Source organism: Oncorhynchus mykiss, chromosome 28, assembly GCF_057628025.1.
Source record: "Oncorhynchus mykiss isolate SJ-2025 chromosome 28, ASM5762802v1, whole genome shotgun sequence".
In the NCBI taxonomy this organism is placed as follows: Eukaryota; Metazoa; Chordata; class Actinopteri; order Salmoniformes; family Salmonidae; genus Oncorhynchus; species Oncorhynchus mykiss.
In genome coordinates, this window is record NC_143049.1 from 10,104,916 (window position 1) to 10,207,500 (window position 102,585).

General features: G+C 44.4%; 4 protein-coding genes across 7 annotated transcripts; 2 read left to right on the forward strand and 2 right to left on the reverse strand.

Moving 5' to 3' along the window:
* Positions 1-9,635: 9,635 nt before the first annotated feature.
* Positions 9,636-20,069, forward strand: LOC110508153 (ETS-related transcription factor Elf-1). Of its 3 annotated transcripts, none has more exons than XM_036966958.2 (8): positions 9,636-10,150; positions 11,275-11,880; positions 12,481-12,601; positions 14,657-14,767; positions 15,052-15,204; positions 15,408-15,476; positions 17,390-17,582; positions 17,697-20,069. In XM_036966958.2, the coding sequence occupies exons 2-8, from the start codon at positions 11,809-11,811 to the stop codon at positions 18,337-18,339; spliced, it is 1,362 nt and encodes a 453-aa protein (XP_036822853.1). In that variant the 5' UTR covers positions 9,636-10,150; positions 11,275-11,808; the 3' UTR covers positions 18,340-20,069. The 3 variants fall into 3 exon arrangements, with proteins under 3 accessions (XP_036822853.1, XP_036822854.1, XP_036822855.1); XM_036966959.2 differs by lacking the exon at positions 9,636-10,150 and adding an exon at positions 10,855-11,150; XM_036966960.2 differs by lacking the exons at positions 9,636-10,150; positions 11,275-11,880; positions 12,481-12,601 and adding an exon at positions 13,881-14,029.
* Positions 20,070-23,590: 3,521 nt separating this feature from the next.
* Positions 23,591-47,382, forward strand: sugt1 (SGT1 homolog, MIS12 kinetochore complex assembly cochaperone). Of its 2 annotated transcripts, none has more exons than XM_021588990.3 (13): positions 23,591-24,145; positions 24,234-24,282; positions 24,911-25,001; positions 25,244-25,313; positions 29,413-29,483; positions 30,392-30,445; positions 34,193-34,221; positions 34,965-34,984; positions 35,170-35,266; positions 41,789-41,896; positions 45,771-45,861; positions 46,251-46,423; positions 46,534-47,382. In XM_021588990.3, exons 1-13 carry the CDS (start codon positions 24,132-24,134, stop codon positions 46,633-46,635), a joined length of 969 nt encoding a protein of 322 aa, XP_021444665.1. In that variant the 5' UTR covers positions 23,591-24,131; the 3' UTR covers positions 46,636-47,382. The 2 variants fall into 2 exon arrangements, with proteins under 2 accessions (XP_021444665.1, XP_021444667.1); XM_021588992.3 differs by having other exon boundaries at positions 23,625-24,145; positions 24,237-24,282.
* Positions 47,383-48,160: 778 nt separating this feature from the next.
* LOC110508462 (leukocyte cell-derived chemotaxin 1) lies at positions 48,161-56,069 on the reverse strand. Its single transcript, XM_036966816.2, has 7 exons — positions 55,713-56,069; positions 55,335-55,475; positions 54,569-54,709; positions 54,336-54,449; positions 50,814-50,967; positions 49,889-49,995; positions 48,161-49,162 (listed from the first exon to the last, which is right to left on the reverse strand). The coding sequence occupies exons 1-7, from the start codon at positions 55,782-55,784 to the stop codon at positions 48,938-48,940; spliced, it is 954 nt and encodes a 317-aa protein (XP_036822711.2). The 5' UTR covers positions 55,785-56,069; the 3' UTR covers positions 48,161-48,937.
* Positions 56,070-57,429: 1,360 nt separating this feature from the next.
* On the reverse strand, positions 57,430-61,487 carry LOC110508463 (protocadherin-8-like). The gene is made up of 3 exons (XM_021588994.3): positions 58,868-61,487; positions 58,505-58,739; positions 57,430-58,306 (listed from the first exon to the last, which is right to left on the reverse strand). Exons 1-3 carry the CDS (start codon positions 61,283-61,285, stop codon positions 57,939-57,941), a joined length of 3,021 nt encoding a protein of 1,006 aa, XP_021444669.3. The 5' UTR covers positions 61,286-61,487; the 3' UTR covers positions 57,430-57,938.
* Positions 61,488-102,585: the final 41,098 nt, after the last annotated feature.

The window sequence follows — 102,585 nt, forward strand, 5'->3', positions numbered from 1 at the left end:
ATCCCTTATTGAATCCACTTCAATCAGTGTAGACGAAGGGGAGGAGACGGGTTAAAGAAGGATTTTTAAGCCTTGAGACAATTGACAATTGGATTGTGTATGGTGTGCCATTCAGAGGGTGAACGGGCAAGACAACAGTTTCGCGTGTGTATCAAGAATGGCCCACCACCCAAAAGACATCCAGCCAACTTGCCACTGTGGGAAGCACTGGAGTCAACAAGGGCCGGCATCCCCGTGGAAAGTTTTCGACACCTGGTAGAGTCCACGCCCCGGCCGAATTGAGGCAGTTCTGAGAGGAAAAGGGGTTTGCAACTCAACATTGGGAAGGTGTTCCTAATGTTTTGTACACAGTGTATATAGTGTACATAGAAGTCCTGTGGTTGTGATGACGTGCCTGCCTCTTTCCTACCCTTTGCTTACCTCTATCTTTTTCATTTGCCCCCCCCCCAAAAAAAGAATATCAGGAGAGAGAAAGACACTCAAAGTAGACGTCCTAGACATCAACCGATCACTGCAGTTGACCCCAGATGCAAAACTGCATTAAACCAAATCCTGAGCCAGTACAGATAATGTACCGTACTTGAATTAGGACTGGTGACCACAGCGTGCGCCCGTCAGGAGTTGATTGTACTTCAATGAAGTCAATGAGTCAAATCTCCCTAAAGACAAACTACTGTAACGTAAACTTGAATCTCACCACCCCAAACCCTTCGGGGTTTTTTTATTTTTATTTTTTATTATTGTTTACTCCACAACCCTTTTTCTTCAGAGCTGTTTCGCTGCCCCCCCTCGCAGTACAGAGTGTGACCAAAGGCCCCCATCATGTGAGACAGAACGCTTCTTTGACCTGGGAATGTCCCTTCGGGCTAATGCAGTGTCACGCACGTCACATTACCCATGAAAGACACCCACTGTCCATTCACCCCTATCCTTCTCTCCCTCTATTCCTCCCTATCTGCTGTCATTATCAACAACGGTGCCAGTGATGAGTTCTGATGGTTGGAAAACAGTGTGCTTTCACAGCTCCTTGTCGAATCAGTGCCCAGCAATGAACCCCGCACTGATGGCAGCATTAGAAGATCAACAGACGAGCCTTACCATCCAAGTCCATCTCAGCCCTTCTGTTTCTCATTACCCACACAGCAGGCCCTGGCTACACTCTGCCCCTGTACTGCTCTTCAGCTCACTCTCCTGTTGATAAAGAAAAGAGAGATGCTACGGGTGTGTCTCTCCCTTAGCCTCAATCGCCATATTCTGATCTGTCCACGCGTCTCTGTCGTTCTCTCTCCCTCTCTTCTCACAAGACATCCCCGCTGTGATGTCACACACCGTCAGACTATTGAGCCCATACCACTGACTTATCATGTGACACAGAGGGTTTTTTAGATGAGTAAATCTAGGTTTATATGAATCTATAGTGTGATCAGGACACAGGTATGGCCGTGCACAGACACACATTGTGCTAAGTGTGCGAAGGGGAGAGTGTGTCCATCTGGCCAAATATACATGAACATTTACACTGAACAAAGAAGATAGGCCTGCAGAGTGTGTGTGTGTGTGTGTGTGTGTGTAGGTTGTGAAGGAGCAGAGAACACATACGCTCACTCTCCTGGCTCTGCAGTAAAATCACTTCAAGGCAAACTTTTTGAAATAACCCAAAGTCACGATCCTCACTCACTCAAGAGAATGCCAAACAAAGTTGTGTGTGTGTGTGTGTGTCTTATGCACACGTGTGTATGAAGTTTCAAATAGAAACAGAGAAGAGTAGAGCAACCGTGCCACAACTTTGATCCAATGCTTTATAACTAACTCATGGACATATGAACAACAAGTTGGGCACACCAAGTCTTATGTGGATACATACAGTAAATCCAGGGAAAACGACCCTGGCTGAGTTCTAAAGAACTAGTAGAGGGTCAAGTCAAGTGTTCATGCCAACAGAGGGGATTGATCAGTTTGGTTTGATGATTTATTGAAAAATTCCTTCTGGGTTTTCTCCCTGTATTCTCCGTTATAAGAGTAATGGTCAGACCCCTCTGACAGGTTCTGTCTTTCTATGTCCAAAAACCTGTCGTCTCCATTTACACCCTTTTATTGGAGGTGCAGGGTAGCCTAGTGGTTAAGAGCGGTGGGGCAGTAACCGAAAGGTTGCTGGTTTGAATCCCAGAGCCGACTAGGTGACAAATCGGTCTGTATACCATTGAGCAAGGCACTTAACCTTAATTGCTCCTGTAAAGTTGCTCTGGATAAAATTACGAAAATGTAATTGTCAAGGGATATGATATCAAATTTTGCCATAAAACAGAACACAATTTGCAAATACCCCAACATTTGATATCGTATCTATGTACCGACTGAAATAAAGATATCTTCACTACGATCTGTCTCTTTGAATGAACTCCTCAGATGATCTATATCTGTGTATGTCTATACCTGTATGTGTTTCCTGAATCTGAAGGAGAAAAAAAAAGACCTGACAAAGTCCTGAAGTGTGTAATTTCAGAGGGTGGAACAGAAGTGGCTCCAGGAGTTATCATGGAAAGGGAGAATGTCTACAGAAGGTAGTGACACGCACACAATCAGATTTTGCGACTACAATATGTCCTCTGCTACTGTATGTTAACAGTAGGGGACTGTACCTATCTTTTTGGGCCAAACCAACAAATTCTCGGACCCCAGTTCATACTCAGCAGCGGTGGAGGCTGTTGCAGGGAGGACAGCTCATTACAACAGCTGGAATGTCAACTGGAATGTCATCGAACACATGGAAACCACGAGTTCGATGTTCTTGATACCTTTCCACTCAGACTTCTCCGGCCACTAACACGAGCCCGTCCTCCCCAGTTAGCGTGCCATCAACCTCCTGTGCTTAACAGATAAAAGGGGGGAGGGGGGAGGAAGATGGGGATAAAAAGAGAGATAAAAGCAGAACATTGCCTTTACTGGCACTGGAAAAAGTTCTGTCTAAAACCAAGTATTGTATGCTCACTGGCATCCCATTCTGTTTTCTATGTGGCGTGGCGGCCCGATGCTGCCCTACCATACACACGCAACAGCAGACATGACTCAGGTCGAGAGGAATGCCTCATACAGGCCAGAGGGAATAGATGCTTTAGCGTGTACTGTGTAGTGGTGTTCCCTTTTGAGAGATTAGAGACCGGCTTGAAAGCCTGACATGAGCCTATCAGATAAATGTAAACTCAGTGTGTGTACATTGCAGTTAACCTCGTTCCAGTCAAGTCAGATTAGCGGTGTCTTTAAAAAGAGGAAGGATAGGCCTATGTTGAATTATACATGACTGTATTAGCAGAGGGCCTACAGTTCTACAGTCCTTGGAATAAACACGTGTCCTGTGCACGCTGGCCAATAGGGAGTGCTAGTGACCATGTATTAACTAGGCAAGTCAGTTAAGAACAAATTCACATCTTTACAATGACGGGCCTCCCGATCACGGCCGGTTGTGATACAGCCCGGGATCAAACCAGGGTCTGTAGTGACACCTCTAGCACTGAGATGCAGTGCCTTAAACTGCTGCACCACTTGCCCGAGGGGTGTTTGTGTGCACTGTGCATGTACGGTATGCTTGCTCTACCTTCTGTACCTTTTGCATTGCAAATATACCTGTGTTTACCTTTGCTTCTTGCTGACAATGGTCTTTGCCGGGGGTTACCTACCACAGGGCATGTGGCCAATCAGAATTCACTGTGGGAAGGGCCCGTAGGGTCAGTGCTTTTTGGGATCCTTGAGACATCCCTACCCTAAACCCTAACCCCCTAACCTTACCCTAGCCTGATAGGGATTCTTCGGGAGTTTACTTCCCCAGAGTCAGATGAACTCATGGATACTATTTTTAAGTCTCTGCATCCAGTTTGAAGGAAGTTAGAGGTAGTTTCGCGAGCCAATGATAAATAGCGTTAGCGCATAGACTGGAGGTCTATGGTATTTACTAGCACGCTAGCAGTTACCATAGACTGCCAGTCATTGTGCTAACACTAGTTAGAAACTTCTGTCATGACGTTGCCCTCTTTGGACACAGCGAGCACCATCCCCCTACCTCTGCACCATCTCTCTCTGTCTCCTACACCCAGGCTGCTGTGGTCAGAGAGGTCGTAAATTCCTGGAGGAGATGATCTCCTCATGGCCACAGTATAGAGAGAGAGTGAGTTTTCATAGAGAGAACAAAGGAATTTCTTCGACCTCACAGAACTGGAGGTCTGAACAATATTTATGTTCTGGAGAATGTATAAAAGATCGGTGAAGAATCCAGCCACGAACTGGTCCGTTTGGTACAATTTTGTGAAACTCGTGAGAGACAAAACGGCCACATTACCATAACGCTGTTTATACATTAGCCTCAGTTATGAGGCCTACATCTAATTGTTGTACAAAATGAATGAGTAAAGATGATACTATTTGTGAAATGATGTGATGCTATGTAATGATGTTGATGTGAGAGAATTGTATTTCTGTTTAAAGTTTCACTAAGTCATTGGCACGCCCCCAGGGGCACAGACAGGACCTGGCGTCATGAGACAACCCCTTTCGATGTTCCGAATAAAACCCCCACCTGGGTTTTCTATCACCAGACCAGCTTACCTCGATAACGAGAGGGCCAAGGTTTGAGACCAGACCAGTACCTCTATCACAGAGGGAAATAAGGGTTTGAGTAGATTGCTGAATCTTTTAACCATCCCACGTGGTTAAACTCTTAGACTATCGATACCGACAGAATAAGAGCAAGTCTTTGATATTAATTACTAGTCTGCAGCTAGGAATTCGGTATCATTGAACGCGAAGACCGACAACCGCCAAAACATCTATTCTACAACGACATGAATGAACGTCACTCTGAACTATCCATTCTAACCACGACAGAGAGAGAGAGAGAGAGAGAGAGAGAGAGAGAGAGAGAGAGAGAGAGAGAGAGAGAGAGAGGGCGGACAAACTCTCCAACAGAAACAAACTTTCCAACAGAGATCCCGATGACACACTGAGCGTAAATATATATATTGATTGCAATTATTCCCGAATGAGTGAGCGTTCATGTGCAAAGGGTTTCAATTGTTATAATTATCAACTCTGTAGTGTCTTCTCAGCTGACCCCCACTCCCCTTTTGTCTAACAAGCCGCCATGCCGGTTTAGCCCACTAGGCCACGTTCCTCTATCATTTCTTTGTAACCATATCTACTTTGTTTGTTTGTGTAATGCATTTCTGTGAGTACTTAGTTAGTAAATAAATCATTTTAAGACTATTGATGTATGGATGACTCATAGTGAAGACTGGGTTCATTCAGATAACCAACAATTTAAGAATAATTCATTAATCAGAAGACTAAGTGATCAGATATTAAAATATCTGAAAGTTATACTAGGAAAATTCTAACATTGTAATCTGAATATTTTCCTTGGTGCCCCGACGTCCTAGTTAATTACAGTTACATGATTAAGTAGTTTAACCACCTAATAATAATTACAGAGAATTTTTGATAAAGATTCATCTTCAGCTGAAAGATGCCAAAGACACGACACTTCCTTCAAACTGCAAGCAGAGAGATAAAAGTGTATCCGTGAGTTCATCTGATTCTGCGATGGTAGATAAAGGGCTTCATTGCCAAAATCTTGAAGTATCCCTTTAACCCTTGCCTTAAACATGTAACATTTCAACCAATGGGGTAGGGACATCCCAGGGATAGCAGGGGGGCCCTTAGGGGAAAGAGGAAGCAGAGCAGTAGTCTGCGGAGTCGGAATGAAGTCACCCCTTGGATACTGATTGGAGGTCAGTTTGGTGTTTTCCCCCCCAACTAGTTATTGTTAGAAGTTTGTGAGGGTAAGCTGACGGTAAATTTAACCCATTTTGGCAGGATACTGTATCTGCCTCTAAAGTGTGAAGATGAACATGTGGGAATGGGTCGTTTCGTTACTGATCGTCATTTTGACTGACGGGTTTCGATATCCCTTCATCACGATTGCATTACAACTCACGGCCCTTTACACTATGTATACGGGTTGAACATTTATTTCGGCTGTATAGTAACATGCTATACATGACGTCAGAGCTCCGCTTCACATCACTGTATGGGTTTTGACTCACAGCCGCTCTGAACTTTAGCACCGCGGGAGACAAGAAGTTGACCCCATCCCTTCCGTTAATAGGGCAACTTCTTGCGAACGTTGTTGTCTGAGTGAGGGAAATGCTACGAATAAACAGGGCTCAATGTATTTTGAAAGAGGAGACGTTGAGGATTATAATAAATACCCCATTGGGCACACGCTGAATTGAATCAACGTTGTTTCCGCATCATTTCGATGACATGACGTTAAACCGACGTGGAATAGAGGCCTGTGCCGTGGAATTGACGTCTGTGCCCAGTGGGACTGCCTTGATGTCATACAAGCAAGCCAAACACCCGAGTCCAAATTTGCACTTCACATTTCCATATCATAAAATGAACGTCATATACAGTGTTAAAAACATGTTTATCACTATGTTTAGTGTATAGTTACAAGATGACATGGCCTCATACCCTGGGTTGTTCTGAGCAGGACAGAGTTTATGTTTGTCTATTGTGAAGAAAATCCACTGCCTCTGAATGCACCTCATGACTCCTTTCTATACGCACCAAAAATGACCATCAGTTTCTCTGAATTTCCTTGTGAAAGCCTAACACGAAGATCCACAGGAGGTGGGTGGCGACTTAATTGGGGAGGACGGGCTCGTGCTATTGGCTGGAGCGGAATAGGTGGAACGGTATCAAATACATCAAACACATGGTTTCCATGTGTTTGACGCCATTCCATATGCTCCCGTTCCAGCCATTATTATGAGCCGTCCTCCCCTCAGCAGCCTCCCCTGGTAAGATCATATTTTATGTTGGCAATAGAACAAGCTTTCAAATGATGCCAACCTGACCCAGATTGCGATGTACAACGGGCCGTTTTTGGATGGCGTAAACAACAAACGCAACAACAAACAAGACAACTACAAGTGTGCTTGCTCTCGTCCCTCAATGGCACAGCTAGGAGAGCTCAAAGCACCTTCTAGTTGAAGACTAGAATGAAATTACTGAGGAACGGTGGACATTTTGGAGAGGCGTGTGGCTCCCATGATCTCCAAACTGTTCCCTTTCAATTGCTACCATGCTTATGCACATGCATGTCACGTTCTGATCATAGTTCTGTTGTGTTTTCCTTGTTTAGTGTTGGTCAGGACGTGAGCTGGGTGGGCATTCTATGTTGTGTGTCTAGTTTGTCCGTTTCTATGTATGGCCTGATATGGTTCTCAATCAGAGGCAGGTGTTAGTCATGAAATGTACCATCTTACTACCCCAGAAGTCACCTGTCCCCCTTTCACTCCTTCTGTCTCCTGTTTTTAATCTGTCTAAATAAAGCATTGAAGGTGGAATCCCACACCCCAAAAAATTCTCCACAGGCTCTGATCATGAATTGTATTTGCATTTCTTAACCATTTGATTGTATGACAAATGTGTGTGTGTGTGTGTGTGTGTGTGTGTGTGTGTGTGTGTGTGTGTGTGTGTGTGTGTGTGTGTGTGTGTGTGTGTGTGTGTGTGTGTGTGTGTGTGTGTGTGTGTGTGTGTGTGTGTGTCTGTGTGTGTGTTTTAATGTTGCCTTTTACATGTACCGAAACCCCCAAAAGTGTTTTCACCACACTCTTAAAAACACCAATATTCAGATTGAAGAACCACTTTGGGTGTTTCAGAGTACTTCTATTCTGTTTTAAAACACTGCGCATCATAAGACTTACATTGGGTTTACATTCAAAAGCCCAAACACCAGTGTGACTGTTAATGATTTACTAGACAAAAACAATGGTATTGTGATAAGAAGGAGGTGGGTGGGCCTGTGTAGTAGCTCGAGATTGAAGTGAAAGTGTTTTGTGCTCTGCAGTTGAACATCGCAGCAACCCTAGGACTGAGGTTGTGAGTTTGGCATCCACGTGAGGAAAACCCAATTCAAGGAGGCTTAGGGTTCTAATGTGTGTTGTATTTTAGAGTTCTTATCGCTCCGTGTTCTATCTGTGTGCCTGTCTGTTTGTTTAGGGCTTTAGAGTATTTACATAAAGTATCCAGGCACCTGTGGCTTTGCAGATGAGAAAGATAAAAAGTTCAACATGCACATGCACACACACACACACACACACACACACACACAGGGGGTTAAAGAGATTATTCAGGATTTTGGCAAAGAGGCCTTTTATCTACTTCCCTAGAGTCAGCTGAAATCAGATTTTTAAGTCTCTGTGTCCAGTATGAAGTAAGTTAGAGGTGGTTTTGCGAGCCAATGCTAACTAGCATTAGCGCAATGACTGGAAGTCTATGGGCCTCTGCTAACATGCTAGCATGTACCCATAGACTTCAATGACTGGAAGTCTATGTGTATCTGCTAGCATATACCCATTGACTTTCAGTCATTGCGCTTGCGCTAGTTAGCAACTTCCATCAAACTGCACGCAGAGACATAAAAATTATATCTATGACTTCACCTGGCTCTGGGGAATTTATTTTTGAATTTAACCTTTATTTACTAGGAAAGTCAGTTAAGAACAAATCATTTTTTACAATGACAGCCTACCCCGGACGATGCTGGGCCAATTGTGCGCCGCCCTATGGGACTCCCAATCACAGCCAGATGTAATATAGCCTGGTTTCGAACCAGGGACTGTAGTGAAGCCTCTTGCACTAAGATGCAGTGCCTTAGACAGCTGCGCCACTCAGGTCTTCCACTCAGAAGTAGATAAAGGCCCTCATTGCCAAAATCGCAAAGTATCCCTTTAAAATTTGTTGCTCATCAAAACATGTAATGTTATTCAGAGTCTCCCCATAATTTATCCATGTTAGATTGGCTAGGCTTGGTCACCTGGGGCAAAAGAGGAAGCTTATCAGCTTCTTTCCCTGTTCCTCTATCTGCCTGGCCTAGTTCACAATGTGCTTTCTTTATACACACACACACACACACACACACACACACACACACACACACACACACACACACACACACACACACACACACACACACAGGGCATTGAGTGTGTTATGAAGCGTATCACTGTCCCTAAGGGCCTGGCAGCGACATCACAGGCTCTGATATGACTGAAGCCACAGACACAGACATGTGTGTAATAGAGGAACCTTGGGATGGACTGTGTCATGTCCCAAAAGGTCTGAAAAACCTCCTTTTGTCACCATTGTGTGTGTGTGTGTGTGTGTGTGTGTGTGTATGTGGGGGGGACAAGTGCAGGAGCCATTTAACAATATTGGGACATACAGAGAGAAACAGAAAACATGGAGAAACGTTACCGGTAACCCAACATTCTAAACCAGCATAATACAAGATGGCAGTCTGGCAGACGTACAACGGAACATTGGTCTCCGTGGTGACAGCCTTTCCCGCGTTATAATAGGCCTCCTCCGCTCCCTCCCTTTCTCTCAGGAGGAAGTGGAGCCCACAGAAAGGGTTGTGCTTCCTGTGCGATAACAGCCTCAGTTGCATCTTGCTCTCTTAGCCGTCATGCACATACACGCACATGCTGTCAGCTTAGAACAGGAAACCCACATTGGGCAGTATGGAGGAGGGGGTTGAACAGTCTTGACTACCAACAGACTACCAACAGGCTTTCCTCTCCATTGTGAACAGTGCTGCCACAAGTGTCAAGTATCACATTATACCCTATGCTATGCAAGCAACAACACATATCACAACAATATCTGCTGAACTCAAGCAAAACAGAACAGCAAATGGAGACATTTTCTGTTTGGCATTCCCAGAAGTCTCATGTGAAAACATATTGGCATTCAAAATGCATAGGCATATGACTACAGCATGCATGTCTGCCCTGCGAGCAGCTCTTTGTCTCTCTAGGGAAGTCTCCTCTCTCTCTTTCTCTAAAGGGTTAAGGGTAGAGTGGGAGGAGATCAGGTAAACGCAGGTGTGTAGCATAACAACTGTCGTCATGGTGCCTGTCACCGAGCTGCAACCTGACACCTGAGAGAGAGAGAGAGAGAGAGAGAGAGAGAGGGAGGGAGGGAGAAAGAGAGAAGGAGGGAGCAAGGGGACATGGTAGACCAGCAACATCAGAAACAGGATTTTCTAGTGCTAACAGCAGTCAGTAACTGCCTGAAGAGAAGAGGACAGGTGAGTAAACGAGTGGAGAAAATGGGTGACTGAGTGAGTGAACAAATAGGGAGGTGAGTGAGTGGAGGAGAGTCAGAAAGAAACCAGAGGCATACAGGAATGTGTGTGTGTGATCCTATCTAACTGACATCATGGACAATGCCTGGCGTGAATGCAGAGAGGACAGGCCAGGGCTGGGTTATGGTTGGGGGTTGTGTCTTTCAGAGACAGTGATGATGGTTGTATAAGCACATTTCTGTGGAACAACAGACCAAGTATATGTAACCTAATGATGTAGGACGAAGATGTCAATTTGTCAGATGTAGGTTTGTCAAACTTGTTTGTTGTTTAACAACTAATCCCATATGTGTGAAGATGTGGAAGAAATCCTAACGAGATGAAACACACATCAAATACACAGTCAATCATTATCTAGCCCCTTTTGTGATTCCCCCACCCTTCTCCCTGTAGTAATCTAACCCTGTGTGTCTGTCTGTTAGTTCTGTGCTTATCTCTCATAGCAGCTATTCCAAACACATTCCTGGCATACCGAACCAGAGGAAAAACACTATATCTTGAAATGAGGAGTTTCCTTTCACAGACACACGACACAGACACACCCTAACGCAGATGCCCATTGTGCGACCTGAGCATTAGGACCTCTGAGCAGACACAGCTGCTCGTTTTTGCCTCCCCTACCTCCCTTCCACACATACAGTACACTCATATAACACACACTCATGACTCACTCCGGAAGCTTCTTTCCTGTTGCTGGTTTGGCTTCTTTGGAAGGGGAGATAAGAAAGGAGAGAGAGAGAGAGAGAGAGAGAGAGAGAGCAGAACAGAATAAAGAACGTGATAAGAGGAAGATATATAAATAGTTGCTGGTTGTAAGAGGCCTTGGCTCAGCTTGGCAGACATTGTTTTTGCCCTGGGTCTTCCAAACAGACTGTTGTTCTACCAGCAGAGTTTAGAGAGCCCTGATCATGTGATCCTGTTCATTGTCTGCACTTTGCTCAAGGTGTGTGTTTGATCCGAAAGAGTGTGGTACATGTAGAGTACATGTAGAGTTATCATGCCCTGAAGAACCTTCTCTAATGTTATTTATATACCCCCACCCCTCTGTCTCTGTTCCCTTTTCGCAGGTTACGACCACAGGACCGTTGGCGGCCTACACTTCCTCATCGAAAATAGAAACCGTGAAGAAGAGAAAACAAGTAACTATGCTCTTGTTCAGCACTTCATCTGAGGACCGTCTACTGAGGAGGCCTGCAGGATTTTATCTCGACAATTTTGCCAAGTAGCAAAGCCAAGCCAACACTCACTCTTCTGAGAGGTCTAGCCACTGCGCTGGGGTGAGCAACTGGTTAGCTAGCCGGCTATTTAATTTAGCCAGTTTAGTCACTGTGCTGTTATTCAGCCATGCGGTTGAAAGTCACTCATCCTCAGAAGGACCTGTGAAAGACCACGGACACAGAAAAGGACAAGGGGGGGAGGAAGCTTTGTATACAACTTACTCTGCTCTGGAACTTATGAAACACAGAACCTGTGATTTGACACTTCTAACTCATATCCGGTGCTCTGGGACCTAAAAACGTAGAGGGTGTGAAACTGTTTGGACGTCTAACGTGGAATGCTAGGATGAAGACATCGTAGAGCTGCCATCAGAGTCTCCTGGGATGTCTGCCATGCTGCAGCAGACGGAACTCATCTTTGAGTATGCCAGCGACCGCGTGAATAACGGACTACAGGTGGGAGCGACTGTGTGTGTGTGCATGCGTGTGTGCGTGTGTGTGTGTGTGTGTGTGTGTGTGTGTGTGTGTGTGTGTGTGCGCACGCCAACAGATAAAGCATCAGCGCCTCCTCTGGAATCGCGCGTCAATGTAGAACCACTTGGGGAATCAAGTATCAAAGTGCAGACGAGCTGTATTGAACACAGTGGTAGAGTCGAGACAAACGGTAGCCAAGCATGACACGATGATGACGTCAGCCGTAGTTATTGAAGCATCCCACACCACTGTCCATTAGGAACACACTGAGCTATTTAAAAAAAAACAACAGCGAAAGTAGTCTGCTCACTTACATTTCTCTATCACCATAACATCTAGTCTCGTTTCACTGTATGTCTGTGTACTACAACATCTGCCTAGAGGTTGGAACCTTAAGGCACAGATGTTAGTACACTTTCCCTTGAACTGAGTTTCTGGTAGCCGTACCCAATACCCCTGAATTGATTTACAATATCAAACACTTTGAAAATATCTGAATTTATATGCCCCTAAAGCGTTGGATAGAATGAATTAGAACGGAATTAAAGGGAATGACAGATCATTTGTCCCTCTGTGTTGCAGCTGGATGAGCACTTGGCCTCTCCTGCGGTGATAGTGGAGCAGGTCCCACACTCCCACCTGCTCTCCTACTCAGGCCTGGCCTGTGAGCAGACACACACAGACGACCACCTGCTAACAACAGGTAACAACACATGCACACACTTGCCCTGCTCTCATGAAGGGAAAGGGAAGGGCTGGGATTGAGCTGCTGGGCTTTCTTGGCATCATCAACAGCACCTGCAGAGACAGAAACAGGCACAGAGGACTTAACGTTGTTTTGTAGTACTTTAGGAGGCCTATGTTCAGGTAAGATGTTGGCGGTTAGTGTTTAGGGTAAGGGGTCTGGCGTTTTTTAGGATGTGGGTTTAGGCTCCACGGCTTCATTCAGCTCCTGAGAGAAACTGTCAGTGTAAAACAGGAGGGTAATATGCACATAAGTACCAGTGCTGGGCAAAAATAAATAGCTGATGAAGACATCGTACAGTCAGTACATTCAGTGTGATGTATGGAAGGTGGTTAGCCAGTTAGCTAGCTAGCTATGGTAGATAGTTTAGCTACCACACTACAAAGAGATCGCTATGAAGCTAGTTGCTGTGTTTGTGGCACATGCATCACTACTCAAATTTAACAACAGAGCAGTTTCAAATCAATATAGTTTAACCTAACTTAAAACCTCTACTGGATCTGTGTCCCCCCCGTGGGATGGTTGAGCTAACTTAGGCTAATGTGATTAACATGAGGTTGTAAGTAACAAGAACATTTCCCAGGATATAGACATATCTGATATGGGCAGAAAGCTTAAATTCTTGTTAATTCTTGCACTGTCCAATTTACAGTAGCTATTTGATTTGATTTATTACAGTGAAAGAATATCATGCTATTGTTTGAGGAGAGGGCACAATTATGAACTTGAAAATGTTTTAATTAACCAGTTAGGTTCATTTGGGCAGTCTTGATGCAACATTTTGAACAGACATACAATGGTTCATTGGATCAGTCTTAAACTTTGCACATACACTGTTGCCTTCTAGTGGCCAAAATCTAAATGATGATGGCCTTTCTCTTGCATTTCAAAGATGATGGTAAAAAAAACTGGAGAAAACTGTTTTTTTTCTTTGTATTATCTTTTACCAGATGTAATGTGTTATATTCTCCTAAATTAATTTCACATTTCCACAAATTTCAAAGTGTTTATTTTCCAATGGTATCAAGAATATGCATATCCTTGCTTCAGGTTCTGAGCTACAGGCAGTTAGATTTGGATGTCATTTTAGTCGAAAATTGGAGAGCGTGAAAGGGTCCGATCCTTGTTTCTAACAAAGCTTAAATAAATACTCTAGCTAGCTGTCTCTGCTCGTGTTGATGAGGGGACTGTAAACTGTCTGTGCACATGCGTACTATGGCCATCGCATTTGGCCCAATCAGAGGAGTTCTCAAATCCAGGAAGTGAAACAAAACACTTCTTCTTGTGGCTGCTGCAGTTTTGGTAAAGTTGATAGTCATGTGGCTCTCTGCAGTGAAACAGTTCATGGAAGTAATTATTGAGTAGCGAGGATCTTAGTCTATGCAAGTAAGTTTGTGGCAAATTGGTTTTGTAACTTTACTTGTCTACTCCTGTAACTGTCTAGCTAGTTAGCTAACCTAACTTTGAACGACCTAATTTAGCAACTAACAACGTTAGCTTCTTTTTTATTTTCTACTTTTAGATAGCTCACTGTCAATCGTTTACCGTGGCATGTTGCAACCTTAGCATCATCTCTGTTAAAGCTAGGATTTGCCAGCTTGCGAATATACAGTTAGACTGTCGTTGTGGAAGAAAGATGGGCTTACTAACAGTGTAGTACACGGTTTCCAAAAACTCTGTGCACATTTTTGCCCTAGCACTACACAGCTGATTCAAATAATCAACTAATCATCAAGCTTGGACCATTTTTATCCGCTGTGCAGTGTTGGGGCAGAAAAACAAAACGTGCAACCCTTTGGGTCCCGTGGACTGAGTTTGGGAAACGCAGATGAAGTAGTTAGCTAGCCGCCTTGTTTATTCCCGCTGTCCCATTACTAGGGGTGTGCCTACAGACAGAGCCATTAGGTCATGCTGAGGCATCACACCGTTTCTCTCGATATTGAGCTCCCCTCGTCTCTCTCCATCTCTTCCCTTTAACCCCCCCCCCCCCCCCCCCCCCTTCTCTCTATCCAGTGGAGGGCAGTGAGAGTGGTGATGAGGAAACCATGGAAACATTGGTGGCAGCTGAGACTCTCCTCAACATGGACTCCCCCGAATCCCTCTCTCTGGACCAACAGCACTACAGTGAGAGAGAGAGACACACACACACACACACACACAGCTAGTCTTAGCTAGCAGCTCAGTGAGTAACTTGTCTTGACTCGGTCTTTGCGTGAAATTCTCAGATGTCGCTGAACATTTAGCTTGTTGACTACCGTCACCATGTTTCTTGTCTAGGGCAAACAAACATCCATATTTCTGCACTGATTTGAAGCAGATGTTGACATCATGTAATCTAATGGTCTCCTTGTAGACCCATTCATTACGCTCTGAGCCCTAACAGTGTGTGTTTGTCTCCTCCCCTCTAGCCCAGCTGTACGTTCCCTCCCTGGATGATGTCATCACATCGCCCGTTACCCACCAGTTGATGGTGTCAGTAGAGGACATTGTGGGAGCTCTGGGCCAGCCGCAGTGGGTCACGCTGCAGAGGGAGACTGTTGCCGAGCAACCGAAGAAGAGAGGTCAGACTGTAATTTGACTTATGTCATTATCTGGCCATGTTTTCAAACTATTGTAATCATAACCTTAGCACATATGTCTGCTCATCAGTTCTGACAATATTACTTATTTTGTGCTTTCTCACATTTCTTTTTATGGACTGCTGTAATTTACAATGTCAATTATGTCATTGTCACAGTAAAATAAAAACTCTTATGTGTTTCAGGTAAGAAATCCAAAAGGCCTGAATCTCCCACACCGGACATCACATTCAAGAGGGGAAAATACAGCAAAGGTACACACATACATACATACATACATACATACATGCATACATACAGTGCCTTGCGAAAGTATTCGGCCCCCTTGAACTTTGCGACCTTTTGCCACATTTCAGGCTTCAAACATAAAGATATAAAACTGTATTTTTTTGTGAAGAATCAACAACAAGTGAGACACAATCATGAAGTGGAACGACATTTATTGGATATTTCAAACTTTTTTAACAAATCGAAAACTGAAAAATTGGGCGTGCAAATTTTTCAGCCCCCTTAAGTTAATACTTTGTAGCGCCACCTTTTGCTGCGATTACAGCTGTAAGTCGCTTGGGGTATGTTTCTATCAGTTTTGCACATCGAGAGACTGACATTTTTTCCCATTCTTCCTTGCAAAACAGCTCGAGCTCAGTGAGGTTGGATGGAGAGCATTTGTGAACAGCAGTTTTCAGTTCTTTCCACAGATTCTCGATTGGATTCAGGTCTGGACTTTGACTTGGCCATTCTAACACCTGGATATGTTTATTTTTGAACCATTCCATTGTAGATTTTGCTTTATGTTTTGGATCATTGTCTTGTTGGAAGACAAATCTCCGTCCCAGTCTCAGGTCTTTTGCAGACTCCATCAGGTTTTCTTCCAGAATGGTCCTGTATTTGGCTCCATCCATCTTCCCATCAATTTTAACCATCTTCCCTGTCCCTGCTGAAGAAAAGCAGGCCCAAACCATGATGCTGCCACCACCATGTTTGACAGTGGGGATGGTGTGTTCAGGGTGATGAGCTGTGTTGCTTTTACGCCAAACATAACGTTTTGCATTGTTGCCAAAAAGTTCCATTTTGGTTTCATCTGACCAAAGCACCTTCTTCCACATGTTTGGTGTGTCTCCCAGGTGGCTTGTGGCAAACTTTAAACAACACTTTTTATGGATATCTTTAAGAAATGGCTTTCTTCTTGCCACTCTTCCATAAAGGCCAGATTTGTGCAATATACGACTGATTGTTGTCCTATGGACAGAGTCTCCCACCTCAGCTGTAGATCTCTGCAGTTCATCCAGAGTGATCATGGGCCTCTTGGCTGCATCTCTGATCAGTCTTCTCCTTGTATGAGCTGAAAGTTTAGAGGGACGGCCAGGTCTTGGTAGATTTACAGTGGTCTGATACTCCTTCCATTTCAATATTATCGCTTGCACAGTGCTCCTTGGGATGTTTAAAGCTTGGGAAATCTTTTTGTATCCAAATCCGGCTTTAAACTTCTTCACAACAGTATCTCGGACCTGCCTGGTGTGTTCCTTGTTCTTCATGATGCTCTCTGCGCTTTTAACGGACCTCTGAGACTATCACAGTGCAGGTGCATTTATACGGAGACTTGATTACACACAGGTGGATTGTATTTATCATCATTAGTCATTTAGGTCAACATTGGATCATTCAGAGATCCTCACTGAACTTCTGGAGAGAGTTTGCTGCACTGAAAGTAAAGGGGCTGAATAATTTTGCACGCCCAATTTTTCAGTTTTTGATTTGTTAAAAAAGTTTGAAATATCCAATAAATGTCGTTCCACTTCATGATTGTGTCCCACTTGTTGTTGATTCTTCACAAAAAAATACAGTTTTATATCTTTATGTTTGAAGCCTGAAATGTGGCAAAAGGTCGCAAAGTTCAAGCGGACCGAATACTTTCGCAAGGCATTGTACATATACACACACATATACATACATACATACATACATACACACACATACACACACACATACACACACACACACATACATACATACACACACACACATACATACATACATACACACACACACACACACATACATACATACATACATACATACACACACACACACACACACACATACACATATACACATATATACACACACCAGAACACTCAATCTCACCTCTCATTTGCCTGTGTTTCAGGTAACACTCTGTATCTGTGGCAGTTCCTGATTGAGCTTCTTCAAGACCGACAGGCCTGCCCCCGCTACATCAAATGGACCAATCGGCATGCAGGGATCTTTAAGCTGGTCAACTCTAAGGCTGTGGCCCGACTCTGGGGCAAACACAAGAACAAACCAGACATGAACTATGAGACCATGGGCCGAGCTCTCAGGTACGCTGTAGTTAACTTACATATTATTATTATTATTCATTTTAACAAAACTTAACTTTCTATCTGTGGTCCTGCTGGTGTGTATCAAAGCTGACCTCTCTCTGTCTCTAACAGGTACTACTACCAGCGTGGGATCCTGAACAAGGTGGAGGGCCAGAGGCTGGTGTACCAGTTTGCTTCCCTGCCCAAGGACATGGTCTTCATCAGTGGTGATGAAGACCAGGAGGACCAAGGCAATCATGAGGACGATGGAGACGTTCCAGATGACCCAGAGGAAAGTCCGCCCTCCAGCGACCAATCCCTGGACGATTTAGCGTCCTACGAGCATTCTTTCCCTCCTCTTCCCCCCTCCTCTAGACCAGGTTACCAAAGGTCCAGACAGAGCAGCTGTAGTCCGGCAACAGCCCAGTGGCACCAACCCGGCCCAAAATCCGAGTCCCGATCCCTAGCCCAGCGCAGAACAGTTCTTCGACCACTGGGAGGCAGTCTGATCCAGCAGCAGCACCTGCCTATAGTCTCAGCTGAGATGCTGCGCACCCTGCAGAACGTTCAGTCTCTGCAGCCCGGTCAGCACGGGTCGGTCTTCAGAACCGCTCAGCTGCTGGGGAGTATGTGTGAGAGACAGGCTGCTACTGCAGAACAGACCACCAGTCAGATAGTGACTCTGCAGTTACAGCCCGTGACCTGCCCTGTCAAGCAGGGGAAGCTGGAGGTTAAGACAGAGGAGGACCCCGACTCAGGACTGACCAGGGAGTAGGATGCCCCGAGACATCTGATCAGTGTCGGTCGCTGTCATCTCCTCATAGTCAAGACAACTATAGGGGACAGTGATCGAAAAGGAACTGAGAACGATGATGGACAGATGTGATGTGAATTTGATATATTTTACAGATGTGACAGATCTGTATGGTCTTTGTCTCTTACATTCCCTTATGCACCAGAGCCATTTTTCACAGAGAGTTAACCAAACTGTCTTCCATGTTGGCGCCAAGCACTCCATGACGATCACATTCTAATAGGCATTCTAAGTAGAGTGTCATTGTCTTTCAACTCTTGGTACCAACATGGTGGCCATTCGAATTCTCCACCAAAGACGATAGACGAGCACTGGAATCGACAGCCACTCTGCACAACATCCCGCGCTTCTCTCTCTGTTTGCACTTCAGCTTCACTGTATGCACGGGAGCTTGCACACTGCTTTTGTACCCTCTCTATTTTCTTTCCTCTGCCATGATCAAAGCTTTGCACGAATGTTAGCTCTTCACAAGCCATTTATTTGTCCCCGCTCTTACTCTCGCCTACCAAAGTGCCTAAAATCCTCAAACAATTCTGTTCCAGCTTTCACGAAAGACGGCCTTGGTCTGTAGCCCGCGAGCTACTGCATATTGCGCCTAAAACATTGTTTTATGTCTGTGACACTTGATGATCTTCAACACACACTTCACACTGTCACTCACAACAGTAGAAGACACACCATCGGTGCTTGTGGTAAACGTGTCGTAGCTGAGCTGTTCCGGGGGGGGGTACATTCCATATAGATTGTTATGACTGTTAACTTTCCAGTAACGGCCACAGGCTTTACGTTCACGTTTTCCGGAAATAATGCAAATCTAAATCAAAAGGGGTTTTCTGTGTAATTTCTTCAGCAGTACTGTTGGCTTTGAGATGAAGACGTATTAATGTTGATAACCTGCCTGATAACTTCTCTCCGGCTTGTTTTTTTTTTGGAGAGAGTGAAAGTACTTCTGCCGGAGTCGGTAATGTTCTATCGACACTGATCTAAAGTCAGTTTTGTGGTGTTCTCTGGTTATTATTTGGAGATGGTAAACTGATCCTAGATTTGCCCCTGTGGGCAACTTCTACCCAGTGCCCTTCTGATAGACAGTACCGTTAGCATTCCAGATATGAATTCATGATATGCTGTAGTAGCGATGACTGTGCCTTCTTGGACCGTATATGCCTTGGTTTTTTTGTTGTTTGTGTGTGTGTGTGTGTGTGTGTGTGTGTGTGTGTGTATATTTGATGTTTTTCTGTCAGTTGTCTCAGGTTTGTATGCGTTTTTTATTTCTGCACACAGTATACATGGTCCCAGTTCCCAAACGTTCTAACTCAGTCTGTAAAGAGGTAAGATGATGTTGGCCTAGACTGATCTATGGTTAGTTTTGCTGTTCCTACGAGGATCCTCTATCTAATATGCCTTGCAAAGCCATAAGACCTTGGCTCCTAATAAAAAGCTGTTTTTTTTCTTTTCCTTTGATAATATTGCCTTGTGCTACTCTGCTTTAGCTGGAAGGCTTTGATATATTTGTTATATTGTGTGAAGAAACTTGGTTAAAATGTCATTGTGGAAATGCTGTACCAGGCTTTTATACTATCAATCAATTTATTGATGTTCATTCTGATGTTTTCATGCAATTTATTATACAGAAGTAGTAGATTTAAAAAAATGAATTATTGTTTTCATGAAATAAAAGTTATAATTTGAAATGAATCCTGGTAGTTTTTTGGCAAACCTTAAATGTTCCTTACCCGCACAAAATCCCTGTGTCTGTGACGCCTACCGTTTGGTGCGACGCGAGCATGGTGAAACTGGGAAGACATTGTCCTTTTGCGTTTTGAAGCAGAGTCTTTACCTGATAATCATGTTATCCAGCGAGAGCGTTTGTGCTGAACCCACTACGGCGTTTCCGATGCCAAGCTCATAGTCGTGTTGCTGCAGTTTGTTGGAGGGAGGTTCTGAGATGTGAGAAGTGTGCAGGATGACAAGGGACTGTGTAGTATAGGTGGAAAAAAACATTGTGTGTCAATTGTGGGGGTGCCCATGATGCTGGGGATCAGAAGTGCCCAGTGCGAGAGACAGGTTCAGGTTGCCAGGGTCAGAGTAGAACAGAAGGTGTCGTGTGCTGAGGCAGAGAAGAGAGTAGAGGACGATGGGTCAGGTGTAAGGAGTAGGCCTACGCAAATATTATGAATTTGTGCTTCAGTAAGGTTAACTTGTTAGCATTCATTGCCATGGTTATAAACTGTACCGCAGAAATTGAATGTCAATTTAGATTTGAGTCATTTAGCGACTCTGCCGTCCTATCTTCTGGGGGAAGCTGGGCAGCGACTCTGCCGTCCTATCTTCAGGGGGAAGATGGTTCAACCACCACCACATTGGGGTGCCGGGACAGAAAATAGATGTGGTGGCAGTTGCAGAGAAGCACTTGGGTGTACGAGGTTTTACTGCAGAGTTACAAGGTGTGTTGAACAAAAGGGATCAGTTAGGGTCAAAATCAAATCAAATAGTTTTAGTCACATACACATAAATTCAGCAAAAAAAGAAATGTCCCTTTTTCAAGACCTTGTCTTTCAAAGATAATTTCACAGATCTTCATTGTAAAGGGTTTAAACACTGTTTCCCATGCTTGTTCAATGAACCATAAACAATTATTGAAGATGCACCTGTGGAACGGTCATTAAGACACTAACAACTTACAGATGGTAGGCAATTAAGGTCACAGTTATGAAAACTTAGGACACTAAAGAGGCCTTTCTACTGACTCTGAAAAACACCAAAAGAAAGATGCCCAGGGTCCCTGCTCATCTGTGTGAATGTGCCTTAGGCATGCTGCAAGGAGGCATGAGGACTGCAGATGTGGCCAGGGCAATAAATTGCAATGTCAGTACTGTGAGATGCCTAAGACAACGCTACAGGGAGACAGGATGGACAGCTGATTGTCCTCAAAGTGGAAGACCACATGTAACAACACCTGCACAGGATCGGTACATCCGAACATCACACCTGCGGGACAGGTACAGGATGGCATCAACAACTGCCCGAGTTACACCATGAATGCACAATCCCTCCATCGGTGCTCAGACCGTCTGCAATTGGCCGAGAGAGGCTGGACTGAGGGCTTGTAGGCCTGTTGTAAGGCAGGTCCTCACCAAACATCACCGGCAACGTCGCCTATGGGCACAAACCTACCGTCGCTGGACCAGACAAGACTGGCAGAAAGTGCTCTTCGCTGACAAGTCGCGGTTTTGTCTCACCAGGGGTGATGGTCAGATTTGCGTTTATCGTCGAAGAAATGAGCTTTACACTGAGGCCTGTACTCTGGAATGGGATCAATTTGGAGGTGGAGGGTCCGTCATGATCTGGGGCGGTGTGTCACAGCATCATCAGCCTGTGCTTGTTTGCAGGCAGTCTCAACGCTGTGCGTTACAGGGAAGACCTCCTCCCTCATGTGGTACCCTTCCTGCAGACTCATCAAGACATGACCAGCATGACAGTGCCACCAGCCACACTCCTTATTCTGTGCGTGATTTCCTGCAAGACAGGAATGTCAGTGTTCTGCCATGGCCAGCGAAGAGCCCAGATCTCAATCCCATTGAGCATGTCTGGGACCTGTCGGATTGGAGGGTGAGGGCTAGGGCCATTCCCCCCAGAAATGTCCAGGAACTTGCAGGTGCCTTGGTGGAAGAGTGAGGTAACATCGCACAGCAAGAACTGGCAAATCAGGTGCAGTCCATGAGGAGGAGATGCACTGCAGTACTTAATGCAGCTGGTGGCCACACCAGATACTTACTTTTACTTTTGATCTTGACCCCCCCTTTGTTCAGGGACACATTATTCCATTTCTGTTGGTCACATGTCTGTGGAACTTGTTCAGTTTATGTCTCAGTTGTTGAATCTTGTTATGTTCATATAAATATTTACATACGTTAAGTTTGCTGAAAATAAGCGCAGTTGACAGTGAGAGGACATTTCTTTTTTGCTGAGTTTATTTAGAAGATGTTATTGCGGGTGAAGCGAAATGCTTGTTTTCCTAGCTCCAGCAGTGCAGCAGTATCTAATCATTCACAACAATACACAAATCTAAAAGTAAATGAATGGAATTAAGAAATATATAAATATTAGGACGAGCAATGTCATAGTGGAATTGACTGAAATACATAATAATAATAATATAAATATAATATAATATATAATATAGAATACAATATATACATATGAGATGAGTAAAGCAGTATGTAAACCTTATTCAAGTGACTAGTGCTCCATTATTATAGTGGCCAGTGATTTCATGTCTATGTACATAGGGCAGCAGCCTCTAATGTGCAGGGTTGAGTAGCTGGGTGGTACTTGGCTAGTGATGGCTATTTAACAGTCTGATGGTCTTGAGATAGAAGCTGTTTTTCAGTCTCTCTGTCCCTGCTTTGATGCACCTGCACTGACTTCGCCTTCTGGATGATAGTGGGGTGAACAAGCAGTGGCTCGGGTGGTTGATGTCCTTGATGATCTTTTTGGCCTTCTTGTGACATCTGTGCTATAGGTGTCCTGGGGGGCAGGCATTGTGCCCTGGTGATGCGTTGGGCAGACCCTTCCACCCTCTGGATGGCCCTGTGTTTGCAGGCGGTGCAGTTGCCGTACCAGGTGGTGATACATCCCGACAGGATGCTCTCAATTGTGCATCTGTAAAGGTTTCTGAGGGTCTTAGGGGCCAAGCCACATTTGTTGTGCCTACTTGTGCCTACATACTGTACTGACAAGCGTCTACTTCACCACACTGTCTGTGTGTGTGGACCATTTCAGATTGTCAGTGATGTGTAAAAATAAAATATATATATTTTTTAAATAATATAGGAGGAATAGGATGGTGATTTGTATCTTTATGAAATAGTGGTGTATTAGGTGTAGGGTTCGTTTTTCTTTTCCTTTTTCACTTTCCTTTTTTATGTTTGTATCAGAAAATGTAACGTGATTGACTTACACACTACCGCACAATAGGTGGCGGCATGCACAAACAAAATGTGTGAACGCCATAATGCCGAAGAAGAAGAACAACAACAACAACAACAACAGCAGCAGCAGCAGCAACTGCGCCTACCCAGCTGACTGTTGACAGGCCCGCACGGCGCATGTCTGCTAAACTGTGCTCCAATCCACTCACTGCACCACAGATATAACAATGAGACAGATATTTCCCTGAATGTTTAAATATGAAGCATCCGCTTGGCCTTTCCACTCACTACCAATATGGTAGTGACAGGAAGCCCACTTGCGAGCACATGGAACGAGATGGATTTTGGTCGACATTAGGCAAATGTTCTCATCGATTAAACATTTGATCTCAATACAGGTTTCCAAAACTAGAATATGTTCTGAACAGAATGGATTAAGTTTAGCAAACTTTACCCTTTGGAAAAGTTGTTAAAAATCGCGTTGTTTAGAAGGAGCGCAATGGGGAATGGAGTTATTGCACACGCGCGCTTCACATAGCGTGTGTTCCCTAACGGAAATATTCAGATGATGCTAGAACGCACCAATAGGATCTCGCTAGTTCGTGCTTGGCTCTGCTTGTTCTGCCCACTGAGGCTCGTTAGTTCCCATTGGAAATGACAGGCAGTGGTCTATCTTGGTTTACTTATACACATCTTTGACTGAACTATAGCGCAAGAGTTTAGGCTCCATTCTCCAGCATAGTTTCGTTTTCTGATTCCCATCTAGAACTTTCCAGCTAGCTAGTCTCTGCTCTTTCTCCCACTGACAACACTTCTAGCCCCATGGCATCCGAACGGCAAGTATATAAGCTACCTTTTCGAGTATTTTGTCATAAATGTTTCCTTATTCAAGAGGCTAACGTTAGCTTTGTTTTCTTGTTTTAGCAGTTTCTCCGATAGCTTCATAGACGAGAACCCACAGAAAGCTATCGAGGTAAACAACGGCCTGTCATTATGAACTCGTTTTTATTGAAAGTAAATAGCATTTTTGCTAGATAAAGTTGTCATGGGTTTGGAAATGTTTTCAATAACTCTAACTAGATAGCTGGCTATACACTTTTCGGGGCTGGCTAGCTAGCTAATCTTCTGCTAACTTTAGAAACTAATCTAACGAGAGAGCCAGTTAAGTTAGCCACCCTATCGGACTATTTTGGTCTGAAACGACGTACTCTCGGTAGTTGCTCAACTCCAGCAATAGTGATCTAGCTAGCTACTAGTATGTGTGTACCGTCACAGGAGCTAGTTAGCTTATTGGTTGTATCTTGTTGTACTCGCTAGCCAGTTAAGCTAATGTTAGCATTGCTAGCTAACTGGCTAACCACCTGCCATACTGTACATGTCTTGACTGTAGCTAACCACCATGTCTTGAATGTAGCTAACCACCTTACTAATGTAAGACTAATAAGATTGTGTGCAGAAAGCCAAGTTAAATAGTTTGGAAAATGTATCTAAACAATAGTTAACCTTAGATAGTGGTTATAAACATGTTTTTTTTTTCAATGTCTTGTCAATTCAATTGACCCCAAGTTTGCCCATTGGATGTCACCGTCATTTTCCCCCAGGAACTTAACGAAGCATTGGAAGGTAACTCGGACAATTCAGAATGGTTCTGCCAACGAGCCTATGCCCACCTCCAACTGAAAAACTACAGCTGTAAGTCTCTTATCCAAATACCCCCCCCCCCCCCCCCCCCCCCCCCAGACAAACCTTAATCCTCCATTGACAAACTACAACTCTAACCCTTGACTAACCTACCTAGCTTTACTGATTTTCTGAAATTGGTGTTTTGTAGAATTATTTTAATTTAAGTGACTGGCATATGTTAGTTCCCTCATCTTGTTTTTGCTACAGAAACTTGAGCTATGTTTCTCATCTGGGTATATCTGTTTCTACAGGTGCTGTCGATGATGCCAAGAAAGCCCAGCAGCTCAACCCCAGTCTTGCGCTTGCCTTCATGAGAACAGGGTATGTGTGCAGAAGGAGTCTAGCTAGGGCTGGCAATATGGCTAAATTTTTTATTTTTTTTTTTGTCAAATGTATATATTTCAATTTTTTTGTCTTTTTTCTAAATAAGCTTTGTTGCGCAACTTAATGGTCAATACACTGCATTTCAAACAGTCAGGAATAATCTAATTAATTCAGGGCTTGTAAAATTATGCCTAGGCTAACCGTAACTACCAGGGCAGCAGGTAGCCTAACGGAGCGTTGGGCCGTAACCGAAAGGTCACTGGTTCGAATACCAAAACCATCAATGTGAAAATTCTGTGTCCTCGTGCAAGGCATTTAACCCTCATTTGCTCCAGGGACTCTGTACTACTATGGCTGATGATATTCAGTGTATGTGACAATAAACCGTATAAAGTTTGGACACACCTACTCATTCAAGAGTTTTTATTCATACTATTTTCTACATTGAAGAATAATAGTGAAGACATCAAAACTATGAAATAGCACATGGAATCATGTAGTAACCAAAAAAGTGTTAAACAAATCAAAAGTTATTTTAGAATCTAAGTAGCCACCCTTTGACTTGATGACAGCTTTGCACACGCTTGGCATTCTCTCAGCCAGCTTCATGAGTTAGTCACCTGGAATGCATTTCAATTAACAGGTGTTCCTTAATTTGTGGAATTTATTTTCTTCTTTATGTGTTTGATTTGTTTAACACTTTTTTTGTGGTTACTACATGATTCCATATGTGTTATTTCATAGTTCTGTAGAAAATACAAAAAAAGCTTTTGACTGGTACTGTGTATATCATTTATGTTATCAAAATGGTTTAACCAGCTTTTTTTTTGCAAAATCACTGGCCTGGCTTTCAAGTCTATGAAAATGCCCTTTTTGTAACAAATTTAACCAGAACCATGCATAATGCACATCCACTAATAATGACAGCAATGTCTCACTCATAAGACCACCTGCTAGTGAGTAGCCAGCAATTTTGATATTTAAAGTCTCCAACTTGAATCTATTTGCTTGCTAACAAGGTAGAACAATTGAACTATGACAGACAGCCTCCTGTCCGTCTCAAACCGTTTGAACACTTTGTTTAGATGTTGAAATCAAGTGGATTACCAATATAAATATGCTTATTTCTCAGAATGAGAATTAATTGCCAATTCCTTATATACATGTGTCTTGTGTTCAATGCACATTTATAAAACACAGACTAGACAGCACATAACACTCTTGCTAAAATGCTGCTAGCGGTACTGCAATTCTGTGCGCATCAAAAAAATTATTAATTTCCCACAATCATATTCATTGATACTCCCGTCTTAGTAGGGTCTACTCTGTTCTAAAATTGGGAGTTGAGAGCAAAAGGGTATTGTTACAAAGGTTAAGTTCTCCTCTTTTACAGTAAAATGGCTCAATGTGTTTTGGTGTCCATATGACTGTTTTTTAATTTACGTTATTGTAATTTTTTTTAGTAATAAAAAAAACCCATGTTGGACCAAACCTCAAATGCAAATAACTAGTTGGAAAACTGTTGTCAGGGGTAGAAGGTGATCTTTATTTTGTTGTGAGTGGTCGGGGAGGGGCTTCTCTGTGCGAGGGGGCAAGGTGCACAGAAGGAGCGAAGTAGACGAGACCAAAAAGACACGCTCATAGAAACAAAAAAATATATTAAAACCTTGATTCTTGTGGAATTTTTGAATATCGCGCTTAAACATGAATTCAAATCAATTTATCACCCAGCCCAAAGTCTAGCCCATGACACCTGTCAAACAATGTCAATCGATCTGAATTGACATGCATTTATTTTGGCAGCTTGTGTTTTCTGGGGGGAATGTCACTGTTGATTTTTAAATGACTATGAGGATGACTGCTTAAAGATGTTTTCAGAACACTAAGCACTGTTGTTGAACATTTTACAGAAATGTGATGCGTTTTTTCTAATAAATCAGAAAATCCATTTGGTTAAACTCAACTCCACATCTCCCTTATATCAGGGGTCTTCAAACCTTTCTTGACCAGGGACCCCCTCCCAGGCATATCAGCGACCCCATCATACTTTAGCAAAAACATATTTTTTTCAAGTCTTGTCTTATCAGGTGAATGATGATGATAAATTCTAAAATGAATAGATTTGTTACATAGTTTTTCCGTTATTTTGACCTCCCCACATTTATAATTGAATGATAATGTGTAAATTCTAATATAGCCTATTAGCTAGAAAGGTCATTCCAAACACATTTTCCCTAAGCGCAGCTGTTTAGCTGGTTAATATTTAGCCGTGTGTTGGAAAAAATGTATGTCAAAGCTTACCAGCAGCTACAGTGGTAGCCTGTTCGCGGGTGCTTTTTCAAAGCCTGTGTCAGATACTCCAGTGAGTGTATTTGGCTCCAATGAATGTAATTTGCTCAATATTAATCTTTGCGAAATAATGTAATATGTTATTCTATTGCTAGGGATATTCATAACGTTAAAGTAAAAATTACTTTTTATACAGTGCATTTGGAAAGTATTCAAACCCCTTGACTTTTTCCACATTTTGTTATGTTACAGCCTATTCTAACATGTATTAAATAAATACACATTCTCATCAATCTACACAGTACCGCGTAATGGCAAAGCAAAAGCATGTTTTTTTTTGTATTTTATGCAAATGTATAAAAATAACTTATTTACTTAAGGATTCAGACCCTTTACTCAATTGCGCTCAGGTGCATCCTGTCCTGTTACCATTGATTGTCCTTGATGTTTCTTGATTGGAGTCCACCTGTAGTAAATTAAATTTATTGAACATGATTTGGAGAGGCGCACACACCTGTCTATATAAGGTCCCACATTTGACAGTGCATGTCAGAGAAAAAAACCAAGCCATGAGGTCGAAGGAATTGTCTGTAGAGCTTCAAGACAGGATTGTGTCGAGGCACAGATCTGGGGACCAAAAATATATGTAGCATTGAAGGTCCCTAAGAACACAGTGGCCTTATCATTCTTAAATGGTACAAGTTTAGAACCACCAAGACTCTTCCTAGAGCTGGCTGCACGTCCAAACTGAGCAATCGGGGAAGAAGGGCCTTGGTAAGGGAAGTGACCAAGAACCCAATGGTCACTTTGACAGAGCTCCTCTGTGGAGATGGGAGAACCTTCTAGAAGGGCCACCATCTCTGCAGCACTTCACCAATCAGACCTTTATGGTAGAATGGCCAGACGGAAGTCACTCAGTAAAAGGCACATGACAGCCCGCTTGGAATTTGCCAAAATAAACAAGAAACAAGATTCTCTGGTCTGATGAAACCAAGATTGAACTCTTTGGCCCGAATGCCAAGCATCAAACCTGGCACCATCCCTATGGTGAAGCATGGTGGTGGCAGCATCATGTTGTGGGCATGTTTTTCAGCAGCTAGGACTGGGAGACTAGTCAGGATCAAGGGAAAGATGAACAGAGAAAAGTAGAGAGATCCTTGATGAAAACCTGCTCAGTACCTCAGACTGGGGCGACGGTTCACCTTCCAACAGGACAACAACCCTAAGCACACTGCCAAGGCAACGCAGGAGTGGTTTTGGGAGAAACCTGAAAATAGCTGTACAGCAACGCTCCCCATCCAACCTGACAGAGCTTGAGAGGATCTGCAGAGAAGAATGGGAGAAACTCCCTATATACAGGTGTGCCAAGCTTGTAGCGTCATACCCAAGAAGACACAAGGCTGTAATAGCTGCCAAAGGTATTTCAACTGAGTAAAGGATCTGAATACTTATGTAAATATGATATTTCAGTTTTTTTAAAGTTTTTTTTTAATACGTTTGAAAAATATTCAAAGCTTATTTTTGCTTTTGTCATTATGGGCTATTGTGTGTAGATAGATGGGGGGCGATGTAATCAATTTTAGAGTTAGGCTGTAACATAACAATTTGGAAAATGTCAGTCTGAATACTTTCCGAATGCACTGTATATATTTAAATTATTTTCGCTGATCCCGTGCTGTACTTGGCCGCGGACCACCGATTTAAAAAACCACTGCCTTATATGTCAAACTTAAATTGGTTGTCAGTTCTCTCCAGGTTTTTTTTTGTTGGTCTGTTTCTGATAACATCCCTGTCTCCCTCCCTGCAGAATGGCAGAGTTCCACCTGAACCACTTCGAGTCGGCACATGCTGCCTTCACTCAGGGACACAGCCTGGACGGTGAGGTCTTGCTGAGGGGACCTGTGAAGCACCTATCACCTAGACACCTCCTCTAACCTTAACCACTTCATCCCAAATCCACTGCTAGCCCATTAGACATTTCATGCATATCTAAAAGCTAAATATATTATTGGTAATAGAAATATACGAACAGCTCTTGGTCTCTGATAAGTTAGGTCAGTGGTATTCCATTTTTTTCAGCGGGTACCCCATTTTCTTTCAGCCAAAAGTTTTGGACACTTTTTTTTTTCTTTTTTTCTGCAAGAATATCTTGTGACCCCAGCCCAAATCTAATGACAACCTTCAAATCGATACATTTTCATATCTTATCAAAATGAAAAGAAACCAATGCATACGTTTATACCTTGAACACACCTACAGTGTTTTTTTGTGTAAAATGTTATGCGGCATCTGAATTTGTGTGCAACAAAAGTTCAACAATCACCTTCTGCTACCATTTCTGTCAAGCAGTCTACGCATACAGTTTGACGCATACGTTACATTTTTCCACCGTATGCACCACACTGCTAGGCAGCGTTCCATTGGACATGAATGTACTTCTGGTGTACCATGACGCTGTCGGTGTGATCGAGGCGTTACTCAATATTTAATTTCGAATTATTTTATATATTTTTATAAATAAAAACATATTGTCCCATACAATAATCTGTGTTTTTAATTTGTACTAATTAAATATTTTTTTGGTTGGGGTCATCAAAATGAGACTTTTTTGTTGTTGTTGTAATACTTCTGGGTTAGGTGAAATATTAGCTATATTGCTTATCTTGTCTGTTTGGATCTACAGAAGTCTGTGGCTACGGGTATATTTGTAATTCCTCAGTAGAGTTGTGTTCAAACTGGTTGAGATTGTCTGAATCCTAACAGTGTGTTCTCCCTATGCTCCACAGGCTCCGATAACACTTTCCAAATGTGGATCAAACGCTGTGAGGAGATGATGGAGAGTAAGTAGGATCTGCTTTCGTACCTCGACCGCCATAACGAAAATAAGTCCCTGACTTTGTGCAATCCGGGTCACGTTTTATAAAAAAATAAATGTTAATCTAAGTACTGTGTATGCAGTTGAAGTCGGAAGTTTACATACATCTTAGCCAAACACATTTAAACTCAGTTTTCCACAATTCCCGACATTTAATCCTAGTAAAAATTCCCTGTCTTAGGTCAGTTAGGATCACCACTTTATTTTAAGAATATGAATGATTTATTTCAGCTTTTATTTCTTTCATCACATTCCCAGTGGGTCAGAAGTTTACATACACTCAATTAGTATTTGGTAGCATTACATTTCAGGTAGCCTTCCACAAGCTTCCCACAATAAGTTGGGTGAATTTTGGCCCATTCCTCCTGACAGAGCTGATGTAACTGAGTCAGGTTTGTAGGCCTCCTTGCTCACACATGCTTTTTCAGTTCTGCCCACAAATTTTCTATGGGATTGAGATCAGGGCTTTGTGATGCCACTCCAATACCTTGACTTTGTTGTCCTTAAGCCATTTTGTCACAACTTTGGAAGTGTGCTTGGGGTCATTGTCCATTTGGAAGACCCATTTGTGGCCAAGCTTTAACTTCCTGACTGATGTCTAGAGATGTTGCTTCAATATCTCCACATAATTTTCCTTTCTCGTGAAGCCATCTATTTTGTGAAGTGCACCAGTCCCTCCTGTAGAAAAGCACCCCCACAACATGATGCTGCCACCCCCGTGCTTCACGGTTGGGATGGTGTTCTTCGGCTTGCAAGACTCCCCCTTTTTCCTCCAAACATAACGATGGTCATTATGGGCTAACAGTTATATTTTTGTTTCATCAGACCAGAGGATATTTCTCCAAAAAGTATGATCTTTGTCCCCATGAGCAGTTGCAAACCGTAGTCTGGCTTTTTTATGGCAGTTTTGGAGCAGTGGCTTCTTCCTTGTTGAGCGGCCTTTCAGCTTATGTCGATATAGGTCTCGTTTTACTGTGGAGATAGATACTTTTTTACCTGTTTCCTCCAGCATCTTCACAAGGTCCTTTGCTGTTGATCTGGGATTGATTTGCACTTTTCTCACCAAAGTACGTTCATCTCTAGGAGACAGAACGCGTCTCCTTCCTGAGCGGTATGACGTATGACGCTGCGTGGTCCCATGGTGTTTATACTTGCGTACTATTGTTTGTACAGATGAACGTGGTACCTTCAGGCATTTGGAAATTGCTCCAAAGGATGAGCCAGACTTGTGGAGGTCTAGAATTTATTTTCTGAGGTCTTGGCTGATTTCTTTTGATTTTCCCATGATGTCAAGCAAAGAGGCACTGAGTTTGAAGGTAGGCCTTGAAATGCATCCACAGGTTCACCTCCAATTGACTCAAATGATGTTAATTAGCCCATCGGAAGCTTCTACAGCCATGACGTAATTTTCTGGAATTTTCCAAGCGTTTTAAAGGCACAGTCAACTTAGTGTATGTAAACTTCTGAACCACTGGAATTGTGATACAGTGAAATAGTCTCTAAAAAATTGTTGGAAAAAGTACTTGTCATACACAAAGTAGATGTCCTAACTGACTTGCCAAACTATAATTTGTTAACAAGACACTTTGTGGAGTGGTTGAAATATGACTGAATGACTCCAACCTAAGTGTATGTTAACTTAGCTGACAAATATAATCAATAAATTGGATAGCGACACACACATTTGTGAATTTGTCTCTATACTCCAGAATTTTGGATTTGAGATGAGATGTTTCATGAGGCGACACTACAGAATGTCATCTTTTATTTTAGGGTATTGTCAAACTTATGTTGTACTGTTTTGAAACACAAATTATTTATCTTTCTACTACCCCTATTTGAATACTTTTTTTGTGTATGTGTGTGTGAATTTTACCCCTTTTTCTCCCCAATTTCATGGTATCCAATTAGTAGCTACTATCTTGTCTCATCGCTACAAGTCCCGTACGGGCTCGGGAGGGACGAAGTTTGAAAGTCATGCGTCCTCCGATACACAACCCAACCAAGCCGCACTGCTTCTTAACACAGCGTGCATCCAACCCGGAAGCCAGCCGCACCGACGTGTCGGAGGAAACACTGTGCACCTGGCAACCTTGGTTAGCGTGCACTGCGCCCGGCCCGCCACAGGAGTCGCTGGTGATGAGACAGAAATTGCTCTGCCATTTCCCAGTTGCTAAAATTCTGATACTATGCCTAATTTCAGTTTGACAGAACAAGCAAGTATAGTGTAGAGAATCATTGTACCATCTAAATCGCTGTGAAATATCCTTTCCATAACCAAAAATATTGTTTTCTCAACTGTTTGAAGTTAATGTACCGAAAGAAAAAACTTAAGAACGGGATGCATAGAAATGGTGCACATTGAATAGATCTACTGCTTCTTAGACTTGCTTTCAATGAGAGTGACAGATCTATAACATTTCTATATGAATTTGGTTGAGTCGCCCAAAAAGTTACATATTGCAGCTTTTAAAGTAGTCAAACGTTTAGTATTTGGTCCCATATTCCTAGTACGCAATGACTACATCACACTTGTGACTCTATAACCTTGTCGGATGCATTTGCAGGTTGTTTTTGTTGTTAGATTATGTTTTGCCCAATACAAACTGAAAAATGTATTGTCATTTTGGAGTCACTTTTTATTGTAAATAAGAATGGAAGATGTTTCTGAACATTTCATTAATGTGGCTGCTACCTCGATTATGGATAATCATGAATGATTTGTGAATAATGAGCAAGTTAGAGGTCATACCCCTCAAAACACTGACCTCCCCTGTTATTGGTATAAAAAAAATGTGGGGGGGGGGGTGTTTATGTACTGTCACCTCGTGAAACATTTTTATCTCAAATCCAAAATGCTGGTGATTTCAGCTTCACTGTTCAAATAGAGGTTGGAGATGCATTCCACTCCCTATCTAAACTCTAACCCTGTACTAGCTAAACTCTTCGATAGAGAATATGTGTGTGTGGTTGTCATCGTCTGAGGGTTTAAATTGAACCTGTTTGAATCGCATTAATAATTTAGGTCTCTGGGGTGGGGTGGGAGGCCTCAGATCAACCCCAGTAAACATCCAAACACACACATCCATTGCGTGTTGGGCTCGCATTCTAAACAGCCCATGTGGACCCCCCCCCATGCATACCAAAATACAGACGCACGCACATATAATACATGTTCAAACAGATTCAAAAGCACATTGTTGCACACGTACACCAACACACACCTCAGTCCTCCGTTGCCATACCCTGGCCTTACCCTGTGAGTTCCCTCCCGTCTCTTTCATGTGTGAAGTGACAGTGTTTACCGCTAGGCGCTTCAGCTTGACGCCCCCACACATCAAAACGGGGTGTGCATATGGTGATATCACACACTCCCCGTTTCCCTTTTCAAACGCGACCTCATTTAGACAACATTAATGCTCCGTCTCATCCTTCCCCTTTTATCTCTTCTTTCCTTTTCTCTCCCTCTCTCGCTATTTATTTTTCTCCCTCCCCCTCTACTGGCCTCCCTCTGCCACCTCCTTCTCTAATGAAAGCAGTGAATAATGTAACAGACATAACTGGTAAATACAGATCAGGCCTGTTTAGCCTCAGAGGGTAAACAAACTGCCTCTGCGATCTCACAGGGAGGTGTGTGTGTTTATCTGGCCTGTTAATCTATGAGTAAGTGGAAACTGGCTGACTATACTATTCCTTTTCCTCTCCTTTGCAGTGGCCAATCAGAATGGAAAGGAGAACAAGGTAAGCGCCAATGACCATTTTGGACGTTCCTGCCATTATTCTATGTCCACAGTAGAGATGGAAAGAGGCCTCATCTTTATCTGTTCCATTAGGCCATCTGTGACAGCCTCAATGGCACTGCCCAAGCGTTCTCCATTTTGAGGTGGTACATTTTATTCTTCACGATTGGCTGATCCCTCCTGATGACCCGTTGGACATGACTCCCAACAGGGTCACCAGGAGGGATCAGCCAATGAAGTTGGAAGTCCCACCCAGTTCACGACATTCAAATGGTGGAAGCCCTCAATTGCGCTGCCCAATGCCAAAACAGCCTCTTGGCCACTAGAGGCCTCTATCATTCTCTATGATGTCCACATACATTCAGACCACATGTGCCAACCTCATTCCATGGTAGGGCTGAGTGTCTGCGGGTTTTCGCTCCTCCCTTGTACTTAATTAGACTAAATAAGGTCGCTAATTAGTAAGGAACTCCCCTCACCTGGTTGTCTGTCTTAATTGAAAGGTAAAAACCCAAAAAATGTGGACACTTGGCCCTCCGTGGAAAGAGGTTGACACCCCTGCCTTATGGCTTTCAGTTCCACTCTCCGCCTCATGGGGGCAGTGTTACACTCAGTATTTCAGACCGTATTCCGTCTGGTCTAATGGCTAAAGCTCATCATTAAACCCTCTTTCTCTTTTTTTTCCTCTCTTGTTTTGTTTAAACTTTCTCTCTCTCTTCCTGGGATGACTGGATTCCACCGCAGACACCGACGCCACACATTAAGTAAGTACAGTCCATGCTGAGTCGCAAATGGCACCATATTCTCTACATAGTGCACTACCTATGACCCTGGTCAAAAGTAGTGTACTATATTGGGAATAGGAGGCCATTTGGGATGCACTCTGTGTGCAGGAAGGTGGATAACTTGTTCCTACTCTTCAACCTGTACTAAGTGTGTTTTTCCTCAGGCATGACTGGTACCAGACAGAGTCTCAGGTCATCGTCACCATCATGGTGAAAAATGTGCCTAAGGATGGGGTCAACATCAACTTCGAAGAGAGACAGGTACACACCCTAACTCTCTCTCTCACTCACTCACTCACTCACTCACTCACTCACTCACTCACTCACTCACTCACTCTCACACACACACACACACACACACACACACACACACACACAGGTCAGTGTAAGAAGCTCTTGAGGAGAGCGCATGACAGTTCTAAACTGTCAGAACTGTTGCCAGAGTATCAGCTGCCCAGTACTATCGTCACTGAGGAAGCTAACTTTAGACATGTCTATTTCTCATCTTATTTACACTGACTTTAAAAATATTAACTCAACATGTTTCATGAGCTGAAATAATAGATCTCAGAAATGTTCCATACGCACATAAAAGCTTATTTCCCTCAAATGTTGTGCATTAATGAGTTTACATCCCAGTTAGTGAGCATTTCTCCTTTGCCAAGATAAGCCATCCAACTGACAGGTGTGGCATATAAAAAGGCTGATGAGGATTATGGAATGACAGAGAGGAAAGGCGGGGGAGTCGTCTTCCCAGAGGTGGGGTGTGGGGGTAGATTAGTAGTGATGGGAGGTTGTTAGGCTTGGCCGGTATCCAGATTTTCTCTCATCCCTTGATTTACAGTATTACCGCGCAGGGCACTTTTCTTGCTAAAAAGGCAAGAAAAGTATATTACCAGAATGCTAACAATCTTAGCACAAGCTATTAGCAAAACCACATAGATGCTAAATGCTAATAAGTGAGAAGCAAACTAATTGCAAAGACAATCAAATCAGCTCATAAAGTTATACAAGAATAGCTAGTGAATGTCATTTTAGGTGAGTGTGGACATTTACAAGCGAAAGTGATAGAGAAATTGTGCAAATGAACAAAGTTGTGATGCATGCTTTTCTGAAGGAAGTGCAGGATGTGTGTACATATGGGAGAAGAACAGAGGGGGAAACACCACTAGTAGGAAGCACAGAGGGGAAAATGGCAACTGCACCGCACAAGACTCGCTGATATACACTGCTCAAAAAAATAAAGGGAACACTTAAACAACACAATGTAACTCCAAGTCAATCACACTTCTGTGAAATCAAACTGTCCACTTAGGAAGCAACACTGATTGACAATAAATTTCACATGCTGTTGTGCAAATGGAATAGACAACAGGTGGAAATTATAGGCAATTAGCAAGACACCCCCAATAAAGGAGTGGTTCTGCAGGTGGAGACCACAGACCACTTCTCAGTTCCTATGCTTCCTGGCTGATGTTTTGATCACTTTTGAATGCTGGCGGTACTTTCACTCTAGTGGTAGCATGAGACGGAGTCTACAACCCACACAAGTGGCTCAGGTAGTGCAGCTCATCCAGGATGGCACATCAATGCGAGCTGTGGCAAGAAGGTTTGCTGTGTCTGTCAGCGTAGTGTTCAGAGCATGGAGGCGCTACCAGGAGACAGGCCAGTACATCAGGAGACGTGGAGGAGGCCGTACGAGGGCAACAACCCAGCAGCAGGACCACTACCTATGCCTTTCTGCAAGGAGGAACACTGCCAGAGCCCTGCAAAAGGACCTCCAGCAGGCCACAAATGTGCATGTGTCCGCTCAAACGGTCAGAAACAGACTCCATGATCGTGGTATGAGGGCCCAACGTCCACAGGTGGGGGTTGTGCTTACAGCCCAACACTGTGCAGAATGTTTGGTATTTGCCAGAGAACACCAAGATTGGCAAATTCGCCACTGGCGCCCTGTGCTCTTCACAGATGAAAGCAGGTTCACACTGGGCACGTGACAGTCTGGAGACGCCGTGGATAACGTTCTGCTGCCTGCAACATCCTCCAGCATGACCGGTTTGGCGGTGGGTCAGTCATGGTGTGGGGTGGCATTTCTTTGGGGGGCCGCACAGCCCTCCATGTGCTCGCCAGAGGTAGCCTGACTGCCATTAGGTACCGTGATGAGATCCTCAGACCCGTTGTGAGACCATATGCTGGTGCGGTTGGCCCTGGGTTCCTCCTAATGCAAGACAATGCTAGACCTCATGTGGCTGGAGTGTGTCAGCAGTTCCTGCAAGAGGAAGGCATTGATGCTATGGACTGGCCCGCCCGTTCCCCAGACCTGAATCCAATTCAGCACATCTGGGACATCATGTCCCGCTCCATCCACCAACGCCACGTTGCACCACAGACTGTCCAGGAGTTGGCGGATGCTTTAGTCCAGGTCTGGGAGGAGATCCCTCAGGAGACCATCCGCCACCTCATCAGGAGCATGCCCAGGCGTTGTAGGGAGGTCATACAGGCACGTGGAGGCCACACACACTACTGAGCCTCATTTTGACTTGTTTTAAGGACATTACATCAAAGTTGGATCAGCCTGAAGTGTTGTTTTCCACTTTAATTTTGAGTGTGACTCCAAATCCAGACCTCCATGGGTTGATAAATTTGATTTCCATTGATCATTTTTGTGATTTTGTTGTCAGCACATTCAACTATGTAAAGAAAAAAGTATTTAATAAGAATATTTAATTCATTCAGATCTAGGATGTGTTATTTTAGTGTTCCCTTTATTTTTTTGAGCAGTGTATGTGCTATGGACTCACTAGCTCCTTCTTTCTCCCATTGTGCTATTTACAAACAAACACGTCACTGGTTCAACTGTTCTGGGGGAACTACGGTAAGTTCCATAATGTGACCTGTGAAGTGAAGAACGCCATCTGCTTTATCACCTAACGTGTTGCAGAAGTTGACTGCAGGTATTAACTTAAACAGTAGCTACATATTAAAATGTATGGAAAAAATAGTTTTGACAGTATTGAAAAGCCATCCTGTGGCGCTTTCCAAATACCCCGGTATACTGCCCAAGCCTAGTTGTTCTCTCTGCTGAGGTCCCCCTACAGGAGAGCAGCTCTCTCTGATACACACAGAGAGATGCCCGATTCCAGTTCCACATCTCGTTCCCTTCCTCTGCCCTCGCCCACTCTTTCTGTTGTTCTGAGAATAGTATTGGAGGTGTTATTAGGGCTTATGAGATAGCTAGGGGGCTTGCCGTCCAGAGGATCTATGGCAGGGATGCTGTAAGGGATACATACGCACAATGCCATCAGGGGTATGCCAATTAAAAATGTCACTTAATTTTTTTTTTTTTTTTTTTATATATACAGTGCCTTGCGAAAGTATTCGGCCCCCTTGAACTTTGTGACCTTTTGCCACATTTCAGGTTTCAAACATAAAGATATAAAACTGTATTTTTTGTGAAGAATCAACAACAAGTGGGACACAATCATGAAGTGGAACGAGATTTATTGGATATTTCAAACTTTTTTAACAAATTCAAAAACTGAAAAATTGGGCGTGCAAAATTATTCAGCCCCTTTACTTTCAGTGCAGCAAACTCTCTCCAGAAGTTCAGTGAGGATCTCTGAATGATCCAATGTTGACCTAAATGACTAATGATGATAAATACAATCCACCTGTGTGTAATCAAGTCTCCGTATAAATGCACCTGCACTGTGATAGTCTCAGAGGTCCGTTAAAAGCGCAGAGAGCATCATGAAGAACAAGGAACACACCAGGCAGGTCCGAGATACTGTTGTGAAGAAGTTTAAAGCAGGATTTGGATACAAAAATATTTCCCAAGCTTTAAACATTCCAAGGAGCACTGTGCAAGCGATAATATTGAAATGGAAGGAGTATCAGACCACTGCAAATCTACCAAGACCTGGCCATCCCTCTAAACTTTCAGCTCATACAAGGAGAAGACTGATCAGAGATGCAGCCAAGAGGCCCATGATCACTCTGCAGCTGAGGTGGGAGACTGTCCATAGGACAACAATCAGTCGTATATTGCACAAATCTGGCCTTTATGGAAGAGTGGCAAGAAGAAAGCCATTTCTTAAAGATATCCATAAAAAGTGTAGTTTAAAGTTTGCCACAAGCCACCTGGGAGACACACCAAACATGTGGAAGAAGGTGCTCTGGTCAGATGAAACCAAAATTGAACTTTTTGGCAACAATGCAAAACGTTATGTTTGGCGTAAAAGCAACACAGCTCATCACCCTGAACACACCATCCCCACTGTCAAACATGGTGGTGGCAGCATCATGGTTTGGGCCTGCTTTTCTTCAGCAGGGACAGGGAAGATGGTTAAAATTGATGGGAAGATGGATGGAGCCAAATACAGGACCATTCTGGTAGAAAACCTGATGGAGTCTGCAAAAGACCTGAGACTGGGACAGAGATTTGTCTTCCAACAAGACAATGATCCAAAACATAAATTAAAATCTACAATGGAATGGTTCAAAAATAAACATATCCAGGTGTTAGAATGGCCAAGTCAAAGTCCAGACCTGAATCCAATCGAGAATCTGTGGAAAGAACTGAAAACTGCTGTTTACAAATGCTCTCCATCCAACCTCACTGAGCTCGAGCTGTTTTGCAAGGAGGAATGGGAAAAAATGTCAGTCTCTCGATGTGCAAAACTGATAGAGACATACCCCAAGCGACTTACAGCTGTAATCGCAGCAAAAGGTGGCGCTACAAAGTATTAACTTAAGGGGGCTGAATAATTTTGCACGCCCAATTTTTCAGTTTTTAAATTTGTTAAAAAAGTTTGAAATATCCAATAAATGTCGTTCCACTTCATGATTGTGTCCCACTTGTTGTTGATTCTTCACAAAAAAATACAGTTTTATATCTTTATGTTTGAAGCCTGAAATGTGGCAAAAGGTCGCAAAGTTCAAGGGGGCCGAATACTTTCACAAGGCACTGTATATTATTCACATTTTTTAACAGTCAATTTTTATATTTTCCAACGGGGCTATACATTTGGGTAGTAGCCTCGTTTCACTGGCAAAATACAATTAAACCACCTAGTGTTCAGAGAAATAGCACAATGTCAAATCCAGGTAGCCTAGTCAAATGATTAACATCCAATCGCATTAACCAATACCCTCTCACGGGAATTCCACTAACGGTCCGTATGTAGCCGAACGTAGCTGCTGCTCATGTTGCGATCTGTACTCTGATGGCTCAAAAGCCATGACAGGGAGACAAAGTGAAGTGGGAAATCGTGTGCAAGCAGTTGCTCCCGACACCACTTGGGTACACTGCAGCATCCACCGAGAGGCTCTTGCTGCCAAAGGAATGCCTGACAGCTTGAAAGATGTTTTGGACAACCATTTTCACTGTAATCTTTGTTAAAACGAGGCCCCTGAACATGTGTATTTTCTGCACTATGCAATGATATGGGCAGCGACCATTTTACAACATACCGAAGTGTGCTGGTTATCAAGGGGCAAAGTATTGATACGTTTTTTAAAATTGAGAGACAAGCTTAGTTTTCTTTACTGACCATAATTTTCACTTGTCTGACCACTTGTATGATGACGGGTTTCTCACACGACTGGCCTATCTGGGTGATGTTTTTTCTCGCCTGAATGATCTGAATCTAGGATTACAGGGACTCTCCGCAACTATATTCAATGTGCAGGACAAAATTTAGGCTATGATTAAGAAGCTGGAGCTCTTCTCGGTCTGCATTAACAAGGACAACACACAGGTCTTTCCATCATTGTATGATTTTTTTTGTGTGCAAATGAACTCAAGCTTACGGACATTGTCAAATGTGATTATAGCGAAGCACCTGAGTGAGTCGGTGCGCAATTACACAGGTACTTTCCCGAAACGGATGACACAAACAACTGGATTCGTTACCCTTTCATGCCTTGCCTCCAGTCCACTTACCGATATCTGAACAAGAGAGCCTCATCGAAATTGCAACCAACAGTTCTGTGAAAATGTAATTTAATCAGAAGCCACTGCCAGATTTCTGGATTGGGCTGCGCTCAGAGTATCCTGCCTTGGCAATCACCCTGTTCAGACACTGATGCCCTTTGCAACCACGTACCTATGTGAGAGTGGATTCTCAGCCTTCACTAGCATAAACTAAATACAGGCACAGACTGGAAAATGATTTAAGACAGAGACTCTCTCAAATACAACCCAACATTGCAGAGTTATGTGCATCCTTTCAAGCACACCCTTCTCATTAACCTGTGGTGAGTTATTCACAATTTTCGATGAACAAATAAGATTTTCTATGTAAAATTATTGATTATTATTTGTGCCCTGGTCCTATAAGAGCTCTTTCACTTCCCATGAGCCGGGTTGTGACAACGCACTCATTCTTATGTTTAAATGTATCGTATAGTGTGTATGTCAGGCTTACAATGATGGCAAAAAACGACATTTGAGAGTGTGCTGACCCTGGTGCTAGAGGGGGTACGCAGCTGAAGGTTGAATGTTTGAAGATGTACGGGACTATAAGAAGTTTGGGAACCACTGCTGTAAGGGGTATCACACACTCCCTTTGGGCCCAGCTATGCCCCCAGGGGTGCCTGTAAGCTCAGATCTAGGAACAGTTTACCCTCCCCAAGTCTAAATCCTCAATTGAAGAAAGAAAGCCCAACTGATCTAAGACCAGCACTAAAACCCCCTCAGGGTGAATTTGAACAAACATCCTATCCCCAATCCTCTATAATGGTCTGCAGTGGAGGATATATAATGTGTGATTCTATCTGTAGTTGTCGGCGGTGGTGAAACTTCCGTCGGGGGAGGACTTCAGCCTGAACATGAACCTACTGCATCCCATCGTCCCCCAACACAGCACCTTCAAGGTCCTCTCCACTAAGGTAATACTCCATACTCCTTAGCCTCTCAGAACTGTCATATCATTTGCCTCAAGAACTGAGAAAATGTTCCCACAGGTGAAATGTGTTTAAAACAACAGTCCTCAAGGTGATATGCAGTCCCCAGGAACCCTTAGAAATGTGATTTTAAACACAGCAGGTTAACCAGACAATGACCAGACTGGAATGTGATAATTAACCATTAGTGGAGCAGAAAGACTGGGAGGAGGAGAATCCTCTTTAATACAGCCCTGACTGGGTCAACACACACACACACACACACTAGAACTCTGCCCTGTGAGAATTCACAAGCTCTGCAGTTGTAACTAATTATGGCCGATAATGAGTGGGAAGGGCACTTGTTATTGTACACACATTAGTGAGTAATTTGTGTGTAGGCATCTCTCCATGCTTTTTCTCACTCCCTCTTTATTATCTTGGATCCAAAATGTGGCCTGTGGTCAATGAGTGTGACTGTTTTGAAACGAAGTGTGTGCGTGCGAGAGACTCATCCTGTGCGTGTGTACATGTGAGGGAGGCACTCCGCTCATCCATCCAGTGTACGTTGGGAATCTGGGGATGGGTGCTCGTTTGGGGACTCGTTTGGGGCATGAGATGGTGCTCAGTCTAACGAGACGGCGGGACATGCCCCACACACAGCACAACAGGGGGAGGTTGACAGAGACCCGAGTGAAGATGATTTGGTAGTCCGACAGACGTGCAGCCTCTAGCTAAGCAGAGAGTGAAGGAGATGGAGGGAGAGGAGGAATAGAATATAGTGTGGTAGAGAAGAGGTTATTGCTGAGAGTTCCTGCCAGCCAATGCCAAAACTAGTTTCCACCCTCGAGAGAGGACGTTGCCCCTCTCCATACTCCCATACATACAGTCATTCACAGTTCGCCATGGCAACATCAGGCACTGCATACCAGAGGTGCACGTGTGTTGAAGCTCAAACAAAGACCCAGTCTTAGAATAGGAAGAGGAGGGGCAGATGACTGCCTAAGAGACACACACACAACAGGTTGTTGTCGGACCTGGGTTCAAATACATGTCTATTTTGATACTTGTGTATTTGAGTATATTCCGATAATGTGGCCCGAATCAATTCCTTCTTTTGGAAGTATTTAAAAATAATTTCTTATAAATAGCCTACTGTTTAAAAGTAATTTAAAATACTTTTTTCATGCCTGGGTTATGTCCATGGGAGTGTATTTGAGCATTTTCAAATTTCCAAAATTTTCAAATTTCCAAAATTCAACTATTTGTCTTTTTTTTTAAATGATCGTCGTACACGCACTGAGTACATGCACACAAACTTAATCTTGTGCGTAACACACACACACACACACACACACACACACACACACACACACACAGGGAGTCAGTCTTAAAGGAAGAGAAGGGGATGGAGTTTGGGGAGGGAGCGAAGTGAGTTTAGGCCCCCTCCACTCCCACAAAGCCCTGTCTGTTCCCTGGTCCACAGGGCTCCACAGGCTCTCATGGTCCTACAGAGAAATGTAGAGAATGTACACACACAAAACACAATGTCACTTACTGTATATGTATATTTTTTTCTTATTCACACACAAACATGACACGGGGACAAATGTGCACACTAAACACATCAGTCGTCGGTTGCATTCCTTTCCACTAGGCACACTGAGAGACTTTGGCTGGTCTCTGAACAGGTGAACTGTGTTCAGTTATTGTGTGTGGGAGTGTGCTGAGATTATATGACGCTTCTCTGACTTCATTTTAGCCGTGCAGCATCCTGGTATGACCAAGCGTCAGAGAGCCACCAGAAGAGACCCAGGCCAAACCTGTCCCTAACTAACTACTCTCTGTGAGAGTCCAAGGGCTCTGCGCTAGTCAGACTAACGACACCAACTGCAGAGCTCACTGTTTTTTTTTTTCCCTTTCCCATTGGTGGTTTACTTCCACTGCTCTCTTCAGAGGACACTTAGGAAGGCATGCTAGGCTGTACTATGCACAGTTGCGCGTACTGGAATCACACTTGTGCCATCTTCACGTGATTTTGGTTGTGTGTGTGTGTGTGTGTGTGTGTGTCGTGCACACACGCACTCGTCAGTGCTACCCTCTCTGACCTCCTCCCGTCGTCGGCAATGAGGCATTCTAACCCGCGGGGTCGTCATGACAACAGGGAGCCAATTACACACCAGAGTGTTTGATCAGAACGGAAGGGTAAACACACGCACACACACTCGCTCTGCTCCAAACTCCTCTCGTCTCTGTGAATAGATAACATACAGCCTCCCTCTGTAATTTCCATGCCTGTCAGCCTCCTTCGCCAGACTGTTTCTATTTTTATTTATTTATTTGTTAAGTTGCTTTTTAAAATCTTCTCTGCTGTAATCTAAAGTAGGGGCTACTTTGTGAAGGGCTGAGATGGGAGACTCTTTGTATGTGGATTTGTATGTGCAGGGCAGAGGGGAGGGTGTGTGTGTGTGTGCATATGTTGTATAAGACTGGGGCGGGTGAGTGTGGGACAGGGGGGACATCGGTGGGGGTAAGAGCACGTGGGACTGGTGACATGGGACACAGGGACTTAACTCCCCCTCTGAGGGACTGACAGGCGTGTGTGTGTGTGTTGCTCAGTATGGCCCCTGGGAGCTGTGGGTGGTGGTCCTGTATGTGACGGTGCTGTCACATCCCTTTAAGACCCAGCCCCTCGCCTGCCGCGTCCCTTTAACACGCAGAGACACAGATGTGGCAGCAGATTAATGTTGTATAGCGCCCCCAGCACACACTCTGCACGGGCACAGACTGCACCAGTTATCACCACACACACACTCACTCACTCACTCACTCACTCACTCACTCACTCACTCACTCACTCACTCACTCACTCACTCACTCTGTGTGCACAGAAGAGCATAAAAACCTCCCTGCCACTGCAAAGGGTCTGTGTGTCTCTGCCTTGTCTCCCAGCCCATTCCCCTACACTGTACACAGAGGTTGACTAGGTCGGTGTCTGCAGACAGATGTTGGTTGCAAATAATTCAATGAAGAAGGGCTCCATGTGAACATCAGTTAAAGCATGGGTCATGATTGAGCATTCAGTCCTAAGATTTGAGGTGTTTAGTCTCGGGTAAGTATTGAGCTCATCTATTAGTTGTGTGTGTGTGTGTGTGAGCCTCTTGATGCTCTGGCTTCTGCTCCTGACACGTTCATGAATGAAACATCCCTTAACTCAACAGAGCAGAAATTTTATTTTAATTGCGTCGACATGCCAGCGCATCCCTCCCCCCACGCTATAACTCTGTCAAACTTTTGTCTCTAAACACACATGCTCTCTTAAATACATACACACACACACACACACACACAAGATGACGGGGGGGGGGGGGGGTACTGGAAATCTCAGCAGCTTAAGTGTCCCACTGGTATGAGGCCTGTCACTGCAGCTCGCATGTGGTGGCGGCTGTCCTCTCTCTTCTTCTCGTCTCCTCTCCTCCGATGTAATGATCTGTCCAGAAATGTGTGTTCCTGCCATTGGTCGACAGACCGATAGCTCTCACCCCACACACACACACACACACGTACGTTGAGCTGATCTGATCACACACTATCCGGCCCCTCAAGCTGACAGATGTCTCGTTAGCACTCTGTCTGTCAGGAAGATTTGGGAGTGAGCTGTGCCCCCGCATATCACTGTCTCTCTCTGCCGTGAGCTGATCCCACCATTAAAAGAGACTGGTGAGCGCTGAGCTACCGTCTTCTGATCTCACGTGTTGAGCCCAAATATAGACGTAATGATAACTAAAGACATTAGCTTCGCTCTCTCTCTCCTTGCTCTCCACGCCCTCTTCCTCCACTCTTCCTCCACTCTCCTCTCTCCTTCTCCTCTTTTTCTCAGGTGGAGATCAAAATGAAGAAGACTGAGGGGACCAGGTGGGAGAAACTGGAGGGTGAAGGACAGGAGCCCAGCGTCAAACACTTCACCCCCAGTGAGAACCTCTCTAACGCGCGCACACACACTTAGTTTCCTCTGCTCTCTCTCCTTTACACACACACACACACACACACTTAGTTTCCTCTGCTCTCTCTCCTTTACACACACACACCCACTTAGTTTCCTCTGCTCTCTCTCCTTTACACACACACACACACACCTAGTTTCCTCTGCTCTCTCTCCTTTACACACACACACACACACACTTAGTTTCCTCTGCTCTCTCTCCTTTACACACACCAGTCATACCGCTAAATAAATATGTTTCACAATCTTTATATTTTTTTTTTTACAGCATTTGGTGTGTACTACTGAAAGCCCCGTCTCCTGTGTTGACCAGTACCCATGGTAACCCTCTCTAAACGTGTGTGTGTTCCTGTTCAGACCAGTACCCTTCTTCGTCCCACTCCAGCCGTAACTGGGACAAGGTGGTGGTCGACATCAGTGAGGAGGAAAAGAAGGAGAAACTGGAGGGAGACGCAGCGCTCAACAAACTCTTCCAGCAGATCTACGGGGACGGCACCGACGAGGTCAAACGGGCCATGAACAAGTCCTTTGTGAGTGTGTTTATATATACACACACTTGCACGCGGAGAGAAACTGTGAAATGTAGTTTCATTTTCAATTTTTTTTGCAGTATCACTGACTTACACTCCTCCCCTTGTAGATGGAGTCAGGTGGTACAGTCCTGAGTACCAACTGGACGGACGTGGGGAAGAGAACAGTGGAGATGAGCCCTCCAGACGACGTGGAGTTTAAGAAATACTGAAGAACCAGAGGGGTGTCTCTCTCGCTCTCTCTGTACTACACAGTCCTACGTTCCCCCTCTCTGCCTCAAGTGGACCGCCCCATATCTCCTCTACCCCCCCCCCCCCCCCACACACACACTCCTCATCCCAGGCCGTCTGTCAATATTGCTTTCTCCCGGCCAACTCTCTCGTTCTCTCTTTGCCTCCGATGGATGTCCACCTTATTCGCCAAAACCCACCTTTTCCAACACCTCCCCCTTCCAGTGGTCTGTCAATATTGGTTTTTAGAGCTTTGGTGATTCTCAGCAGCAATCCAGAAACCAGTCTTTACCCTCATTAAACCATTCTCACACTCTATGAAGACTGTCATAGATATATCAAACTGTCTTTCCTAGATCTCATAGAAACAGTAGGAATCATCCTCATGGTCAGTTCTGGCTGTTTGATGGTTAACCTGGTTAAAGGCGGTAATGAGTTGAAACAGAAACCCTTTTCACCTCTTCTTGTGTCTCAGCAATAGCTGGTTCTTGTTTTTAAAGCCTGTCGTTTTTCTGGGGTGGGTTGGAGGTTGGAAATGTTTCTATCGCCTCATTCACTGCTTTCATGAAAAATGAAACCTTTTTTTTTCTGTACACTCGTAGAATAATTTCTTTATCCACATCAGCAGCAATACGGTCATGAAATGGAAGTCTGGAGTCTTAATTTCCTTTTCCTCAATGTGATTCAAACTTCAATGTAAATAAATGATTTATTTTCTGGATCACCAATTTTGAGTTTTACTGTGTTTTAGTGTTGAGACCTGAAGAAGGCTAGCATCACCAATCCCAAACACGCTTATCGTACTGTTCTGATCTACTGTATTAGAGAAGGCATAGACCTCATCCTCACACACACGCTCCGCTTCTCTCTGCTACGAGTGGGCGTTGTGTAAAAGAAGCACGGAAGCATTAATATGCATCTGCCTGCCTGCTATCCGCATCATCAGCTCTCACACCTAGTTAAGTTTTAAAATCCTACTCACTCACACACCCCTTCCTCGCTGAGTTGTGTTAGATTCATTGCACATCGTTTCATCTCTCGTGACAATCAAAAACTGTTTTTGGCTTCGGATATAACTGCATCTCACACACACACACACGCACACGTTGCCCCCTCCCATACCCCTGCCTGAAGCTGCTCTCCTGACATCAAAAGGAGCTAAGCACTTTGCATCGCGGGTAAGATCAGAGCGTGACGGCTGCATAGTCTTTTAGTCTCATCATAGTCGCCCAGACCTTTCAAACTCTGCTGCGCTCCAGTTTTTTAACCTTATTGATCAACTACTGCGTTGGGTATAAACTCCAGTGTGTTTGCGTGTACATAAGGCTGCTTGCGGAAGTGTGCCTGCATGCGAACTGTATGTATAGTATCATTGATCTCTGTTGTTGAACCATATTATACAGTAGGCTAATTTGCTTTGTACAGTATGAATTGTCTTCTCTGTTCGGGTCAGCACATTACTGAACTAATGTGTTTAATATGATCGAGTGATGGAAAAATGATGCGTTTTATATGGTTACTTAAAATAACATTTTATTCATTGAATTGGCACTTTGAAATAGTTATTTAATGCTGATGGAGAATGCCAGATGGTGTACAGTAGATGTTGGTAGTCTCTACTTCTGGAGAAACTGTTGGGGAAATGAATAACAACGGTCTGGAGGACAGAAACACTTCTCACTAGCATGATGAATAGCTACAGACACACACAGCTGACAGTCTCGTCCCAACTCGTATACTTTAACTTCTGCCTACAGAAGACTTGTTATTTCTGACATTTGTTTCCATCAAAAAGGCAAAGGAAAAACTGAAAGGTAAGTTTACACATCACTAACTGTCGTGTCAATCACTAATAAGATAAAACTATTGACAGAAAATATGTAAATTATTTTAATATTTGGTTTCAGGTGACAAGATCAGACAGGTTGATGTCACCACAGGGTATGTAGTACTCTTAAAGAGTATGGTATGAATAATGATATACAACTTATGTTATTGTAGCATACATATTTCTCTGTTATGGTTGAAAACTGAATATCCTTGATTGATTGTTTGCTCACTCCCCTTTAAAAAAAATAATAATAATCTTTATCTCGCTCTTCCTCCCTTGCCCAAATCTTAAGTGAACTGCACTATACCTAGCCAAGCTAAGTACTCAATTTGGTTGACCTATCTCCCCCCCCCCCCCCACTACTCTCTGTTTTTCTTTCCTCTTTCTCTCTCTCTCTCTCCACCACCCGTCTTTCTCTGGATTCTACCACTCCAGGTCTAGGCAGGGGGTGTTTAGAGGATGCCCAGGATGCGACCCACCCACCAGCGGCAGGGCATGATGACTCTGCAGGCCACCCTGCACCCGCGGTAGTGGTAGGGCCAGGGTTGGAACCCCCCCAGGGGCTCACAGATCCTCTGGCACTGGGTGTGGCTCCTCCGGCACTCCGTACAGCACACGCCCTGGTGGTCCAGCATGGGGTCAAAGGTCATTGTGCCCTCCTCGCCCTCCAGACCACGCTACAGGTTGAGTGAGAGGGGAGAAGTCGTGTTAAATACTGGTAGTAGCAGCATCTGTAGACATGTCTATGTAGAAATGCATCTCTGAAGAACTAAGAAATATCATTTCTTATTTAATGGTTTATCTGAAATGCAAACACTGAGTTCTATGTCTGTTCTATGTCTGTGGTGGTCTGGGGATGTCTGGGGGAGGAGCAGTCGGGATTAGGGGTAGTCTAGAGGCCTACACATGGAGGGGGTACAGGGCGTGGGGAGATTCATAGTGGAGCTATTCACACAGAGCCTCAATGGAACTTTAGATTGGTATTCTAAAGGAGTCTGAGGCGCAAACAGACTCAGGGTGACAGCGATCTCTCTCTCACACACACACACACACACATGCTCTGAGGGACAGGCGTGCACACACACACCCACACACAGTTGGGGTGACAAGCGTGGCCGCTCAGGGTGATGCCGTGAACCCAGCATCTGTTCCTGCTCACACAGCTGTGCATGCTGGGAGAGAGAAGGGACAGGAACCATTTGACCCGTTGTCAGACGCTCAGCTGTTGACATGGGCGTGAGCGCGTAACATTATACTGTGTCTCTAAGAGGATGTGCAGTCTGGTTGTTAGAACAGGCCTGTGGTGACACAGCAAACACGGTCTATGAAGGCCAAACATTCGAGCTGTGCTGCTGGAGTTTGAAGTTACACAGCACGCTGATTGAGTGGGCGAAGGCACTCACATGATAGGGGTTCTCAGGGTTAAATTCTGCTTCCGGGTCCACTTCCTCCTCTGCCCCCGGTGCCTGGCGGCGCTGCCGAGGGGCTGCCCTCCTCTTCCTCTGCCCACCTGGGGAGAGCACAGAGACTGTCAATATGCCATCTAGGCCAACACAACATATGTTGACATCGGGGTGTTATTGGAGCCCCCTTTGGAAGCACCACACCTACACTGAGTGTACAAAACATTAAGAACACCATCTCTTTCCATGACAGACTGACCAGGTGAATCCAGGTGATCCCTTATTGGTGTCACTTGTTAAATCCACTTCAATCAGTGTAGACAAAGGGGGGGAAACAGGTTAAAGAAGGATTTTTAAGCCTGGAGACAATTGAGACATGGATTGTGTATGTGTGCCATTCAGAGGGTGAACGGGCAAGACAAAAGATTGAAGTGCCTTTTGAACAGGGTTTGGTAGTAGGTGCGAGGCGCACCAGTTTGTGTCAAGAACTGCAACGCTGCTGTGTTTTCACGCTCAACAGTTTCCTGTGTGTATCAAGAATGGTCCACCACCCAAAGGACATCGAGCCAACTTGACACAACTGTGGGAAGCATTGGAATTAACATGGACCAGCATCCCCGTGGAACGCTTTCAGCACCTTGTAGAGTTCATTCCCTGACAAATTGAGGCTGTTCTGAGGGAAAGAGGGGGGGGGGGGGGGTATGCAACTCAATATTAGAAAGGTGTTTTTAATGTTTTATACACTAATTGTGAAAAGAAAACACTAATTGTAATGTTTTGCTTATTTCCAGTGCATCATGTTGCTATGTGCATTGTTTGGAGATGACCAGTCGCTTTCACAACTTATTGTTGTCCTTCAAATACACACTTTACTACTCCCATATAAGGACTTGTGTCTGAGAATATAAAGGTGCTAATTGGGTACCGTTGGGGTAGGTAGGGCGGAGCCAGAAGATTGGCAGGTCTCCACACAAATCGCGGATCTTGGAGCTGAGGAAGGTGGGGTCAGAGAGGGGCATGTCAGCCGCCACCCAGATCAGAGAGTCCTCCTCAAACTTAGCAGGCATCACCTCATCCTCCTGGAGAGAGAGGGGGGGGGGTGGATTAATGTAATTACAGGATGAAGATTAAAATGTGTATCCTATAAGGCCTATATTCAATCTACAGCGTTGAAAATCTGCGCTGCGGCGTGATTGAAGTTTAAAGGTCATTCCCATTTGAGCCGACATATGCAGTTTACCGTGGCGTGAACGCAGTCTCCGCGAACGCTTGGAACCTTTGCGTTTAAATTTAGACCGTGCAGATCTTCAGCGCTACAGATTGAATCGAGCCCAATTAAAACAACCCATTTCACTGCACCAGTGGATGTGACAATTAAAACAACCCATTTCACTGCACCAGTGGATGTGACAATTAAAACAACCCATTTCACTGCACCAGTGGATGTGACAATAAAAACAACCCATTTCACTGCACCAGTGGATGTGACAATTAAAACAACCCATTTCACTGCACCAGTGGATGTGACAATAAAAACAACCCATTTCACTGCACCAGTGGATGTGACAATTAAAACAACCCATTTCACTGCACCAGTGGATGTGACAATTAAAACAACCCATTTCACTGCACCAGTGGATGTGACAATAAAAACAAAAAGAAACAAAAAAACGTAGCTCTGGGCTCTACCGTGTTGACAGACAGACAGACAGACAAGCTTATAAGGAATGTCCCTGGGCTTACACTGTCTGACTGATTTTCCTGTATCATTTTCCTGTATAATTGCAATATTCTTGCGACTCCTTTCGACCCCCTTGTTTGTTTTTTGATGTGGTTTCCTGTCTCGTTCCTCATTGTCTGTTTTAACCCTTTGCGTGTTTTCTTAATGCATAGCGCAAAAGGGATATCCCTCAAGCCTTCTTGTAAATATATAGTTCCTGACCTGGTGTTCATTAGACAGACAGATTGGATCTGGGTTAGAAACGTACTTTACTCATTCCCAAGGGTAGATTCAGCCGAAGACACAGGAGCTCTCCTGTCTATGAGAAGCCCTCAGATTCTCTCCAGCGTTTAGGCGCTTCAACAACGTCAAGAATCATTCACATCAAGTCAACAAGCTGAACGGAAAAGCAGGATGGCCTACATTTTATAAAGTCTCCCTGCTGATGTGTAGATCAAACACACACACACGCACACACACACACACTGCTAACATGAATAATATTATTGTATTACTAGAGTAATATACATGTTACTGGTTACTCAACAGGTAATAGATAGTTAGGGGAATGCTATCATCTAACCTACATGTACACACTTTTATTTTTCATTTTAAATTATTAGCTTGGGGTGCAAACAACAGCAAGCGTTCTCCAGTGCAGGACTGATGAGTTTACCTAACCCATTCTCTCTGTCTGTCTGTGTTTGTCTGTGTTTGTCTGTGTTTGTGTGTTGACACTGATAAGAGTTTATCGTGCCCATATTTCCCATCACTAAATCACAACCGATAACCCAGCAAGATCACACCCGATAGACTTCCGTATTCAACGTTTGTCCACGTCCCGAGGACGTTGGGAGATGCCTTCAATTACCGTCCAATAGGGGCAACGTGAGCACATATTACTCTCGAGCGGCTTGCCAGGCGAGGATCTCGGGTTCAATCCCAGTGCTAGGCAATCGTTTAAAATGGTTTCTGTTTTCACCCTGTCACAAACCTTAACCCTTACCTTAACCAGTCAGAGTTATTGCCTAAACTTAACCGTCAAGGTTTTTATGGTACCAACCTTAATCCTTACTTACATTATATATACAAAAGTATGTGGACACCCCTTCAAATTTGTGGATTCTGCTATTTCAGCCACACCCATTGCTGACAGGTGTATAAAATCGATCACACAGCCATGCAATCTCCATAGACGAACATTGGCAGTAGAATGGCCTTACTGAAGAGCTCAGTGCCACTCAACCTGGCACCTTTCCAACAAGTCAGTTTGTCAAATTTTGGTTAACTGTAAGTGCTGTTATTGTGAAGTGAAAACGTCTAGGAGAAACAACGGTTCAGCCGCAAAGTGGTAGACCACCCAAGCTCACAGAACGGGACCACCGAGTGCTGAAGCGCATAGCACGTAAAAATTGCCTGTCCTCAGTTGCAACACTTACTACCGAGTTCCAAACTGCCTCTGGAAGCAATGTCAGCACAAGAACTGTTCGTCGGGAGCTTCATGAAATGAAAGCCTTCCCAAAAGAGTGGGGGCTGTAATAGCAGCAAAGGGGGGACAAACTCCATATTAATGCCCTTGATTTTGGAATGAGATGTTCGACAAGCAGGTGTCCAAGTACTTTTGGTCATGTATTGTACTTTCACTTTACCCATAAACATTTATGCCACCTGGACGAAATTTAAATACTGAGATATTGTTGGAAGACCAGCCTGCAGCTACTATTATAACCACATCTCACTGAGCCCAACATGCACACAAACATACACTGCCTAGCACACACAGTGGAATAAATAAACGGCTGTTGACGAGGCAGAGAGGCGTGTGTGTGTGTGTGTGTGTGTGTGTGTGTGTGCGATGGCCTGCGATGGCCTGCGTGATGTTTAATGATGTGTGCATGGAGCATACACAGCGCTAACTGATTTAAATAATCAGAAAGCCTCATTTGGGCAGTGGGACAGCTTACACGCATTCACAAACGCGCAGACAGAAACACAGACATCTTGCAGCACTGTGACAGCTTGACAGGCTTGTTCAGATGTTGTTAAGATCAGTGTGTTGATCCAACCCGCCTCATTTCAGTTTGGCCAGAGAGAGACTGTGAAAACATGACTCACGAGTGAAAGCAATCCCTCTCTCTGAGAGGCACGCGCGTGTGTATGTGTGTTTACTGGCGGGTGGGTGTGTGGGTGTCCTCTCGGCTCACCTTCCCATCAAATACTTCTTAACTGACTTCACTTTGAGAGAAATGGACAACATGACAGTTAGGGTTATCACACACAACTTGCGGTATGGGGGGTGGGGGAGTTATGTACGTCAGGTGAGTCCAGATCACAGGCCTTGTTTGGGGATAGTTTGTGGCAGAAGAGATCCTCCAGATCAGAGCGAGAGAGAGCTCATGTTTGGGGCTGGATACCAATCTGCTACAATCTCTTCCTTTACATGTACAAGCCCTTACCCTCGGGCTAAACACATCCAAGCCAACTAACCACAGACACACACACACACACAACCACACAACCCAGCCAGTAAACCACTCAGTTCATCATACATCTCTCCTGTAATCTCTTAAATGAACTCAGTCTCTATATCTACCCCAACCCCCCACAACACACCACAATGTTAACTGTGTCTGACAGTAGAGATAGGTGTGTCGTGGTAGTAGGTAACCCAGAAATACACACAGCCAGAAAGACGAGAGAGAGAGCAGGAGAGCAGGTCATTCCTACCAGGTCGAATAGAAGAGAGTCTTTGTTGAGTGTTTCCACGTCAGGCAGATGAGCTTTGACCTGGGTCTTAATGTAACACTTCTCTCCTCCAGCAAAACGGATACCAGTTATACCCTGGGGTGGAGAGGAAGTTGCTTGTAAAGAAAATAACAACGTGCATCTGACATGTTACAAAATGGATTTAGCCTTCAATGTACCAATTGGAATTATTTCTGTTGTTGTTTCAAACGTACAATCTGGAAGTCGTGGACCTCCACTGCCTCCTCCTTTCCACTCCCAGTACGGAACCTCTCCATGTTGTTGGTAGCATCAATCTCCATAGAGCCCTCCTCCACCTTACCATTAATACTCATGCTGTAGTGGACGTTGTAGATCTGCCACACACACACACACACACACACACACACACACACACACAGGGAATGTTATAACACCCGTAAGAAGGAGTTTGGTGTGTGTGTGTGTGGGGGGGGGGGGTAGATTCTCTATCTGGCTCGGGGGCAGGAGTGTTTTCTTCTCCTTCTTCGTAATGGGTGGGCTTTGTCGACACCTCCATCTCCATCCTAGAAGCAGCGACAAAAACAACCAAATGATTTTCCTATTCTCATTCAGGCAATGCATTTAAACTCATGCAGGCCTATAGCTACCAAATGCATTCAAATCATATACATAATTGTTTTATTATTTGACAGTAGCCTAGGCTTACCTCGATTACACCTCTCGTCCCCGGGACATCAGCAGGACCCTATGAGCCCCCCCCCCCCCCTCCCCTCCCCTCCCCCCTCCCAAGTCTCAGAAACACAAGGCTTCCATTCATTATACACTCTTGACTTCTACCAAGCGCTCCAACACCTAAATGGCATAGCTCAACACAATGATATGATTTATCAGCTTTTAACATTAGGCCTGCCAGAGACTAGAGTCGCTGGTTCAAGGCCCAATGCCTCTTGAATTCGCTGTAGTCCATTATTACAGAAGGATTCATGTTAAAACTCTTACATGTTTGTTGTTAATATTCCAGAAGTAAAAAGCTCCGATAGCCCCGAACAGCAGCAGTATTGCCCCGGCGATCAAAACCACAATCCCGGACTTCAGCAGGCGGCCGGTGGCCACCGGTTTAACTGGCACCGCAGTGTATGCCTGAGATGAACACATCAATCATTTACATGAATGCCACCTATACTGGGTTCGCAAATTGAAAATTGTTTGTAAAAAAGGTTTATAAATCATTTATAATGCGTTCCCTTCATAAAGTCCAACTCAACATCAACACCTACATAAAGATTAGCCACATAAAGTTCCTGACCCTAGCCTAGGCTATCTGGCACAGGTATATCATTTAGAAACTCAAGCAACGATATATGATAGTCTACTTACAGGTGGCATAAACTGTTGCAGGTCCTCGGGTCCCGCTAAAGCGATGGGCACTTTATCTGAACTCTCGGCCATGGCTGCGAGTGGGTCTGAGAGCCTGAGCAAAGGTGTCCACTAATCCTCTCTCTCTGTCTCTCTCGCTCTCTTGTTCGCTCTCTCGCTCTCCCTCTCCCTCTCTCTCTCTCTCTCTCTCTCTCTCTCGTGCTCTCTCTCTCTCTCTCTCTCTCTCTCTGGGACAGGGCAGGGCTAACCAAACTGCCTATTCATGCGCGATGATTGTTATATTACCTGCCTGGAGAAATAAATCCCCCCAAAACCCGGTGGAAAGTATGCGCGTGCGGCGTGCCACACCGGGAATCTTTTAAAATTGTCATTATGTTGGCTTGGCGCCCTGCCTCGGGACAGGGGTCCATCAAGGAATGCAGAGTAGAACGATGTTACGGCTTTGGAAGACTGAGAGAGAACAGGCTGTTCGGATCTTGAACCAACAACAGGGCAAGTGCGCTACCTTCTGTGCAAAACGCGTCCAGACAGCGTGGGCCTACACAACCTAAGAAAGCCCTTTGTCAAAATGTGTGTATTTACATTTGACAGGCATATATGATGCGCAGTGGAAAACGTCTGGGTTATATTAATGTATTTCTCCAACATTTCTTTGGGAGTCCTATTCAAACGGGAACGCGGATTGTTCCGTAGGTGGAACACAAATGATGTAAACGTGCACAGCTGATGCAGAGGCTGTAAGGAAGCCTTTCCTTAAAATCACCCTGGAACATACAATACGCTCAGTCAGAGGGGATCTGAGCTGCTCTTGTAGTAGTCTCTCTCTCTCTCTCTCTCTCTCTCTCTCTCTCTCTCTCCCTCCCTCTCTCCCTCTCTCCCTCCCTCAGTTCTAACGGGCCGAAGGTCCGAGGTGGATCCTGTGGAATGTGTGGCATCCTATCTCGAGCTAACGATACAGTATGGGCCACTCAGTGAAGGCCCCATGGGAACAAATATCCATCCAAAATGCTTATCTCAAAGGAGACGTGGGATATCTAGTTCCCAGCTGTATGTGCGCTGATTGAGTTATCATTACATGCTTTATTACCAAACACATTAATTACATCCTGTGGTTAAAGGCAATAGTCAATCGACTATAGTTCTCTATCCAAACGTATCAGGCGTGCTTTTACGCATAGGCGCCCATTGGGCGTGTGCGTTTTAATTGAGTGCTGTGCGCAACTGTTTTTTATTCTGTGCCTTGAGGAGGTCTGTTTACAGACTGCATTAGACTCTTTAGACATGCAGAAACCCCTGGAGATTATAATATACACGGATGAGTATGTTAATCTTATTGATGAGTTTGATTGGCTCCGACTGCTAGCCTCTGGCGAGAATGATTAGACCGCAATATCGTTTTGTTGCCAATAGTCAAACTAAATTATCAATCAAATGTAGACGAGACGGTTGTAGGTGAAATGTCCCCCTTCACTCCTCCACTGTCCTGTCAGAGCGCACGGTTTTTTCAATAGCGACACCTCTCGGCTCCAATTGTACAGCAGTATTAGGGCTATTATTTAATTGTCAAAGGGGGCTAAGTGCCTTGATTAATATGCCTCTGTTTAATAACATAGAAGCACTTTTCATTGAGCTCCCTTATCCCTCCAGGACTAAGAGTAGCATGTCTTAAAATAGGTTGATGTAGGAGTGAGTGAACATAAATAAGTCAGGGACAAGATTAAGGTTTCAAAACGGTATTTCAACGTTTATTTTCTTTCGAATATTGTGATAGAAAATCGAAACAATTATTACATCATTGCATTTAAATAAATTCATACATAGTTATCAACTTGATACATTGGGTCTCCGGCATCAAACCGTGGTTTCTGGGCCATTTGAATAGTAGGCATGCCTTAGAATCAGTATAATTACAATTCATATGTACACATCGTCGGTGTTTAATTATGATTTTTTATAAAAAAAATAAACTCTCTTTATGTACAAATCCTTGCATAAGTTACACAGTATATGTCCAACAAAGTCTTAACAGTGATTGGATAGAGTCCAAATGTGACTTTTACATTGAAACACTTAAAAATTCAAAATACACAAATATTCTTTAGGATATACAAACTAATTTGCATGACAAATAATCTCCTACATTTGTAAGCAACATGTAATTCTCATTGTCATGGTTTTATAAACGAAATGAAACACATTTTTGAATGCTGTTATGTAGGTTCTTCTCTAGACTTCATTGCTGGGACACCGTGTTGTGGTCGGACCGTAGACTGGGCTAGTGATTTCACTAATCTCCTGAACTCTCATGGGTATGGGAGGAGTGACCAGGACATAGTCATATTCTCTATGCAGAACCTTCTCATACACACTCTGCAGGCCGGTTGTTTTGGGGATGTGAGCCTGGTAATAATTGTCCCGCCGGAGCGAGTCTCGGGGCAGCGAGGCCGTCTTGGAGAGACTGTTGAAGGAGGAGAGAGTCTGGCCGGTGGGGGTGGGGACGGGCGAGGGACCGGTGTTAGCGTGGACAGTGGAAGGGCTCCAGCAGCGGTCAGAATGACCCAGAACCTTACACTCGCTGGTACACGCCCATAGACCTGAGAGAGAGAGAGAGAGAGAGAGAGAGAGAGAGAGAGTGTGTGAGTGTGTGAGAGAGAGAGAGAGAGAGAGAGAGAGAGAGAGGTTAGTCTCCTTGTGCGACCAAACAGAAGCGCAAAACCCCGTACATATTGACTTCCTTTGAATGACTGTAATGGTTATGGTACAGAAATATAAGTATCAGCAGTATCTCTTACCACTCTGGCCACCCATGGGGGGTACCGGTGCTCCCTCCTTCTTCAGGTCGGTGCCACTGATGTCACTATCGCTGTCGTTAAAGTCACTGTCGCCTTTCCCGCTGTCCTTCCCGCTGAATGCGGGGTCTCTTGCGGAGATGGTAGTGTAGGAGTTGCCCTTCCAGATGGTGATTGGTCTGACCACTTCTTTACCGTTATTGTAGCCGTTTCCGTAGCCGGGCAGAGTGGAGTAGCCCTGCGGGAAAGAGAAACAGCACAGTTCAGCACCATGGACAGTAACACATTACAAGAGCACTGTATGAGGCTGAGGGCACATGCAGAGGAAGAGAGTGAGAGGAAGGGGGAGAGGGAACATAATCTCACCTTGGGTTTGCTGTCCGGTTCGTAGACACACGGGGCCTCGCTCCCATCTTCTGAGGCGGAGCACAGGTCACTGCTACCAGTGTGTTCCCCGGCAAAACCAGGCTGGCTCGAGAAAGTGTGGGCTTCAAACCCTCCCACGACTCCGTGGAGCGGCAGCAGAGGGTTGTCGCCGTTGTTTTTGCCTCTTTCCAGAGTCTCCTTCTCCCCGTACGAGTCGGTGTCATCTCCAGTCTTGTCCCGTTTCCGCCGGTTGCAGGTGGTGGCGATGAGGATGATGGCTAACAGCAGGAGCGTGCAGCTCCCCGCGAGGACGATGATAATCACCACTGACAGGTCCCACTGTGTGTGCTCCCCTGCCTCCCTGCTGCCTGCCCGGTACACGGTCCTGTCGCTCGGAGGGGCGCCCGCAATGATGAGGAAGTGAAGCGTGGCGGCGGTGGTGAGCGCAGGTCTCCCATTGTCACTCACCGTGACGGTCACGCGCAGGGTCTCGTCCACGCCGTGACTGAGCACGCGGTTGAGGTAGACCTCTCCGGTGGCTTTGTTAACGGAGAACACGGATGCTTCTCCAAAGGCAAGTCTGTAGGACAGCTCTGCATTCAAGCCCTCATCAGCATCTTGCGCCTCCACCCGGGTGATGACGTAGCCTGAGGGCGCATCCCGGGGCAGCAGAACCTCCGCGGACCCATTATTGAGCACGGGCTGGTTGATGACAGGTGCGTTGTCGTTTTGGTCCACTATCCTAATGTTAACGGTCGTGATTCCGGTGAGGGGCGGGGACCCACCGTCGCTGGCTGTGATGCGGAGCTCGAGCTGTTTCATGACTTCATAGTTGAAGCTCCTGAGTGCATAAAGGGAGCCACTCGCGGGGTCCAGTGAGACAAAAGCAGACACTGGAGAGCCCATGACATAGGCGTCAGCGAGCTTGTAGCTCACCTTACTGTTGTGGCCCAAGTCCATGTCCCTGGCGACCACCGTGGTGATGTAAGCACCCGGTGCGTTATTCTCCACCACAGCCACTTCATACACTGGCTTACTGAACACAGGGGCATTGTCATTCTCGTCCATTAACCGGATGGTGTACTGGGTGATGGTCCGGAATGGTGGGGAACCCAAGTCCTCTGCCACCACTGTTAGATTATACTCAGGGATTTGTTCCCGGTCCAACGGGCTTGTGCTCACGATCATGAAGCTGTCCTCGTACGCCTGCTGCAACCTGAAGTGGTCATGGCCGTAGAGCGTGCAGTGCACCTGTCCGTTAGCACCAGAGTCCCTGTCCGAGGTGCTGACTAGAGCAACAAAACTCTCGCGTGCCGCAGACTCCGTGATATAGGCGATTCCCGCGGTGATGGAGGTCATAGGCGTGATGGAGATCTCTGGCGCGTTGTCGTTAACGTCCTGCACCTGCACCACTATCTTACAGATAGCCGGGCTCGGGTTTGGACCCAGGTCAGTCGCCTGGACGTCGAATTCGTACGTTTTTTTGCTTTCAAAGTCAATGGGGCTCTCAAGGGTGAGGCGTCCCGTTTTGCGGTCCACTCTGAAAAGTTGTCGAATCTCTGATGGCACCTGGTTACCAAACCCATACACCACCTCCCCATTCAGCCCCTCATCCGGGTCTTCTGCGTTCAGGTCCAGTAAGAGAAACCCTACCGGTGCGTCCTCAGGGAGGTCGACTGAGAAATTGTTCCTGTCGAACACCGGGCTGTTGTCATTGTAGTCTTTCACCTTGACGTTGATGCGAGTCGTTCCAGTGCGGGACGGGTTGCCACCATCCATAGCAACCAGCTCGAGCGCATAGGAAGCCTGTGTCTCACGGTCCAGCTCCTTCATGAGCACAAGCTCCGCATATTTAACCCCGTCGGCTCTGCTGAGCACATCTATGGTGAAGTGACTGTTAACGGATATCTGGTAGCTCTGGATGTAATTCAAACCCACGTCCTCATCCACAGCGAAGTCTAACGGGATCCGCGTGCCCACAGCTGTGTTTTCGGAGATCTCCAGACTCGACTCTTTCCGGGGGAACTCGGGGGAATTGTCGTTGATGTCCTTGACCTCCACCTCGACGTGGATGAGTTTGAACTGCTCTTTGGAGAAGCTGACCACATCAAATGCGATGAGGCAGTGAAGGGTGTGTTTGCAAATTCTCTCTCTGTCAATTCTCTCTCCGATAGTCAGCTGGCCGTCGCTCTCCCTCAAACGGATAAAAGACGAGTTGAACTGCTTCATCATCCTGAAATTTGTCTTGGAGCCCGAGGAGGGGCTGATTGAAATGTCCTTGGCCAAGTTTCCGATGACAGTCGTCGGGGCGTCCTCCTCAAATGTCTCATACTTCACCGTCTTTCCCTCCGTGAGAGCGGGCAGGACAGCCAGTGAGGTGCACACCAGCACCCACCAATTCCACCCTCTCATACCCATCCTGCCAATTTAAATAACACAACAAAAATCCACTAAAAACTGTCTGGAGCTTGGCTCAACTATTTATTCAAACAAAAGCACTTTCCAAGTCTCGTTGGGTACGACAGTGTTCGTTTTAGGACGACGAGGTAATAAAGCTCTAACTCTCTCCGCGGTGCTCGCTCCGAGGTGTGCTCTCTCAGCGCGAGAGGGCTGCAGTGGCGGGAGGGTTTATACCGCGGTGCATGCAAATGAGCTGCACTGTAACCAATCCGCGCGTTGAAAACGAAAAGGGGACTTCTAAAAGACCTCTAAGCCTGCTTAGAGATTCCTGGACTGTGCGGATAAACTTGGCACAGATATGTGGTCTAAAGGCAAGGCTTGATTGTAATGTTTTGTTTCCGTTGATTATTTACGTCTTGTTGGTCTGTTTAATGAGTCTGCGCACAAACACACGCGGGGCGCTGTGATGCGCAGTGCCCCTGAGCTAGAGGACAAAGCACTCGGGTAACAGACAGTATAGCTACAGTCGCATATAAAGACAAATATGGGTCATTATGGACAATGCATAGGGACTTTTATTGTTCTCTGCTGTATGCCAGGCAGCCTACAATTTACTGGATCATTAGACTATTGATGCATTATCCACAGGGTCATATCAGGTTCTTCACCAGAAGATTGATATGTTCAACCTGCTCCCAGAGTATTTTGTATTATTCTGTACCTAAACCCAAACCCCTCCATTTAATATGATATGTTACGTTTCGGATGGTATGTATTAATTTGTGGTTGTCCATCATCCATTAAGGATGATATGTTACGTATTACAATTATTATGATATGTTACGAATTTGCCAAACGTACGATATGGTTACAATTTGCAAATGTGCAATATGCTATGAATTTGCTAAACGTATTATATGTTACGAATTCAGATTTTTTTCTGTGGCTAACTTTAGCTAGGTGTCTAACTTCAGCTAGATGTCTAACTTTAGCTAGGTGTCTAACTTTAGCTAACTTTAGCCCCATAATGACAAAGCGAAAACAAGTCGTTAGGAATTCTAGCGAATTTATTAGAAATAGAAAACAGAAATACCTTATTTATAAGCATTCAAACCCTTTGTTATGAGACTCGAAGTTGAGTTCAGGTGGATCCTGTTTCCATTAATCATCCTTGCGATGTTTCTACAACTTGATTCTAGTCCACCTGTAGTAAATTCAATTGCTTGGACATGATTTGGAAAGGCACACACCTGTCTATATAAGGTCCCACAGTTGACAGTGCATGTCAGCGCAAAAAACAAGCAATGAGGTCGGAGGAATTGTCCATAGAGCTCCGAGACGGCATTGTGTTGAGGCACAGATCTGGGGAAGGGTACGATAAAATGTCTGCAGCATTGAAGGTCCACAAGAACACAGTGGCCTCCATCATTCCTCAATGGAAGAAGTTTGGAACCACCAAGACTATTTCTAGAGCTGGCCGCCCGGCCAAACTGAGCAATCGGGAGAGAAGGGCCTTGGCCAGGAAAGTGACCAAGAACTTGATGGTCACTCTGACAGAGCTCTAGTTCCTCTGTGGAGATGGGTGAAACTTCCAGGATGACAACCATCTCTGCAGCCAATCACCAATCAGGCCTTTATGGTGTCCATACGGAAGCCACTCTTCAGTAAAAGGCACATGACAGCCCTCTTGGAGTTTGGCAAAAGGCATCTAAAGACTCTCAGACCATGAGAAACAAGATTCTCTGATCTGATGAAACCAAGATTGAATTCTTTGTCCTGAATGCCAAGCGTCACCTCTGGAGTAAATCTGGCACCATCCCTACGGTGAAGCATGGTGGTGGGAGCATCATGCTGTGGGAATGTTTGTCAGTGGCATGGACTGGGAGACTAGTCAGGATCGAGGGAAAGATAAATGGAGCAAAGGACAGAGAGATCCTTCATGAAAACCTGCTCCAAAGAGCTCAGGACCTCCAGACTGGGGCGAAGGTTCACCTTCCAACGGGACAACATCAGGACAACAACCCTAAGCACACAGCCTAGACAATGCAGTAGTGGCTTCGGGACAAGTCTCTGAAATGTCCTTGAGTTGCCCAGCCAGAGCCCGGACCTAAACCCTATCGAACATCTCTGGAGAGACCTGAAAATAGCTGTGCAACGATGCTCCCCATCCAACCTGACAGAGCTTGGGAGGATCTGCAGAGAGGAATGGGAAAAGCTTTCCAAATACAGGTGGGCCAAGCTTGTAGCGTCATACCCAAGAAGAATCAAGGCTGTAATCACTGCCAAATGTGCTTTAACATAGTACTGAGTAAAGGGTCTGAATACTTATGTAAATGTGATGTTTCTGTTTTATTTATTTAATTATTTAGCAAAAATCTAAAAAAAACTGTTTTTGCTTTGTCATTATGGGGTATTGTGTGTAGATTGCTGAGATTTTTTTAAATGATTTAATCCATTTTAGAATAAGGCTGTAACGTAACATAATGTGGAATAAGTCAACTGGTCTGAATACTTTCTGAAGGCACTCTGTCTAACCCTACCACTCCAGTATACCTTCCCATTGTAAATATGGTTTTACTATCTCATGTTCTTCTTACTTCTATTTCTCATGTGTTTTTGTTCTCCTTGACATAAAAAACGAATATTTTCTTTCCACCTTTTGGTTACTGGCCCAACGCTCTTTAGCGACAGGCTACCTGCCACCCATACTAATGAAGGTGACAATAGAAACTTGAAAGGTCTGTCCAAATCTTGTGTCGGCCTATAGCCATGCTTCACAAATGTATGAGATATTGGACTACAAACCAAAAAAAAAAGTGCAACAGTTCCCTATGCTTCTCCAATGTGGCTATTTCATTGTCATTCATAATTCTATAACTCTATTCACCAAGACCCGTCTAGATATTTTGACTACCCCCCCTGTGGCTTAATCCAATAACTGTTATCAGATCCGATTTGACTCAATAGAAACGGCTATATCCACTTTATCTACTTAAACATTGATTTTCTTCTAATTCCGACTCAGCTCAGATCAGCTCACGAGATGTCATGTGAGAGGGGATTCGTTAATGAAATCCGGTGTGCCGGGGCCGTTTTAACATGCGTGTCAGCGCGTCGCGCGCCTCCATAACCTCGTCTGCCAGAACAGAGCTGCGCAGGTGAAGAGACAACACACTCACCAGCACAGTCACACACAGTCGCATACACACACCCGTATCAAATGGGATTTGGCTGTTAGCGCGGGGAGGTTTATCCAGATTTCAATGGTGATATTATATCAAAGGCGTATGAAGCGCTCGTTAGCAAAGGCAGTATAATGGCATGGCAGGGCCTCTCTTTGGAGGCAGCGCCTGGTGTATTGTGCCTGTGAGTCGGCCTGTAGGGACCCTAAGCTCCGCTGCTCTCACAGCACTTTACCTAACGGCAGCATAATGAGCCTGCCCCAGCCAGACCCGGCCACAACTCCTTTCATTAAACAGGAGATGGTGGATGAATCGGACGGGGTATTAAAATACATTTAGAAGACGGCCTGGGCCTCGTCACGGCTCTTTAAGAGATTTTCTCTTCTTTCCGAAAGTAAAACAGACACACACACACAACTCTTAGGGAACACTCGCCTTTCCAGAGGGAACTAGTATTAGTTGGCACCTTCTAAAGACCCATCTGTCGCAGAATGTCAAATATTCTGAGACCCATGAACTAGGTTATACCTGTGAACACGATCTGTTGGCTATAGTAGGGACCTACCAGAGAAGCAACAGCCTGTGAGAAAATACACTTGGGCAAAGTGTTTGCCACAATCTACATCAAATAGGCTGCGATTGTGGAAACAGCCTTAATCCAAACATTCTTTAATAAAACGGTTTAATACCTCTTGAAATCCATTCTAATGTAACTCAATACATTCTATAGACTGATTCTATAGCTGTATTATGCCTATATAGTCTGTTCACTGCAGGCTATTCTATTCTATGCGGTGAGAACTGTTCTGTTTATTCTCTATTAGGCTGCGAATACACGGGTCTGCATATTCTAATACAGCTCAGTGTTCTCACAGAGAGAGAGCAATCAAAGGCAAATTACACTGTGTAGAGTCTCGCATTACGGATTATGTATGAGAGAGAGAGGGGGGGGGGGGGGGTTGCTCTTAAGACCTCTTTTGATTCTCTTTAAACTGCTGGCCAGACATTCGGCCAACCCGAAGCTGCCTATTGTGTGAGCGTGCTTTCACTACTCCAGCTCTGACACACTCGCACACAACTCATTCCCTCACGTGATTGGTGTGTCAATCTCGCCCGTCTGCACGCGAGTTCAACAATAGCAGAATTAGAGCGAGCCTCGCAAATCCCATCTATTCTTCACGAGACGTATTAGCATTTTCTTAAAAAATATATATTTTAGGAGACCCACACCTTCCCTTTCTTTCCTCCCTCTCTTCCTGTCATTGACGTCCCATTTGCTCAAGTGATCGCCCGACATTTGTGGTGTGGAGTTGGTCTCCTGATCCTCGCCTCTTGTTGGGCTTAACTCATTGAGATGGAAACGAGGCGATTTAGGATCTATTGTCCGTCAGATAAGCGGTAGGGAATGGAGGCAGAGGAGGTAAGGAGGGGTGAGAGAGGGTTAGGAGAGGAGGGGTACAGAGGGCTGTCCAAGATAATCGATCCTCAGCTGTTTAGGCAGGTAGTCGAGCCCCCTTCAACCCCGCTAACCTTTGCTTAACTCACGTGCCATCACACGTACATATACTAATTATTTAATAACGCAATTCACCACTAATTATCCAATTATCGCCTCACCAATGGAGAGAGGAGACTCAAAGGGCCCAGTTTTTAAATTATACCTCCCCACCATTGATAGATATAAAATGTGTGAATACATCATCAAGCTCAACAGTTAGCAGTCGGTTTAACCAGGCTAAATTGAGGGGCATTTTAGAGAGTATTGAGTCATGTTCTCTAATTGACAGTATTTAGGCTCCAGATGTCGTGTGAATTGAGGAATCAGGTCACAGAATGACAGAATAATATAGAAATGAGACTGCCTCAGACACCTTGTTGAAGGCGTTTAAAGTGTTTGATTTAATAATCAAAAGGGACATTTTGAACACGATCCTCCATGGATGGCCAACCTGGTCTCTTAGACTAGACTCAAATTAGTTGCGAGTTCAAATCTCATCACGGACAACTCTAGCATGGAACGTTTTAGGCCTAGGCTACATCATGTACCGACTCCAGACCAAACTTCATGCAGGTCGGAACCAATTATAAAATCACAACGTGTTCGATTGAAAAATGTATTATCAGTGTTCACCACAGCTATTTTCCAATCACATTTCCTATGCGCATATGATCTGGGAACCAGTTAGAGCGGTGAGCTCAGATAGCCTCTAATTACCACCAGATTGGTAACATCAAAATAGCATGGGCAACACAGATGCAGAGCTGCAACATCTATAACGCTTGCAGAGCTGTCAAATACCTGTCTCTTTAACGCACAGGAAGCTCCGATTCACTCCAATTTGACAGCTCTGCAAGCGTTATCATGTCAAAATACATTAGTTACTCACCAAATATGGAGTTTAGCTGATCAGCGGTCTTCATTTACTCCCATTACCGCCAGTATGTACTTCAAAAAAAAAAGAAAAAAAAGTCTAAATACCAATTTACAAGCAACCCAAAACATAAGGCCTTTTCAGCCCCCGAATGTATTGAGCTGTTGTAGACTTCTGACCTATGCGTGGCAGTGGGCTAATGAGTGGAGGTGCCGAATCGGCATCTTTTCGGTTGTTTTGACATGTTTATTTAATCTTTTTTTTGGAAATACATACCGGCCATAACGGGAATAACTGAATATAGTTGTTCGGCGAAACTCCATATTTGGCGAGTAATTAACATATTTTGACATTATAGCGCTCTCAGAGCTGTGTAACGGGAGTTTAAATCAGAGCTTCCTGGGCGTAATGTACGAGACATATTAATAGGCCTACTCATTATCGACATCGCTAACGCACAGATACTGGGGCAGGGCAGCAGATTAAACATTGTTTCTCTCCACTGGGTTCTCTTTTCTCTCCTTTTCTCCAGTTTTTTTCTTCACCGATGTGTCAACTTCTGCTCAGATCCACCACATCGCAGCCATCTGTCACTCATAGCGGCAACACTTTGAATAAATTCAGCGATCAGATAAACAAAATGGTTAACACCTCATGAATACAGCTTTCTTTACACCCACACAGACTGAGGGGAACTTTAGGGCCAGTATAGCTAACCCAAAGAAAGCTGTCCCCCGCCACTCCCTTCTGCCTTCCACTTCATTACTGGTTTTGTGTTCGGGAGCAGGCAATCTGTGCGGCCGTCCCGGTCCGGCCCCGCCAGGTTTCTAATTACTTTAAAATGATGATTTAAAAGGTTCCTCCCTCTCCTCCCTCATTCTACCTCCTCCGTTCCTTGTCTCTTTCTCTCCTTTTGCAGCTTTTGAAACTCATCAGCTTTTGTGTCACTGTTTCTCGCCTCGCCTCGCCGCCCCGCCCGCCACCCCTGCGCTGTTTCATTGAAAGAGAGGCAGGAGGTCAAAGGAACACGCACATAAAGATCCTCACATTAGAATTGGATAAAGGGAATGGCAGTAAGTTATTGTCTGAGGAAGAACAACCTTGGTCCATACACTACTGAGTGAGTGAGTGTTTCAGTTGGAGGGAATGAACAGAAGATGAGGCTGTAGTTAAAGGATTCAGGAGGTCTGTGGAAGGACAAATATTGGAGTATTTTCAGTATTCTTTAAAAGAAAATAAGGGAGTTTAAGAGTTTAATTGGGAGAATAATCAAAGGAGTAGCTACAAATGTGCTCCAGCACACAAACACACATTTGCGAGCACACATACGTACTTGATGACAGGGGCCAGCCAGATTGGGTGGGTTGCAGATGGACAGATGGGGAGGATGAGTTAAGAAAGCTGTTAAAAGGGGGAGCGGCAGACGCCGGGTATCACTCATGTGAAGTTATGTCTGCTGTTGTCCCTTCTAACATGCTGTTGCCAACACTGACCATAAATCAGAATTGAAATTCACCCCATAAATATTTAGGGCTTGGCCAAAGCTGATCCTGACTCGTGCTAAGGGCCAGAATCAATGTCTTCCATTTAAATGTTTTAACAGTTTAGTCATTTAGCAGACGCTCTTATCCAGAGCGACATACAGGAGCATTTAGGGTTAAGTGCCTTGGTCAAGGGCACTTCGACAGATTTGTTCACCTTTCGGCTACTGGCCCAATTCTTTAACCACAAGGCTACCTGCCTTGAGACAGACATGGGATCATTTTAGGCATATATACAATGTAGGACAAGTTACTACAATAGAATGAAAAGGATAACCATTGACATCTAGTAAGACATGTTTTGGGTAGAATGATCTATTCCACCATTTTTGGCATGATACAGAACATGAGAACTCGGGGGCTTTTAGAACTCTGCAAGTCTTATTAGAACTTTGAGCAAAAAAACCTACTGACCTACTTTATAAAGAGCCGATGAGTCACACGCAAGAATTACTGACTGCATTAATGGCCGAGGTGGAAACGGGTCTTTAAAGTAAACAACGATACAGAAATCTTCTCCTTTCCTCCCACCACTCACTTCACAATTCCTCTCTCATCTTTCTCCCACTCTCCCGCTCCCTTTCACATCTCCCCCCCATCACTCTCACCACCCCCTCCCTCTCCCCCTTTCTCTGTCGCATCGCTACCCCCGCCCCGCCCCACCATCCCGCACCCCCTCTCTATCGCTCCTTCTCTGTCTGCATGCATTTGTAATTAATTAGCCAATAACTATGGTGGTCTCATCAGCCCACAGCAGGATCAGTGGATCAGTATCTAAAGCTGATACTTGCCCACACTTGAGAGAGAGATGGTGAGGTAGAACGGAGAGAGAGTAAAGGGGGCGAGAGAGAGCGAGGGGGGGGCGAGAGAATGGAGCGATGGGAGAATGAAGAGAGAGGGAGAGGAGAAAGGGGGAGAGTGGAGGGAAAGAGAGACAGAAGAGAGAGTGGAGGGAGAGAGGGGGATGGAGTGAGAGAGGTCCAGGGAGAGAGGGTGGGGTGGGGGGAGGGAGAGAGAGAGAGAAAGAGAAAGGAATTTTAGTTAAAAAAATACCTACAAATGAACTAATGAGAATTTGTGCCAAATCCCTATGTCATATCTGTTGATGATGTGATCTCATGCTTCTTTGGTCACATGTTGACATTTGGATCATGTTAGGAAGAATGACAACATTCCTTGTTTAGTTAAAGTTATTTGGATTAGGCTGCTGTTGTACCGGTCTGGTTATGGAACCTTTGACTGTGGGCAGTTTCCTGGTGGGCTGTTGATGTGACAAACACGCTAAGCCTATCATCAGAAGGTATGTCATTGGAGAGGAAATTGGCACTCGCAGAGCACACAGGAAAGGCCCATGTTTAGGGGTCACATGCAAATCCTTCATATAGAATTCCCTTTAGATGTTAGAACACACACTTCTTTAAAAAAGCTATTTTCAGGGGACAGCACACACACACACGCGGTAGCGCATGATCAACGCGTCGCATACACTGTCCTCCCTCCACGTGCGCCAGGGAGGGTTTGAAGAAAGGGCCCCGGTTTCCTGAGGGAGAAAACAACCGCTGTTAAAAAAAAAAAAAAGAAGATCACTTACATATGCAGCAAAGCCTCACACGAGAACTCTGAAACAACACCGAGCACAATATTCTCTAATTAATATTTCAACACTCAGCCTTGATTGTTCTTGTTCAAGAGGGCCCTGAGACAGTAATGAGCCGAGGCTGGGTTCTTGGCACTTACCAAAGTATACTCTGTTTAACTCTTTGAAAAACAAAATATACTTGTTCTAACTCTTTAGATCCCGCCCAAAGACACACTTTCCTCCCATGAGTGATTGTGATTGGACTAAAACTTCCAGATTCCACACTGTGTGAAATTCTGGGAATGTTCGATGGTTGGACTCAGAGAGGATGAACGTCATTCATGAAGGCGTTTGTCTCTAAATGTGAGAGGTGTGACCGACTAGTATGGGTCAACTATGGGTCAACTGGACATCTGGACATCTGGACACAGGTTGTGCACTAGACTCAATACTGTGTTAGCCCACTGAGCTAAAGCCTTGGCATTTGTGGGGGCGAACACACGTTTTGATATCTTGTGGTTCAATGAGCCACCTCCACTCCAGAGGCATGCAGATAGACCACCCATTACCCATCTTTTCTTAACCCCTATCTGTTGAGGGAGGTTAACAAACCATTTGAATAATCTAATACAATGTGGCTGTGATTAGCCTTCTTTGGCTAGGGGCCAGTGAACCTGTAGGCCTCTCTTTCTTTCTCTCATTCACTCTCTCTCTCTCTCCCCCTCTCTCTCACACGCACACCACACCACACACACACACACACACACACACACACACACACACACACACACACACACACACACACACACACACACACACACACACACACACACACACAGTTACCCCCCCAGCATTGCATACAATAAACAAGCTAAATTAGGATAGGGGCTGGGAAGAATAATTAAACATACAAAAAGGAATGAAAAAATCCTTAACCTCAATTCCTAACAGACTTCTAGACACAAATTGAAATGTAGATTATTTAACTACAAACCGGCACCATCAAAGCTTTCCCCTGAGGAGCCGCTGTTCTGACGCTCGCGTTTCCCGCCAAAGCGGCCTATTTCTCTGGATGAGCATCTCTGGAACGCAGTCACACATGCTGGCGTCACTGTATCAGCATGAGGGGGAGAAAGGAGGCAGCGTTCGATTCATCTGAATCGTTTGTGTGTCACAGCAAAAAAAATATAAAAAAACAGCGAAAACTTTTTAAAATGTAGGCTTTGTTGCTGAAGGAGTGGAGCCAGACAAAGTTTTATTAAAGAGGAACCATGAAGTTCTGCCTCATTAGAAAGAATGCCTGCTCTATATTCAAGGTCTCTGCGGTCTAATAGAGAGGCAGTGACTGGACTAAAATGAGTTCATCACCCCAGGACAAAGTGCTTCTGGGGCCCAGGGTAATATATACAGCAGAGGAGGCTGGTGGAAGGAGCTATAGGAGGACAGGGCTCATGGTAATGGCTGGGATGGAATAAATGGAACGTATCAAACATACGAGCCATTACGATGTAATATGTCTCCTCCAACCAGCCTCCTCTGCTACACAGTGTTCTAAATGAGTCTATAAACCTGAAGGAGTGGTTTAGGAATCTTACGCTGTAAGGGCCCATGTGGATGCATGCTTTTGCTTTAACCAAACAGTAGGCCTAACACACCTAATTCAAAAGCTTCTCGCCAAAGCCTTGATTGAATATTATAATTAGTTGATTCAGATTTGTTGGCTGGAGTTAAAGCCTTCGCCCACACCAGCTCGGTCCTCTGGGGGTGGATTGCCCATCCCTGCTGTGAGCTCTAGCCGTGCATGGGTCATCAATCCTGGTACTGGAGGTTGCAGGCTTTTGTTCTGTCCCAGCACAAACACACGTTCTGCTAATCAAAGAATCACAATCACCTTGATTAGTTGAATCTAGTGTGTTGTGCTGGGCTGGAAGGAAAGCGTATACACACCCTGTAGCGCTCCCCATCTGGTGACTACTGTTATGCCGAGCCTACAAGCTATAGCTTTCAGGCCAGAGCCCTAGGCGATGTCCATTCATTCAAAGACCCCATCTCAATAGACTCACTCAGATCCACAGCCTCAAGCTGTTTAGAACAGTAGGCCTGGCTATTGGACCCAATATTATACACACATAACGGTACCTTTCAGGGTAGAACCTGCGGTCAGAAAACACAGCTATCATGTCTTGGTGTCTGTCCATCTATTCATATGGTGCCGTGCATGGCTGTCTCTTTTCCCATCCATTGGTAGGGCGAAATGTGGTAACACCTAAAACCTGCATATTCAGCTAAATAAAAAACATGGCAGATGACATTTTTTTTTAAATCATCAACTCATGTCATGGTATGTCTTAGGCTATGTGTGGTAAGCTTCCAATGGTGTCAATGGCCTATACAACTGTGGATCATTATGAGATGATAAATACATAAAGTGATGCGTTGACCAATTTGACCGCATTATAGTACATTATAAAACAGTTAGGCCTACCAATGAATTTGATCTGAGAGCCCATGCATGATGGAGAAACGTGTATTTGTGGGGCAGATGGACAGAACTCTGGGGGTTACCCTCTCTCGTGACCCCCTGCAGATGGCCCGACCAAACCAAAGCCTCCAAGAAGTAGCGGAAAATCGGTAATAAACCGGAACCGAATTGTCAATAACGAGGACAATTAAACGCGTTTGGGAGGCGAACTCTCGCTGCGCTTCAGCCCTCGTTACTGCGTGAAATATGTGCAGGCCTGGTTGACCGATGGAGACTCCATTCACCGGAGTCTGGTGGTCATACATATATTATGGAGTTTAAGTGAGCCATCAAAGAGACACGATTGCAAATGAAGACCACGAGGTTGGCGTATATTCCTGCAATCGATGTTTTAGGCTATTGGATTTTTGTTTTAGGCTATTTCCGTTGGATTTTTTTGAATGAAACAGCAAAGGAACACAGTTGAAGTTGGTCCAGATTCCTCTACGAATTAAAATCTGTCTCTAAGAGTAATCTAGAAGGCTATAATATCCAGGCCTAATGTTATTTTTCTATAGGCCTAACCCAATATTTTTGTTACGCACGGGAGAGGGGTTGTTTGGTTGCGTTATAGGCATGTTCTCTTCTCAAATACATTATTTATACAGTCGATCAACTCAATGCTATATTAGCCAGCTCAGTGTAATGAAGCGTAGGCCTATTGCATGCATAATGTCATTAGGGGAATCCCCACCGTCAATAACCTCTCCAGAAATAGCCATGATGAATTTAAACTACACAACTTCATAGTCATTCAAATACCCTATCACAAATCAACGGCTTTATAACTACTGTGTAAATGCATCTCTCTTGGTCCGAAGGAAAGGGCTCTTTTTAGACAGGACGTCATTGTCGTCGCGCGTCAGAAGGGCCATTTAGAACACCGCGGGGTCCCTCTTCTCCCCGGCGAGGACTGGAACCCGTGAGACAGGTGTACATTTTAAACTGTTAATGAGGCGCGTCTAAATCCATCAAAAGGCGCTCCGTGCAGCGCGCCATTCTCCTAGTTTAGTTAGTCCTTATTAGACAAAAGCCACCCGAGTGTTTTCCTCGCTAAACGGTAGTGAATGGGCGCACGCGGCGGGAGTTATATTGTAGCTCCAAACCCCTGTTGATAGCAACTGCTACTGTTTAACCAACAGAGGCGAGTGGCTATCTATATATGGTAAACAAGACCCGTATAGAATATAACAGATTGCATTAATATTCTGTAGAACATACAACAAAGAGTGTGGGTGCCACGAACCTGCTACCAGGCGTGTGCTTTCAGACACTGGACTCCCATAGATTAGAGACAAACAGGATAGACCAGCAGTGGTAGGTAAAGTGAAAGACAGGCCACAATTAGTCCTAGGCTTATTTTTAAAGCAGTGGCACTCGAAAATACCAACCCAGTATCACAATATTTCATAAAATAGGCCTGCAGCAGCCAACACGTATTGGATAGACATTTCTATAGCACTTTTTGAGGACATGCAGTGCATTGCACATTTTCGTTTCAAGTGGTTCAGGGACTCAGCTTCATGCAATGACTGGATGGGAGAGAGAGACCCACTGAATGGAACTCCTATCCTCTCAGATTGGCCAAGTGGTGAAAGATGATCTGTGTATACAAGGGTCAATTCTAGCGTAGCCTGGGAAGAAGCAGAGGGACCATTCCATTTGTAACACTCCGTGTGACTGTGTCCTGTCAGTCGTAAGGATAGTGCTCTGAGAGAAGGACTACTTTCAGCAATTTCCACGGAACATTTGACAAAAACACATTTACTCAAAGAACAGTGCAGATGTACATTTTGAAAAACAGAATTATGCGACCTCGTTTTCCAGAAACGGTTAAATATCTACTCGGAATTAAGATTCAACGATGTCTGCAGAAAGAATGGGGTGTCAACGATGATATGACACCTTGAGTTTGAAAAAAAATCTCTTTTGATTAATTGAACTACAGTAAGTGAAGTGTATTAACACCCGGTAACAGAGTGATGGTAACAGAGTGATGGTAACAGAATGACATCATGGTTCCCTGATCTGTACTATACAGAAATGCATAATGATGGATGTCATTCTCTTCGTGGTGATGTATCCAGAATAGGTACACAAAGGTAGAAATATGTAACATCCTCATTGGGTATTATTCTACACACGGTCTATTATTCTAATGTACTCCGCTCCCAAACAAGACCACATTTGGTTGGTTCGCACTGCACCAAATCTACACCTATCATCGATGTCTATGTTTCACAAGTTTGGACATCACGCAGTAGAGCACACTAGACTACACTACAGTACAGTACAGTAGAGCACAGCACAGCAGAGTAGAGTTCAGTACAGTACAGTACAGTACAGCACAGCACAGTACAGTATAGTACTATAGTCTTGAGTAGAGTTAAGTAGAGTCAAATACAGTAGAGTATAGTTCAAATCAAACTTTATTTGTCACATTCGCCAAATACAAGAAGTGTAGACCTTACCGTGAAATGCTTACTTACATGCCCTTAACAAACAGTGCGGTTCAAGAAGAGTTAAGAAAATATTTACCAAAGAAACTAAAGTAAAAAATAAAATAAAAAATAATAAAATGTAACACAATAACATAACAATAACGAGTCTATATACAGGGGGTACCGGTGCCGAGTGAGTGTGCGGGGGTACAGGTTAGTTGAGGCAATTTGTACATGTAGGTAGGGGTGAAGTGACTATATATAGATAATAAACAGCGAGTAACAGCAGTGTACAAAACAAATGGAGGGCCTCATTAGCTCATTGTTATGGATGTGACCAAATGAATGTCACCAGCTTAAACAAATGCAAATGAAGCTACTTTGCTGTTATTCTGGTTTTACTTTTTGACGTGATGTGTATGTTAGCCATAGATGGCTAGCAAGCAAGGAATAAGAATGTTGCCAGCCAGTATGGCAATGGAACATTTAGAACGAACGACTGGCTTAAATACAAGAGACCGCGTCTTACCCAATCACATTCATCCAAATATCCTCTGCGGAACCTTGGGACAAGCAGGCAGAAAGAAACAGAAAGATTTGACCACGGTTCAACTGTAAATATCACAGATAGAAGGAGCTTAGTTTCCAGTATCTTTGTTAATATGGCTTGTTTAAAAAAAAAAACATATATTCAAAGACGTGGACGGGACAGTATTTATTCATTCTCCCCTCAACTAGCACGAAACTAATGTGCCTGATATGCAGGGAGTCCTTAGCTCTTGTGAAAAGTGCCAATGTTAAGCGCCATTATGACACCAGGCATAGTAAATTCGGTCAGATGTATCCCCTGAACAAGAGGTGAGAACAAACCAGATTAACCAACTCAAATCCCAATTTGAGAGTTCCACCAAAGTCCTTGTATATTCCCTTACAGTCCAACAACGTGCAATGGCAATGGATTGTTCACTGAGGATAGCTCGGGTTTTGGAAAAACACAAAAAAAAACTTTTTCAGATGCTGAGATGGTAAAAGAATGCACGTGTGAAGTTGCTGACACCTTGCTCGAAGGTGAACTAAAAGATGAGCTCAGAGAAAAGATCAAACAGATCCCACCGTCAGATTCCACAGCAATGAGGATAACTGAAGTATTAACTGAAGATTTAACTTCACAACTTGATGAGGCCATTCAGAATGCACCATGCATTTCATTAGCTGTGGATGAATCAACAGATAACACTGATAATGCCCAGCTTCTGGTGTTTGTCAGATTTTATAACGAAACAAAGAAAGAATTACTTTGAGGAGCGGTTGGGCTTAACAAATCTAGAAGCACACACACATAGAGGATATCCATGAGGCCAGCAAAGGTCTCTGACTAAAACGGGGATACACCGGAAGTCACTGGTCTCCATCACTACAGATGGAGGTTCAGCCATGAGGGGACTGCTTGCACGCTTGAAAGACGACCACCCTGACCTGACATCATATCACTGCATCATCCATTAATCTGTCCTGTGTGCCAGTCTGGGAAAATATTATTCTGAGGTCATGAACAACTTTTTAAAAGTATATATCATCCCTACAACACCGCCTGCTACAAGCATTCTGACAGAGGCCAGTGGCAATTTTGATGACTTACTACTGCACAACATAGATACAGAAGAAAAAGACTGTATCTGGCAACCGAACCAATAGCATGGATGACCATCCGGCTTGGGTTGCAACAATGATGAAACCGATCAACTTTTTAAGAGCAACATCATCCCTACAACACCGCCTGCTACAAAGGCATTCTGACAGAGGCCAATGGCAATTCTGATGACTTACTGCAGCACAACAATGTCAGATGGCTCATCAAAGGCAGGGTTTTGGAAACACTTTTGGGCCATTCAGGAGGAAATCAAAGCTTTCTTATCAGAGCCAAAGAGTGACAAGGCCACTCAGTTTCTGAGTTTTTGGAAGATGAGGAGAAGATGGGAAACAGTTGCATTTTTGACAGACATTACATCACAACTTAATCCACTGAATGTTAAGCTGCAGGGACGGGACAGCACAGTGTGTGATATGATAACAGCAGTCCGGGCTTTCCAGAAGAAATTGGAGCTTTTCAAGGAGGATCCCCAGGGAGAACTTGTCCACCTCCCCAATCTTCTGGTGCAAACGCAGGGAGAACTTGTCCACCTCCCCAATCTTCTGGTGCAAACGTAGGGAGAACTTGTCCACCTCCCCAATCTTCTGGTGCAAACGCAGGGAGAACTTGTCCACCTCCCCAATCTTCTGGTGCAAATGCAGGGAGAACTTGTCCACCTCCCCAATCTTCTGGTGCAAACGCAGGGAGACAAAGATGTTCCCAACCATGTTGATTTCACACTGAAGTTGAAGGATTTGATGACTTCACTGTTGGAAGAGAACTGCTGCTGCTCATCCAGAACCCCATCTTGGTCACAAACTGACAAAAGTTGTCAGAAGAAGCAACACAGATCTTCAGATCGGTAGAAGTTACATCACTGCAAATGGAGTTGATTGAGCGGCGAGGAAATGACCCTGTCACTTTCTGGGGAAAGATGGTGCCTGCAGCTGAAGTCTCTGTTCTCAAGAAACTGGCACCATACATCCTGACCATGTTTGGCTCCACATACAGCTGTGAATCAGCCTTCTCCACAATAAACTTTCTTCAAAACAAATACCGCACCAGGCTCGTCAATGAACACCTGTGTCTCTGAGTTGCTCTCGCACCATTTGTGCAAGAGACAAAGTGTCATTTCTCTCATTAATACAGGGCAAGACCCCGAGTGACTTATACATGAACATTGTATGACCCACAGTGACGTCATGTGTGTTCAGAGGATTCTTTTGGTTCAACTCTCACTTCCTTCTCCAGAAAACATGCACTGTGTTTTGTTGAAAACAAGTCAGAATAACTCAAGGCCAGTGTACAATGGTTCAAAGTGCACTCGTTGCATAGACAATTATGCAACCACTTTTGTTCATCAGCGATGTTGACGCAACGTTGCGCATGTTTGCGTTCTGAAGAATGTGTAATCAATTCCAATTGTAGTCTCATTTAACAAACATTTTTGTATGGCAACATGTTTCCTAAGTCGTAGGCGACTATGTTTGTTGCCGCGGCTGTACCACAGCGCCGATAAAGGACGACATCCATCCGGACCTTTGCCGCCTAGGACATTTGTGTCACTGGACCTGCGCTAATACTAGTTGAGTACCTCTGCTGTACTGTATTGTACTGACCGATACTCTACTTGTCTTTACTGTATTGTACTGCACTGTGCTCTACTATAGTGAGCTGTTCAAACTTGTGAAACCGACGTCTATGTTTGGTTCAGATAGGGACTGACCAAATTTCAACTGCTTTTCAACGTAGGACGTCTGGTGTCGGCCGGTGCTCAGCGGGTGAGAAGGCTGGTTACAGTAAATGGAAAGAGAGGGGGCTCATTGGTAGGGGTCAGGAAGAGGTGACATTAACTGGAGAGAGAGAGAGATGTGCTCACTGCCCACAAAATGAGGTGGAAACTGAGCTGCACTTCCTAACCTCCTGCCCAATGTATGACCATATTAGAGAGACATATTTCCCTCAGATTACACAGATCCACAAAGAATTCGAAAACAAATCCAAATTTGAAAAACTCCCATATCTACTGGGTGAAATTCCACAGTGTGCCATCACAGCAGCAAGATTTGTGACCTGTTGCCACGAGAAAAGGGCAACCAGTGAAGAACACACACCATTGTAAATACAACCCATATTTATGCTTATTTATTTTATCTTGTGTCCTTTAACCATTTGTACATTGTTAAAACACTGTATATATATATATAATATGACATTTGTAATGTCTTTACTGTTTTGAAACCTCTGTATGTGTAATGTTTACTGTTAATTTTTGTTGTTTTTCACTTTATATTTTCACTTTGTATGTTGTCCACCTCACTTGCTTTGGCAATGTTAACACATGTTTCCCATGCCAATAAAGCCCTTGAATTGAATTGAATTGAATTGAGAGAGAGAGAGAGAGAGTGAGAGAGAGAGAAGGGAGAGGGAGAGGGAGAGGGAGAGGGAGAGGGGGAGGGAGAGGGAGAGAGAGAGAGAGAGAGAAGGGAGACGGGGAGAGAGAGGGAGGGGTTGTCCAGACTCCAGACTGTTGACAGAAAGAGAAAGAAAACAGTTATGAGCTGAACATAACAGTATGCCAGTGGAAGAGAGGACAAGTAGCAGGTGACCCAACTGTGGATTGTGACTGCTATAAATTCCCATTGTAGCCAATTCAGTTGCAGTCATTCTGTTACCGATTTGATAAGAGAATTACGTGTTTTAACCACTTAATAGATCATCAACCAAATTGTTATCAGTAAAAACACTGTTTCCTAATTGGTAGGTCTACCTTTACTTGCTACTTCTGTGAACTTTCATTATCCTCCCTCTACCTCATGAGGGAGAGAAATGTGAACATATCTTAAAAGATATGTGAGTTTTCGGTAACAGAATGACAAGACGTTGGGGAATATTTCTTAAACATACAGATGGGAAATCATTTCTGCAAAACGAAATATAAAAGTTGATATTAGGCAGCAGGGTCCTTACCTCAACATTATTGTGTTTTGATACATTTGTATTTCTAATACATTTGACTTTTTATGCAAGATGTTTTCCATCTGTTTTACCAGAAATAAAACCCTTTTCTTATTCCAAATGTTTAGGATGGAAAATGGTTGAAAATAAACATATACAGTACCAGTCAAATGTTTGGGCACACCTACTCATTCAAGGGTTCTACATTGTAGAATCATTTTGAAGACATCAAAACTATGAAATAACACCAAAAAAGTGTTAAACAAATCAAAATATATTTTAGATTTCAGATTCTTCAAAGTAGCCACCCTTTGCTTTGATGACAGCTTTGCACACTTGGCATTCTCTCAACCAGCTTCAGGAGGTAGTCAACTGGAATGCATTTCAATTAACAGTTGTGGCTTGTTAAAAGTTAATTTGCGGAATTTCTTTACCTTTTTAATGTGTTTGACCCAATCAGTGGTGTTGTGACAAGGTAGGGGTGGTATACAGAAGATGGCCCTATTTGGTAAAAGACCAAGTCCATATTATTGCAAGAACAGCTCAAATAAGCAAAGAGAAATGACAGTCCATCCATACTTTAAGACATGAAGGTCAGTCAATCCGGAAATTGTCAAGAACTTTGATAGTTTCTTCAAGTGCAGTCGCAAAAACCATCAAGCGCTATGATGAAACTGGCTCTCATGAGGACCGCCACAGGAAAAGAAGACCCAGAGTTATCTCTGCTGCAGAGGATAAGTTCATTAGCGTTAACAGACTCAGAAATTGCAGCCCAAATAAATGCTTCACATAGTTCAAGTAATCAGGCCTTCATGGTCTAATTGCTGCAAAGAAACCACTATTAAAGGACACCCATAATAAGAAGAGACTTGCTTGGGCCAAAATCACGAGCAATGGACATTAGACTGGTGGAAATCTGTCCTTTGGTCTGATGAATCCAAATTTATGATTTTTGGTTCCAACCGTCATGTCTTTGTGAGACACAGAGTAGGTGAACGGATGATCTCCACGTGTGGTTCCCAACGTGAAGCATGGAGGAGGAGGTGTGATGGTGTGGGGTTACTTTGCTGGCGACGCTGTCTGTCATTTATTTAGAATTCAAGGAACACTTAACCAAAATTGTCAAAGACTCCAGACACGCTAGTCATAGACTGTTCTCTCTGCTACCACACGGCAAGCGGTACCGGAGCGCGAAGTCTAGGTCCAAGAGACTTCTGAACAGCATCTACCCCCAAGCCATGAGACTGCTGAACATCTAGTCAAATGGCTACCCAGACTATTTGCTTTGTCCCCCCCCTCCCCCCTCTTTTACACTGCTGCTACTCTCTGTTTATTATCTATGCATAGTCACTTTAACTCTACCTACATGTACATATTACTTCTATTACCTCAACTAACCTGCCTCCGCACATTGACTCTGTTGATTAAGGGCTTGTAAGTAAGCATTTAGCTGTATTCAGCGCATGTGACAAATACAATTGGATTTGATTTGAAGCTGGTTGAAAGAATGTGAAGAGTGTGGAAAGCTTTTTTGGTTACTACATGATTTCATATGTGTTGTTTCGTAGTTTTGATGTCTTCACTACTATTCTACAATGTAGAAAATAGTCATAGTAAAGAACAAAAAACCTTGAATGAGTAGGTGTGTCCAAACTTTTAACTTGGTACTATATATATATATATATATATATATATATATATATATATATATATATATATATATATATATATTACATACAGTATATACGTATGCCTCAATTTAAAAAGAAATATAGACTCTTAGCTTTCATTTGACACCAAATGTGATGTGGAAATGGAAATGCCCTACAGGAACAGATGGGATAAGAGCCGGCTCTCACCTCCGGGTCTGTCACACACCGCAGGGGTTAACGTGTGTTAATTGGCTACATTATTCTAATTGGAATGAGTGTGCACATCCAAGGCACGCTAGGGAGTGTGCTGTTAACATTGTGTGTGTGTGTGTGTGTGTGCGCGCGCGCGCTTGTGTGTGTGTGTGTAGTGTACTGTGTACCCATCTTGAAAAGGAGACAGGAGATTATGCAGATGAGCCTGTGTGGCAGACTCAAGGAAGGTGACAGTGTCTCACGCAGAGTTTAATGTACCACCTTCGTGCTTGCGCGACCACATGAGTGCAATCTGTTCCATCAGAGCCTGTGACCAATATTTATATCTCTCTTACTCAACCAATGCCAGCTGACACACAACAAGCTATTTTTACGTCATGTAGGAGTGCAGGTAGAGTTAAGTATAAGGTGAGGTTAAGTAAGGCTCATGTCCTCTCTAGCATGGTCTGATGACATATGTGATACATTGGCAATTACGTGTCCTCTTCCCTTCTCTAATATCCTCTCCTCTCTTCCTTTCTTTCTGCTTTCCTCTCATCTTCTCCTCTCCTCCTCTCCCTTGGATTCAGATTTAAGTCGCTCTAGTGCAAGGATGGCGGAAAAGTGACTGGAACACAAAGATTGGCCTACTTTCTGCTCTTATTGAGAATATATATATATGAGTTGAAGTGATTTCGTGCTAACGCCTGTCTGATTTTAATTAACAAGCAGCCCTGGCGATAAAACCCACTCTGTCTATATCTACCAGCAATTATACTGAAACACCCACTTTCTAAATTGAGAGGGAGAAATGGTGAGAGAGAGTGGGGGTGGTGGGCGGTGGCTGAAGAGAGGGGTTCGAAAAGGAGAAAGAGAGGGGGAGATGGAGGGAGAGGGAGATGGAAAGAGGAGCGGGAAGAGAGTTGACTGTTTGAGTAAAAAATAAATGAAATTCATAATTTAACCGAATGCCCACAAGCAGTTAGGAGGCGCAGTGATTCAAACACATGCATTTTCATCTCCAACGCATGGCTGTGGGTGTTTCACAAACACACACACACACACACACACACACACACACACACACACACACACACACACACACACACACACACACACACACACACACACACACACACTCGCACTCTCTCTAATCAAAGATTACACACACACTAACACTCTAATGAAAGATCACACGCATACACAAGCGTAGGCACGCACATACACACAGTCAAAACCTCACTGAAAGGGTTAACATCTAGCAGTTCCCTGAGCTACAGTCTAACCCACTGTCAGATCATAGCGCTGTACATAATGCAGGGTGCATAACTCCCTATACACACACACACGCACGCACGCACACACACACACGCACGCACGCACGCACACACACACACGCACGCACACACACACACACACGCACGCACACACACACACACGCACGCACACACAAACACACGCACGCACACACAAACACACACACACACAAACACACACACACACGCACGCACACACAAACACACGCACGCACACACACACACACGCACGCACGCACACACAAACAAACGCACGCACACACACACAAACACACGCACATACAAATGATTCCATTCTATTCATAACTGCATGTTTTTCCTCATCAAACATAAAGTTCAGTTGTATATGAGCGCCTGTTGTTCTCGCCACATATATTATATATATGTTCTGTGTGGTACATATGGTTATATCTGCAGTTTAGTCATTTGGAAATAATGATACTGCCAGTTATTTCAGAGAGAGAGGACTCATTGTGGGCATGTAGCGCTAGTGAGCTGTGTGGTGCTTGGGGCGATACGTGTGATGGTTTGAAGCCGCTGAGTGTGTGTGTGTTGGCTTGAAGTTTCTGTGTGTTTATATTGATTGGCTTCTAAGGGATTCCAGTCGGACTGATAATCTCAACATTTCAATCTCCTCTCCTCCTCTCCATCCCCCTCTCATCCTCTTCGCTTCTCCTCCTCTCCAACCCCATCTCCTCCTCTTCTCTCTTCTCCTCCTCTACATCCCCCTCTCCTCCTCTTCTCTGCTATCCTCCTCTCCATCCTCCTCTCCTCCTCTTCTCTGCTCTCCTCCTCTCCATCCCCCTCCCCTCTCCTCTCATCCACCTATAGAGTGTTCTCTGTAGACTCTCCCTAACCATTCCCAGCAATCTCCCCTCCACTTTGTACAAGCCTCTTCAAATAGCTGTCACTCAAATCACGTTCACATGTTCATCATTGATTTAAAGGGGAACTGAGCGAGGGAAGGGAGCAACTGAATATAAAAGCAGAATCTACAATGTAGAAAATAGTAAAAATAAAGAAAAGGCCTTGAATGAGTAGGTGTGTCCAAACTTTTGACTGGCACTGCACACACACACACACACACACACACACACACACACACACACACACACACACACACACACACACACACACACACACACACACACACACACACACACACACACACACACAGAGAGAGAGAGAAAAACGGTTCAGATCCCATTAGCCTTAATATTTCAGAGTCATGGGGTCGCCAGCAGCCCTGTCTATGACACTGATCTATGATCTACGACCAGCTTATGCTTCCCCTAATCCTAACCATAGCCATCTGGAAAGAAACGCTAAACTGACCCGAGATCTGTGCTTAGTCGTCTCTGTCCTTTCTGCCCACAGGGCCCACCTGTCCTGTGTCTTGTTAGCTGAGGCACTTACAGCATGAAAGTGTATGTCACAGTGTGCGTGTGTGTGTCAGAGAGTGTCACCGTAGTGTCAGTTAGAATGTAGCAGCTGATCTGCAGGCTTGGAGGATAGCATTCCAGTGTGTGTGTGTGTGTGTGCGTGTGTGTGTGTGTGTGTGTGTGTGTGTGTGTGTGTGTGTGTGTGTGTGTGTGTGTGTGTGTGTGTGTGTGTGTGTGTGTGTGTGTGTGTGTGTGTGTGCATGTGTGTGTGCATGTGTGTGTGTGTGCGCACTCCCTCCCGTTTCCCAGGGCTGAATGGTCTGTCTATGGGAAGAGAAAAGAGCTGCAGAGGCACAATAGAGATCTAGCCTGCTAGGGAGAGGGGTTGGGGGGGGGGGGGGGGGGGGAGTGAGAAAGAAAGAGAAGGGGAAAACTAGGAAGGGGGAGAAGGTTAGAGAGGAAGGAAGGAGAGCAGAATGCAGTTTTGTGTGGGAGGCAGAGAGAGACAGAAAAATAACGGGAGGGAAGGAGTCCTTGGTATATGTTGGAGGGAGGGAAAGAGGTAGAGGGAGAGAGAAATAGATGAAGAGAGAGAGTTTGTGTGGGAGGGCCGTGGGGGGCTGATTAGGGGCCCTTGGTTCTTGGTTTTATGTGTTCAGGGGTTTATCCCCTCACACACACACACACACACACACACGCACTCACACGCACACTCTTTCTGTCTCTCTATGACAAAGGCCTTTGAACTAGTGAAGAAACAGTTTCTCATATTTAGGCATTTTGTCAGTAAGCCCTTTCTCCTCTCTGTGAGGTTGAACATTTAACTGTTCTCCTTCTGTTCGTATAGTTTCATGTTTTTGATCACAACTAGGAGAGCGATAGGGCTCGTACATTATGGAGCAGTGTGTGTGTGTGTGTGTGTGTGTGTGTGTGTGTGTGTGTGTGTGTGTGTGTGTGTGTGTGTGTGTGTGTGAAGTGTATAGGGAGTTATGCACCCTGCATTATGTACAGCGCTATGATCTGACAGTGGGTTAGACTGTAGCTCAGGGAACTGCTAGATGTTAACCCTTTCAGTGAGGTTTTGACTGTTCGACTCTAGAATCTATTCTATTCAGTATGCTACAGTTAAAGGCCCAGTCAACTCGCATCATTTTAGTGGAAATATGATATATTTTAGAATTAAGTTCAAAATCTCCAACTGCTTTCAGTGAAAGGACAGACAAACACAGAAACACAGGTGTACACACGTGCAATGAAGGCACAATCGCATAAGGATACACACACAAAGAGAAACAAACAAGGACATTTATTTTACCAGGTAAGTTGAATGAGAACACATTCTCATTTACAGCAACAACCTGGGGAATAGTTACAGGGGAGATTAATGAGCTAATTGTAAACTGGGGATGTTTAGGTGACCGTGATGGTATGGGGGCCAGATTGGGAATTTAGCCAGGATACCAGGGTTAACACCCCTACTCTTACAATAAGTGTATCTGGGATCTTTAGTGACCACAGAGAGTCAGGACACCCATTTAACATCCCATCTGAAAGACATCCCCCTACACAGGGCAATGTCCCCAATCACTGCCCTGGGATATTATTTAGATCAGATGAAAGGGTGCCTCCTGCTGGCCCCCCAACACCACTTCCAGCATAATCTTGTCTCCTATACAGGGAACAACCCTGCTTAGCTTCAGAAGCAAGCCAGCAGTGGGATGCAGGGTGGTATGCTGCTAGAATAAGAAATCCCTCTCCTGAGGGAGAAAGGACATTTCTACTCAGAGCCAATCAAATGCGAGCATTAACAGCCTTTCAAACACAAAATACTGAAGTTCTCCAAACTTCTAATATTTGAGATTTGGCCTCACGAGACTAACCCCAACACAACTACAGGTAAACCTTAACACAACCCAGACACAAACCACAACCCTAACCCTATTGCAACCACAACTTTTAGGTTAAGTTACATGGTAAAAATGATTTGTTCTCTTATCTTTTTCTTGTTGTCAGCGTTTGTGAGGAATGATGATCTGCCCAATGGCTCCTTTTCCAAGTACACCTAGCATTATCACCAATCCAATCCAACCGCATCTTCAACACCCAAGAGGTCTCTCTCTCTCTCTCTCTCTCTCTCTCTCTCTCTCTCGCTCTCTCTCTCTCTCTCTCTCTCTCTCTCTCTCTCACTCTCTCTCTCTCTCTCTCTCTCACTCTCTCTCTCTCTCTCTCTCTCTCTCTCTCTCTCTCTCTCTCTCTCTCTCTCTCTCTCTCTCAAACTTTGAAGTTGCTCCAAAGGGTTTTTGGATAGGGTTAAGACATTAAAGATGTCCTCCAGCGTTTTTTTTTGCAACTTTTACTCTTGATAAGCGATACACCAGGTATAAATATTGTAAAGTACACACACTGAAGTGTAAAAAAAAGACGTTTTGAGGAAAATATTGCTTTTTAGTCACAATTGCAGACTAGGGCATTCAAGGAGTAGGGTAGGGCACTTAAGGAGTAGGGTAGGGCATTTAAGGAGTAGTGTAGGGCATTTAAGGAGTAGGGTAGGGCATTCAAGGAGTAGGGTAGGGCATTTAAGGAGTAGGGTAGGGCATTTAAGGAGTAGGGTAGGGCATTTAAGGAGTTGGTCTGATGGGAATCTGTGATCATTGGCCTCCCCCCTTGCCTGAAGAACAATAGAGAAGGTAACAGTAAAAGCTCCACCCACACCCACTGGTGCTATGTTATGATTTACCTGGACCACCTATTTGTGTGCCTTTTGTTAAGTAAATCAGGTGCTAACTGAGGTGAAAAGAGGTGCCACTTAAAGTTCAAGCATTCATTCCCGAATGGTTAAGGGATAAAAATAAATACAAATCAAAGTGTCTACTGCTGGGATTGAACACATGACCTTCATATCCAGATTCCTGGGATTACGTCAATCAGCCACCCATGTCCACAACACCCTAGCGAAACCCAAGCCCACTTGATGGTAAGTGTGCTCACTGGTGTGCCCCTAGTGGCCAGTTTTGAAGGTATTTCCCGACGTCCTCAGGACATCGACGTCCATCCAATTTCGAAGTCAATCTTGAGTAATCTTGTTCCATATATTTCCAAACTAAAGACGACACACGATTCACACAATCACACACACTCCAGATCCGTTCTCAGTCCTTGGAGTAATTATGCGCAAACACGGAAAGCTTTAGTTATCGCCACAACAGAGCAGGCATGTCCTTAAATCTTTTATGGGCCCACACACACACACACACACACACACACACACACACACACACACACACACACACACACACACACACACACACACACACACACACACACACACACACACACACACACACACACACACAGATGAACAACACGTTGAACTCACACATCATACTCTTGAGTTCCCCTCACATGCCAAAACACAGAAAGCCCATAAGAGTCAATCAGGCAGAAACAACCACCCAAAACCTCCCTTAAGCGTATGGTCATGAAACATTAAAACACACACTCTCACACACACACACACACACACACACACACACACACACACACACACACACACACACACACACACACAATCAAACACACACAATCACACACACACACACACACACACACACACACACACACACACACACACACACACACACACACACACACACACACACACACACACACACACACACACACACACACACTCAGAGAGAGAGAGAGAGATAATTTACTTTCTCTCGCTCTCTTCTCTAAACACTCCCACAGATACACCTGACGGCTCTATAAATATATGGTTATAAAACATTAACGTTATTGTTTCGAGGCAGAGTGAATCATGTTCTCCCTCATCATCCTATCTTAATGAGGACTAAAGGAGAGATCCCCCTCTGACTATCACTCTGCCTCCACCTGTGTCTGTGTGTTTGTGCGTGTTTGTGTGTTTATGTGCATGCGTGCGTGTGTGTGGGTGCATTTGTGTATTTCTGTGTTGAGAGGTGCTGCTATTTACATGCTATTTACATACAATAATGTGGTGGTAATATTGCAGTAATATACATTTGGGGCTATTGTACAGTAGGAGAAATACGGCAGTAATATACAGTAGCAGTATTTTACAAGTAGCAGTACTGTTGGTAATATAGCAGTGTAATATGGCAGTATTATACAGGCAACAGTACTAATCAATCAATCACATTTACTTATAAAGCCCTTTTTATATAAGCAGATGTCACAAAGAGCTATACAGAAACCCAGCCTAAAACCCCAAATTGCAAGCAATGCAGATGTAGAAGCACGGTGGCTAGGAAAAACTCCCTAGAAAGGCAGGAACCTAGGAAGAAACCTAGAGAGGAATCAGACTCTGAGGGGTGGCCAGTCCTCTTCTGGCTGTGCCGGGTGGAGATTATAACAGTACATGACCAAGATGTTGAAATGTTTATAGATGACGAGCAGGGTCAGAGGGTGCAACAGGTCAGCATCTCAGGAGTAAATGTCAGTTGGCTTTTCATAGCCGAACATTCAGAGTTCGAGACAGCAGGTAGAAAAAGGCAGGTCTGGGACAAGGTAGCACGTCCGGTGAACAGGTCAGGGTTCCATAGCCGCAGGCAGAACAGTTGAAACTGGAGCAGCAGCACGACCAGGTGGATTGGGGACAGCAAGGAGTCATAAGGCCAGGTAGGCTTGAGGCATGGTCCTAGGGCTCAGGTCCTCCGGGAGGGGAGAGAGAATTAGAGGACCTACTGTAGGACCTACTGAAGAGATGAGTCTTCAGTAAAGACTTAAAGGTTGAGACCGAGTCTGTGTCTCTCATATGGATAAAAATGTAGCTCTATAGGAGTAAGCCCTGCCTCCAGCTGTTTGCTTAGAAATTCTAGGGACAATAAGGAGGCCTGTGTCTTGTGATCATAGTGTGTATGTACAGTGGGGAGAACAAGTATTTGATACACTGCCGATTTTGCAGGTCTTCTCACTTACAAAGCATGTAGAGGTCTGTAATTTTTATCGTAGGTACACTTCAACTGTGAGAGACGGAATCTAAAACAAAAATCCAGAAAATCACATTGTATGATTTTTAAGTAATTCATTTTCATTTTATTACATGACATAAGTATTTGATACATCAGAAAAGCAGAACTTAATATTTGGTACAGAAACCTTTGTTTGCAATTACAGAGATCATACGTTTCCTGTAGTTCTTGACCAGGTTTGCACACACTGCAGCAGGGATTTTGGCTCACTCCTCCATACAGACATTCTCCAGATCCTTCAGGTTTCGGGGCTGTCGCTGGGCAATACGGACTTTCAGCTCCCTCCAAAGATTTTCTATTGGGTTCAGGTCTGGAGACTGGCTAGGCCACTCCAGGACCTTGATATGCTTCTTACGGAGCCACTACTTAGTTGCCCTGGCTGTGTGTTTCGGGTCGTTGTCATGCTGGAAGACCCAGCCACGACCCATCTTCAATGCTCTTACTGAGGGAAGGTTGTTGGCCAAGGTCTCGCGATACGTGGCCCCATCCATCCTCCCCTCAATACGGTGCAGTCGTCCTGTCCCCTTTGCAGAAAAGCATCCCCAAAGAATGATGTTTTCACCTCCATGCTTCACGGTTGGGATGGTGTTCTTGGGGTTGTACTCATCCTTCTTCTTCCTCCAAACACGGCGAGTGGAGTTTAGACCAAAAACCTATATTTTTGTCTCATCAGACCACATGACCTTCTCCCATTCCTCCTCTGGATCATCCAGATGGTCATTGGCAAAATTCAGACGGGCCTGGACATGCGCTGGCTTGAGCAGGTGGACCTTGCGTGCGCTGCAGGATTTTAATCCATGACGACGTAGTGTGTTACTAATGGTTTTCTTTGAGACTGTGGTCCCAGCTCTCTTCAGGTCATTGACCAGGTCCTGCCGTGTAGTTCTGGGCTGATCCCTCACCTTCCTCATGATCATTGATGCCCCACCAGGTGAGATCTTGCATGGAGCCCCAGACCGAGGGTGATTGACCGTCATCTTGAACTTCTTCCATTTTCTAATAATTGCGCCAACAGTTGGTGCCTTCTCACCAAGCTGCTTGCCTATTGTCCTGTAGCCCATCCCAGCATTGTGCAGGTCTACAATTTAACCCTGATGTCCTTACACAGCTCTCTGGTCTTGGCCATTGTGGAGAGGTTGGAGTCTGTTTGATTGTGTGTGGACAGGTGTCTTTTATACAGGTAACAAGTTCAAACAGGTGCAGTTAATACAGGTAATGAGTGGAGAACAGGAGGGCTTCTTAAAGAAAAACTAACAGGTCTGTGAGATTTTTGTTTAGATTCTGTCTCTCACAGTTGAAGTGTACCTATGATAAAAATTACAGACCTCTACATGCTTTGTAAGTAGGAAAACCTGCAAAATTGGCAGTGTATCAAATACTTGTCCTCCCCACTGTAGGTATGTACGGCAGGACCAAATCGGAGAGATAGGTAGGAGCAAGCCCATGTAATGCTTTGTAGGTTAGCAGTAAAACCTTGAAACCAGCCTTAGCCTTAATTGGAAACCAGTGTAGAGAGGCTAGCACTGGAGTAATATTATCACATTTTTTGGTTCTAGTCAAGATTCTAGCAGCCGTGTTTAGCACTAACTGAAGTTTATTTAGTGTATTCGGGTAACTGGAAAGTAGAACATTGCAGTAGTCTAATCTAGAAGTGACAAAAGCATGGATTAGCTTTTCTGCATAATTTTTGGACAAAATGTTTAGGATTTTTGCAATGTTATGAAGATGGACAAAACTGTCCTTGAAATATTCTTGATATGTTCATCAAAAGAGAGATCAGGGTCCAGAGTAACGCAGAGCTCCTTCACAGTTTTATTTGAGACGACTGTACAACCATCAAGATTAATTGTCAGATCCAACAGAAGATCTCAGTTTTGTCCGAGTTTAAAAGTAAAAAATGTTCCGCCATCCACTTCCTTATTTCTGAAACACAGGCTTTCAGGATGGGCAATTTTGGGGCTTCACCATGTTTCATCAAAATATATAGCTGAGGGCCTCCCGGGTGGCGCAGTGGTTAAGGGCGCTGTACTGCAGCGCCAGCTTTGCCACCAGAGACTCTGGGTTTGCGCCCAGGCTCTGTCGTAACCGGCCGTGACCGGGAGGTCCGTGGGGCAACGCACAATTGGCCTAGCGTCGTCCAGGTTAGGGAGGGCTTGGCCGGTAGGGATATCCTTGTCTCATCGCGCACCAGCAACTCCCGTGGGGGGCCGGGCACAGTGCACGCTAACCAAGGTTGCCAGGTGCACAGTGTTTCCTCCGACACATTGCTGCGGCTGGCTTCTGGGTTGGATGCACGCTGTGTTAAGAAGCAGTGCGGCTTGGTTGGGTTGTGTATTCGAGGACGCATGACTTTCAACATTCGTCTCTCCCGAGCCCGTACGGGAGTTATAGCGATGAGACAAGATAGTAGCTACTAACAATTGGATACCACGAAATTGGGGAGAAAAAGGGGTAAAAATTCAACAACATAAAACACATTTTTTTTACAGCTGTGTATCTTTCACATAGCAGTGAAAGTTAACATTATGTTTCCGAATGGAGGTAAAATATATAGTGAAAACAACAGTGGTCCTTAAACGGAACCTTGAAGAACACTGAAACTTACAATTGATTTGTCAGTGGACAAACCATCCACAGAGACGAACTGATATCTTTCTGACAGACAAGATCTAAACCAGGCAAGAACTTGTCCCTGCCGATCAATTAGGGTTTCCAATTTCTCCAAAAGAATGTGATGATCAATGGTGTCAAAAGCAGCACTAAGGTCTAGGAGCACGAGGACAGATGCAGAGCCTTGGTCTGACGCCATTAAAAGGTAATATACCACCTTCACGAGTGCAGTCTCAGTGCTATGATGGGGTCTAAAACCAGACTGAAGCATTTCGTATACTTTATTTGTCTTCATGATGGCAGTGAGTTGCCGTGCAACAGCTTTTTCAAATAATGTTGAGAGGAATGCGAGATTAGTTTTTTTAACGTTTTCTGGGTCAAGGTTTGGCTTTTTCAAGAGAGGTTTTATTACTGCCACTTTTAGTGAGTTTGGTACACATCTGGTGGATAGTGAGCCATTTATTATGTTCAACATAGCAGGGCCAAGCACAGGAAGCAGCTCTGTCAGTAGTTTAGTTGGAATAGGGTCCTGTATGCAGCTTGAAGGTTTAGAGGCCATTTCTATTTTCACGAATGCGTCAAGAGATACAGGATTAAAAAACTTGAGTGTCTCCATTGATCCTAGGTCCTGGCAGTGTTGTGCAGACTCAGGACAACTGAGCTTTGGAGAAATACGCAGATTCAAAGAGTCCCTAATTTCCAGCAGTGATGGATTTCATGAATTCATCACTGCTGAAGTGAAAGCCATCCTCTCTTGGGGAATGCTGCTTTTTAGTTAGGTTTGTGACAGTTTCAAAAATAAATGTAGGATTGTTCTTATTCTCCTCAATTAGGTTGGAAGAATAGGATGATTGAGCAGCAATGAGGGCTCTTTGATATTGCACGATACTGTCTTTCCAAGCTAGTCGGAAGACTTCCAGTTTGGTATATCGCCATTTCCGTTCCAATTTTCTGGAAGCTTGCTTCAGGGCTTGGGTATTTTCTGTATATCAAGGAGCTAGTTTCTTGTGACAAATGTGTTTTGTTTTTAGGGGTGCGACTGCATCTAGCATATTACGCAAGATTAAATTTAATTCCTCAGTTAGGTGGTTAACCAATTTTTGTACTTCGAAGTCCTTAGGTAGGTAGAGGGAGTCTGGAAAGGCATATAGTAATATTTTGGGATTATTGGTTGGGGTTTAAGCAGATTCTTTGCTGCAATTGAAAACATAATAAGATGTTGGTCCGATAGTCCAGGATTATGAGGAAAAACGTTTAGATATTTATTCCACAGGACAAAACTAAGTCCAGGGTATGACTGTGGCAGTGAGTAGGTCCGGAGACATGTTGGACAAAACCCACTGAGTCAATGATGGCTCCAAAAGCCTTTTGGAGTGGGTCTGTGGACTTTTCCATGTGAATATTAAAGTCACCAAAAAATGTGAATATTATCTGCCACGATAACAACGTCCGATAGGAATTCAGGGAACTCAGTGAGGAATGAGGAATGCTGTATACAAACCAGGAGGCCTGTAAACAGTAGTGTCACGTCTACTCCCGCTCCTCCCCTCCGGCGTTTGACGTCACTGGTTTATTAACCACTGGTCCTGGGAAACATCATTACACGCACCTGGCTTTCATCATTACGCGTACCTGCGCATCATCATTAAGCACACCTGGACTCCATTACCTCCCCTTTATCTGGCACTCCCTTAGGTACCTTCCCTAGGCAGTATTGTTTCTGTTGTTCATGTCTTGGCGCTACTCCTACATTGTATTGTTCCATGTTATTTGTTATATTAAACTTACCACCTGCACCTGCTTCTCGACTCCCAGCATCTACGTTACAAATATCTATAAAAAGTGATCGAGTAGACTGTGTAGATTTCATGACTAGAAACTCAAAAGATGAAAACGCAGTCATTTTTTGGGGGGGGGGGGGTACATTTAAATTTGCTATCATAAATGTTAGCAACACCTCCGCCTTTGCAGGATGTGCAGGGAATGTGGTCACTAGTGTAACCAAGAAGAGAGACATCATTTAACACAGTAAATTCATCAGGCTTAAGCCATTTTTCAGTCAGGCCAATCACGTCAAGATTATGATCAGTGATTAGTTCAGTGACTATAACTGCCTTTGGATGTGATGGATCTAAAATGAAGTAACCCTATTTTGAGATGTGAGATATCACAATCTCTTTCAATACTGACAGGAATGGAGGGGGTGTTTATTCCAGTGAGATTGCCAAAGTGAACACCGCCGTGTTTAGTTTTGCCCAACCTAGGTTGAGGCACAGACACGGTCTCAATGGGGATAGCTGAGCTGACTACACTGACTGTGCTAGTGGCAGACTCCACTAGCATAGGCCAGCCTGCTGCCTGGCCTGCGCCCTATCTCATTGTGAAGCTAGAGGAGTTAGAGCCCTGTCTATGTTGATAGATAAGATGAGAGCACCCCTCCAGCTAGGATGGAGTCCGTCACTCCTCAGCAGGCCAGGCTTGGTCCTGTTTGTGGATGAGCCCCAGAAAGAGGGTCAATTATCTCAAAATTGTATCTTTTGAGAGGGGCAGAAAACAGTTTTCAACCAGCGATTGAGTTGTGAGACTGCTGTAGTGCTCATCACCTCCCCTAACTGGGAGGGGGCCAGAGACAATTACTCGATGCCGACACATCTTTCTAACTGATTTACAAGCTGAAGCTATGTTGCGCTTGGTGACCTCTGACTGTTTCATCCTAACATCGTTGGTGCCGAAATGGATAACAATACCTCTATACTCTCTACACTCGCCAGCTTTAGCCTAGCCAGCACCATCTTCAGATTAGCCTTTGCGTCGGTAGCCCTGCCCCCTGGTAAACACTGTATGATCGCTGAATGATTATTTTTAAGTCTAATATTGCAGGTAACGGAGTCAACAATGACTAATGTTTTCAATTTGTCATAGCTAATTGTGGGAGGCTTCGGCGGCTCAGACCCCGTAACGGGTGGAGGAGAGACCAGAGAAGGGTTGACCTTCTCATTGCTCAATGGGGAGAACCGACTGAATGAGCACGACACCAGTTGAACATGCCTACAGTATTTCCTTCCAGAAGCCTTGAGAAAATGGTCCAGCTGCGGGGACTGTGCGAGGGGATTTATACTACTATCTGTACTTACTGATGACACAGATGCTGTTTCGTCCTTTCCTACACTTAGATTACCCTTGCCTAAGGATTGCATCTGAAGCTGGGCTTGCAGCACGGCTATCCTCACCATAAGGTGATCGTTTTCCTGTATATAATGAGTACAGCGGCTGCAGTTAGATGGCATAGTTACTACTTAGCTTCGGCCAGTGGAGGTCCTGTAGAACCATGTCCAGGTAAAGCATCCAGGGTAAAAAAAACTTAAATGTGTCAAATTACTATCTTGATTAAACGGTTGTAAAAAGTAAAAACCGTACGGTTGGCAGGTAGCCAAGTAGCATCAAAGTAACAACAAACAACACATCAGCATGGAGTCAAGTCCGAAAGTTGTGACCGGAGGTTCTGACCAGAAGTGGGACAGATTGGTAAATAACAGTATATTATGGCAGTATTATACAGGTGACAGTACTGTTGGTAATATAGCAGTATATTATGGCAGTTTTATACAGGTGACAGTACTGTTGGTAATATAGCAGTATATTATGGCAGTATTATACAGGTGACTGTACTGTTGGTAATATAGCAGTATATTATGGCAGTATTATACAGGTGACAGTACTGTTGGTAATATAGCAGTATATTATGGCAGTATTATACAGGTGACTGTACTGTTGGTAATATAGCAGTATATTATGGCAGTTTTATACAGGTGACAGTACTGTTGGTAATATAGCAGTATATTATGGCAGTATTATACAGGTGACTGTACTGTTGGTAATATAGCAGTATATTATGGCAGTATTATACAGGTGACAGTACTGTTGGTAATATAGCAGTATATTATGGCAGTATTATACAGGTGACAGTACTGTTGGTAATTTAACAGTATATCATGGCAGTATTATACAGGTGACAGTGTTGTTGGTAATTTAACAGTATATCATGGCAGTATTATACAGGTGACAGTACTGTTGGTAATATAATAGTATATTATGGCAGTATTATACAGGTGACAGTACTGTTGGTAATATAGCAGTATATTATGGCAGTATTATACAGGTGACAGTACTGTTGGTAATATAGCAGTATATTATGGCAGTATTATACAGGTGACAGTACTGTTGGTAATATAGCAGTATATCATGGCAGTATTATACAGGTGACAGTACTGTTGGTAATATAGCAGTATATTATGGCAGTATTATACAGGTGACAGTACTGTTGGTAATATAACAGTATTTATGGCAGTATTATACAGGTGACAGTACTGTTGGTAATATAGCAGTATATTATGGCAGTATTATACAGGTGACAGTACTGTTGGTAATATAGCAGTATATTATGGCAGTATTATACAGGTGACAGTACTGTTGGTAATATAGCAGTATATTATGGCAGTATTATACAGGTGACAGTACTGTTGGTAATTTAACAGTATATCATGGCAGTATTATACAGGTGACAGTGTTGTTGGTAATATAGCAGTATATTATGGCAGTATTATACAGGTGACAGTACTGTTGGTAATATAGCAGTATATTTGATCATATTACTCCAGTGCTAGCCTCTCTACACTGGCTTCCTGTCAAAGCAAGGGCTGATTTCAAGGTTTTACTGCTAACCTACAAAGCATTACATGGGCTTGCTCCTATCTATCTCTCTGATTTGGTCCTGCCGTACATACCTACACGTACGCTACGGTCACAAGACGCAGGCCTCCTAATTGTCCCTAGAATTTTTAAGCAAACAGCTGGAGGCAGGGCTTTCTCCTATAGAGCTCCATTTTTATGGAACGGTCTGCCTACCCATGTCAGAGACGCAAACTCGGTCTCAACCTTTAAGTCTCTACTGAAGACTCATCTCTTCAGTGGGTCATATGATTGAGTGTAGTCTGGCCCAGGAGTGGGAGGGTGAACGGAAAGGCTCTGGAGCAACGAACCACCCTTGCTGTCTCTGCCTGGCCGGTTCCCCTCTTTCCACTGGGATTCTCTGCCTCTAACCCTATTACAGGGGCTGAGTCACTGGCTTTACTGGGGCTCTCTCATGCCGTCCCTGGAGGAGGTGCGTCACCTGAGTGGGTTGAGTCACTGATGTGGTCATCCTGTCTGGGTTGGCGCCCCCCCCCCCCCCCCTTAAGTTGTGCCGTGGCGGAGGTCTTTGTGGGCTATACTCAGCCTTGTCTCAGGATGGTAAGTTGGTGGTTGAAGATATCCCTCTAGTGGTGTGGGGGCTGTGCTTTGGCAAAGTGGGTGGGGTTATATCCTTCCTGTTTGGCCCTGTCCGGGGGTGTCCTCGGAGTGGGCCACAGTGTCTCCTGACCCCTCCTGTCTCAGCCTCCAGTATTTATGCTGCAGTAGTTTATGTGTCGGGGGGCTAGGGTCAGTTTGTTATATCTGGAGTACTTCTCCTGTCCTATTCGGTGTCCTGTGTGAATCTAAGTGTGCGTTCTCTAATTCTCTCCTTCTCTCTTTCTCTCTCTCGGAGGACCTGAGCCCTAGGACCATGCCCCAGGACTACCTGACATGATGACTCCTTGCTGTCCCCAGTCCACCTGGCTGTGCTGCTGCTCCAGTTTCAACTGTTCTGCCTTATTATTATTCGACCATGCTGATCATTTATGAACATTTGAACATCTTGGCCATGTTCTGTTATAATCTCCACCCGGCACAGCCAGAAGAGGACTGGCCATCCCACATATGCTCTCTCTAATTCTCTCTTTCTTTCTCTCTCTCGGAGGACCTGAGCCCTAGGACCATGCCCCAGGAATACCTGACATGATGACTCCTTGCTGTCCCCAGTCCACCTGACTGTGCTGCTGCTCCAGTTTAAACTATTCTGCCTTATTATTATTCGACCATGCTGGTCATTTATGAACATTTGAACATCTTGACCATGTTTTGTTATAATCTCCACCCGGCACAGCCAGAAGAGGACTGGCCACCCCACATAGCCTGGTTCCTCTCTAGGTTTCTTCCTAGGTTTTGGCCTTTCTAGGGAGTTTTTCCTAGCCACCGTGCTTCTTCACCTGCATTGCTTGCTGTTTGGGGTTTTAGGCTGGGTTTCTGTACAGCACTTTGAGATATCAGCTGATGTACGAAGGGCTATATAAAATAAATTTGATTGATTGATATCATGGCAGTATTATACAGGTGACAGTACTGTTGGTAATATAGCAGTATATTATGGCAGTATTATACAGGTGACAGTACTGTTGGTAATATAGCAGTATATTATGGCAGTATTATACAGGTGACAGTACTGTTGGTAATATAGCAGTATATCATGGCAGTATTATACAGGTGACAGTACTGTTGGTAATATAGCAGTATATTATGGCAGTATTATACAGGTGACAGTACTGTTGGTAATATAGCAGTATATTATGGCAGTATTATACAGGTGACAGTACTGTTGGTAATATAGCAGTATATCATGGCAGTATTATACAGGTGACAGTACTGTTGGTAATATTGCAGTATATTATGGCAGTATTATACAGGTGACAGTACCGTTGGTAATATAGCAGTATATTATGGCAGTATTATACAGGTGACAGTACTGTTGGTAATATAGCAGTATATTATGGCAGTATTATACAGGTGACAGTACTGTTGGTAATATAGCAGTATATTATGGCAGTATTATACAGGTGACAGTGCTGTTGGTAATATAGCAGTATATCATGGCAGTATTATACAGGTGACAGTACTGTTGGTAATATAGCAGTATATTATGGCAGTATTATACAGGTGACAGTGCTGTTGGTAATATAGCAGTATATTATGGCAGTATTATACAGGTGACAGTACTGTTGGTAATATAGCAGTATATTATGGCAGTATTATACAGGTGACAGTACTGTTGGTGATATAACAGTATATTATGGCAGTATTATACAGGTGACAGTACTGTTGGTAATATAGCAGTATATTATGGCATTATTATACAGCTAGCAGAAATATAGGCGTGTCTGTATGTAGGTCAATGATTTGAAGTGTGTAAATTCCTGTCTGGAATGACAATAGAAATATTTATGGAGAGACACACAGATCAGGGGGCCTGGGTCACAAGAGGTGGGAGTCCCTGTGACGCACACACACCGACACACACACATACTTGATCGCAATGATCGCAAACATTCACAAACACACTTATACCATTTTCTCACTGTCACGCCCTGACCGTAGAGAGCTTTTTATGTCTCTATTTTTGGTTTGGTCAGGGTGTGATTTGGGTGGGCATTCTATGTTCATGTTTCTATGTTTTCTATTTCTTTGTGTTTGGCCAGTTATGGTTCTCAATCAGGGACAGCTGTCTATCGTTGTCTCTGATTGGGAATCATACTTAGGTAGCTTTTTTCCCCCTCCTTCTGTGTGGGATCTTGTTCTTCGTTTTGTGTGCAGGGAGTTTGCACAAGGAAGCTGTTCGGTCGTTGTTTTCTTTATTGTTTTTGTTTTGTCTAAAGTTTCACTTCGGTAATAAAGATTGTGTGGAACTCAAGGAACGTTGCGCCTTGGTCTCATCCTCCTTCCGACGACACGTGTTACACTCACTCAAGTACAGAGATACATAATCCCTCTCTAACACACACAGACACACATCAATTTCAAAACACACCTGCAAACAGTAAAACAATTCAAAGACACACATTTGCACACATAATTACACACACGCACACATGCCCACAAAGCTTGGGTAAAGGTCAGATGGAGACATTCTCAGGAAGAGAACACAAAACTGCCAGCATGAAGAATGGATGAGCAGGAGAAAGAAGAGGTGGCTGAATGCACGCACACACACACACACACGCACACACACGCACACACACACACACACACACACACACACACACACACACACACACACACACACACACCTAAATCACCATTGGAAAATCATTAGAAATCTGCCGGGGTAGAGAGTCACAGATTGCGGGACAAAGCCCCCATTCACACACAAAGACAGGCCTACACTCACACACTCACATAGACACACACAGGCACAAACACTCACACACACAAAGACAGGCAGTCAGGTGGAAGGGAAGTGGGGAGTGACTGGCGATGCACACCCTCGTGCACACACTCCTCAACCTCTCACGGACACACACACACACACACACACACACACACACACACACACACACACACACACACACACACACACACACACACACACACACACACACACACACACACACACACACACACACACACACACACAAGCAGGGACAGGCCAACCCATCACCCAGACCCCTAACATTTATAAGTCACTGTGTAGATGGATGTGTCAGAGTTTCATTCACATGTAAACCATTGTGTGGGTGTGTATGTGTGTGTGTGTGTGTTAAAGATTCATTCGTGAGTTGTTAAGCATTGTGAATGCTAGGCAACATTTTATCTGTCTGAACCCAACCCCAGCCATATGGCACAGGAAGACCCTCTATCCACTCCTCCTTTCCAGTCTGTTCATCTCTCCTCCACTTCTCCTCCCCTCCTCTCTTTTCCTGGCCTTAGTTACTCTTACCTCTCCCAAACTTGTCTACGTACGAGAAACCAAAGGCTTTAAGGAAAAGTACTGTATAAATCTGTGAGTTGTTTTGGTAGGCTCTCTCTATAAAATACATGTACGCGCTCACACCACAAACACATGCACACACACACACACACACTGGTTCACATGTGAATTAAACTCTGGAACGGAAATGTGGCAGAGACAGCATAGGTCAGTTGGGACAGACCTATTGGAGTGTCAGCTGAGATCAGGGTTAGGGATACTTTAATGTTGTGTGTTGTCCAAACACATCACTAGGACAACATTTGATATGCCCATTAAAGTAAAAAGCCATCCTCCCTCTGTCCCTTCATGTTCTCTCCATTTCTCTCTCTCTCTCTCTCTCTCTCTCTCTCTCTCTCTCTCCGTCCCTCTCTCTCTCTCTCTCTCCATCCCTCTCTCTCCCTCCATCTATCTCTGTCTCTCTCCCCTTTGTCTCTCTCTGTCACACTCACTAACACACTCTGCCCTTGACATCTAGATTGTGATTTCTGACAGGTCGCGGGTCCTTAAGGCTCCGTGCGTATGTGTGTGTACGCGTATGCACACGTGTGTGTGTGTGTGTGTGTGTCTGTCCGTGCGTGTGTGTGTGTGCGCGTACTTGTGTGTTTGTTCTGTCTGACAGGAGGTAGCCTGGGGTATCCTAACTTTAGAGGGCAAGTTGAAATATTAAACTACTCTGGGTAACACAGCTTTCTAACACACAAAGGACTGCATAAGCACACACACACACACACACACACACACACACACACACACACACACACACACACACACACACACACACACACACACACACACACACACACACTCACACTACAGACTTGTGGAAGTGGTTCCTGTATGCAGTGTGGGTATTTTTCTCACCTGCCCAACACATGTAAAAGATAAATAACGTGTGTGTGGTTCAGACAGCAGCCAGGTACACTTCCAAATTCAGACAGAGGGGTGGATTTGGACTTGTTTTTTAAACATTGGGATTTCAAAAATGGCCCTGGGCTTCTTCTAGGGACTAATTAGTCCATGTGACTTCAACATAATAAATAAGGTGGAGAAAATAAATAAACACACACACACAACACAAAACATACAGCCACATTGTCACGTTCTGACCTTAGTTCTTTTGTTGTGTCTTTGTTTTAGTATGGCCAGGGCGTGAGTTGGGTGGGTTGTCTATGTTAGTTTTTCTATGATTTGCTATTTCTGTGTTTGGCCTGGTATGGTTCTCAATCAGAGGCAGCTGTCAATCGTTGTCCCTGATTGAGAACCATATTTAGGGAGCCTGTTTCCTATTGTGTTTCGTGGGTGATTGTTTTCTGTTATCTGTTGTGTGTCTGCACCAGCCAGAACTGTTTTCGGTTGTCGGTTTATTGTTTTTGTTCAGTGTTCAAGTTCTTTATTAAAAGATATGGACACATACCACGCTGCACATTGGTCCTCTTCTTCTTCCACCGACGACGGCCGTTACACACAGACACTGACGCATACATTCAGACAATGCCAATGTTCTCCGCACACTGTTAAAGCTCCCAATTCACTGCTTTATTGACAACGTTTCGAGCCGAAACGGATCTCCGTCGGGTCAAAAAGACTTCTCCACGTAAACACACACACACACACACTCACTGCTGTGTAATGTGTTGACAGACTGTGCCCCTATAAGGACACCGAGGGCCTGAGAGAACTCCTCTGGCTTTTCCACACACACACACACACACACACACACACACACACACACACACACACACACACACACACACACACACACACACACACCACTCCTTAGGTCAACTGGAGAGATTAGCAGCTCTTTACCATACCACATAGGGGGAAAAACACAGGGGTCAGAGTTTGTGTGTGGGTGTGTGTCTTCATCTTACACACCTCGGGAACATTGTCCCCTCGTCACCACAACATCTGTGTAATTATTTAATAGGTGTCCCAGAGTAGTGCCCGCTGTAATCAGGAAGCAGATAATCACGCCCTGATGGGAGACAGCGCATTATGGAATGTGTTTTTTTTTACCCACTAACACTATTATTTGATTAAACAATTCCCCCTCATAAACCAGATAATGCATTCAATATCCAATCAGAACTAAGGAGAAACAGGTTTTCACAAGGGCTCAGAGCTGATCCATCACCGGTCTATCTACTGTGATGGGGTGTCTAACAGCTGTGTACCTGTGGGTCTGCTTCAGTAGTTATGGGTAGGCACAGCTCCAGGATCAGATTCCCCCCCCCCCCACCTCCCCAAATCCCAACCTTATTAGAGAGT

What these genes read in the sequence shown, in the direction of transcription:
- LOC110508153 (XM_036966958.2), top strand. Translation starts at nt 11,809, where the DNA reads ATGTCTGCCATGCTGCAGCAGACGGAACTCATCTTTGAGTATGCCAGC. An exon ending in TCTGGACCAACAGCACTACA is followed by an intron (nt 14,768 to 15,051) that starts GTGAGAGAGAGA and finishes CCTCCCCTCTAG; the next exon opens with CCCAGCTGTACGTTCCCTCC. An exon ending in ACCATGGGCCGAGCTCTCAG is followed by an intron (nt 17,583 to 17,696) that starts GTACGCTGTAGT and finishes TGTCTCTAACAG; the next exon opens with GTACTACTACCAGCGTGGGA.
- LOC110508462 (XM_036966816.2), bottom strand. Translation starts at nt 55,784, where the DNA reads ATGGCCGAGAGTTCAGATAAAGTGCCCATCGCTTTAGCGGGACCCGAG. An exon ending in AGGTCCACGACTTCCAGATT is followed by an intron (nt 54,450 to 54,568) that starts GTACGTTTGAAA and finishes TCTCCACCCCAG; the next exon opens with GGTATAACTGGTATCCGTTT. An exon ending in ACCCTGAGAACCCCTATCAT is followed by an intron (nt 49,163 to 49,888) that starts GTGAGTGCCTTC and finishes CTCAACCTGTAG; the next exon opens with CGTGGTCTGGAGGGCGAGGA.
- LOC110508463 (XM_021588994.3), bottom strand. Translation starts at nt 61,285, where the DNA reads ATGGGTATGAGAGGGTGGAATTGGTGGGTGCTGGTGTGCACCTCACTG. An exon ending in AACCGGACAGCAAACCCAAG is followed by an intron (nt 58,740 to 58,867) that starts GTGAGATTATGT and finishes TCTTTCCCGCAG; the next exon opens with GGCTACTCCACTCTGCCCGG. An exon ending in CCCCATGGGTGGCCAGAGTG is followed by an intron (nt 58,307 to 58,504) that starts GTAAGAGATACT and finishes TCTCTCTCTCAG; the next exon opens with GTCTATGGGCGTGTACCAGC.
- sugt1 (XM_021588990.3), top strand. An exon ending in AGAATGGAAAGGAGAACAAG is followed by an intron (nt 34,222 to 34,964) that starts GTAAGCGCCAAT and finishes ATTCCACCGCAG; the next exon opens with ACACCGACGCCACACATTAA. An exon ending in TCAACTTCGAAGAGAGACAG is followed by an intron (nt 35,267 to 41,788) that starts GTACACACCCTA and finishes TTCTATCTGTAG; the next exon opens with TTGTCGGCGGTGGTGAAACT.